The sequence below is a fragment of the Malaclemys terrapin genome, chromosome 6 (genome assembly GCF_027887155.1).
Source record: "Malaclemys terrapin pileata isolate rMalTer1 chromosome 6, rMalTer1.hap1, whole genome shotgun sequence".
Classification (NCBI taxonomy): domain Eukaryota; kingdom Metazoa; phylum Chordata; order Testudines; family Emydidae; genus Malaclemys; species Malaclemys terrapin.
The window spans coordinates 77,640,069-77,784,247 of record NC_071510.1 but is presented as its reverse complement, the minus strand read 5'-3'; the positions used below and the strand labels follow the sequence as shown (position 1 = coordinate 77,784,247).

At 41.8% G+C, this 144,179-nt stretch overlaps 3 protein-coding genes across 4 annotated transcripts; 1 reads left to right on the top strand and 2 right to left on the bottom strand.

The window, feature by feature from the left end:
* Positions 1–73,133: 73,133 nt before the first annotated feature.
* On the bottom strand, positions 73,134–97,611 carry CETN3 (centrin 3). Of its 2 annotated transcripts, XM_054033229.1 has the most exons (5): positions 97,538–97,611; positions 91,507–91,642; positions 90,104–90,218; positions 86,626–86,817; positions 73,136–73,711 (listed from the first exon to the last, which is right to left on the bottom strand). In XM_054033229.1, the coding sequence occupies exons 1-5, from the start codon at positions 97,552–97,554 to the stop codon at positions 73,668–73,670; spliced, it is 504 nt and encodes a 167-aa protein (XP_053889204.1). In that variant the 5' UTR covers positions 97,555–97,611; the 3' UTR covers positions 73,136–73,667. The 2 variants fall into 2 exon arrangements, with proteins under 2 accessions (XP_053889203.1, XP_053889204.1); XM_054033228.1 differs by lacking the exon at positions 97,538–97,611 and having other exon boundaries at positions 73,134–73,711; positions 91,507–91,683.
* A 344-nt stretch (positions 97,612–97,955) lies between these two features.
* Positions 97,956–143,253, top strand: POLR3G (RNA polymerase III subunit G). Its single transcript, XM_054031341.1, has 8 exons — positions 97,956–98,339; positions 125,492–125,620; positions 127,261–127,390; positions 132,128–132,190; positions 134,586–134,636; positions 138,705–138,775; positions 140,592–140,723; positions 141,522–143,253. The coding sequence occupies exons 2-8, from the start codon at positions 125,501–125,503 to the stop codon at positions 141,606–141,608; spliced, it is 654 nt and encodes a 217-aa protein (XP_053887316.1). The 5' UTR covers positions 97,956–98,339; positions 125,492–125,500; the 3' UTR covers positions 141,609–143,253.
* Positions 117,007–125,174, bottom strand: MBLAC2 (metallo-beta-lactamase domain containing 2). Its single transcript, XM_054031339.1, has 2 exons — positions 124,656–125,174; positions 117,007–118,056 (listed from the first exon to the last, which is right to left on the bottom strand). Exons 1-2 carry the CDS (start codon positions 125,122–125,124, stop codon positions 117,671–117,673), a joined length of 855 nt encoding a protein of 284 aa, XP_053887314.1. The 5' UTR covers positions 125,125–125,174; the 3' UTR covers positions 117,007–117,670.
* Positions 143,254–144,179: the final 926 nt, after the last annotated feature.

Sequence of the window (144,179 nt, the reverse complement as noted above, 5' to 3'; positions counted from 1 at the left end):
CATAGACTCAGAAGAGAGAGCATATAGGATTTTGTTCTTTTGCCTGAAGAACTTTGAGAGTGAAAGTTATTGTGGTTTTAGAACCTCCTGGGCAAAACCTGTGTACCTCACTTTACCTGCCATGTGGTCCCCAAAGAGTTAAACTATAAACCAGAGGCCCCACACAGTGAGGTAAATCTCTTGTGGAGCATGCATAAGCAACTGGGGAGGCTTGAGAGGTTCAGCACCGGTTTCACGACCAAGGGCAGTTGGATGGAGGAGTCCGTCATCCCCAAGGAGGGGTGCCAGATAGGTACACATCAAGGAGGGTGCCATAGGGTATGTCTACACAGCAAAAAGGACCCACGACAGCAAGTCTCTGTCCTACTATTCTTGAAAGAAACTTTTTGTCAAAACGTGTACTTAATACATATCCTTTTCAGGTCAATCCAGCATATGCCAATTAAGATTTAAGACTGTCCCTGACCATCCTAAAATTAACTCTAAAGTTAGACATTGAAATAATTCAGTTCAAACATTATTGTAATTATATGTCAATTTATTTCCCCCCTATTAATACAAACAAAAAAATCAAATTCCTCTTTTATACACACACACACACACACAATATAAATTGCAACCCCCAAATACATAGTCTGAATGACTTTAAAATTGCTTTTTTAAATGACCAGGTCATCATCTGCATAACAATACATATACACATAAAGGTTTCTGGATATTTTCAAGTTAAAACCAGTCTTAGATGTGAATTCTTCAGCTTTGCATGAATTCTCCACTTCTGTTGACAGTCTACATTGGGCAAGGATATCAGGCAATAGGTGGAATATTCAGCTTAGTTCAAGAGGTTATGATCACTATAGGTTTTCTAGTAACAAAAGTGGGTTTCTCCCTCTATTGACTGAAAAAAAGTGAAAAGGACCACAGGTGTTGGTATGGCTAAAAGAAAGGCTTTTTCAGTAACCAGTGAAGATGGTTCCTCAACTGCTCCATCTTTCTAGGTGTTCTTCAGCTTACACTCTACTTACGTCTCCTCCATAAAAGATCCTTGAAGATTCAGCAAACAAGGCACACATCATCATCATTTTTCAAGAGCCCAATAGAATATCAGAACAACTCCTTGTAGTTTTAGTTTTCCCAGAAATTCCCAATCCTTCAGGTTATAGAGTTCATCCCTACACATTTGGGAATTTCAGCTACGCTTACTCTGATCAACTGTTTTTATTCATAATTTCTTTTTATCAGTCTCTCTCTCTCTCTCTCTCTCGCAGATGTAACCCAGTTGTTCACCTTTAGACCTTGACTGCTGTCATCAACAATTTCTTCCTAGTTTGGATAAGACAGGCTGTGGTCAGTTCTGACCTTTCAACTTTATCAGAAACTATTCTGTCATGGTTGGTGCCTCTGAAGCCCAGTGTCTTTTCAAAAGTCCATTATGTTTTAGGATAACAGAGGCCTGGGGCCTAATATCTTTATCAGAAAGTTCATTCCATGGCAGTTCCTTCCTGCTGCTTTTTGAAACTGGCTAAGTTTCTCAATGCTGGCAATACACTATGATTTGAAAGATCATTTGTTTCTACATCTCCAACATATATGTGTTTTATGATACAATGTAAAGCATGGATATATTGACATTTGATATATATTTCCAGGGGGAGGACATGTTCTTTTTGGATTGTATCCCCTTATATTACCTAACTACATAAGGTTACATATTTGGTAAATATGGAATGATGATGGAACAGGTAGCACCACCTCTAGTTAAGGCTGCCTGATGCTTCGATTATAAAACCCTGATTTCAGTGGCTTATAACTTTGCAATATATATATATATATATATATATATATATATATTTTCCTTATAAGGTGGATTTTGTTTTCTTACTGTTGCCAAAGATGTCAAATAAACTGTCAGTTTACATCTGAGAATCTTAATCAGTCCAATCACCTTTCTTAAAAAGAACAGAGTGAAACCCATTTTTTATAAACGAAAAATCCAAAGAACATATTATAATTGGCATCTCCCAGAGACTGCTATTACCTCCTTTTACAGGTCCTCCCAAAGCTGCAGCCCTAGCCAACTCTTGTCTAACTTGGCTTAGAAGCACTGCTATGACACTCAATAGCTTTGAATCGGTGCTGATGGCTGAGATAAGGCAAACTACACAAAATGCTTGGTATTAAAGGCAGAACTTCTTTTGCTCTGCACATGTCATATATCACTGATGCACCTGTTTTATGTTCAAAATGGGAAGATAGTCAAAAAGGAAGTGGCCAGCTTTAAAAGAGAAGCTGTATTTTTAGTTTCTGAAAATAGCCCACATATATAACTACTTAATAAGAATATGTGCCTGACTAAGCATATGTTTGAGATGTGCTTGGGTATTTTTTCAGCCTTATATATAAATATTATATGTAATATGTATACCATGTGTAGATTTCATTTTCACTCTTCTGGAGTATCATTTAATTTCATTTTCAGTTTTCCAGCTTAAGGTACTGCACAGATAGGGTCGGGTGTGGGGGGATGGGAAGCGAGGCTGTAATAAATCTTCAGAACTCCTATGACAGTATATTGGTTTGGCTTTTATGTTTAAACTTTGATTTGTAGTTCTACCATGGGTGTAATTGAGAACATTAAAATCCTTAGTTGTGCAGTGTCACCATGTCTTAGCACAATGATTTTGTAAATCTGAAAATAATTTTCTGACCAGCATGTAAATTTCCATGATACCTAACATGAACACTGGCTAAAACTACACTCCAGGTGAGGAAATTATAACAGGTCAGAAATGTGTTGGAAAAGGATAGACCAGAGAAAAATGTTGGTGATTGGTAAAAGAAACCTCCATAAGCACATACAAATGTACAATATCATATGATGTTAGGAACAAGGAAAGAAACATTTGGCATATGCCATACCTGCTCCTCTTTGCTGGCTGAATCCAGCTAGATGGTATACAAAAGTGTTTCATGATGAAGTGAACAAAGTTTTTCCATACCTACCAGGGTGTTAACCCTGAAGCTATGAAAGAAAGAATATTTTAGAAACCACAGAACACTTGTTAGTACTTCAAAAGAGCCAGGAAAAGAGATTTTCATGTTGGTGAGTTGAAAGAGAAAAAAGAGAACTTACTAAGGGTATGTCTACTCTACGAAATTAGGTCGAATTTATAGAAGCCGGTTTTATAGAAATTGGTTGTATACAGCTGATTGTGTCCCCCCCACATAAAATGCTCTGAGTGCATTAAGTCGGCGGACCGCGTCCACAGTACCGAGGCTAGTGTCGACTTCCGGAGTGTTGCACTATGGGTAGCTATCCCACAGTTCCCGCAGTCTCTGCCGCCCATTGGAATTCTGGGTTGAGATCCCAATGCCTGAATGATGCAAAACAGTGTCGCGGGGGGTTCTGGGTACATGTCATCAGGTCCCTCCCCCTCCGTCAGAGCAACGGCAGACAATCGATTCGCGCCTTTTTACCTGGGTTACCTGTGCAGACAACATACCACGGCAAGCATGGAGCCTGCTCAGCTCAGCTCACCGGCACCATATGTCATCTGGTTGCCGGCAGATGTGGTACTGCATTGCTACACAGCAGCAGCTAATTGCCTTTTGGCGGTAGACAGTGCAGTATGACTGGTAGCCTTCATCGGCGATCTGGGTATTGGCAGACGTGGGGCTGGCAGACGTGGGGCTGCATTGCTACACAGCAGCAGCCCCTTGCCTTTTGGCAGTAGATGGTGTATTAAGACTGATATCCATCGTCGTCATATTGCAGTTCAATCATGGGCACCTGGGCAGACATGCTCAGTCCTATCAAACCGTCTTGACGATGATAACTATCAGTCTTAGTACACTATTTTCTGCCAAGTGCCCAGTATTTTCTGCCAAACGCCCAGAAGATGCCGAGGGCTATCAGTCATGCTGCACCGTCGGCTGCCAGCTTAAGATGTAAAAAATAGATGGACCAGATTTGTTCTGTATTCATTTGCTTCCCCCTCTCTCCGTGAAATCAACGGCCTGCTAAACCCAGGGTTTTGAGTTCAATCTTTGGGGGAGCCATTCTGTGTAACAGTTGTTTGTGTTTCTCCCTGATGCACAGCCACCTTTGTTGATTTTAATTCCCTATACCTGTACGCCATGTCGTCACTCGCCCCTCCCTCCATCAGATACTAGTTTCACGCCTTTTTTCAGACCAGACACCATAGCACTGGGATCATGGAGCCCGCTCAGATCACCGTGGCAATTATGAGCACTATGAACACCACGCGCATTGTCCTGGAGTATATGCAGAGCCAGGACATGCCAAAGCAAAACCAGGACCAGCCGAGGAAGCGATTGCAGCGTGGCGACGAGATTGATGAGGAAATTGACATGGACATAAACCTCTCACAAAGTACAGGTCCCAGCAATGTGCAAATCATGGTGTTACTGGGGCAGGTTCATGCCGTGGAATGCCGATTCTGGGCCCGGGAAACAAGCACAGACTGGTGGGACTGCATCATGCTGCAGGTGTGGGACGATTCCCAGTGGCTGCAAAACTTTCGCATGCGTAAGGGCACTTTCATGGAACTTTGTGACTTGCTTTCCCCTGCCCTGAAGCGCCAGAATACCAGGATGAGAGCAGCCCTCACAGTTGAGAGGCAAGTGGCGATAGCCCTGTGGAAGCTTGCAACGCCAGACAGCTACCGGTCAGTCGGGAATCAATTTGGAGTGGGCAAATCTACTGTGGGGGCTGCTGTGATCCAAGTTGTCAGGGCAATCAAAGACCTGGTGATATCAAGGGTAGTGACTCTGGGAAACGTGCATAGTGGATGGCTTTGCTGCAATGGGATTCCCAAACTGTGGTGGGGCGATAGACGGAACCCATATCCCTATCTTGGCACCGGAGCACCAAGCCACCGAGTACATAAACCAGCCCTGGTGAATCACACGGGACGTTTCACCAACATCAATATGGGATGGCTGGGAAAGGTACATGATGCTTGCGTATTCAGGCACTCTGGTCTGTTTCGAAAGCTGGAGGAAGGGACTTTCTTCCCGGACCAAAAAATAACCGTTGGGGATGTTGAAATGCCTATTGTGATCCTTGGGGATCCAGCCTACCACTTAGTAGTCAGGACCTGTTCAACTATAGGCTGAGCAAGTGCCGAATGGTGGTGGAATGTGCATTTGGACATTTAAAAGCGCGCTGGTGCAGCTTACTGACTCGCTCAGACCTCAGCGAAAAGAATATCCCCATTGTTATTGCTGCTTGCTGTGCACTCCACAATATCTGTGAGAGTAAGGGGGAGACATTTATGGCGGGGTGGGAGGTTGAGGCAAATCGCCTGGCCGCTGATTACGCGCAGCCAGACACCAGGGCGGTTAGAAGAGTGCAGCAAGGCGCGGTGCGCATCAGAGAAGCTTTGAAAATGAGTTTTGTGACTGGCCAGGCTACGGTGTGAAACTTCTGTTTGTTTCTCCTTGATGAACCCTCCGCCCCCCCACCCGGTTCACTCAACTTCCCTGTAAACCAACCACCCCATCCTCCCCTCCCCCCTTCGAGCACCGCTTGCAGAGGCAATAAAGTCATTGTTACTTCTCATTCATGCAAACTTTATTAATTCATCACACAACTAGGGGGATAATTGGCAAGGTAGCCCGGGAGGGGTGGGGGAGGAGGGAAGGAAAAGGACACTGCAGTTTAAAACTTTAAAACTTTAGCACTTATTGAAGGCCAGCCTTCCCATGCTCGGGCAATCATCTGGGGTGGAGTGACTGGGTGGCCAGAGGCCCCCCCACCGTGTTCTTGGGCGTCTGGGTGAGGAGGCAATGAGACTTGGGGAGGAGGGCTGTTGGTTACACTGGGGCTGTAGCGGCAGTCTCTGCTCCTGCTGCCTTTCCTGCAGCTCAACCATATGCTGGAGCATATCAGTTTGATGCTCCAGCAGCCGGAGCATCGACTCTTGCTTTCTGTCTACAAGCTGACGCCACCTATCATTTTCAGCCCGAGATTCAGCCCGCCACCTCTCCTCTCGTTCATATTGTGCTTTTCTGTAGTCAGCCATTGACTGCCTCCACGCATTCTGCTGTGCTTTTTCAGCGTGGGAGAACATCTGGAGCTCCGAGAACATATCATCCCGAGTCCACCGTTTTCTCCTTCTAATCTTCGCTAGCCTCTGCGAAGGAGAAACATTTGCAGCTGGTGGAGAAGGGAGAGGTGGTTAAGAAAAGACACATTTTAAAGAACAACGGGTATACTCTTTCACGTTAAATTTTGCTGTTCACATTACACAGCACATGTGCTTTCGTTACAAGGTCGCATTTTTCCTCTTATATTGAGAGCCTGCCGGTTTGGTGTGAGAGATCACTCATGCAGTGCCAGGCAACAGATTTCGGCTTGCAGGCAGCCATGGTAAGCCACAGTCTTTTGGCTTTTTTAACCTTCTTAACATGTGGGAATGGTTTCAAACAGTAGCGCCCTCATTTCCCATACCAAGCACCCGTTGGGTTGGCCATTTAAAATGGGTTTGCAATGTAAAAGGAGGGGCTGCGGTTTCCGGGTTAACATGCAGCACAAACCCAACTAACCCCCCTCCCCCCGACACACACCCAATTTTCGGGGATGATCACTTCACCCCTCCCCCCCACCACGCGGCTAACAGCGGGGAACATTTCTGTTCAGCAGAGCAGGAACGGGCACCTCTGAATGTCCCCTTAATAAAATCTCCCCATTTCAACCAGGTGACCGTGAATGATATCACTCTCCTGAGGATAACAAAGAGCGATAAGGAATGGATGTTGTCTGCATGCCAGCAAACACTGGGACCATACACTGCCATGCTTTGTTATGCAATGATTCCAGACTACGTGCTACTGGCCTGGCGTGGTAAAGTCTCCTACCATGGCAGATGGGATAAGGCAGCCCTCCCCAGAAACCTTTTGCTAAGGCTTTGGGAGTACATGAAGGAGAGCTTTCTGGAGATGTCCCTGGAGGATTTCCGCTCCATCCCCATACATGTTAACAGACTTTTCCAGTAGCTGTACTGGCCGCGATTGGCAGGGCAAATTAATCATTAATCATTAAACACGCTTGCTTTTAAACCATGTGTAATATTTACAAAGGTACACTCACCAGAGGTCCCTTGTGTGCCCTCAGGGTCTGGGAGCACGCCTTGGTGAGTTCGGGGGTTACTGGTTCCAGGTCCAGGGTGATAAACATATCCTGGCTGTTGGGGAAACTGGTTTCTCCGCTTCCTTGCTGTGAGATATCTTCATTGTCTTCATCCTCATCTTCCTCGTACCCCGAACCCGCTTCCCTGTTGCGTGATTCTCCATTGATGGAGTCAAAGCACACGGTTGGGGTAGTGGTGGCTGCACCCCCTAGCATCGCATGCAGCTCCACGTAGAAGCGGCATGTTTGTGGCTCTGACCCGGACCTTCCATTTGCCTCTCTGGCTTTGTGGTAGGCTTGCCTTAGCCCCTTAATTTTCACGCTGCACTGCTGTGCGTCCCTATTATGGCCTCTGTCCTTCATGGCCTTGGAGACCTTTTCTAATATTTTGCCATTTCGTTTACTGCTACGGAGTTCAGCTAGCACAGATTCATCTCCCCATATGGCGAGCAGATCCTGTACCTCCCGTTCGGTCCATGATGGAGCTCTTTTGCGATCCTGGGACTCCATCACGGTTACCTGTGCTGATGAGCTCTGCGTGATCACCTGTGCTCTCCACACTGGGCAAACAGGAAATGAAATTCAAACGTTCGCGGGGCTTTTCCTGTCTACCTGGTCAGTGCATCTGAGTTGAGAGTGGTGTCCAAAGCGGTCACAATGAAGCACCGTGGGATAGCTCCTGGAGGCCAAGAACATCGAATTCCGTTCACACTACCCCAATTCCGACCCGCTAAGGCCGATTTTATCGCTAATCCCCTCGTAGGAGGTGGAGTAAAGAAACTGGTTTAAAGGGCCCTTTAAGTCGAAAAAAGGGACTTAGCCGTGTGAACGTGTCCAGGCTTAATTCGATTTAATGCTGCTAAATTCAACCTAAACTTGTAGTGTAGACCGGGCCTACAAAGTATTGTGTGAAATTTTTTTTTCCCACGAGTCTCTCTGAGCCATGCAAAATCTTTGCAACCTGTGAGCATGGCTATGGAAAAAAGAGCATGAAATGTGTGGCTCTTGAAGATAAAAGGTAGACTTGATCCTTCCCCTCCTGCCCCATACATATATTCACTGTCCATACTGAATACTAGTACGTAGCATGTACACAGTGTGTTGCCTATTGCTTCACAGCTTATTACCATTGAAATAAACATAATTAAGCGGACGAAGGTAAATGTGGTGACTCCACTGCCATGAACAGTTAAAGAGACTTAGAGATTACTACTACCAGATTGCTGCTGGTGGTGGTGGTTGGTTAGGAGCTTGTAAGTGCACTAGACAGCCAGGTTTCTGAACCTCTGCCTAAAATAATGGAGATTATATGAGAGAGTGATTTTTTTTGTGGAGGAAGGGACAAATCTACAGGGATAACCATTGAATCATTAGAGCTCTCGATCTAACATACCAGTCACTGGATAATGTCAGCATCATGGAACTTAGTGGAGTAAAAGCCTGCATTTGGTTCCACTGTCTGCTGCAGCTATTGAATTCTGCAAGGTGCAAGTGCTCACCGGATCAAAAATATGTTTCAGACAATGCTTCTAAGCCAGCTATTTTTTTCCCTTTGAGTTAAGATCCCATCTAATTTGATATGTTAATAAATGTTTATTCCACATATGGAGTTAAAAAAGCAAGAAACTGCCTTCAAATATACACATAGCATCTGGACATGCTGAATATAGAAAAGCAAATAAATAGCTTTGAAGAAAATGTTTAATTTAGAGCAAGGATGTGCCTGAGGTGCAGAGCTTGGCAGGGCCGCCCAGAGGATTCAGGAGGCCTGGGGCAAAGAAATTTCGGGGGCCCCTTCCATAAAAAAAAGTTGCAATACTATAAAATACTATATTCTCGTGGGGCCCCCCCGTGGGGCCCGGGGCAAATTGCCCCACTTGCCCCCTCTCCCCCCCGGGTGGCCCTGGAGCTTGTGGGTTATGCAGAGCTGCAATTTTGAGTCAGGCCCACGTCTACCTGAGTATGTCTTAAGTGACAGAGGATTCCACTGCAGCTAAAGATTCAGTGCCAAACTCACCCCCAGTATAACTCTGTTGCAATTGATGAGTTATCATAAGTGGAGTCTTCAGGGAAGAATTTGGTTCTCCTCCTTTCATTGCATTGGTAGCCATATTGTGCCTCTAAAAATGCCTCTTTGGGAGCCCCAAGAGATATGGTAAACAATGCCTTTTGGAGCTCTCCACCAACATTGGAGACTACAGTGTGTACTTTCCCCGATACTTAGCCAGCTCAGCTTGCCAGCACCCATTGTGCATAGGTCCTTAGACGTTTAGTTAAAGAGAGAGAGACTCATACTTCCTACTCTTGAGAGGTTTCTCCATGCCTGATATATCTGATCTCTTGGGCCGCCAAAGGAGTACACTTTGGTAACTTAAAAGTTCACAAAGGAATGCAACTGCTCACATAAGTAATTGTCTCACTGTGAATCAGGATTGCAGAACCAGACTCTAGGTAAATCCTTTCAACTCGGCCTTCCAGCCTATAACCAGAATTCAGCTGCTTAATGTTGTCCTTCACTTTGTCCAGCAGATTAGTTCCATCTTGATGGTTTATTATGATTTTGGCATGACATTAAAATTACAACAGTTTATTGGAAATCATTAACTATGCAAACCTATATCCATGGCTATGACAATGATTATGTTAACACTTTCGCAGAGCAGCAGAATTACCATTTTTGTTAACAATATTTGTAGACCCTGGATACAGCCTCTGATTCTAAATCACTTTCAAGCCTTGTTTAACAAAGCTTTGGTACAGGTCTGAAAACAGAATTGGAAACCAAGCACTCTGAGTTCTAATCTCAGCATTGACACTGGCTCCTTTTGTAGCCATAGGGAAATCCTAAAGGCCAGATTCTCAGCAGGTGAAAGTCAGCCATTGAAGTCCGTAGAGCTAGGATGCATCCGAAGAAGTGAGGTTTTTACTCACAAAAGCTTATGCCCAAATAAATCTGTTAGTCTTTAAGGTGCCACCAGACTCCTTGTTGTTTTTGAAAATAAGAAGAATCATATAAGTGCTAGGTATTTTTCTGTCGCTTCACAACTGTAATGCCACGTTAATACGAAAAGCTTACTGGGTTCTACCAAGTCTATTATCACCTGGAGTAATCTGATCTCCTCAAAGCCTTGAAGAGATTACAGAGCATTGTATAGTTTAGCTAGAGTTGTGGTCAGCACAGTACATTATCAGGATTAGCTACATTGCCTTATAAATACTCTGTGTGCCATGTGTATCACACCAGGGACTTCCTCTGCCATCATTTTATATACTTTTATGGCATATTAATTATTCACTTTCTGGCATCTGATTTACAAAGTTTCCTGAAGACAGTTTGAAGCGATAAGAAGTGTATTTGTGGTGTTGGGGAGGGGAGAGGACATTAGGTCCACAAAACTTACTGGAAAGAAAATCATATTTTCTTACAATTTGCTGTGGTAAACATTTTATGATATTCTCCACTACAGCACAAAAGAATAATCTTTAATAAAGATCAGTTGCTGCTTAATACCTATGTCAAGTGCAATGAAGAGAGGATTGATTGTGACAAACTGACTGTTTTGGATTATAACTGGCCTGTGGTTCAGTAAACTACAATATCACTTTTTCCATCTATAGACAAAATTTTCCACTGTCTTCAGTGGGAGCAGGATCAGTCCCCCCACCCCTGAATCTGTGGACAATGACTGGCATTGAGATGTGATTCTGATAAAAAATCTCCCATGGAAGTGACAACCCTTATTATAGAGGGAGTTTTCAACTGCTGGGATCAGTAGCAATTATATTACACTGAGGGAATTGAAAGGGGGACAGACAGGGCAGTAAAAGAGATGAGAAACTACTGTATGTGAGAACCCTTGGGAGACCATTTACATGAGCCAAATAAAATGCTTCCAAAACTTATGAGAAGGAAGCCATACCATATGCAAGTGCAGTCATTTTCATAGCTGTACTACCCTAAATAGAACTGTAGTCACTGAACCGGAATCATGGGGTTATTTGCTTCTAAAGGTCATAAGTTAGTCCTATCAGTGCTAGTCCTATCAGTGCTGTCTGAGGGGAGGACCTCATGCATTAACTTTTTAGATTTGGGTCTGAGTTCACTCCCATTCCCTATTCATTTTAGTCAGCTCTCATTATAGGAGGGGTTAACAGCTGTGGTTAACTGTTGCATTATTTGAAGCAGGTGCCTATTGCTGCCTCTGACCTTGACATGCACAGCCTACAGAGCAATGCCAGTGCTAGTGTTTCTAAGCAGGAGTAACCATAGGAGTGGCTAGATTCAAAGGGGATTGAAGATTTAGACTACGAAAACAGCTTTCAGATAGACTAATCTGGTAAAGTATTACAATGAACGAGGGCAGCAGGAGTAGGTGTTCACCTGTCAGTCTGCGGCATGCAAGACAAGAGCCTATCTCCACTCTCACATATACTGACTTTAAAAAAAAATCACATAAAAAACAACATCTTTGCTACAGAGACATTTTTAACAAGTATTCCAGAAAGAGCACCAGCTATCAAAAAGGCTGCCAGGACCAGAAGGAGCCATCAATCGAACAAGTTTACATTTCAAAGTTTTTTCAAGAACAGTGAAATGTCTTTATCCTCCTCGATGGGAAAACTGCAGTGCTATAGTAAAGTAGCTATTTGCTGCTTCTTAGTGAAGACTGTTCCTCTGAAGTGGCCCTTTAACCCTTAGAATGGTGCTAGACTATATATATATAGGCTCTCTTGAGAGTTTTGCTCTGAGAAGCTTCAAGATTGTGGAGTCAGTCTGCTATCTTTTTCCTTTTGCATATTGCATTGTTCAGTTCAAGAACTTCTCTGTAATGTCTGAGATTAAACTGGTCATTTTTTTTAAACCTTTCCTAATAGTATTTGAGACCATGGGAGGCGTCTGTCTGTCTAATTTAGACATTTATCTGGTAATTCAGTCAAGTTTCCGCATGCGACACAGCTTCATTCTCCATAAAAGAACCGAGTGCAAATAAAAGGTCATACCATACTGCATAGTGTTGCTGCTCTTGGACATTTCACAATTAAACTACTATACCTATACCATACCCATGAAAAACAGAGGGCTGTGTAAATGGAGTGATTTTCAACAAACTGCACCTTCTGATTCTGTATTCCTCATTTCAGCTCTGTGTTTAATTTTTCTGAGTCATTTGAAAATGATTAAGCAGTTCAAATAATTGTTTCCTGGGTATATTAGTGGCATTTAATTGTCCTGCTTACAGCTAAAGATGGTGTAGAGACTGTAGCTTGCTTTGGAATATGCTAACTCCAAATAGACAATAACAGCTCACCGATAAATCAAATATTTTGAAACTTTTATTACCAGCTTCCCTCCCAATTTCTTCTTTATTTCCCTGACTACACCGCATAGATACTCAGTTTTGACACAGCTCTTCATTACCTGAAGGCACTGCTTGAACTGAGGATGGAAAGGTTGCACTCTAGGGCCCTGCTAGCCCTTGGCCAGGATCCTACAGCCATTATGATACACTGGCTGTTGAAAACTCCTCTCTTCTGGGTGGGGAGGGTAAATGACAGAACCTCACTGTCTCTGCACACAGAAAAAAAACAAGTGCCGTTTACTGTAGTTGTGATATATAATTTATGTGAGTACAGTCACAGCCTCAGACCGTCTTATTGATATAAATGACACTCATAATTTATTTGGAAAAAATATGCTATCTGTTACCATGCCAACATTCTTTGTAAATACCATTGGTTCTCAATGAACTCCTTCTGACCTCCTGGTCTGAGGTTGTCACTGTGTGATGTACATAATTCTCTCAACACTGATCCATTACTTCTGCTCAGTGTTGGGGGTCATGCCTGTAGTGTAAAGTCAAAGATAATTAGCAGTCCTATCAATAACCAGCTGCAGGACTGCAGCCCAAGTGACAGGCCAGGAAAATCCAAGGAAAGAGGAATAAAAAGTGGAGGAACATGCCTGTTTATTCTGTACTTCGAGCAGCTGCTGCGGACTATCAACATCATCAGGAGACCTCACTGCATTAGCATAAATTCAAATGACAAATCCACAGTGCTATTCAGAGACTCATTAATTTGCAATAGGTGCAGTGCTCATGACATATTAGTGAAAAATTCAAATGTCTTTGTAGCATTGTGAGTTTAGTTGTGGGACGTAAGTCGCTAAAATGAAAATGTGTGTAATTTTTTTAGCAGTTTATTAAATTATGAAGTGTGATGACTATATCTGTGCATCTTTTCAAGCAGATGAGGTCCAGTGTACTCCAGCACCAAATAGCCTGGTTTGGATAGAGATTTTCCTGTCAGACTATTTTCAATCAGGAGACAAGATACCAGACTGTCTGCTGTGCTCTGCAGCATACAGGCTGATAGCTCCCCCTTCTGGGTGAATTGTGTTGCCACTTGAATATAGAAGGAAAACAAGACTGCTTCATGGTCTATGCTTTTGTTGTGTCTATCTTTTTTATGCTTTTAGCCCCGGATTTTGATGCACGGTGGTTACAGCGGTCAGCAATGGCAAAAATAAAATAATACAGTATGATTATACATGAGTTTGATGGCTTCCTTTGTGATGCCATATTCATCCAGATATGAGGAAGACCATATATAACTCGTGTGCAGGATATAAAAAGCCTTAATTATGAGTATCTTGTTTTAAGCAATTGCTTTGTTTATACACCAAAAAATGGAGAGAGAAAGGGTTTAAATTTTTATATTGAGAATAACTTGGCCATAGTGCTCTTTCATAATGTTGCGATCAAGCTTACAGTTATAACTTACAATTTAAATATGCAGCACTATAAACTATTTTTAGGGCTTGATTCTGCCTTTTGTGCACAACTCAGAGAAGTAGGTTATATCTTTCTCCTCTTTTGGCACAGCTTGTACCAAATATTTCTGTTTGTTTTGGCAGAGCTGGTTTTGGACAGGGTTCTGGTGAAAAATGTGTTTAACCCATACCTGTATCTGTATATGGCTGGTGTTCTCTGCCCATCATGTATCCCATGCTGGATGCCAGATCCAGTGTGGGCTTCCTAGCCATTCCTTTACCAGCAAAATGTACATTAGGATAGTTACTTGCAGTATATGAGAAACAAAAATCTTAGTTTGAAACTTCAGAATACTGGCTTAAATTTTCATGATTACTGATTTTTAGGTGCCCCACTTTTGAGAACCTTAAAGAGCCTGATTTTTAGAGGGCAGGGGCTCAGTTGCAAGGTGCACATCCAAAATCATTAGTCACTTTTGAAAATGTGGGCCATTATGTATAACCAGATAATATTATCACATATGCCGTGTTTGGGTACTACAATCATAAGCACATTAGAAATACCTTCAAGAGATATACACCAAGACAGAAGTATATTTATATTGTATATGTGGTAATCCCTGCATAGCTTTCAGATGCCCACCATTTTTATGCCACAAGTGCTTTTATTTCCTCATAAATGTGGTACTTCCCATAAAAAGTGCAATAGTCAATAAAACGTATTTATTTTACCAATACGCTTTGCCTACTTTATTTAAGTAGAGATGGAAGCATCTTATAGCACATGTCCTGCCTCTGGATGAAGTGAAAGCCATTTCACATGCTGGCTTCTTGACTGTGTCATGCCACCTAGGACACGGCATGTTACAACTGAAAAAAAGACAGTTCCATGCCTTACACATCACTGAGAGGAATGCCATATGCTAGAACATGCTTCCATACCCCCCTCTCATTTTGTCAGAGCAAACTCCATTCTATTCTCTTATACAGTTTGAGTCTGCAAAGTTCTGAGTGCCTCAGGGAGGTGCTGAGCATCCCAGATTCCTATTGCTTATATTAGCAATTGGTACTGAATCAGCTGGATGGTCCAGTGGTTAACGTGCCACTGGGACCTACTCCTGACTTTGCTACAGGCTTCCTATGTGACTTTGGGCAAGTCACTTTGTCTCTGTGTATCTCAGTTGTCCATTTCTTTAAATACTGTAGGAATAATTGTACTTCCCTACCTTACAGGGATAGCATGAGGATAAATACTTTAAAAATGATGAGATAGTTACATATCTCACCATAGGTAAGGTAGACTTCATTTCTGAAAAATGAGTCGTATTACATATGGCAAAGAAGAAAATATTCATCTCTGAATGAATTTAACCCCTGCTTGGATTGATGGACACTATGGCCTTTTTGGTTTGGCTTACATATATGAGGTGTCTGAGTAAAGGAATTTACATTTGGATCACCAGGTGAGTCGAAAGATGTGTAAAATCATATGCTCCCTGACAGCTCCCTATTGATTATGCATATGAGAAAGCTCATGTGCATCTTTCATTCTGGCAACGTTTGGAACGCAGCAGTACATTTGTTCCCAGTATGCCTGTTTCATTGGGACACATAAATAAATGGGTACAAAATGGCTAAATCCTGTGGATGGGTGGACAGGTAGGGCAGAATAAAACCTCAGCATCTAGAAAAGGAGGCTCAGACGGATATGTAGGATGGGACAAGGCTCAGAGGGATATGTAGGATGGGACTTTAAAAAGCTCTCTGCATTGACCTAACTCTGCTCCCATTGAATTTGGTGGGAGCTCACTGCTTTTAAATCTCCCATCCCTAAACTTTTTAATCCTTAACCAGAGTGAAGCAAACCTCCCAATCTTTTCAGTGCCCCTAAAACCTTGCACATGTGGTCAAGAGATAGAACCCAAGACCCAGAGCCTCAAAGCTTTTCTGAAGTCAATAAGATTTAGGTGCCTAAATACTTTGAGGATCGGGGCTCAAATACCTTTCTGCCACAGAGCGGTGCATTGCAAAGGAGGAGTATGTGTGGGTGTCTAATCAGTGTGTTTAGATGTTAAGCCTAAGGTTAAGGTCACATGCTTCTAGCTAATCCATATCTCAGACACAGGTAAATGTCCATTCATGAGTTTTAAAAAAGCACAGCATGCATTGTAACATTATCCATTTGGTATCTTTACGGCCATGTTAGGAGGAAAGGGAGAATGCCAGTTCAGGCAAACAAGCAATGGGCCTGCGTTCATAGTGTAAAGGTGCACAGAACATTTCATCAATGGTTTTTCATTGTTTGGATTAGTAAACATTGTGTTGAGAACTTTCAAGCCTGTTCTTCTTGCAATATATTTCTCAGATCGGCAGTTTTTCCCCAAAGACCAATTGTCTGGGACTGTGGAACTGTGATATATAGTCAGGGTACATTTCCCAACATAGAATTTGCCACAGAGAGCTGAATGTCAAACAATATACCAGTGCTGAATTACATTCTACCCTAGGATAGATATATGAGATTTAGGGTCAGATTCTTGGCTCCTGTTCTGGCCACACAAATCAGCCAGAAAGCTGCGCTGAAGGGACAGCTGAGGATTCCCCTCATGTAGAGGAATCCTTTAGTGGAATAAAACCAGCATAGCTGGCTCTATGCCACCCATTGCCTCCCCTCCACAGTGGGGATGGGATTTGACTGAACAATGCTGTGGCTGATCAGTCCTTATAAGTTTGCTGATGTCAGGAGAAGCTTAAAACAATTTCTGCCCCTAGCAGCAGGGCCGGCTCCAGGCACCAGCTTAACAAGCAGGTGCTTGGGGCGGTCAAAGGAGAGGGGCGGCACCTGCGGCAGTTCGGGGGCGGCAGGTCCCTCGCTCCCTCTAGGAGCGAAGGACCTGCCGCTGAACTGCCGCTGCCAATCACAGCTTTTTTTTTTTTTTTTTTGCTTGGGGCGGCAGAAATGCTGGAGCCAGTCCTGCCTAGCAGCCCCAGGCTCAGAGGAACCTAGAAATAATTTAGTCACTTTCCACTCCCACCTGCCTGCATCAGCTGCATCAAATATGACCTCACCACAGCTGAGGATTCAGCCCATTAGCTAAATGTAGGTGTATATTAGCTTCCATTGACAGAATTTCTGTTTGTATTTACCTCTTAAAAGCCTAATAAAAGAAATGTGAAATTATTTTAATCCAGAAACAATGTTCCTCTGTTTTCCTTCTGAAGAACAATTTTGGTTCATTAGCAGATAACAATGCTCACTGTGCACCACCGGGATTACTTGGAAGTAAAATGATCTAAACTATGGAAGTTGATTAGAATATATTGTGTATTTGTGATCAAGTGTACTATAGGTGTACACATTCATGATGCAAGAAAGTGCTGAGCTCCAGTTCATTTGCAAATTTGACACCATCAGATCAGGATTAAACAAAGACTGTGAATGGCTATCCAACTACAGAAGCAGTTTCTCCTCCCTTGGTGTTCACACCTCACCTGCTAGCAGACCACCTCACCCTCCCTGATTGAACTAACCTCGTTATCTCCATACTGATTTATACCTGCCTCTGGAGATTTCCATTACTTGCATCTGAAGAAGTGAGGTTCTTACCCACGAAAGCTTATGCTCCTAATACTTCTGTTAGTCTTAAAGGTGCCACAGGACCCTCTGTTGCTTTTTACAGATTCAGACTAATACGGCTACCCCTCTGATACTTAACATTCATGTGGAAATGTTATAGCACCATGAACTGGCTAAAGAACTTACTCCAGAGAAATCTACAATGTGAAGAAGTGATTTTCAGTTATTCCACCAGAACAGCATAGGGCAGGATTTAGCCCTTTGAGTTTTAGTTCAGAAAGGCCTAACTATGTTAATTTTTTTTTTACTTTACATTCTGCAAGCTAAAAGTTGTTATACCTGCATGACTTTGAGGTGGTTGTGGGAACATGTCTTATGAAGTGGCATTTTGTGGTGGTCTTGCTAGCAACAGAGCTTGAATAGGCAGTTACCCCTTTTTTAAGCCTTTGAAAAGAATTATCACCTGTGGAAGAAAACTCACCAGGAGACTTTGATTAAAACAGCAGATGACAGCCTTATCAAGCCTATGAGTTGGTAGAATCAATTAAGTCCCAAGCAGGGCCGGCTCTAGGCACCAGCAAAGCAAGCAGGTGCTTGGAGTGGCAAATTTGCAGGGGCACAAGAATCCAGCATGAGAGCTGAGAACCAACAGGGAGCCCTGGAAGCTGTAGTTACTTGGTTAGTTCCCTGACTATAGAGCCAGCCCTGGAGCAGGGAAAGAACTACATTTCCCAGCATTCCCTTGGCTGCAATTAACAGGAAAGGGAGGGGGAAGGAAGGTGGAACTGAAACCTCATGCTGCAGCTTGCTGTGAATGGTAGGAACAGAGCCAGCTCTAGGACTTTTGCCGTCCCCCACCTCAGCCCTGGGCTCCCCCTGCACCCCTGTGTTGCCCCAATCCTGGACTCTCCCCTGCCCACACCTCCTGCTGCCCCAGCTCTGGCCCCCACCTGCACCCCCCTACTGCCCCAGCCCTGGGTTCTCCCCCCACCCACATCTCCTGCCGCTCCAGCCCTGGGCTCTTCTCCCCCCTCACCCCGGCACCTCCTACCACCCTAGCCCTGGGCTCTTCCCCATCTGCATCCCCTGCCACCCCAGCTCTGGCCCCCACCTGCACCTCCTGCCACCCCAGCCCTGGGCTCTCCCCCAAAGAAGGAATTGGGTGGACTAAATAGACATTGCACCTCTCTATCTGAAGCCTAGCAAGGCAGGTACGTGGATCCCACTAGAATTTAAAATGAAAAGTAGGGGAGGGGAGGCTCTACTAGACTGGGCAGCTTTAGATACAGTACCAGGCACGTAGGAGGATTTACCTTTCTGAGCCATGGAAGCAGAACTTGACTTTTCTTTTCCAGTTTTAGCTAATATTCAGAAAGGGAATCCAGCACCTGCCTTCCAGATTTGAACACCCTCAAAATTCAGGAGTGCTCAAGCTCAATTTGGGCAGCTGTTACTTTATTTTTCCCAAATCAAATATACTGATCCACTGTAACTTGCTGTAGAAAAAGTAGAATAAATTGAGCAAGAAATGCTTCCCAGTGATTATTAGGATTGGAATTGCTATTTTCAACAGCCATTGTTTTTTTTAATTATATATTTTTTTAAGTTTTAGTTTTATTTGTTTAAAAGGAAGACAGTGATATTGCATTGGCAAATTCCCCATAGAAACAAAGAATGGAACAAAAGAATAATAAAGGCACCTCAACTTTTCCTCATTTATGTAGGACAGTCTTATAATATGCATCCAGATAGCCTTCAATCACACAAGCTGAAAATTGTTCCACTTTACTGCAGTTCTGTAACCATAGGAGAACCAATCCTGTCTGTGCATATCCAAAATTCCTGCTGAATGACCCGCCCTGGGAGCGAGTTACCAGTGACCCAGGGCTGGGGCGGCAGGAGGGTGCAGTGGGGGGGCAGCCAAAATTTTTTTTGCTTGGGGCAGCAAAAAACCTAGAGCTGGCCCTGGTCCCAAGTAAAATAAGAATAGAGGGTAAAACTCTGCTCTTAATTACAGCAGTGTAAATCCAGTCGCTCTTAATTACAGCAGTGCAAATCCAGTCACTCTTACTTTAAGAGCAGAATTTGATCCAAAGTAGTTAAGGAGAGGGTAACAATGTTATTAAGCCTAAGACACTGTTTGTGCTAATATTTTCCTTGTGCAGAACGTGTTTGCATTTCAACTGGCAAATTATTTACAATGGGACTAGTTATACTCACCACCCAGGGCAATTAATTCAGGGTTATAAAGTTTGTATTTCAAAATCAGTATGAATAATTCAGTGTTAGGTTGTTTAAGCATGTTTTGTAATGTAAAGCCACTGGTTTTGCTTGTCATGAAAACGTTGTGGCAAATGTGATTCCCATCCCCCCTTCTCCCTCAAGGGAGGAAGTAGTGGCGTTACAATGGCCCATGTTGTGACCTGCATTCCTTACACAGCCTACACTGAATTGAAAACATTAAAGGACTTAAAATGGGAGGCTTGCATGTGCAAGGAATATAAGATTGGCCCAACCAAGGGGTGGCTGAATCAGCCAGACAGGTTGTGGTGCTTGATGTTTCTATTCTAATCAGTATCAGACTTACAGAAATGTGAACTACCCCATGCTAATAAAGTCAATTACTTAACATATGATTTATAAAGAATTATTTTCCATTATATTTTTAAAATGCAATTCTACCAGGAGGTTGGATACCTTGGCTTCTATGTCTCTCTACCTCCTCTTCAGATGTGTTCGGTTTATAAATGATGTCATCAGCCACACCTATGCAACCATGTAATCTCCAAACTATACCCTAAGTTCCACTTGTGAAACTCCATTAGCCTTTGATGACACTGCGTAGGTCTATTATTTGGAGACAAGGGGATTTCGTAGATATGACTGAGAGCTTAATTTGGCCTGCACAAACTTTATTACTGAGAATGATTGGCTCTCAGAGCCCAGAGTGAGTTGCAGGGCTGGCAATTTGAAGTGGGGAATCTTTCTCTTTATAATTGATCAAATCTTTCATAGTCTCAGTCAGGGCTTGAATTGGACTGGTTTGCACCAGTTTAGCAACCTGGCACTTTTTTTTTTAGTGGTCACCTCATTCTCCAGAATCTCAGCTTTCATTTTTTCAAAAAGGTCTCTAGCCCTCTGGTTGCAAAGAAAATCTTCAAAACACAAAGAGAGTGTAACCAATGCAATGAGTTTTACCAGAGTCAGTAGAAATCATTAAACTATACGTCTGAGGGGTGTGGACTGCCTTATTCAACTCCCTGGCATGTTAACTCAGATCACCAGTGATAATGATATAAATATCACTTAATGTGGCATGTGGGGGCAGTTTTGTAAAGTGCCACTACTTTCTTTCCCCTTCCCCCCCCCCCCCCCCATCAAGCCCTGGAATCAGTGAAACAAACAGAACTCCAGTCCTGCTGATTCTGTTTCAAATACATTTTAATTTTCACACATCTATAACACAGCAACAACTCGTTCCCTCTTCCCCCAAGACCCAGAGTTCTAGTTCATAATGGTCTCCATACAATTTCAAATATGTGGCTGAAAACTAAGCAAGTTTGAATTAGTAATGTAGGGGTCAGCTTTGGTTTCTTCACTTTGTACCCAAACCTGCATAAAATGCCAAATCCTCATGGTTGCGCCCAGACCCAGGGGCTGACCTGAGCACTGGACGCCTGCACGCATAGGTACCGGGGTTTCCTCTGCAGGCTGGGGAGCCACTGCTAATAGCTGAAGGTAACCTCTGTACCCTGATATGCTCCACCACAGAGTAGAGCACAAGAGGATCTATAAAAAGAAGAACAGGAGTACTTGTGGCACCTTAGAGACTACAGCAGATCATCTGGCTTTTTCCCTGCACCCCACCTGTGTGCTGAAGGGTTGGGAGCTTCATCAGAGCCGAGCATGGCATGAGTATACCCTATACAACCCCCAAAAATCTTATTTCTCTGGTGCAGTTCTGGTTCCTGGGAGCAGAGACAGGATTTGTTCCCAAGAGAATACAGCCTACGGAGATATTTGGAAAGTAATGTGCCTGGTAAGTCAGTTTTGTTAATATAGTCTCACTGTTCCTGGTAAAATAACATGGCAGTAGTCAGGGGCAAGTTTTATCCTCATTTCCCACTAGGAAAAGAGCAAATGGGAAAACCTATACTGAAATATTTGCAGTCAGTTGTACAGCTTATAATATGCTATCTGGGAGGTTAGTTTGATTAAAGGTTTTGATTTAAAAGGAAACAAATATGATCCACAAACCTGAAACTTTGAAAAAATTATTCCATTTAAATATATGCACCAAGAAAATACCCCTTTAATTTTTGCTTCCCTACTACTTTTTGTCAGAAGATTGATTTATCATTTGCCCTGCAGTGATGAAGTTCTAACAAATGCTTAGGTATCATTTTGTGTGACAGTATTTAGCAGGCTTGTTTTCTTGTTAGTCGTGTACTACATTTTTCTTCATTTGTGCTGCCACTGTGAAAGGGAGTAAGTAAATTTCCAAAGCAGAACCCAAAATGTCACAGAATTACTGGCTTAAGAAAGCATACATCAAATGTAATGCAAGTGTGGGAAGGGAACAAATTGACAGACAGCCAATGGGAAACAGGAAAAGAAGGCATTTTTATTGCACTGTGTTTACAGCTTGTACTTTCTCAGATTCTAAAAAATCCATTGTTTTGCCTACCAGTCTGCAAATTTTTACAGTTGGACTTGCTAGAAAACAATCTGTGTCAATGCACTTTTATTAAAGTACCGGCTTTTATGTGCTCAAATTCAGAATTAGTGAGATCTAGGCCTATAAATTCTGGGAGCATGGGCCAGTTAATGAATAAATCTACAAATTACAGTATCTGAAAAATTAATTTACAGCCTAACTTCTCCCCATCCCCAGAATTTTCATGTTTGTGTTTATCTTTCTAACTTGAAAAGGATTCTCATGAGTCTGGTATTACACTAACATGAAATCTAGATTTGATGTTTAGCACTATGATGGGGTCACCACCCCACACAGGACTGAAAGGGGTTAAGGTGGTCAGACAGGCCAATTAACTCTATAGGCTGCATCTGGAGGAAGAGCCATGGAGCAGGAAACTAACTGGAAGCAGATTCAGCTGTGCAGGAACAGGCAGGGCCTATATAAAACCAGGTAGCTGGCAACAGATGGGGATGGCTAGGACAGGTTGCAGGAAGTGGTCATTTCCTGGGAGGACGGTTTTGGAGCTGGTGCGCACATGCACGCACACAAGGAAGCAGTCCAGGGAAAGAGCAGTGAGAGCGGAAAGCTTGGAACTGCTGAGTTGAGGGTCCCTGGAGTAGAGGGTGGGCCCAGGTTCCTCTACCAGCCATGAAGGGAATGGCACCATGGGGCAGTGAGAGGGAAGACTGCCTAGGACTGCTAGTGAGAAGAGACTTTGCTACTCTGGAGCTGGGGGAACACTGAGTGACCTGGCTGGAGAACTGAGTCATGAAGAGGACACTGAGGTTCTTGGAGCAAGAGAGGGGCTGCAAACAAGATGAAAAGACAGAGCAATGGCATGCAAACTGTGGAAAGGGGGCATTGACCTCAAGAGTTAATCCCCAGAGTGAGCAGGGAAAGGTGCCAGCCGAGCAGTGAGTGGTGCACCCTGTGACAATTTGGTATAGAATGCAGGCACGTAGTCGCCCAGGGTTGAGAGACTGTGGTGGACTGTGAAAGACTATATAAAGCAGTTACCCTGATACAAGGGAAGTAGGAAACACTGTTGTAGAGACATTTTTGGGAAAGAGACAATGGATCTGCAGTTGTAATTCCAGAGTCCCAGCCCCTGCAGAGTGGGGTGACAGTCAACAGGGACAGATCCAAGTCCTGCTTCGTCAGGTGCTGAAGAACCCCAGCAGAGATCGTGGGAGGCACATTGATACCTGTAGAATTACCTGCTGCAGCTAACTGAACAGCGGCTGGCTCTAGTTAATCTCCTGGAGGAAGAAATTAGTAGAGGCTGCAGGGAGTGAGATATGAAGGGAGGTACCAGGGCCAAAAGGCCCAGCCAAAGGACTGTTATGCCTGTGGGTTACGAGGACACCTGAAAAAGGAGTACCCCTACCAGGAGTGGGGACAGAAGCCTCACCCAGAAAGCTGGAAGAAAAAAAGCCCAAAAGAGCCCATCCTGTGGGGAGAACAGGAAAAGGAGGAGCATGTTTTGCCAGTGGGCAGCAGGGGTACCTACAGAGGGGATGCCCATACATGAGTTTTGAGATAAAGGCTAGCCCAGGGAAAGGGGCTGGATAAGGCAAGGAAAAGAAAAGGGTTTGCTTTGGGTGCCATGGGGTTGACCATATAAAAAGGCATTGCCCCCTTAAGAGAGGACGTGGTAGCAAAAGGGAAGGCATGGATGCCAGTGAGGCAGGAAAAAGGAGGTTACAAGATAAAATGATTAGGACATAGGAACAACCACAGAGGGGAAGCAGACTGCTATGGGGACTCACACCCTGACAGAAAGGGTATTGGAGGAGTCTGGGGAAAGTGAGGGAGCTCCAGGGGAAGCTAGCAGCTGCAGAGTAGGCCCTCTGAGTAGCTGAAGAGGACCTGGAGTTCCAGAGGGAGAAATTTGGAGACTCCATGGAGGAGAATGGCAAGTTCCTGCTCATAGACCTGAGACCTGAAGCAAGAGCAGGATGACCTGAGGGCACAGTTGCTCCAGCTCCAGGGGAGAAGGTACCTGCCCACTTGAGCATTGCTGTCTTGAGGGGGAGGGTATGTGAAGGGGTGACTTAACCCCTTTTAGTTCTGCATGGGGTAGATGGCTAGGCAGACCAATTAACTCCACTGGCTGCACCTAGCGGAAGAGCCAAGGCACAGGGAACTAATTGGAAGCAGGTTCAACTGTGCAGGAACAGGCAGGGCCTGAATAAAGCCAGGTAGCTGATAGGGACTGCTAGGAAAGGCTGCAGGAAGCAGTCATTTCTTGGGAGGAAGGTTTTGGAGCTGGTACACTCAGAGAGAGACAAAGGAACCCAGGTGTGATAGAAAGCAGTCCAGGGAAGGAGTAGTGAGGGCTGAGACAGGAAAGCCCAGAACTGCTAAGTTGAGGATTCTTGAACTGGAACCCAGAGTAGAGTAGGCCTGGGTTCCCCTACCAGCCACTGAGGGAGTGGCACCATGGGGCAGTGAGGGGAAAGATTCCTGCAGCCCCCATTGGCCTGGAGCGGTGAACCACGGCCAGTGGGAGCCGCGATTGGCCGAACCTGCAGACACAGCAGGTAAACAAACCGTCCCAGCTCGCCGGGGCTTTCCCTGAACAAGAGGCGGCCCTAGTTTGAGAACCACTGGACTAGACAGCCCTCTAAGCCAGAATATTGTTTAATTTCAACAGTGGGAACAAAGCATTTAGAGAAAAAGGATTTTAAAACTGACTATATGCATGTCTTTTCTCCAAAGGGAGCATCCTGGATGGGGGCTAAGGCAGAGGGCTTCTTCAGACACCCTGGTGGGTGCTTCTGTCAGCCTCGTTCTCCACAACCACCTCCCTGCTGGAAAGTGTCTCTTTTCATCCTGCCGGAGTTCCTTTGTTCTTGTCAGTTCATAGGGTTTGGGACCTACTTGCCAGAAAACAGTTTGGTAGGCTCTGTACGAGATTGAGACAGACTCCTCAGATCCAATGACTCTACCATTGTCCTGTAACAGCTTGCAAGAGTTTGCTGAGGGATGGCTTTTCTCAAGCTATTCTACTTCCTGATTGTTTTCTTTACACTCCCATATTTAACTAGACCAATATATTCCTACAGAAAACATTCAATAACTAGATCAATTTACGGTATTCAGAGCAGCTCCACCTCCATGTCACGGGGTATGAGGGTTAAGGCTGGGCCAAACTTTGCTGCTGCAATGACATCTAGGGGACTATTACAGGCTGACCTATTTTCGAATAGCCCCATGATTGCTCTAACTGATGCTGGGAATGTAGAAAAGTGCTTAGAGCTACCTTTGCTATCTCCTTGGCATATATGAGAATTAAACCCCTAGTGTTTGATTTAGCTCAGTGTTTCTCAAACTGGGGTCGCTGTTTGTGTAGGGAAAGTCTCTGGCAGACCGGGCCGGTTTGTTTACCTGCCCCGCCCACATGTCCGACCGATCGCAGCACCCACAGGCGCGGGCCGGGGGACATACTGGTTGCCGCTTCTAGCAGCTCCCATTGGCCTGCAGCGGCGAACCACGGCCAGTGGGAGCCGCGATCAGCCGGACCTGCAGACTGGGCAGGTAAACAAACTGGCCCGGTCCGCCGGGGCTTTCCCTACACAAACGGTGACCCCAGTTTGAGAAACACTGATTTAGCTTCACACACAGTTTCAAACAGTGGCTTTCTCTCTTTTTTTAAAAGATTAGACCCAGGTAAGCTCTAAGTCCTAATGGTTACAAAATGCATTCAGGAAACTTAATTTATACCCACATGCACATAGGGCATTTCCAAAAACGAATTTATGAAGTGTTAAATTAATGTATTAGTTGCGTCCAAACTATTGATCTTCAACTTCCTTGGAACACTTTTACTATCTGGTGGCTTATATTTATCTGTCTTGATAACAGGCTTATCAGCCCCTGTCTTTCTAACAAGGTCATCTCCTGTGTTTTCATTACACCTAATCACTGTATTAATTACTTTGTTTGTTCTTTATCTTCCCTTTACTGTTTACAGACTGTGCTGTGTTTTACATCACAAGAAGTGTGTGAAATTCTATACATCTGAATTGTAATGGTCTTGTTTAATCAATATAAACCTTGAGAAAATTTGGACTAAAACTTTTCCTAGTCTAAAATATATGCAGCAACAGATGACAGGGAAAGAAAATATATTTAACATACCTCTAGTAACTCAAAGTAAACATTATAGCATTTAATATTTGAGCCTTGTGAAATATTTGCAATATCTACCATTATTTGTCATGTTACTGGAAGTAACTGCAATGATATATTAACTGCAATTTTTATTAATGTATTTAAAAAAATTATGGAATATAAAATTAGACAGAGTAACCATACTTTCACTTTAATAAAATTAGTCCTATCTTACTTTTCAGTTAATAAGCAATAATAAATCTGCAGATCAGAAATGTTCAAAGACTGACTTGAATTCCTGTTGGGTTTGGTCTATACCCAGATTTTGTACCAGCATAGCTATCTTAGGGGTGCAATTTGGGGGGTTTGGTTTATTTGTTTTTTAAGTTATACCAGTACAGCCCCTCATACTGACACAGTCCTACCAGTATAAAGGTGTCAAGAATCAGGGGGTAGCCATGTTAGTCTGTATCTACAACAACAATAAGGAGTCTGGTGGCACCTTAAAGACTGACAGATTTATTTTGGCATAAGCTTTCGTGGGTAAAAACCTCACTTCTTCGGATGCATAGAGTGAGAGTTACAGATGCAGGCAGGTGCTTAGTCCCATTCCCTCTTTACTTCACTGTGTCCATGTTAAAATTTTAAGCTCTTCAGGGCCTGGACCTCTTCTATTCGTATTGTGATGCACTTTATACACCAAGTGCTGCAAATTAAAAAAACCCTGTTACTAATCTGTTCTGTAACTGTTGTTCTTTGAGATGTGTTGCACATGTCCATTCCACTTCAGTGCCCTGAGCATGCATACACTTGGTGTGGGAGATTTTTCTCCCCGCAGTACATGTTCTTTGCCCCTCTGCTGCTGCGTGATGGGACAGAGGGCAGAGCTGACCTCGACACCACTCAGTTCCTTCTTACCAAACAGACGCTGAAAAAGAAGGAAAGGAGTGTGGATCATGCAATGGATATGTGCAACACATTTCAAAGAACAACAGTTATGGAACTCTTTCTTCTTCTTTGAGAGATTGCATATGTCTATTCCACATCAGGAGACTCCCAAGCAGTTTGATCTGGATGTGGGATCAGAATCTAGCTGAATAAGAGATTGGAGAATCACATGTCCAAATCTGGCATCATCTCTATATTGCTGAGAGATGACATAATGTGATGTAAAAGATATGTACTGAAGACCAAGTTGCAGCTCTGCAACTGTCAACAATAGGCACATAGGCTAGAAAGGCTGCAGAGGCTCCATCTGATGTGGCTGAATGAACTAGTACCCCCCTCGGTGCAATTACACAGCCCATGTCATAGCACAAATTTATACAAGAGGAGATCCATGGAGAAATTCTTTAATGAGACCAGAAGGCCCTTCATCCTCTCTGCAACTGCCGTGAACAATAGCAAGGGGGATCTAAATGGTTTAGTCCTGGCCAAGTAAAACACGAACACTCTCCTAACATCTGATGTGTGGAATCTCTCTTCATCCCTATGAGCATGTGGTTAAGGGAAGACAGTTGTTAACTATATTGCCTGATTGATATGAAAGTAAGAAACTACTTTGGTGAGAAATTTTAGATGAGGGCATAGGTATACTTTATTCTTGCGGAGGACTGCATATGGAGGGTCACCCATTCTCCTGGCTGAGGTGGATGACCACCAATAAGGCTATTTTCACTGAGAGATGGAGCAACAAACAGGTAAACAGCAGCTCAAAGGGAGGACCCTTAGGTTTGTTAACACCAGGTTCAATTCCCAAGGCAGAATAGAATCCTGTACTTGAGTATATAACCAGTCCAAACCCTTCAAAAACCAGAGTGACGTGGGATTGGAGAAAAGTGATCATTTATCAATTTGAGGGTGGAAAGCCAAGATAGCTGCTGGGTGAACCTTGATGGAACTAATGGCAAGCACTTGCTGTTTTAGGTATAACAAATAGTCCAGCACATGTTGTAATGGAGTCCAGACCAGGGAAATTCTCTTTTGAGGGGACCAGATGGAGAATCTCTTCCACTTTGCCTGCTAAGTATACCTGGGAGAAGGTTTCCTATTATTCAAGTGGATTTCTTATACCTCCTTGGAACAGGTCTCCTCCTGAGATGTTAACCAGACTGTCTCATGAAGGGCCTCCAGGTTGGGATGGAGCAGATGACCATGGTCTTGTGAGATCAGGTGTGATGCTGTATGATTGAAACATGACCATTTACATCATTAATATTGCCACTTTTAAACAATTGTAGCAAATCTTGTACGAAGGCTTTGCCTATACTACACAGCTTTTAGAGACATGGCCGTGTCACTAAAAGTCAAGCAGTGTAAACGCTGTTTATCTGCACTTTTGCCAACAAAATACTTCCCCACCCCCCCATGAGCGGGGTTCACGTTGTCGACAGGAGAGCGCTCCTGCCAACAATAAGCTGTTTACACTGCCACTTGCAGCGGCAAAACTTTTGTCTTGGGTGGAGGAGGAGCTTTTTAAAGCACCTGTGAGTGACGAAAGTTTTGTCATTCAATTGGCAGTGTAGACAAAGCAAAAGTTTACCATATAAGGTGTCAATGAAAAAGCTGTATGATTTGCTGAGTATGATTATCCTGTTTGTATGCATGTGTCATTTTTGTATGTCAGTATTTATAACTTCAATGTACTGGCATTCTACATATGTGCCGTATTTCTGGGTATCACCCACCAGGTAAAATCTTACATCGAAGCCAGACAGCTTTGCATTAATGGCCCATTAAAGGCAATTAATTCTCACAGTGGGCCATCAAAGAAACTCATCCTGCCCAGCAAGTCTTCTTGTGGACACTTTAGCCAGAATATGGGTAATGGCTGCTCCTATGAATCAACAAAGCATGAAATGGCATGTGACTTGCTCATGTGATCCTGGACTCCATCTTGTGCTTGTAATTTTCCACAAACTAAGACGGAGAGCAGTCCCTCCACATGGGAGAAGTTATAAAGGATCCTGGAAGCATCTCCATTTTGCCTCTTTCCTGCTCTGATCTCTGGACTATGGACTTAAACTAAAAAGAGCATATTGACTATGGACTGAAGATCTTCCAATCTTTTGGAAGTTACCAGAGACTTAGTAAGCCAGCAGTCTGTAACCTCACTGCTACAAACCTGTTCCAAGAACATACCAAGATTGTATGTATATGACTTCCTTAACCATTTTAAAACTATCCTCTTTCTTTTTCTCTTATAAATAAACCTTTAAATATTAGACACTAATGGATTGGCATCAGCTTGATTATTGGGTATATATTAAGTTATATATTGACTTGGCTATGGGGATGATCTCTTGGGATTAGAAGGACCCTTTGTTTGATTAAATTGGTTTTAAATAACCACTCATCATAAAGTCTGGTGTCTAGGGGTTAAATGAGTGCTGGAATGCCTAAGGAGACTGCATTTTTGACTTCTTATTAACCAGTGTGATGAGACAGAAGTTTACTTTTGTTACTGGCTTAGTAGATTTGATGGTAGAATAACCACCATTCTGGGGTGTGTCTGCCCTATTTCTCATCAGTTCACCCTGAATTTGGCATCGTCCACTATATGTACTGACCCTGTGGGTGCTCCGGGGCTGGAGCACTTATGGGGAAGTGCTCCACCGGCAGCCCCACCAGAGACCTGGGGGGGGAAGGAAAGCATAAAAATGTTCACACCCCTGTGAGGATACATTATACCTCTACTCAGTTTCTTTTAGTTGTAGGCAGTATGGAGGAAGGAGTTTGCCACAGCACTTCAGTGGGTTCCAGAATAGCCTCATTTTGTAGGGAGCATTGCTCAAGAAGTTCCCACAGATCCCAAATATCCATCAATCTCTGTGACCTCTCCTGAACCTCTCCCACCTGAATATCTAAAGCAGAAGCCAACCTCTTTAGAAGGTGCTGGTGGGTTCTGTAATTGTCCAGTAGAGGTGAGGAATCCCCACAACACAACTGTCTCATCCAGTGATGAGGAAGAGGAAACCAAGGCTTGTTTAGGTGGTGCTTCCTCCAATTCTTCCCAGAGAGATTCACTGGAGTAGATTGCTGCTATTCGGTACGGAGCCCGGTACAGGAGCAGCTTCTTGCAGCTCTTGACGGAGGTGATTGTGACACCTATCAGAGGATGTAGTGGGTGCAAAGACAATTTGGAAACAGGTGGAAACCACTGAGAATTCCAATACGACTATTGATATAGTCCTGGAGCTCCATTCCTTCCTGTCCAAAGGTCTACATCAGCCAGCCGACGTGGAGCTTCTGCTGCATACCAGGGGTGGAATGCCCTCAGAGAAGAGTGGTTAACATGATGCAGCCATGACAAATATGAGCCCACTTCAGACTGATGAAGAACTGAATTCCTCCAACCAAGAAGGGGAGGCTCCTGTTGGTGCCAGAGATCAGTGTCAGGAGCCTGGAATGGATGGCATTGATGAAATCATAGCTGGTTTGCCTCTTGACAGCACTGTACAAGGAGGTACTAGAGAGGCAAGAGGTGCCCACAGTTTCAGGTGCTGAACTCTACTAGTCAGCAAATCCTCATAAGTAACCATCAGTAGTACTAAGCAAGGTAAATTTGGAATCACTGGTACTAGAGAAGCCAATACCGAGAGGCTGAGCAGATCACATGCCCTGGCATGTGCCTCAGGTGTTGCTGGCACTGAGTCCCTTGCTGCTGCTGAGCCGACAAAGACATTACCATCGAGCCTTAAAGTACACATTAGAAGGCCCGGCTTGTTCTGGTAGGGATGATTTAGTTGGGGTTGGTCCTGCATGGAACAGGGGGTTGGACTAGATGAGGTCTCTTCCAACCCTAATCTTCTGATTCTATGATTCAATGGGGATGATACCGGTGCCAGCATCCACGACCCTGCCTGAGATGCTATTAGTATCAGGGAGCGCATCGAGTGCGTTCCACCCTCATTCCCTGCTTGCTTACTGAACATCAGTGCCAGGGGACCTTGATCTCCTGGACACAAAGTCCTTCTGTGTCATTCTTCCAGTACCTCTTCTTTGGTACCACAGAAGGAGATCAGTGTTGAGACTGTTATTCAGGCAGAGTGCTCCTAGCTGAAGCAGACATGCAGTGGGAGGCTCTGGTGATGGACACAGGGCTGCCTCCAACAGAAGGAGGTTTAGTCTGACCTCCCTGACATCTTTAGCTCTGGGCTTAAAGTCCCTGGAAATTTGGCACCCGTCTCTGAAGTGGGTTTCTCTTAGGCACTTCAGGCACTGGGCATGCGGGTAGCGAACCAGCATCAGCTTCTTGAATACAATGCTAGACATGAAGCCTGGGGATCAAGGCATACCCCTGCAATGGGCACTGGTACCCAAACAGCGGGAACTGAAGAGTACAGAAAATACCCCAGTGAAAGGAAGCTAAAATTAAAAAACTGAGTAGCAATTATGTACAACATTAAGAACAAGGGAAAACACACAGTACCAAGGAAGAACATTCCAACAACTGTCATGAGGCTTGGGGTAGCTCTCCCCTTTACACCATCATGCAGCAGCAGAGGGCACATACACCACCCCAACGACTATCACTGAGGGAAAAATCTTCACCACCAGCGCTCTGGGTGCACACACACCTGCAGTGGAATGGACATGTTTAATCATTCAAAGAAGAAATAACTTTTCTGACAACAGACAGGGGCTCCAAACCATGGCTGTGCTTCAAATACTTCACACTGCTCTACCTGCTCAAAGTGGCCATAAACCTGAAGGCTTTCACCTCCCATGTACAGTTATCTGTTACGGACATAGAGCCACTCTCGTGGCCCCTGCAAAGTGCCCCCCCCCCCAGTTGCTGGAGCAGGGAGTGTGCCCGGGACTCTCCTGTGACTTGGCTATCCCTCACTGTTATAGTGTCCTCTTGAGGCAGTTAGTGTAGGTCAGAACTGCTACTACTTGCTCTAACCTATACATGGGAACCACCATGTCACGTACATCTTGTACACTGGGGTGGCAGGGCTGCTACTAGAAGGTCAGGCTTCTGTAGTAAAGATGGACAGGTTACAGAGCTTCCTTCTCAGAGCTATGCAACAGCTGTGTTCACAATAAGATCCTTTAATATTCTGTCCGGTATGGTTGATGTTAGCTTAAATAAGGTGTGTTACACACAGCACCTTGTAGGGGCTGAACTGTATAATACAGTTTAATATTCCACTACAGACCACACAGCAGCCTGAAAATCATAGTGTAAAGAATATCCTTGTCTGCCCCAGCCTCATCAGCTGCGCCTTAGTGCTTCTCCACTGCGGTTCAGGATTTACCTTGCAGGAGAGAGCATTTCTAAGGAGGAGTTTTACAAATGTTTTCAATAACTGTGTAAACACAGAGAACTATGCAACTAGCAGAGATACATTTCATACATAGCTCACATTTCTTGGGAAAGTTCTGTTCCCAATTACACCAGTGTTAAGAGTAATTCTTTTGACTACAATAGCAGAATTTGGCAGAAAATAAAACAGGAGGAGGTGACAGTTCTCAGGCCTATGGCTCATATCTTTTGCCATCAGGGAAAAATATACAAAACTGCATCATGTTAAAGTCATTATCTTGTCACAGAAATAAGCATCATGTATATAAATACCATAAATAGGGCAGTTCTTTAGAGTTTCTGACTGTGTTGTGAGAAATAATTCTATGATAAATAAAATATTCAATATCAGTTATAAAGAGACTCATTAAACACCAACAGTTTAAGACAAACTTTCACATACCTATTTGTAAAAGCCTTGTTCATATGGTGTTCCTTATCCTTGAGAAGCATTTAAAACTTTGTGCACAAAATGGTAATGGTATGGCTGGTGATCATCATGTGTTCCCCAAGGGCAAATGCCTTCCAGCTGCCTAGAAGTGGGATTGTCAAAAGTGATTTAGGAGCACAAAGCCTCATGATTCTCAATGGAACTTGTGATCCTAAGTCACTTAAGTGCTTTTGAAAATCCCACTCTAAATCCTAGTGTTGGGTGGCCTCATTGCCAGTGGAAAAACAAACCAAAAGGACCTCAGTATAAAAGCAAGTTCAATTACATGTAAAAATAATTCTAATATTAAACTCATAAGGCCAGATCCTGGGCAGAGCTTTGGACAGGCTTGTATTATTCATCTGACACAAACTGCGGTAAAGCCAGCATAACCAGTGCCATAGAGCTGCCATAACAACTCCCACTCCATCACTCTCCCTGTGGCCACGTAGTGGGCATGCTCCCAGAAAAGAAATCATCCATGGAGTGTCCCTAAAACTCAGCAATCATTAACTGCCCTAATGGTCTCTCATGACCATTGGTGTAAGCTTGCAGTCATTCAGATTGCTCTTACTCATTATCCTTCCAGCTCATGACTACAGGAGCACAAAGGCAGCTTTCAGCATACCGAGTGTGCAGGATGCACTGCTGTTTTCTGTTCTGTACCTATGATATCTGTCTCCATTGGGAACCATTGGCAACCACCAAATGAATAAAACCCTAGGCAGAGCAGGACTGGATAGGTTTCTCCTAAAACAACAAAAGAGATGAACAGGCAACGCCTCTGTCCTATCTCTGACCAAAAGGACTGAGGGATGGAGGGGAAGGAAGTGACATGATTAACAGATCTCTTTTTCAGGAATTCTAGTCTCATGGGCCTGGATGCACAACAGGATTTAGGCAGTGTGATGCTGAGCATCACAGAGCCTAACTTTTAGGCACCTAGAAAAATCACTGGGATTCAGAGAGCCTGAGTTAGGTACTTAGGCTCCCTATACATTAAATGGGGAGGGAGCAGTCCCTAAGACTGCAGTTCTTAAAAGCTAGTATGCTGGGCAAGGAACTGCCTAAAGTTAGCCAATGGGAGATGTCAATCAGAGGGGTGTCTGCTAAGACCCATCCCTATCACAGAGATAGGCACCTAAATCCAGGCTGCAATTGTCTCTTGCTAGTAATTCTCAGCTGTGAACCCTCTCTTGGATTTAGGCATCTACAAGAGTTTAACAAGGAGGAACTCCCTCATAACTTTTAGTTCAGTGGTTAGAGCACTCTGCTGGGATGTGGGGATCCCCCACACACACACCCCAGGAGGGCCAAGGGATTTGAAGAGAGATCTTCTCTCTGATGTATATGTTAACCATTGAGCTATGAGATATTCTGATGTGGGAGTCCCTCCGTTTTCCTTGTTGAAGCTGTTGCACTCTGAATAAATACTCAGAGTCATTTCTGCTACAGCGAGAGAGCACAAGCATGAGAATGATTCTAGAGCCTGGTGAATAGCTTGCTCAGCCATGATGTTGGAAACTTAGGATCCAATCCCCCCCATGTGCCTAGGACTCTTAAGTTATTTATCCCTAGTGCAACAACTTCAACAGGAGACACTGAGGCAGCCCCACATCTTACTATCCTACAGCCCAGTGAATAGGGCATTCACATAAGAGATAGGAGATCCCTGTTCAAATCTTCCCTGCACCTGCTGTGGAGGGAGGACTTGAACTGGGAGTCTCCAGCATCTCACGTGAGTGTTCTAGCCACTGGGATAAAAGTGATGCGGGTGGGCCTCTTTATTTGCTGCCTCCTCAGCTGTTTTGTGTGAACTTGCTTGAGGGGCCTGATGTGGTTGACATGCTCAGAGGGTGCCTATCTGATCGGGCCCTGCACATGACTTTATGTGACTAAACATCTATCTTCCCTTGTTTGTGAATTGTTCTGGGTCTTAGGCAATAGACAGGCATCTGGATGCCCATAGGGAGGCACCAATGCACATGCTCAAAGGCAAAAACATAGGTTCTTAGGGAGCTTTCACTACAAAAACTTAGGCACCAAGTGAGTTTAGGCACCTACAGACATTCAGTGGGAGCTTTGTGCATTGCAATGGTCTCAAAACTGGGACTTAGATACCTAACTTCTTTTATGCATCCAGGCCATGATGTCTTCCATCTGTTCTCTCAATCAATTCCTTGTATTTGTTTGTTTTGTTTGTTTTACACCCAAAAGTCACATGATAGCAAAATATTGTGAGAAGACACTAGTTCGTACTATAATAGGCCTTGCTTTTTAAACTTTCTTGAGACAATTCTTGATGAAAAGATGCAGAAAAAACTGAAGAAGTCCACCTGAGTGTTAAATTTTAACTTACAACTAAGATATTGAACATGATAGCCAAGATTTGCAAAGAGTGGGTAGTGATTTTGGGTGCCCACCTACTGAAAATTGAGCCCACTTTAGTGATGTTGGGTGCCCAACTTGAAACACCATAAGTGGGCTCCATTTTCAGTATGGGGGACCCAAAATCACTACCCACTCTTTGCAAATCTTGGCTATCATGTTCAAATGTTCAAAGTCACTAGTCACTTTTGAAAAACTTCTGCCTTCCGTGGGCTGAATATACAGCAGAGACACTCTAAGCTTCTTGAGCTTCTTCGCCATTGTATATGGAATGCCTAATGTTTGGAGGCACAATATATTCTGAGAGATGCTTGATAACACTGCACCCATCAAATCTTGTTAACTAAATGCTTCAGAAATCATATTTGTGATTTAGTGATAGCCACAAACTTAGAAATGATTGCCTTGTTTGAATATGTGTATGACATTTGCTATTTGTAATAATCACTACAAGCAAAGAGAGAATGGAAAAATAATGATAAAAAAGCTTAATCCATTCTACATTACTGGGCTGTTAGTTGTCTCATGAGACATAACCCAGTGACAACTGACATTTTGTCCTCTAACCCTACCTAAGTCTTCACACAGTCGTCAATTTCCCTTGAGCTAGGCAGATATAAGCTGTCAATTAATAGATAATGTAAGTTTACTTAGATGTCATGTAATGCCGTTATCCATGTGGAAAGACATCAAATGTCCTAGTTTGCTCTCAAAGCTATGGTGCTTAGTAAAAATCTTCTCCCATGGGAAGCCTAGGCTTGACAAATGCCTGAGGATTAGTCATAGTCAGCCAGCTCTTTGTGATGCAAAATGACACGATCACTGACTTTTTCAAATAGTATTACACTTATACTTTCTCAGAATAGAGAATGCAATCCCAGCATTTTTAGATTATATAGACAAGTTATAAATAGTGATGTCTTGCTAAATCAGAAACACTGTGGAAATCTGATATTTTACATAATATCTTAAATTTCATTAAACTTAGGGATGTTTATAAAAACAGTAGTCTTCCATTCAATATCATGCATTATAGTTCTACTTTATATTGGATTTCTCACCATGTAATAAATGCTTTACACCATTCTCTCTTAAGAGATCATGGTTATGGGCTGGATGCAAGTTTACACAATATATGTTCATTATCATTTTATTGCATTGATTATTTGTATCTTACTGGGGGGGGATTAAAAATTGTTTTTTAAGCAAAGTATGGCACTGTTAAATTAAAAAAATAAATTTTTAAATAGGACCAAAACTCAATTAAAAATACTTATTTTTCCTAAATCCCAACATCCAAAACATCAGGGAAAAAATTGCCTCTAGGTATTGAAAGTTGTTGCCTTTATCACACTGTGCATCTGAATTCCCAAGGATGATTGATTTAACGAGGTTTGTACATTAAAAGTCTTTTCCATTGTTACAATAAGAGGAAATCACAAGAAAGATTAATGCCCTCTGCGTGGTGCCACCGAATTAAAATATCTTTCAAATGTCTTCACTCCAGGAACACTCCACTATCCAAGCCTGTACTTAGTAAAGCTTTTCTCAGTGTAAAGAATGTATTAGTCATGGCTGATGATGCTGGTGTGCTAGAACATAAATACCTGGAATATGCATTTATTAGGACAAACTGGTCACTATAAAAAGCTTAAAATAAGTGTTCATTTTTACTGATTGGTACAAGGAGATTCCCAGTCAGAAACACACAAGACCACCCAAAGGTATGACATGCTGTCTTGACATCTTGTCACATTGCAATGGTGTTATCAGACATGAAGCAAAGCAATATGCTCTCCCATTACTTTAAAACTTTCCTACACTTAAAGCCTTACTAGCTTTTTATCTGTCTAAACTGACAATGTTTCACCCTAGGATATAATGTATTAATACTAATACAAAAGCTATTTCTTACTTCATCCACTCTCACAATCACTAAGAGAATGGTGCTTACCCCAAGATTTTCCCCCTTCTTCACCTACAGACTTCAAAAGTGGTAGCCACACGGACCTGAGCTGGCTATTAATAGCTTTGGCTTTCCTAACCAAATAAGTGCTATCATATGAATCCCTTGCATGAGAAATTAATTCAACTGTTAATTTAGCCAACATTTAGTGAAGCAATAGTCCGCATGTAGGCATACAGATAGGTTACTAAATATATACTACACAGTCACATTCAAGTTATGCATAGCAAAAATATGGTGGTCCCCAAAGAAACATGAGAATGTAGCCCTGGATTCTGTGAACTATATGGTTCAGAAGATGGCTGATCCATGCATGTGCATGACACAGGATGCCAAGTGAAAATATATACCGAAGAGCACAAAACTGTTGAAAAGAGAGATAATATTAGTGTTTCATGCTGTAGTGTGAGTTGGGAAGTAAAAGACAATAAATATCAGGAAATAAACTTAGAAATGGAAGTGTCACCTCAGGGATAACTATAGCCTCACCAGACCAATGTTATAACCTGGGTCCACTGTCCTAGTCCCTATTATTAGTAATTATTTGTATTATGAGTGTACCTAGCGGCCCCAAGCAAGATTAGGTTCCCGTTGTCCTAGGCATTCTCTGAGAACAGAATAAGCTACAGTCCCTGACCCAAAGAGCTCACACTCTAAATAGACAAGACAAAGGGTTGGAGAAAAGTAGTAATATCATCTCCACTGTACCTATAGGGAACTGAGGCATAGGGAAAGGTTAAGGGTAAAGTTTTCAAACTTGTTTAAGTGACTTAGAACTATAAGTTCTATTGACTTTCACTGTTGAAAATTTTACCTTACTTGCACAAAGACTCACAAGAACTCTGTTGCAGAAGCAGAAATTTAAGCCAGATCTCCTGAGTCCCAGTCCAGGATCTTAATCACAAGGCTATTCACCAGTAACTCCTCACTTAAAGTCGTCCTGGTTTTTTTATTAGGTTGCTGATCTATTAGATCAGGAGCACTGGGTCGGCGGAACAGGGCAAGCCCCGACCCCACTCCCCAGCTGGAACGCTGGGTGGGGAGAGCGGGGCAATCCCCTGCACCCCAACGCCACTATACCCCTGCCTCAACAAGCTTCACTATCATCATTGGTGAGTACAGTATTAAATTGTTTGTTTAAAATTATTTAAAACTTATACTGTATATGTACATAATGTCTTTTGTCTGGCAAAAAAAAAAATTCCCCAGATCCCTAACCCGCTATTTACATTAATTCTTATGGGGAAATTGGATTCACTCTACATTGTTTTCCTTAAAGTAGCATTTTTCAGGAACATAACTACAATGTAAAGTGAGGAGTTACTGTACCACAGAAGAAAATTGATGTTAATGCATGCGCATATAATTATTGAAATAATATCCCTCTTTTATTCTTTGTCTTTTTTCTTTTGAATAATTAAATTGTTTTTAACAAAAAATACAGATGGGCCCCAATGTGATATGGTGGAATGTATAGATGGCTAAATACAGTCCTGCCTATTTTATTATTTCTCAAATGGAAAATAAACCTTTAAGAAAATATTTACTGTTTTTATAATCTCCATTAAATGAGACATTAAACAATGCTATTTTAATTTAAAACATATTACAAGTATGCAGAGAAAACAATGGATAAATCAGCTAAAAGCATTACATGTGCAATTACATTCGGTGGATAAATGCTAATTACAAATGTAAAAAAAAGTACAAACATGGCACTATTCCATAGCTGTGGGCCATATAAGTGAAGACCTTTGTCTTGCAATTATCTTCACTCTTTGACTAACAAGACAGAGGTGTGTGAAGGGCTGCAATCATGCAGCTATTCTATTCTATGCAGGTTCTGAGCACCTTCCATTAATGGTTTAAGTGATCTGACTAATATCCATCACGTATCTTTCATTCTCATTTCAGTTAGCTCTCGGGCAGTATGAAAATATCCTAAATAATTTGACCACCCATTGGAGTATTTTGTTATGCATCAAACCTAAGAGGACTGAAAATCAGGCAGATATAGATCTAGGAACTTTGCAGCATAAATTATTATTGTGTGAGGTAGAATTAAAACCTCAAATTCTATGCAGTGGATCTTAAACTATGGGCCATGGGCCAATACTTATCCTTTCTAGTGGCCCACAGAATGGAACATTTGAGAAGCAGCTAGTGGAGAACTGGAGAGGTTGGTGGGAGAAATGGTCTGTATTTGGATTAAAAGGTTACCATAGTAACTGGTTCTTTGAGAATTGCCCATATAAATGTCATAGTCAGGAGAGGTACACAGCTGGTGTGGGAGTCTAGGAGCTTACTGTAAACAAAGTATATTAGAGCCATTTGCCCTGCCTCTCCCAGCATTAAAAAGGAAACTGGCCCTAAATATCCTTCAACCTCTTCTACAAACTCCAGAATCCTTAACATACCACTCTGAAAACATGGGAAAAGTGGAACTATCTCCTACATGCTGCAGAAAGGGAAACATTTCCATTACCTAATGGATGATATCATAGCTTTCAGAGCCGCAGCCCTGTTAAGGGGAGGAAAGAGATGGCACGGGAAGTGCAGGGTAGAGTGGCAGTTCACAATGTCATCATGCTTAAAGAGGGCAGAGACAAACAGGAGCAGCTCGGGGTCTAGGGGAGCAAATCCTGTGTCAGCCCTCAGCACCAGCCTCCAACTGCTAGTGGCTCTACTCCCTGTGATGTCTAATGCTGCAGGCAGTGTTCTCACACTGCATTTACACTCAGGGACTACAAGCAGAATTCTAGCTGTGCAGTTGCACAAGGGTCCAATGTACCATCCGCCTGCTTTGTGCATCTGTTCCTGAGCAGCCAGGATACAAACCTTAAGCAATAATTGTCAGGGAGAACATCCATACCAGTTACTGACTGGCTAGAGGAGTTAAAGACTGGAGTTAACTGCCAGAAAATGCCTAACCCAGAGGTCTTTATTGCTGTTATTGTATAAATAGCAAAAATATGAAATTGTAGAAAAAAAAATAAGTAATTGCCATTTTGATGTATTGAAAAATAATTTGAACTGAGCCTTGATAGAGATACAGTGTTTTGTTTACAATACTGATCATTGCACATCTGTTAATAACTGGTATAATGATCAATACAGAAACAGCACTTTTTTCTCAACATTCCAGTAGATTTAGAATTATTGTAGTGTTTTATTCCAGCAAACTGTCAAACTGGAATTTAGAGAAAAATATTGCTTTTGTATGTTTTGCCTAAAAGTACTGACCACACAACTTTGCGGGCTGTTTAATAATTCCATCTTTAAATAAGACATTATTGTGCCTGGATTGATTCCAAGTTACCTTTCGTGATGACAGTGATATCTAACTGCCCGTTATATGCATATTTGTAACTTTCGCTCATGCCTCAATCCTCAATGTGAATTGAAATACACTGCCCTTAGGAACTATAAATGTGATTTGCCCGTTTCAGTACTGCTGTACATTAGTTGCTTCTCATGGGTGGTTTGTCTAATTGGAGAACAATGAAGCTGGCCCTCATGGCTCAACAACTGGAAAACTGCCATCCTCAGACTTAAACTTTGTCCTACCTCCTACTTGCCCCAAACAACAAGACTGATTCTTTACCTTCCTATTAGATTGAATAGAACAAAACTTCTCATAGCTGAAAATGTATTTTGGTGGATAACCATATTATATATTTGTCATTAATACTGACAACCTGCATGCAACAGATAGTCAGTTTTTTTCAAATTTTGACTATTCATTGAAATTTGTCTTTTGCCTTTCTACTTAAACCCTAAACAATTTAAACAAATTTCATCAAATTTGGAAAAAAAGTCATTTTTTTTACAAAAATTCCCTCTGTTTTACTATTTTTTAAACAATTCTAATTCTTACCTCTAAAGGTGGTCACTCTAGAATATAGTTAATATATTTTGATGGAGAAGCTTATGCTGTTACTGGCTGTGATGTATGTGTTGTGGCACCTTTCCTCAATATTACATTAATTCTTTAAAAAAACAGGAAAGTAGAAGGATGGGTGGGAATGTGTTACCTGGTGCCAGAAGGAAACATTTCACTGAAATCTGCACTTTGAATACCAGATTTCCCCCTGTAAAGATAAACAGTAAGCTTTGTTATGATTGCTGCAAACTTCAGTAGAGATGACAATGATGGCTCTTCAGGAGAAGCAGAGGCAAAGTGTATTGCATATCTTTGAGACACGATCCTCTACTATCAATATTTATACAATATTTCAGAGGATAATAGATGGAGAAACAACAGCTCTAAAATGTACCTAAATTAATCTGTTTCAAAATGTTCTATGGCTATAGGAATTGTAAGATGACGACAGTGACTTATCTGAGGAGCAAATTCTTTAGTCCTATCCGCAAGCCAAATTTAATGCAAAATTGTAGATATTCCATTGGACTAAAGTTATATGAAAAAGAGTTGTTTTAAGATTTAATGAAATACTCTGCTTCTCACCAAGTAGCTACATTCAGTTATTTAAAGATAAGAATAATTTCCAGGAGATTTAGGATTAAATTATCAAGTGTTGTGAGATCAGTTGCACACACAACTGTGTGCGCAAAAACTGTGTTTGTGCAAAGTCAGTAACTGAATGCATAGATATCCATTTGCACAGGCAATTGCCTATTCATTCTTCATGTGCAGATTTGGGTTTGTGAAAACAGTGGATGCAAGCAAAACTTTTACAGGCATTAATTACAGCAACCTTTGAAAAATGTAGTCCTTAAAATGCACCCAGCTTTCTATTGTTTTTGTTACTTAATTGGGTCACACAAACAACCCACTGTTAACAACTAGGCAACTAATGCAAAGCTGTATTTTTTAATTAATAAAAACACTGAGGGAAGATCATTTATCTTTCAAACTGAATATATATGAGATTCGGGAAATCAATCTAAATTATGCCTGCATGCACTAGAACAATGCTTTGGATGGCCAATGCACAGCAAAATCAAATTCCGACAGTCCACAGGAAATTGGATGTGGTAGGCAAAAGGTATAGGGTGAACCTGCTGGCTCATTAGTGGGCATAGTTGCCACCCATTTCAACATCCAGCCAGTAGAGGACTCCATAAACTCCAAATAACAGGATAAGGAGGTAATATCCAGAGATGAGCATGCTCAGCAGGAACCTAGACACAGGCACCTGCAAAGAGAGGACTGAATTGCAGGCAGCTGGGAAGTGGGCCAAAGAGATAGATTTGGACTCGAAAGCTTGGGAACTGGGACTTCATTCTTTTAAACCCCTGTACTGGACTGCCCCAGGGGCTGAGTTAGGAACTGTCATTTTTATCTCTGTCTTATAACTTGAAGTCATTGTGCTTAGGGTAATTGCAACTTTTATTTCTGGCAGGGATAGTAAAGTAATCCTCTTATTTGAAGTCTGTATTTTGGGAAATCCACCAAGGGCTAGAGACTGAAGGGCCTAAGTGCTTGGAGTGCCTACAGTGCTTGCCTCTGAGTTTACGGTATGCCCAGCATGCTACCAAACATCTAGGGGGATTGGTGTATTACAGCATTCACAGCAATGCTCTGCAGTCAGTTATAGTATTTTGGTTCAGATTAGTATCCAAATTTGGATGCCCATCTAAACCTCTTACATCTGCAAATTCGAATGGAAATAGTATGAAAATAGACACCCTCAGTTAGACCTGGACTGAAAATCAAGCTGTGGGGAGGGAATCAAACTTTTTTGTTAAAAATGTTTAACTGAAATTTTCTAACCAGTTTGACTCTCATGAGACTTCTAGCAGTTCCTGCTTCAATTTGGAAACAACCTTTCTTGGGTTATTTTGTAATTTCCAGTTCCAAATGGAACCACAAAATGTCAAATGATGGGGTGGGGGATTGTTTGTTTGTTTTTAAAGCTTTCCAGTCTTTCAAACCTCCAAGAGGTTTAGTTTGGGTTTTTGATGAAGATACAGTATAGTGCTTCTTTTATTGTTGGCAGTATTGTTGTAGCCATGTTGGTTCCAGACTTGAAGAAGAGTTCTATGTAGCTCGAAAGCTTGTCTCTTTTGCCAACAGACATTTGTCCAATAAAAGAGGTTGCCTCACCCACCTGGTCTTTCTAATACTTCTTTTAGTCAGTCCATCCTTAGTCCTGATACAGGAAGAAGCCCAAAGCACCCACTAATGCAATTATTTCCTTACCAAAATGGTTATATTTTACATATGAAGAAAACCTAATAGTTTAATCCAGCTGGGGATTCTCCCAGTGTGGGAGAGATCTCAGAGGACTGGCAATATGCCAGGCTATTGTGCCATCTTCTCACCCAGGTACAAGGTGGGCACCACCACCTCCTCCAACCAAGACAGGAGACTAACTCATTCTCACAAGAAACAACTGCCTGGCTCCAGGAGATGGGTTCCCAGCTGTGGATCGCAAGCACAGCTGTGCACCTCCCCGCAGCCTGGATTTAGGTGCCTATCTCTGTGAAAAGTGTGGGGCTTAGAACACACCTCTCTGGTCAGCATCTCCCATTGGCTAACTTAGGCAGCTCCCAACTTATAGTGCTGGCTTTTGTGGAATGCAGTGTAAAGCGCCTCTCTCTCCCCAGTCATTGTATAGGGAGCCTTAGAGCATAACTCAGGCTTTGTGGATTGCAGTGTTGTTCCTGTGATTTTCTAGGCACCTAAAAGTTAGGTGTTGTGACACTCAGCATCATAGCGCCTAAGTCCCTTTGTGATCCATGCTTTAGCCTCGCTATGCCTCTGTTCTCCATCTATAGCATGGGGATATTAGTACTGCCCTACCTCAGAGGAATGTGGTGAGGATAAATAATTCATAAATAGTGAGATGCTCAGACACTATGGCAATCACAGAAATGTAGGGCTGGAAGGGACCTCGAGAGGTCATCAAGTCCACCCACCTGTGCTGAGGCAGGACAAAGGAAACCTAGACCACCCTGACAGGTGTTTGTCTAACCTGTTCTTAAAAACTTCCAGTGATGGGGATTCTACAGCTCCTTCCTTGGAAGCCTACTCCAGAGCTTAATTACCCTTATAGTTAGAAAACTTTCCCTAATATCTAACCTAAATCTCCCTTGCTGCAGATAAAGTCCATTACTTCTTGTCCTATCTTCAGGGACAAGGAGAATAACTGATCACCATCCTCTTTATATCACCCTTAACATACTTGAAAACTGTTATCAAGTCTCCCCTTAGTCATCTTTTCTCAAGACTAAACATGCCCATTTTTTTAACCTTTCCTCTCTGGTCAAATTTTCTAAACTTTTTAGCATTTTTGATTCTCTCCTCTCGACTATCTCCAATTTGTCCACATTTTCTTAAAGGGTGGTGCCCAGAACAGGGCACAGTACTCCAGCTGAGGCCTCACCAGCGCTGAATAGAGTGACACAATTAACTGCCTTGCCTTATATACCACACTCCTGTTAATATAGCCCAGAATGATATTAGTGTTTTTTCACAACTGCATTACACTCTTGACTCATATTCAATTTGTGATCCACTATAACCCCCAGATCCTTTTCAGCAGTACTACCATATAGCCAGTTATTCCCCATTTTGTAATTGTGCATTTGATTTTTCCTTCCTAAGTGTAGTATTTTATTTAATTTCATCTTGCTGATTTCAGAAAAGTTCTCCAATTTGCCACAGTTGTTTTGAATTCTAATCCCACAATCCAAAGCACTTGCATCCCTTCCCAACTTGGTGTCATCTGCAAATTTTATGAGCATATACTCTCCACTCCATTAAATAGTAATAGACCCAGGGCTGACCCCTACAAGACCTTACAGGATACACCCTCCCAGTTTGACATTGAATCATTGATAACTATGAGTATGGTCTTTCAACGAGCTGTACACCCACATTATAGTAATTTCATCTAGACCACATTTTCCTAGTTTGCTTATGAGTATGTCATGTGGGACTGTATCAAAAACCTTACTAAAATCAATATATATATCACTTCTACTTATTCCCCTTAACCACAAGACCAGTAATCCCATCAAAGAAGGAAGTTAGGTTGGTTTGGCATGATTAATTTTTGACAAATCCATGCTGGCTATTCCTTGTAACCTTATTATCCTCTAGGTCAGGGGTAGGCAACCTATGGCATGCATGCCGAAGGCAGCACGCAATCTGATTTTCAGTGGCACTCTCACTGTCTGGGTCCTGGCCACCAAGCTGTGGGGCTCTGCATTTTAATTTAATTTTAAATGAACCTTCTCAAACATTTTAAAAACCTTATTTACTTTACATACAACAATAGTTTAGTTATATATTATAGACTTATAGAAAGAGACCTTCTAAAAATGTTAAAATGTATTACTGGCACACGAAACCTTAAATTAGAGTGAATAAATGAAGACTCGGCACACCACTTCTGAAAGGTTGCCGACCTCTGCTCTACGTGGTTAGAAATTGATTGTTTAATCATTTGTTTCAGTATCTTTCCAGATATCAAAGTTAGGCTGAATGGTCTATCACAGGGATCGGCAACCTTTGGCTCGCGGTCCGCCAGGGTAAGCACCTTGGCGGGACGGGCTGGTTTGTTTACCTGCCACGTCCACAGGTTCAGCCAATCGCGGATCCCACTGGCTGCGGTTCGCTGCTCCAGGCCAATGGGGGCTGCGGGAAGCGGCACGGGCCGAGGGATGTGCTGGCCACCACTTCCCGCAGCCCCCATTGGCCTGGAGCGGCAAACCGGTGCCAGTGGAAGCCATGATTCGCCGAACCTGCAGACGCGGCAGGTAAACAAACCGGCTGGCCCGCCAGGGTAAGTACCCTCATGCCAAAGGTTGCCGATCTCTGGTCTATCATTTCCTGTGTCCTCTTTGTTCCCCTTTTTAAAGCTAGATACAATGTTTGCCCTCCTTCAGTCCTATGGAACTTCTTCCATCCTACATGAGTTCTCAAAGATAATTGCTAACAGTTCAGCTAGGACTTAAGTACCTTAAGTATCCTAAGATGAATTTCATGAGATCTTGCTGACTTGAATACATCTAATTTATCTAAATGTTCTTTATACTGTTCTTTCCCTATTTGAGCTTGTGTTCCTTCTCCCCTGATGTTAATATTAATTGTGTTGAGTATGCGGCCATCATGAATCTTTTTAATGAAGACTGATGGAAAATAGACATTAAACACCTCACCCTTATTGATGTAATCAGTTATTAGCTCAGTAAAGGGCCTACACTTTTCTTCATTTTTTTCTTCCTCCTAATGTATTTAAAGAACCTCTTCTTATTCCCTTTTATATCCCTTGCTAGGTGTAACTCATTTTGAGCCTTAGCCTTTCAGATTTTGCCCGTACATGCTTGTGTTATTCTTTTGTACTTTTCCTTAGCAATTCGTCCATATGTAATCTTTTTGTAGGATTTGGTTTTGATTTTTAGGTCATTAAAGAGCTCCTCATGAAGCCATAATGGCGTCTTACTACTCTTCTCTTTCCTTCACATAAGAATAGTTTTCAGTTGTGTCTTTAATATTATCTCCTTGAGAAACTACCAGATCTCCTGATCCTCTTTTGTCCCTTAGTTTTTCTCCCCATGGAACCTTACCTATCTGTTCTGAGTCTGATAAAGTCTGTTATTTGTTCTGGAAATGCCTCATCCACCTCCTCTCATGATTTGGTGGTCCATATTAGACCCTCTACTATGATGTCAACTTTATTTTTTACCCCTTTATCTTTACCCAGAGACTTTCAATTGGTCTAGCTCTTACCTCTTTCTGACCTCAATACAAGTGTATATATTCTTGATGTAGAATTCAACACTTCCTCCCATTTTATGCTGCCTGTTATTCCTAAACAAGCTATACCCTGCTACAACAATATTCCAGTCATGAGACTCATCCCAACAAGTCTCTTTTATGCCAATGGGGCCATATAACTATTTTTCTATTTTTAGCATGCTAGTTCAATCAAAGCTAGCACATACATCTTCCCACACTGGAAGGTATATCACACACCCTTAGATAGATAGATCATAACCATGAGAATCATAATAGGCTTCCTAATTGACCCCTTCCCAGCAGAGCTAAGTGGAAACTCATTGAACCAAAGAATCTGCGAGCTTATGTCTCTTGAAACATTTGTATATCAAAGAACAATAAGCACTCTAATTAATATAAAGAAGCTTCACAAAATAGTTCAATACAGATTATGACTCCTGTAAGGTCTCGTTCTTATATGAAAATTGCATCACTTATTGGGGTTGTTCCACAGTCTCTGTAGATCTTGATAAACAAAAGCCTTGTCTTCATTTGTATTAATTACAAGATATTCAATTAATCCATTTTAGAGTCTGTTAAGCACATGAACATTAATGTGCAGTTTGTTCTGTGGTGGCCTCAAAATAATTGCTAAAGAATCAACAACATGAGAAACAGTACAGAACAATCGTTGGAGACTCCTACTTTCTCTTACATTGCTAACATTCTCATTCAGGATCTAATTCTAGGGTCAGTAACCCAGCTCAGTAACCCAGCTAGACAACAGAAATTCCTACAATCAAGAAACTGCTAGGGCACTGAATAATAATGTACATAAAGGCTCCTGTTAGGTAAAGCACTCAAATACTTGCTCAAGTCCTTTCCATCCAGCAAGGTGCTTAACTTGACTTCAATGGGACTTAAGAACATTTTTAAGTGCCTTAGGAAATGGGGTCTAAATAGGTTTATCTAAGCTAGTTCAGTCCCTCAAAACCAGAGCTTGTATGAAAGAGAAAGGGCTATGAGCAAATCTTGGTTAATATAACAAAATTAAGGTTATAAAACTGTTTCTGTTATCATCTTCTGTTTTCATGTGCCCATAACCTTCTAAAATGTTGAGCTCTGGGCTTACATTTTCTATAGGCTTGTTTACATGGAGATTTAGTGTGTGGCCAGTTGGGGTATAAATCTACAGTGCACTAACTTGATGCACACTCATTGCCCATGTGGAGCCTGTTACCATGCACTGAAAGTTCCATAGCACATTTTGATGTACAACTGTTTGTATGTCAAAGCGCACTATGGAACTTTTTGTGCACTGTAGCAGGGTCCGTACAGACACTTAGTGTGTGGCAGACTAATGCACTATAGATTTACTGCCCAGCTTGCCATGCACTAAGTCTCCACACAGACAAGCCCTATCTTAGTCTCTGCCTGAAACTGATTTTTTTAAAGCACGAGTAAAAGTCCTTCTGCTGTACTCGAGCTTCATGGAGGTAGGTAGGGAAAGTATTCTAAAACCCAAACAAACCAAAAAACCAAACACTAAGAATTTGGTTTTAAACAAGGCTACCCTACAACAAAAAACACTTAAGTCTGAGGCTTAGAATGGACATAGCCATGTTGTAAAGTGGTGTCTTTGATCGGATTACCGAAAATTCTTTTAAATAAATGCAAGACTTGTAGCAGAGCCTACTAAAGCCACACCTCTTTTGTGACATCACTGCACATTCTCTCTAGGCCATGTCTACACTAGCCAAATTCAAACCTACAATTCACAACCTGCAATGCTCTGTTGATGGTGAAAATGGTGGAAGTGTTAGTGTAGAGAGGGCTCCAGAGCTTTTACCATTGTGTCACCCAGCCCTGCTCAGAGATGCTATTTTTGATTGACTAGAGAATTTTCATTTGATTTTCATTACGATGGCTGTATCTGCAGTGGAATACACAGAAGTGTCTTTTTAGCAGAAGTTCCAGAAGTCAGTCAAAAGTGCAAAAATTCCAAAATCACAGGCTCAACTATTTTTACACTCAAGATTCCTGTTCCAAAAATTAAGGCAGGCTCGTTGAGAGTTTTGCAGAATTTTGTTGAATGTGACTCATAGCAGCTCTTTAGTAACCAGTCCTTCTCTCTGCCTGAATACCCTGGTCAGGCCAGTTAGGATTAATCTACGCTAGAAAAAACTGGATCAGCAATTTGCCATTGGTACTAGCAATGATAGAAAGGCTAACATAGACTGGGCCTGGGTCTTCTACTATTGGATTGTCTAACTCTTCTCTGAAAATTTTGTTGTGAAGATACAGCCATCCCAATGAAATCTCCAGCCAAACAGAAAAGTAGCAGCAAAGATGGGACATCCCCTTCTTTCGCTCTGTTCTCCTCAATGCAGTATGGGAGAACATCAAAGCCTGGCTGCAGTCAATCAGCTGTTCATATCATTAACTACAGGCCACTTCTTTTTCTTCTGTTTTGATTTTTGTTAAACCAAGGAAATTAAATGCCAAACATTCTGCTAATGTACCACTAAAACTGCAACAACAGCAAAGCTTTTTAACTTAAAGATGTTCTTCCACACATATTACAAAAAATATAAGGTAATGGCAGTAGAGAAGTGCAGGTCTCCTCTCCTCCTTACTCTTCTCAGTACAAACCAGCAGGAATGAGGAGGGGGAGCCTAGCAATGGCAGTCCATGGCCTTCTACCAGCAAGGATCATTCAGTCAGCAATGCAATTAACATGAATGTAGCTGTGTTCAATAATCTACAGCAAAAATCTTCTTTTTTCATATAAATCCTCCAAAAGCTGCCCTTAGGTAGGAAGCAATCTTTGGAAAAAAACACCACTCTTTTTTCCAGGGTGGATACCTCAGCCACAGTTCAAAGGATTTTTTTTCAGTAGCTTTCCCAATATGTAGTTTTATAATGATGTAACGTGCATCACTGTAAATTATATAGCATGTGTCAGAATCAAATGCTCTTAAAATACTCTCAAAGGGTGCTAAATATATTTTGTACATTCTTTTCTAACTCTATGTTACAAAGTAACTGATACACAACCCACAAAACATCTAAAAATACCCTTGCAGCCTAAGAGATGCCTACAATTTCATCTGCTCTGTGTAGTTGTGGACCACAAAAAACAATTTGAAAATCCAACTATGGTACCATTCAGGAAGTTACAGATAGGAAACCACTTTCCACAACTCAAACATTTGCCTTGTTTTCCACTAGCTGCCAACATGTCCAGGCTGCTAAGGAATAGAATCAGCCTAGAATAAATGTTTATTTTTTCTATGTGTCTTAATGCTATTTTTCTAACTTCATTAAATAAGATGTAATTAAAAATGTGTATTTAGCAAGTAAGAGATGAGAGGTTTGCTATTTGTTTGTTGGAGTATGTGGTTTAAACAAAGCTAATTCATTTCAACCTGTATACCATGTATCAAGAAACGTTAACATTTATTTTTAATTTGTGTTCTTCCATGACTTATTTATTGCTTTTTTTCTTTTCCTTCTCTGTGCTGGTAGAGACCATGTATTCATCTCTATGAACCTGCCCAGTCTTAAATTCGTAGTGCAATATGGAACAAAGACCCAAAATGAAGGACTGTCATAGGGTGGCTGGCCCCTATAAATGAAGCAGGTCCAGGGCACCTGTACTAGAACAGGTGTTCTCAGTTGGCCAATTAAGAGGGCAGGGCAGGGCAGCATATTGGAACTATAAAGGACATGGGAGACTTTAAGAGAAGGAAACTGGGTGAGATGTGGGGATTAGAAGAAAGTCTCTGCAAGCTCTTCCTAAAAAGAGGCAGGTATTATTGTGCAACCAGCAGAGAGAATAGCGTGATGACCATCCTGAATCAAAACTATGGGAAACTAAAAAGGGCTGGAAACTAGTAGAGGGGCTAGTCTACTGACCAGCTGGAGAGGGTTGAAGGCTGAGGCCTTGGCTACGCTCGGGACTTCACAGCGCTGCCACAGCAGCACTGTGAAGCGCAAGTGTAGTTGCACCGCCAGCACTGTGAGAGAGCTCTCGCAGTGCTGTATGTACTCCAACTCTCTGAGGGGAATAGCTTGCAGCCCTGCGAGCGAGCGTGCAGCACTGTAGACTCTGATTACACTGGTGCTTTACAGCGCTGTACTTGCTGTGCTCAGGGGGGTGTTTTTTCTCACCCCTGAGCACAGCAAGTTGCAGCGCTGTACACCGCCAGTGTAGCCAAGGCCTCTGAGAGGCAGTGGGATGTGCCTGCTGGCTCTCTGAATCAGAGAGGGCTGGAAGTGGGGCCTGGTGAGGGTCACTGGACATAGTCTGTCTGGACTATGGTTCTGGTGTGGGACTTGTTTTATTATGGTTTTTGTGTATGGGACTTTCTTGGATAATTAACCCTGTAAGGGATATATACATTCAGAAAGCTGTGATTTCTAGGGACTCTAAGGGTATGTCTCCACTGGAATAAAAGACCTATGGTATAGCTGAGGCTGGCCCAGGTGACTGACTTGAGCTCAGTGGGCTCAGGCTATGGGGCTAAAAATAGCTGTGGAGATGTTTGGGCCTAAGCTCCAGCCTGACCCTGAATGTCTACACAGCAATTTTACAGCCCCACAAGCCCAAGCCTGAGTCTGCTGACCCCGGCCAGCCATAGCTGTCTAATTGCTCTGTTGATGTACCTTTAAGGGTAAACTGAAGCAGGCGCACCTATTTTGATGCAGCCTGCCACAGGAAGACTCTCCAGGCAGCCGTGGGTACCATATTACAGGGAAACACAAAATATAATCCTGCAGACTTAAAATTCTGTGGGGTTCATTCCTTTAACAGAAGTGGTTCTTTCTACAACCTCAGTTTCATGATCTTTTATTTCTGTTATGAATGGTGGTTTTGTTGTTGTTGTTGTTTTTTTGGTGTGTGTGTGTGTGTTTTTGTTTTTTTGTTTTTTTTTTTAGACTAAGGTGATACAATCTGTGTGGAACATGATCAGTATACCTAGTGGTCTGAGACAGATTGTCTTTATTTTTTACTCCGTGTTTTAATTCCAAATTCTTCTAAATCTAACACATAAGTGCTAACCAACATTTCTTCTTCTGCCTGTAGGGCATGCAAAAAGCTGCTTTCACAAGCTGATATCTTGCTGTCTGTGACAGATGTAGTCCGCCTTGGCCTAGTAAATGAAAATCACAAGTCAACTAAATTTGCAACCCATCCCATATGATATAAACTTCCACTACCCTGATCTAGGGTAAAATCATTATAATTATACTACATAAACTTGTTGTTTACTTCTGCTAGATCACTGATGAATTGAAGGGGGCTCATGTCTGCTCATGCAAGCCCCTTGTTAACAGAGCTGGCCTTTGTTCCTTTTAAAAGAGTATCTGTTTTAATCTTTTTTGAAAAGTCTGTCTAGCCCTTTTCCTTCCAGAGAGAGACTTCTGAACCCGTGCAAACCAATCTCTAAGGTCAAGAGGAATATGCAGCTGGGTTCTTTAGACTAGGGAGGCTTAATGATCTTCTGTGACCGCCCCCCTCCCCACACACTTTATATGGATAAATCAGTTACATTTGAGAGTTGCACCCAGGAATGACACCCATGTGAACTGATCCATGTCTGGGAGGATGTGAATATTATAATTTACTCTTTTTAAATATAAGTAGGGTAAAGGTACGTAAGTAAGAATGAAAAATAATGGAAAATAAAATGCAAACATTATGGGAAAGGAGTAAGAGTCCTATATTTTGAGTCCTGAAACAATATTTAGGTCATATTGAATTATGGGTATGGAGGATGTCTCATGACAAGTGCCTCTAAACACTCTATGTAAATCAACAGGTATGACCACTTGTCCAGAATGGTTTTGTTACACATCTTTTTCTCAGCCTTGTTGCTACCAGGTTCAAATGATGATACAAGCTCACTGTTTGTTTAACAGAGCTAGGAAAAGGCTGTAACTTCATTAGATTATCTTTCTTGGAAATTTATCTAAGCTCACTAGAGGCCACTAGCCATCAGCTCCACTATCCTCTCCTACCCTTTATCTATCAACCAGACATCCAGTCTGTTCTGGAGATTCAGGTTAAAAGATATCACAGCTCATGTCTGAACAATGGATGCCATCAGGGTTAAATAGGCAGGGCCAGTCACACTAGATAACATTATGCGTAATGATCTCGCTACCAAACCTCTCAGTTGACCACTTTCCTGACCCTGTGCCCCATAGCAGGTGTCATCACCTCAGCAACAACTCCAACTATCTGGAAAATCTTTCTTGAGTTCATTCCAGTTGTATTTCAAATGCTGGCTAAAGAGCCAAGCTGAATGATAATTGCATCTAGACTAGTGCAGTGGACTCTCAGTTCATGTGTGAACAGGCCTTGAGTCTTGCTATTATGCCTCCCCACACGTGTATTCTCAGACTTACAAATATCTAAATGTTATAGTGCAAAGCAGTCATTTTCAAATGAGAGCACCTAGCAACCCTAGATGCATTTAAGGGCGATCAACACAATAATGCTCAGGCTTGAAAAATGTACAGGACAAAATCTAAGTTCCTAGCTGGGGTGAATTGTACTGCCCTGCTTTATGTAGACATTCTGACCACATTTTAAAGAAGTCAAAGTCAAGCTGATGTACACAGCATTTAGTGGTATAAGAAACATGAATTTGATTGACAAGGAAACATTTATTACATTTTAAAACCTTTAGCTTACTCCACTTCTCTCACTTGTATTACACCACTTTTCCTCTTTCTAACTTTACTCTTTTTCTCTTTTCCTTCCTATCAGACATCACAGTGCATCTTTTTCCTTTGTTGCCTTTAGCCTCGTTTCCAGTTAGTCTTCTCTCCCCCTGCTTCCAGGCTATCAGGCCCAGGGACAAAGCTGATTCTGATAGCACCCCAAATGTGTTAGGCACTGTACAAAGTCATGGGCACTGCCCTGAAGAGTTTACACAGAGATTCCAAATACTGAGAGGATGATGCAACTATATGTGGTCTCATGACACCATATGCATTTAAAATAAAGAATTAAAATGTGATGTAACACAAATAACTGAAGAAATAAAGTAATTTTTTTTATTAAAATTACAATTCTTCCTGCTTTTCAATGTGATTTAAAATGATGTGGTGCAATAGTAACAATAAAAGCCCCGAAGAGCAATTAGTTCCACAGTATGAGGTACCCTCTATGCAAAATTATAGAGTTAAAAGTATTCTGCTACTCTAGACACCTGATTGGCTGAATGTCCCTAAGTGCTTTATAATCATAAGAGTGCCTGTAAGTGCACATATAAATATATAAGATAAAAATGTTCCAAGTAGACCTTGACACAATAAACCTTAACAGCTCTATTATGGGGTAATGTGTCAAGAATCCCTGTTTTAATAACTAATTGATTACATACTTACCCAATCTAGTGATCATTAGGTGTTTGCTGGTAAGGACTATTGGGTAAATACATAATTAAAGAATTATTGAAATATTCACTCTAGGTAATTTTTTCAGCAACAACAAAATACTAACTTAAGAATGCAAAGCCAGTTTAGCTACAAAAGGCTACACTTAAACAAAGCTTTAAGTCTGACTTAAACAGACAAAGGCCAAAAATGTAAAGCTAAGGCTGAGATATCCAGGCTGACACTTTGGCTGTTGTGCAAAAAAACAAAACAAAAAACCCCCACAGAGGAGGAGGAGGCACAACAGAGTGAATTAAGGCTAGAACGTCAGGGCAGATTTTTAACTTTAACTTTGAATTTCCTCACTTTTGTCAATTTAAGTGTGACCCTTATATTTTATAAATGTATTAATTTGTACTTCATACAATAGGTAAACAAAAGAGGTGAAATTTATTCTATTAATCCACAATGGAGAAACAGACTAAATGTTTCAATTATGCCACTTGTTATAGTACACATAGAACAAGGCACCATAATCTGCCTCTATACATACTCTTCTACAACACCATGGTGGGACTATTATAGTCACTTTACTTCAGCTTTGCACGCTGATTCAGTGATAGAATAAAGTACTTCACAGATTAGCTTAGTCTGCAGCACTTAAAGGTCAGAATTTATTGTAATGTAAATCACAAAGCAATTTTATCTTGACAGAGATTACATACTGTTACAATATTTCTCACTGAATCTTGTGATGCGTTTGCTTTTTCTTTGCAACTGCTGTGCAAATTGGACTTTAGCCCAGAAAAGAAAAAGAGATGGCAGCCTGCTTGGTTTTTCAACAACAGCTTAATTTCTCTGTATTTTTCAAAGCTCCAAAAAAAGTATTAAAAAATTCTTCCATAAATGCAAGCAAACCTTTCACAATATGAAAGTAGTTTATATAGGCATTAGACAGAACATCCACCAAGTTACTTGTAGAATTACTGACACCTGACTCCTAGTGATCCAAGCCAAAAGATGCCATTTACACTATGCTGAGGTACCACTATTTCATGTTATTAAATACACATTTATTTTAAAAATTCTAATGTTTATATCCATATTAAAATTGCCAACAGTAAGAAAATTTAGAGTTGAGGCTAATACTTTATTCTTACTCTACCCCACTTAGCTTAAATATTGCCAGGATTTCAGAATAGTGTATCTCTTACAAATTATTGTGCCACATTTTGCCCCAACATGTTTGGAGGACTGCTACAGGTGCACATATTAACTTGCACCCACATTCTATTCAGCTTCTCATGTGGTGCTCATCGCTGTAGTATTTGAGTATCTGTCCAGTAGTGCATTAAGCAATGTGACTCATATCTGTCATGTTGTTTGTTCTCTTATCCTCTCTCCAAGGGGAGAAGTATGTGCAGAAGAGTGTCTTGTTTTAATAGGGTTTTAGGTTTGGTGGGGGGTTCAGTACTCCGACAGGCAACAACCACACAAAAGTTAGTCATGGATGGAGGTGTCTGCCCAAAGGCCATTATCAAGTATGCGAATGTACAGTCAGCAGGCTGACTCATAAACATGCCTTAAAGGATCCTGTTATGGAGAACCTGTAGGGTAATGTCCCTATGGAAGCCAGAATTACAGTGAGCAATTTCAACCCTGTGCATCCCTTCTTTGAGAGAGACTGCACAAACCGTATAACAATGTGGTCTAATACATATAATGGGCAGATAGGCATGACATGGTGGGCTATAGATAAAGCAAACATCTGATTATTCACCTGATGAGAAGCAGACTTAATTGACTATACATTTCATTATTGCAAAATAAAAGGCCAAATTCTTTCCTGGTATGAATCTATTGAACTTATGCCAGCAGAGAATTGGCTCTGTGCTTCCAATTATACTATACCAATTTTCCCCCCCATGTTAATCTTTTGGACATGATTTTTTCATATATGTTGCATAGGTGGTTAGATGTGTTCTGGTATTACACTACCAAACCACGGGTTCAATTTAATCATAACCCCACCCAAATGTTTTGCAAATGGAAGACAACTAGATTGGACAACAGTTACACATCCCTAATTAGAAAGGCATTTCCATAGATATAAGTAAGTGTGTAGAGCAGAAGCACCCAGAGACGATATTTGTTTATATAGTGGGGTACAGGACATATTAGAAGATGAGGTTGTGTAGCCCAACACTATATGTAGGATCATTATTTTTATAGGAATTATAGTCTCCATTTCTGGCAAGTAACTGTGAAGACTATTACTCTCTCTCATTGTATCATCAGACATCTCTCTTAAAAAGAAAAATATGTGGGAAATTTTAAAGCTGTGACAGCTCCATACTGAGATATTGATTTCTATCAAAATCCTTATTTTTTTAAAAATAAACTATTTTAATATTTGAGAAAGGTGTTAAACGAACAACCTGGTTCTTCACAGACCAGATGCCATGCAAGCAGTGGAAAATGGGAATATTGAGTAACAGTTGGGATGTAATACTCTTTTTGTATACTGCTTTGGTTAGATCTCTATTGGAAAACTATGCCCAGTTTTGGTGACTATACTTTAAAAAAGATTATGTAAAATCTGGGGAGGATTCAGAAAAGAGTTATAAGAATGTTTTTGGTCTGGAAAGCACAAATTATTATAATAAACGTAAGGAGCTCAACCTTATTTAGAATATTAAAGAGAAAGTTAAGAGGTGATTTGATCACAGTCTATACATACCTCCAGAGAGAGAAGATATCTTGTACTAAAGGGCTTTTTTATCTAGTAGGCAAAGGCAAAATAAGATCCAATGGCAGGAGGAAATTTTTAAACTGGAAATAAGATGCAAATGTTTAAGAGTTAGGGTAATTAACCATTGGAACAGATTACCAAGGGATGTGGTACATTCTTCACAACTTGAAGTCTTTGGAAATCAGGATTGGATGGCTTTCTTAAAGAGATGCTTAGATTCAATGACAAGTTACTGGACTCAATTCAGGAATCACTGGATGAAATTCTATGGCCTGTATTATGCAGGTCAATCCTCCTCTTTGTTTTAAAATCTGATTCTTCTGCACTCCATCCCATTTTTTGGCCTAAAACTAATCCCAAGAGACTATCTCTTGGAATGAAATTATAGTTCATTTTCAGTGCCAATTCATTCCTTCACATTTCTACAGAGAATACCAAATAAGGATGCCAATTGTTAAAGTATCAGTCTTCACTTCAGAGCTGGAGCAGAAAAATCATTATAGACCTATAACGGCTCATATAGTCTTCTCTTGTATTTTAATTAGGGATGGAATAAGTAGTTTGGCTATGGGAAGAATCTGCCTCAGTGTTCACCCAAATCTCCAACTATACCAAACCTTCACCTTTCCAGGGGCTAGACTGTGATACTCTTTATCATATTGAATTGTACTTTTCACATTGAGTCCTATTGGAGTGAGGTACTACTCTTGAGGAGTAAAGTACTACTCACAGTGAGTAAATATATCACAATATGGCCTTAAGTTTGTAGAGAACTACTCTTCCTTTTCTTGACTCCCATGTTATTTTCCACTCTGTCTTTTCAAGGCTAGCAATGTGGTAGCAGGCCAGGAATTTCAATGAACTCCTCTTGTGTGGAAAACACAGAACAACGAAACGGAAGAGAGAAAAACTGGAAGACAAAATGGTGAGTTGAGAACCTTAGCAGAAGACAGTAGTATTTTCATGGATTTCTGTACCACAGATATGGATTTAGGTGGGGACTTGATAAGAAGTTATATTATACAACCATTTGCATAGTTGTATAATCACATTAATTTCAGGACTCTGAACATAACTGGACTTTCTGAGCCATGTTTTAGTGTGTAGGGCTTGCACTTTGACTTCTGGTTTGGTAGATACATTTGTTTATTCTATGTGTTGGTGATATGTGTGTAAATCAGGCCTGTAATTTGGAAGTCATTAAGGCAATGAACATAAGTCTGCATTCACAGTTTCACTTTTCAAAGTACAATCACACTTTACACAATTTTTTTTTTTTAAATCTATGTTTCTGTTCAAAATGCAGTGTAGCACATATGTATACCATTGTTACAACTGCCATACATCCAGAGGAGCAGGGGGCAGATGGGCTCTAGCTGCCCATCTTCCTTCTCAATTTCACAGCTCCTGCCCTGAAATTGACAAGACAGCCAACACAGCAGATGTAAGCTAGGCAGTATCTACACAGACACTGTGTCACCCTAACTATACTGACATAAGCCTTACGCCTCTTGTGGAGGTGGAGTTATGATGTCGGTTTAGTAGAGCACTTACACTGGTGGGAGGAAGGCTGTAGTGTAGACACTGACATAATTAGGTCGACATAAACTGCTTTATGTTGACCTAACTGTGTAGCATAGATGAGCCCTGAAATTGCAACTTAGACTCTGGTGGATTTTGTGGATTCCTTTACTGATTTTCCACCTTTTAAATTAGTTTTTATTTTATGAGATAGGTAAGCTTGGAAGAATTAGAGTTTTTTTGATAAATGTTGATAAATGTCGATTTCACTGTACATACAAACAGGCAAAAAAAAATTTTTCCATCGATGATGATCTAAATTTATAGACAGCAAAATTAAGAAAACTGCTGCTTGAGAATTTATTAGAATTTGATTTAAGGATATTTACTTTCTATGTTTTGACATGTGATGTTGATAAATTTGTGTTTTACGGTTGTAAAGCTTTAATTTTTTGAATCTCAATGTCTACTGTCATTAAATAATTATTGATTGAGCCCATTATTGCCTGAACTGCCCCATAATTTACCACAACATGAAAATTTAAATTCATAAAAATAAACATTGATACTATCCACTGACATTATTTTTAAAAAATGGAATTCTGCAAAGTGTAAAGAAAGGGTTTTAAAATGCAACTAAAAGAAAGAAGGATATATGTAGAATCCGTCAAATACCATTGGACTGAGCCCCAGGTTTGAGAAAGTCACATGTATTCACCACACTTGCTTCTAATGAGCATGAAAAGGAAATGCTAGTGAACAAGCAAAATCCAATTTGTACAGTTTGTGAAACTTTGTATTGTTTAAAAATGTGGAGGAGATTACAATAATTCATAAAGGATTTTTGAACCCCATTAATATACTTTTCAGCAATGAAGTGCTAGTGTAAAACACTGTCAAGCAGCAAGAATATTTTATATATGAAGAAGCAAGAGCGCACAATAATTATTTTCTTGTTCTCTCTAGTCTTGTCTTTGCATAGTTGCTTGAGCAAACATTAAAGCAGACCTGGCTATGCTTGTATTTAAGACATACTATTTATTTATGACTTTATGTATTTTAAAAAAGCAAAAACAAACAAACAAAAAATACTTCTGCATGAGTTTGCCACTACTCTCTTTGCATGCTCTCAGTTCTACCCAGAGATAATGTGTGTATTACAATTGATTTAAATACAAGTATCCTGTGGTCCTTCTTGAGCAAAGATTCCTAATTTATTAGTTTTTACATCATTGTCCTTGCATGTAAACTCCCACTTTCCAAAGAAAAATAGCACAAAATCAGTCATAATTTTTAAAAGCACACATTAAAGACTGCAATCAAAGCAGGTTAACGGTACATTTAAGTAAATTCTATTTATAGATCAGCCAATGCAAATAATAAAGTTTTCAATTTACAGCAAAAATTTGATATAAATGTCAATCAACATGTACATTTTTAGATGGTCAGGTAGAAATCAGGCTTAAATAAGTGGCTGAAATCTTACTACCTTGTGATGAATTAAAATAAGATCATGTAGATTTTTGCAGTTACGTATATATATTTAACTCTTATTGTTTATATCATGTTCATGGAAACTTGAATATGAACTATCCATGTTGTCATTTTCTCCTTCATCGTATTTTTGATCCTTTTTTTGAACAGAGTTAGAAATATAACATTTTGTTTGAATTTTAATGTGCATTCCAACATCACTGATGATCTCAGTACAGCTGTGTAAAGTTAATTGTAAGACTGCTGCTGAAGAAGCAGCAGAGGGAACACAAGACTACAATATTTATAAACAATGGCTATTTCATTTCCTGTTTTAGGGCCTGAGTATCCTCTCTGCACTTGATCAGGTGGATTTCTCTGTGGATGGAGATGGAGATGCAATAGATTACAGCATTCTTCAAATCCCACTAAACTAAATCAGGTTTAAACCAATATGCACAAAGTTGTTCCAGTGGGACTGTATTGGTTTAACATCACTCCTTTAAACTAGTGCAACTTTGTGTGTACACCAGGGCTGTGTACAGACCTGATCTTAGTTGAGGCCTCAATGTATGGGAAAACTGTTACGTTACGTATTCTAACTGTATATTGTGTTATGACATCGTTTTAAAAATTGTTCACAATCACCATTTTGAATTCTGTAAAGTTGTCTGGGAGCCATGTTGGTCTCCCTTCTTGTTGGGCTTTTGGCGCCCTTCTTCTGTAAGGTGGGAAAAGATTGGTCACATGATCTGGCAATTCTGCCCAGAGACAAGAGAGTATATAAGTTCCTCTCACAGGCTATAGGGTGCTGTCCATCATGGTGGCAGCCCATGTCCACGTCGGTCATCGGTCGTCATGAGCAGTCTCCGAGAGGCAACACATCACTCACCCCTACTTACCTGAGATTGAGGGATTCTGGTCCAGCAGCTGATTTGACCCGTGTTCCTCCTGTGTACATCACCATCACCAGGCACAGTAGAAGGTCTGGGTTGTCCATCGCACTGGAGCTGAGGCAATCAGTCGGACACAACCCTCCATCTGTGACTGACGTCTCATCTGTAAAGTATAGATTTCTGGACTGTTAGTTCTTAACAAGTGTAAGGGCTAGAGGGACTGGGTTTCACACCCTTGATTCCAAATCACTGAGTGTTCTTTACTTTCCTGTACCTAATAAACTGTCTTTTCGTTCATCTTTAATCTTGTCCTTCATCTGTTTCACTGACATTATAGGTGACAGACCCTAAATCAGGGATAATCCAAACATCCATCATTAGCAGGGGTCCTTCAATAGCCTCCCTTTAATTCCCTTTTTCCCGCACATCAAGGGGCTACTGAAATTCAAATAAGTTTCTTTTTTAAAAAAAGAACACTTGCATTCTGTCTGCCAAATTTTACATATTTTTCTATTTTATTTAGAGCAGTCTTTTTTTTAACACCAAACTACTTCAAAGTGAAAATTCTTATTATTTATTCCATGCAAAAAAAAAAAAAAATCTGTTCAGGGAACATGTAGGTGGCATGGTTAAGGAATCAAAATGCCAAAAGGATCAAAATGCTAAAGTTAAGGTTGCATTTACCTCATCATATGGAGCCTTTGCCTTAGTTCATAGGCACCTACAGAACATTCATATGGCGTGTAGCATTTCTAAATGAGTGCTTTGAGTTTACTAAAATAAAAACCAAAGAAAACTCCATACTAAATGTGGTGGAGGTGTGCATTCAAAGGCATGCTTGGGGCAAAACGAGACAAGAGAAGAGACATAGATTATGCAGAATTCTGAATACAAGGAGTGAGATTTGGTGTTGTGCCTCTACGGAGGGGCAAAGGCAGTTTTAATCAACCTTTGCACCTTTCTGGTCATGGGTTGCGTTGAGTGCTTAATTTGTGCCAGGGCTTGCCAGGACTGAGCCCCAACACCTCCATGCTTGGCAGTTCATAGCCCCAGAACCTCTGGGCTTATTGCATCAGTTAAGAAAGTTTAAAAAAAAAAAAAAAAAAAACTTGAGTCCCAGCACCTCTTTCATTACAAATTAAGCATTGGTTGCTCTTGAGCAGTGGCTCTCAAACTTTTTTACTGGTGACCCCTTTCACATAACAAGTCTCTGAGTGCAATCCTTCTTATAGATTAAAAACACTTTTTTATACATATTTAACACCATTATAAATGCTGGAGGCAAAGGGGGTTTGGGGTGGAGTTGACAGCTCGTGACCCTCCATGTAATAACCTTGTGATCCCCTGAGGAGTCCTGACCCCCAGTTTGAGAACCACTGCTCTTGGGGCTACCCCCTCTGAGATGCAGAAGAAATGCATCCCTAACCCCCCACCTCAGACCTCAAGGACCTACTGTCCCCTTCCAGGAAGCCCAGCCAACTCCACCCCTCTCCTTACCCTCCTTGCTGACAATCTTTAGGTCCATCCCATTACCCAGTCCCCTGGCGCTGACAGCAGCCACAGTTTCAGCAGGTTGAGGGCCCAGCCTCCAGAGCAGAACCCGGGTACTGGCCATGCTCCCAGCCATGTGACGTGTGCAGTAGTTACAAGATGGGTGGATAGCCTTGCAAGTGCGCAGAATACAGGGAACTTTGGTCCCAAGTGGGAAAAAAAACACAGCACATTAAATATTTTCACTGACAGTGCAAACACTAATTAGGTGGTAACCCTAACTGCACTGCAGCCCCAGCATAACTGAGACAGCAATGGGGGATTTCTGCCCCCAATACCTCCTCTATATTTGAGCTGGCAAGGGAGTCCTCAGAAATCAGCCTTATAGTTGGTGAGCCAGGGAGATTCTCCCACAGCCAGAACTTCAGCTTTTAGAGCCCCTTTATGCTGCTCTGACCTCTTACCCTGTGTAAAAGTGCAGGAACTCTGAGGAGCATTTTGCCCAAGGATCTAAATTTGATATGGAAGGTGGAGTACAAAGGGATCCCACAAATAATCCAGCCTCTAATTAATCCATCTCTTAACTGTTCAAGTTCACATGATTTATCATAGAATATCAGGGTTGGAAGGGACCTCCGAAGGTCATCTAGTCCAACCCCCTGCTCAAGGCAGGACCAATCCCCAGACAGATTTTTGTCCCAGATCCCTAAATGGCCCCCTCAAGGATTGAATTTACAACCCTGGGTTTAGCAGGCCAATGTGCAAACCACTGAGCTATCCCTCCCCCCTGACTTTGTTAGGTCTGTAACATAATGGTCAGTGATCTTACCATGCAGCTGATTTCTTGTAAAGAAAATACACCTTTTCCTGGTGACATTCTTGCATGGATTACAGTGTTCTTGACATTCTGGAATGATTTTGTCTAGCAGTGTAGGAGCTCCCACTGGAATGTATTGTAGATCTTCAGTGCTTCTGGGCCTGCTACATGCAGCAGTGTGTAGAATTTCACCCTCTCAGATGTCTGTGCTGTACCACTTGCTTCCAGAGAAATGTGAAGTGTTCAAACCACCTCCTCCAGTTCTCTGCCAGGTTCCCTTCCATTAATTAATCAAGAATTTATTACCGTATTTCATCATTTCATTTCACCAAATTATAAGAACAATCCTGTATTCCTTCCACACCCACAGCTGAGATTAATAGGAATTTTGGGCACACCTGAAACATAGAATTGAGCCCTGCCACAAATTCATTCTTGATTTCTGTTTAATTTTGTCATAGTGGAAGTAGATAGCAAGGTTACCTCTTGGACAAATCATGGCCTTGTAAAAATGACTTTGATTCCATTTTTTCACCTGCTTAAATACATGTAAATAATAAATATATTTTTAAAGTGCTTGGAAGGCTGCCATATGAAACATATCCAAATTCCCAGCACTAGATGTTGGGATAAAATTTTCAAAAAAATCCTAAGTGACTTAGAAGCCATGGGTCACTTTTGAAAATTGAGCATAGGCCCCTAAGTAACTTAGGCACTTTTGAAATTTGTACCTCTAATCTCTAAATACACAATTACATTGGAAGAGATCCAGCCAAGGCCGGCTCCAGGGTTTTGGCCGCCCCACGCAGCCAAAACAAAACAAACAAACAAAAAAAGCCACGATCGCAATCTGTGGCGGCAATTCGGCAGGAGGTCCTTCGCTCCCAGGCGGAGTGACAGACCATCCGCCGAATTGCTGCCAAATACCTGGACGTGCCACCCCTCTCCGGAGCGGCCACCCCAAGCACCTGCTTGACAAGCTGGTGCCTGGAGCTGGCCCTGGATCCAGTTAAAAGGAGCTAATATTTGGTTTACTACAGCATTCTTATTACATGGTCAGATAATTACAATATTACATATTTTGTGAGAAAACTCTACTGACATAAATGATTTAAACATTATTTAAAATTTGAAAGATTATTTAAAAATTGAAAGATTAATTTTAACTTTTACTCTGTTATCCACTGCAAATTTTAAACAGTCCAAGTACATTATTTTAACATATTGAAATATGTGAAATAAGAGCAATTGATCAAACCAATATTCTTTCTGAGGAAAGGCAAAATGTTCTCAGAGATTACATATTTACCAATAGCAATGGGAACAACAGTAAAAAGGATCCACTGTGAGCAAATAAGATTTAACTCATTATTTCTGAATGCTCAAAAGGGAATTAGGCACGTCACCAAAATAAGCAAAGACACAGCCTGTAAAGACTCTGCAAAGCATGCAATCCAGTGGTCCCAACCTTTTTGTGGCCAGTAGCACATTCATGTTTTCAGAAGAGTGTGGCAGGCGCCAACAATTTTTCAAGGCTTATTTTGTATTTGTACATTAAATAATATGAAAAACATCATATTTAATATTACATAATATATAAATCCATAAGATAAAAAAAGTAATTTTACAAGTAAAAGGTATTAATTAAATTATTCGGCAATTACTCTTTCACCTTACCATGTGAATTTGCTCTTTTTTTATCTACCTGTAAGAAAAATTAAGGAGTTTTTACAAAATAAATATCATAAACAGTTTTCATCTTATTTATTTTAAAAAAGTAAAACATTGTTGAACTGCTGATCCAAATATATTTATTATTCTTACTTTAACATAGATAGACAGTTATGGTTAATTAAAAATATTCTTTGTATTGTTACTTATATCTGGATTTCAATAAACAAACAAACAAATATGAAAAAAGTTAAACACAAGTTAATCGTACATGCTCATCAGCACTTAATGGAAAATAGGTATTATTATTTCATGTGGTTTTTTTAATAAAATCAGTGTGATTTTTGGCACTGCATTTCTTCAGCCAATTTTTCGTAGTTGGGAGAGTAGGATGATATTCCCATTCATAAGCAATCGTCAAGATGGGCACCTGTAAGCCAAAATCTGCATTTTGATTTTATGATGTTTATTGTTGAAAACAGAACTTCGCATAGATAAGTGGAACCGAAATAAGATTTTATTTTGTATGCTACATTTTTTAAGGCAGGAAACTTTTTTCAGTCAACCAGATTCCAAAAGTTTTCATCTGTTGCGCAGGATTTTAGAACAATATCATTTTGAAGGTCCAAAATCTCCAGTTCCACGTCCTCTATTCTTACTTGAATGAGACTCGCAATTGATATAGCCATTTCTGTTACCTCTATTTGGCAAGTAAAAGGATTCACAAGAAAGGCAACTACAGGCTCAATGATGGTGAACTGTTGAAATCTCTTTTCAAATTGTTCCAGAAGTGTTTGAATGTGGATAACAAATGGTGATGGGTTAAAATCACTGTCACATACCATTTTCTTCATACTTGGGAAATGTACAAGAGACTTCGTCTTCATATGTGACATCCACCAGTTTTGCTTTGAATGATTTTACAGAATCTATCATTTGAGCCACATGTTTGTCTTTTCCCTGGAGCTCAAGATTTAAAATGTTCAATTTGTCAGTGATGTCGGCAAGAAAAGCCAAGTCCATTAACCAGCTGGAGTCTTCTAGTTGCTCAAAGTTCTGATTCTGGACTTCAGAAATTCTTTGATCTCTTCAATTAGGCTTAAAAAATGTGCAAGAACTTTACCTTTGCTCAGCCTTCGTACTTCTGTGTGCAAGATAAGATCAGATTGTTTATCATTAAAAAGTCGGTGTTGCAAAGGTTTTGCTCAAATAGAGTTAATTATTTTAATAACAACATTCATGATGTGTTGAAAAGAAAGAACTTTGACGCACAAAGCTTCTTGGTGGATAATGTAATGATAAGACAAAGTTCAGAAAGGATTCATTCTTCTTACAGAGTGCAATGAATCCATTGGCGCTACCCCTCATTGCTGGTGCCCCATCAGTGGTGATCGCAGACAGCTTGTGTAGTGGCATACTAATTGATGTTGCGTATGATTTGAATAAATTATAGATGTCCTCACCCTTTGTTCACCCTTTCATAGGCAATACTTCTTTTACGGTGAAGTCACTAAATACCATCCTCACCATAACTTCCAACTGCGTGGTATCCAATATAACTGTCGACTCATCAAATTGCGTTTGGAGTACTCTGTCCCCAGCAGGTGCGGGGCCCTGGCTTCTCCCCCCTGCTGGGCACTAGGCAGGCCCCGCGCTTGCCGGGGACAGAGAACACCGGCGCCTGCAGCCCCGGAGTTCTCTGTCCCCGGCAGGCACAGGGCTGCGGCTTCTCTCTGGCTTGAGAAGCCATGGCCCCGCGCCTGCCAGGGACAGAGAACACCGGTGCTTTCAGCCTGCAGCCCAGGAGTTCTCTGTCCCCGGCAGGCATGGGGCCACGGCATCTCTACGGCTTCAAGACGCCGCGGCCCCACGCCTGCCAGGGACAGAGAACACTGGCGCCCGCAGCCTGCAGCCCCGGAGAAGCCAGAGAGAAGCCGCAACCCCGCGCCTGCCAGGGACAAAGAACACCGGCACCCGCAGCCTGCGGGCCCCGGAGTTCTCTGTCACCGGCAGGCGCAGGGCCGCGGCTTCTCCCCCCTGCTGGGCACTAGGCAGGCGCACATAAATGCCCCAGCGGGTGCCATGGTGCCCGCGGGCACTGCGTTGGGGACCACTGATGCAATCTAAATACAACACGACACAAGTGGGCAGTATAAACAGACAAAAAGGCAGAAAGAAAGAATGGGAAAGGGAAGAGCAGTGTGACAATAATAGGATAACATGGATATTAATCAAGCAGAGGCATATAAACATTTGATGGTTTTTGCTATGCTTTTTGGCTAACTTTACCTCCCCCTAACTTTTCATAGTGGAAATAATTTTTTAGGATGGATTTGAATGAATGAGGATGTACCATAGCAAAGAAGTTGAGGGGGGTGAGGGTGGTATTCCACACATGAGGAACAGTATGGAAGAAGGCACAGAGATATTTATGAGAGAAGGAGATGAAAGGTATATTGAGATTGGCATAACTGGCAGAGCATTCAGGTCATGGGCATATATGAGAGAAGACTAGGTCAGAGAGATGAGCAAGCGACTGAGTGTTATAGGGCCTTAAAAGCAAGAAAAAGACATTTAAATTTGAGGCGCAGTACAATGGCAAGACAGTGGAATGACTTAAACAAGCGGGTGACGTAGGCCATAAAGATGATTTTGGCAGCAGCATCTTGAATGGACTGATCTCAGAAGCTGGAATTTGCTTACTTGAGGCAGGAAATGATTAGGTCGGGGAAAGCCATTTGACTGTCAAGACAAAGAAGAAGGGATAGCTGTTTCTCTTTTCTTCCTCCACCTCTATGAATCAATACATATTTTCTAAGGAATTATTATAAATCACAAACAATGAATCTCTGTTTTCCTTTTCTTTTTATTTCTATTTCACAGTAATGCTGCCATGACGATTCAACGTAGAAATCGGTGCATTTAGAATGTTTAGATTTTATTTGTGCTGTATAGAAGTCAGATCTTAGTTGGCAAATAACTATTCCATGGGTGGAAGAGGCACATTAGGATTTAAGATGTATAGACGTGGTTAGGGTTAAAAGATCCAGTTATAAAACTTCAGCCAGATATTTGATTTTGTTGTTATAACTTCAGATACCATTTTTTAGTCATAACAATAGGTCCCCCTAGTGGATAAAAGAGAGAATAAATTTTGTCTTGCTTGAAAATTTCTTCTTGCCACTATACTAGTGTTGGTTATCAAGTCAAAGCCCTTTCTCTCCCACTTGCACAAATGAATAGAGGGAAATGTTTAATAAATGCTTGCACAGCTCTTTGAAAGTGTAAAGCATTTTGTAATGCTTTTTGTAAGCACTTTTTATTGAATTGGCTTATTAAGCAATCATGTCACCACCCCAGTGCTGTATCTAACACAGTGATCTAACACAAACTACCTAGTAAACACATAACATCGATTACCAAAAAATATTTATCAAAAGATAAAATAATTTTACTGGTGATTTGGTCCTGATTGGTATAATAGATATGTAGGAGGATAACATGTATTATGCTTTTGCAAAAATGAGTCAAGACTTCACAATTTAGTTTTGAATAGTACTTTTCAGAGTCATGATATCCAAGGCACTTCATATAGTAATGAATTAGACACTGGTAATTCAGTGACTTCATTTGGCAAATGAGGTGGCCACTATAAACAGCTATAATTAGTTCACACAGAGACATTAGAACCTGTTTTATTAGGTGAGGAAAACTTCCAATCTCCTGGTCAAGTTATCTTCAGCTTTTCTAAAAGGGGCTATTTGACTTCCACCAGGATAGATATCAAGGGAGTGATCTCAGTTTAGTGCTTCATCTGATGGACAGAATTTCTAATACTACCATTCTTCACCTCCTGCAAGGACAGCCTTCAATATGAATCCAAGCCCTGGAGTGGAGCCTTATCCCACATCATTGTGGCCTACAGATGAACCCTGTTTTCTCTGGTTTTTCAAATCTCCTGTAAACCAAATAATTAGCAGTTTTTAACTAATTTGTGGGAGTTCTCAAACCTAGCACCCACACATTTCTTCATTGCCTATATATCTAGCAGGTGTTTTGTTCCATACTTTTCCCATTCATTGATATGGCAGCTTTTTGTATTATTTCAACCTGTGTTTTGCTCCATATATGCCTCAATAAACAGTAAAACAGTTTTAGCATTTTATCACCATGTTTCAAATAAAATTGTCACTACTTAGTCTACGATAACAAAGACACTTGGCACATCTACATTTTGGGGGTCATGGAGGGCCTCTTAAATAACCTTCTCTCTCAACTCTGTTTACCTTCCCTAACACAATCTTTGGGACTTGTGTTGCAGCAACCCTCCTTCCAGCAGACGGCTAGAAATGACTTCTGTCAAGACCTGACAACCTATGCCTAAACCAGAAAAAGCTGTGGAATGCAACATAAAGTGCTCAGAGTCCCTGCCAACCCAAGACTTACTCAAACTCAGGTTGCTAAATGGTAATGCAGGCACTTTCTCCTCGTAGAACTCGTTTGGTCTTGTCATGCAAACATATAGAAATCAAGACCCTCTCAAAAACTAATTTTCTAAGTCCAATACTGACATGATAACTGAACACTGAGATAATGAACTTTACCCAAATGTCAGAACAAACACTTCTGCAAAACAGAACAGTCAATCTTATTTTGAACTTTTTCTAGCTGCTAACAGAAAATTCATCACCCATTAAGAGTAGTCCTTTCCCACTAAACCTATTCTCTAAATATTCCTATAAAAAAAGCATGTCTGTGAGGAATAAACAGTGGCAGAGGTAACCTTCTGTCTACCAATAAGGCAGAGTCTGCTGTAGTGATAGCATCACAGTAATTCTATGGCTTTCAGGATAATAGTTGTGTTCTACCATCTTGGCTTTAAATTTCTTGCAAACAAGAACATGAGAATAGAGATGTGTAAGTTAGGAAGTATCTATTTCTAGGCCATGGCCCTTGCACTGCTACAGCAAAAGAGGGGACGGGGGGGGAAGGAAGAAATAGTATGTGGCATTCCAAATGGATGCATGTAAGATGGGTCCCCACTTACTGTTTGATATATGTTCTGAGAATTATCACTTCCTATAGCTGATTAATTGCCAATGTGATCAATTTGCTTTGCAACTGAGTTTCCCCACTAGTGACCTCTGGTGCTTTGGGTAAAAAAGTAAGACACTTTCTGATTCTTTAAGCATTTTTGAGGCTTCTAGTACCTTCCTATTCATCTACAATAGTGTAGTGAAATTCCAATGGAATCTGTACAGATTTTCCCTTGATATAACTTGGGGATGCTAGAAGAACTTGAAACATTGACCTCTCTTTTTTCTCTGAGGGACCATTTCCCTTTTGTTACTCAATGATGAAAACCTTCTCAATATCCCTGCAGACTTACTTCAATGGCAATTATCTCCCAGCAAGAGTGATACAGAATACGACCTCTGGAAAAGTTTTGCTTGTGATAGCCACTAACTGATAGAACTCCTGACCTAATGAACAAGTACAAAGGAAAAATATAGCTCTTGCTTTAGATATGGCTGATTTTGGAGTAAGGGAAGTTGCATTTACCTATACAGTGATCACCATTAAAAGATTAATATACAGGAGATACCATGCTGTAGTACTGAACTACAAGTATTTCCCTAAACTAAATAGAAATAAACATGGAAAATTATATAGATTATATTCATACCAAAAGCTTCTGCACTTCACTGTTGCCATCTCTTGTGATCTTATCATGAGTCTCGTGATACTGCAGCAAACACGAGATGAGGGAAATGCCTGAAATCTGGAACTGTGGGCTTTATGGCAGCCTTACAGAGCAGCAGATTCACCTTTTCCTCTCCGATTTGAGTACACAGAAACAGCATAGGAAAATCCGGAGGCCTCTCTAGTTACGTGAAGGCAGGTGCTTTGTCAAGTGTGTTGGGAAACTTCGGGGTTTTTCTCTGCACGCCATATCTAGGGTCTCTTGTACCAAGGTCCTGGATGCTCTGGGAGCAGACATTTGGCAGAAGCTCTAGCTTTGATAGTCTAGACACTCTGGAGAGTCCCTGCTGTACCAAGGTGGGCAATGATGGCATTGATTCCCAGCACTGAGGACCATTTCCACAAAAGGACTTAAGCACTACGGCAGATTTTAAAAGATATTTAGGTGTTGTTGCACTCAGCATCATAACCCCTAACTGGTGTGGAGCCTCAATCTCATTTTCAAAAGGGATTTAGGCACTTAGGATGAGACAGTTGGTGGGATTTAGACAGCTCGCAGGTGTGCACCCTAACCACTGGACTAACAGACCATACTCTGTGGTCCAGTACAAATTTAATAATTTATGCACAGCTTCAACAGGAGAGTTTGCAAGAGACCCACATCAGAATCTCTCAAAGCCTAGTGGTTAGGGCTTATCTTCCACTCTCAGGCCAGTTTTGTGGAGTTAGGTATGTGCTGCCCCTGTTCTTGCAAGAAATGTCTGGCTTAGGTGCCTAAGATGCCTCCTCTCCAGGAGAGGGTTCCAAGCTGTGGATTGCAAGCACTCCCTCCAGCCCTGGGAGGGACAGGGTTTAGGACACGCCTCTCTTTTTGGCAAATGGTACTGGCTAGGTGAGGTGGGTACCCACCTAGCTTGCTGGCTTATGTGGATCTTGTTCTCATATGCCTCTCTCACCCCAGTCATTGTATAGGGAGCCTAGGCACCTAACTCAGGGTTTATGAATTCCACTGGGTGGCTAGGTGCCTGAAAGTCAGGCTTTAGCATTCCGAAGTCCCTTCGTTCTCCAGACTTTTGTTGACTCAGGCTTTTGCTTTGTAGGTTTATCATTTGAAACCTGATTAATGCCATGCTTACAAGAGTTTCCTAGGATAACTGAAGAAGCGCTTAGAATTGCATCCTATTTCTTAGATGCTAGGTTTTACATTTGCAAACATAACTGGGATTTCTGCACAGTGTGGTAGACTTTGAGGCAGATGTTACCATGATGCTTATCCATCTTTGATACTGTTCTGCCACGCTGACATGATTTGGACTTGCTAAGAGGTCTTTCTTCCTCCTTTGATATCATACATCAAGCAAAGGGGGGAAAAAAGAAAGCCAGTGTACTGAAATACTAGGCCAACAGACAAGCAAGGACCAAGAGGTGCCAGCCCCCCAAAACAGAAACAATACAGCAGATATGGAAGTGCTAAGTAACTAGCTCTAAATTGTTGAGGCACCTAAAAAAACCTTTGGCACCAGTGTCAGCTGAGAGCAACGGTAGTGCTAAAGCACCAAGAAAAACCAGCAGAAAATGAACCAGCAACACCAAGGCAGAGAAAAGCTTTAAAGCATTGACAGGTAGGGAAGCACTTAAATGATGGCAGGTAACAAACCCTTGTGGTGCTGGAATGAAAGCACCAAGAACAGGCCCTGAGAGATTGAAACAAAATAGGTACCAAAGTGTCATGATACCACTGTATCATTTCTTCTTTTGCACTCCCCCATCTATCAGCATCTAGCTGTTGTCTCTTCTCTTATTCTTACATTGTAAGCTCTTTGGAGCAGGGAGCATCTTTTTGTACCTAGCACAATGGGGTTCAGGTCAATGACCAGGGTTCATAGGTGCAACAGTAATAAAAATAATAACTAGGGGGGGTCATACACTTTATAGCTTCCGTAGGCCAAGCCCACTTTCCACACTAGGAGCTCCTTGCATCCCTTCACTTTGCACTATCACAAGTCCCCTGTGTGTCACCCTCCCATCCTCCTCTATTTCAGGCACTCCATGCAACTTCCCTCACCCCATCCCTCATGCTTGGGACTCTGTGTATCCCTAATTTCCTCCTCTGCCACATGCTGGGAGCTCTATGTCCCCTTCCCCCTCCATGCCAGTAGCTCCAGGTGGCTCCCCTTTCCCCGATGTCAGGGGCTCTGTGTGGGAGTCCCCCGATTCTGCTATCCCCATGTTACCCTGTTTTTCTGTGTGATGGTAATGTGAGTGATGCAAAACTAGTAGAATTCATCTATGTAACTGAAGAATGCTTGCTCATTTAATAAGTCATGACACACAACGGAGGTACAACTATAAATACCCAACAAAAGAATCCACTATTACTTTTGAAAAATAAAGCATATTTAAGACTAACAATTTAAGTTACAGTACAATACAGTTTAGGATTAAACACAAAAACAACAAGACTTTCAAATACCAATAATAAAAGAACATTTTATTAAAAATGGAAGTTTGTTAAAACTTTATATATCAAAACTAAGGCCACAGCTACTGCTAACAAAGTAAACTTCAAAAGATTTTTATAATATGATTTAATTTAGAAATCTCATATAAAGCTATTTTACAAATGAATACTCAAACATTTCAAAAACTGAACACTGTTTACTCCAAAAAATAATGTTACAAATTACTGAAGTATCAGTACATAAAACGTATGTTTCTTTTGGTCCTTTGAGGAAAATAATTTTTTTGCATGGGTCCAGCTACAGAAATAAACAGAACCATAAGATGGCAATTGCAATGTTAACAGCCAATAATCCTCCCTTTTTTGTTGTTGAGTTCATTTTCTTGTAACTTTAAACGTCTCCAGTCATAATAGCAATGAACTCCTCCTGATTGACTGTGGTAAGAGAGACAGAAGGTAGTTAGACAAACACACTAGAGGTCTATGATAATGACAGAAAAATATTTTATGTATATGTTGTACATTTTATTTTAAAGCTTCCCTTTTGTATTCTTAGACACTGATCCAATGCACATTGAAGTTAATAAACAGGTCTGGATTTTTTGCTTTCAATTTATAACAAGTTAAGACTCTTCATTAAACAAAATGTATTCACAACACTGTTTTCACAATTTTTAAAAACATAAGCCAGAAGTTCAGTATTTAGGCATTACTATAGAAGTCACTGAAGCCAGAAGCTCAGTGCACAACAATATTATTTTGCAATAGCAATAGTTCTATTTACCTATTATAAAAAGTAATTAAAAAAGATAAGCTATTAAAGAGACTGTAAAAGTCCAATATGGAATACTGTGCACAGTTCTGATCACTCTTATTCAGAAACAACAGAGAAGTTATAAGGAAATGTTAAAGGTATTCAACATTTCATCACTGGAAAAAACCTTTCATTGTGGAGGTGTTAGTGTCTCTTAACGGTTATGGCTGAATTTCAGTTTGCCTTTAAAGCAGGGATTCAATTACTTTGTTAGGTATAAAAAATACACTATCTTCCCCAAAAAGAAGAACAGGAGTACTTGTGGCACCTTAGAGACTAACAAATTTATTAGAGCATAAGCTTTCGTGGACTACAGCCCACTTCTTCGGATGCATATATGCATAAGAAGTGGGCTGTAGTCCACGAAAGCTTATGCTCTAATAAATTTGTTAGTCTCTAAGGTGCCACAAGTACTCCTGTTCTTCTTTTTGCGGATACAGACTAACACGGCTGTTACTCTGAAAACTATCTTCCCCAAAATTATAGTACTTACAATGAATTTACAAGTAAATTTGTTAATTAGTTTGAGTTAAAATTAAACTGGATCCTTAAGAAATGTAGCTTCTGTTGCAGTGTTTCCTTTGCCCCGAATAATTCTAATAATGGAATAATAATTGTGACAGGCTGCCCCCCCTTAGGATGCCACCTGATGTGCTAAGATACCGCTGAACCTGCCTGTTATGCCCGCCTGGGCACCCTTTTTTACCTGTCTTGCTGAGCCAAGCTATTAAGCCTCCTCCAGCACACACACAGGCAGGGCCACACCCAATTGCAGAACGAAACAGACACTGAGATCAGTTCTGGGAAGGCTTAGCTTAAAGGACTTGCCCCCGCACTGATGTGTCCACCTCCCTTGGAGTGCAGATCCAAAGTTATATTATGAAATCTGCCTCCATTTCTTTATCAGCCTATAGGTACCTCAGTTCCAGGGCCCTCTGATGTGCAGCCTTTTGCTCATCAATTTCCATCTGTTTTAATTCTAACTGTATCTCTTATGCATGTTTTGCTTTCTTCTACTTGCAATCTGTAGCGCTCCAACTTTTTGGTAGCTTCACTTTCACTCATTTTGCTGCATTTCTGCCTCTACTTCCCTTCCCCGAAATAAGCAAACAGAAAATAACAAACCAGTAACCACTTTGTCTGTTCTCTAGTCACCACACTTAAAACTCACTTAAAATCACCACCAGTGTTTCAAGGCAATAAACTGTGCAAACTATCCTGCCTACTATGCCACTATGACGGGTTGCCCCCCTTAGGACACCACCTGATGTGCTGAGATACCACTGAGCCTGCCTGGGCACTCTTTTTACCTGTCTTGCTGAGCCAAGCTATTAAACCTCCTCCAGCACACACACAGGCAGGGCCACACCCAATTGCAGAACGAAACAGACACGGAGATCAGTTCTGGAAAGGCTCAGCTTAAGGGATTTGTCCCCAGCACCCAGGTGTCCACCTCCCTTGGAGTTCAGACCCAAAGGTATATTATGAAATCCGCCTCCTCCCTCAATGTGGAGGAAGGTATGCACAGCCTCTTACACACACACACACACACACACACACACGTGAATTGCCCAAACGGGGTTATATTATAGACAAGAAATAATTTTATTAACTACAAAAAGTGAATTTTAAGCGAATATAAGAGAGACAGAACAAAGCAGATTACTGAGCACATAAAACAAAATACGCAAGCTAAGCTCAATATACCTAAGAAGCAGGTTACAAAATATAATTTCTTACCCTAAATGTTATTTTAGACAGGCTGCAAAGTTTCTGTGATTTAGAGTTCCGGTTATATTGCTTCTCAGACTGGACTCCTGTCTCAGTCTGGACTGCCACCTCCAGCCCCCGCCCCTACTTTGGGGTCCGGACCCACAGTTTGAGAACCCCTTTGTTACATCAAGGTTCAGACCTAGAGCTGAAGTAATTCTTGAAGAGCCATTTTGACATCAGAGGTAACTCCACCAATCACTATACTTCCTCTAAAGCTAATCTGCACACAAGTTATTGAAGGCTGATATTACATATATTCAAATCTAATAAATACTGCATGGAAGCATTCTCTCTGGGTTGTTTGCTTAGTGTTTATGCAAAACTTGTTCTATTTGGAAGTTTTAAAAACCAAGAAAATTCCAAGACCAAAAAGAAAAAAACAATTGAAGTTAAGAGTTCATGTCATTACCTTAAGAGTGAAAGTTACAGGAATGTTGTACTTAATATCCCCAACTAAGCACTGCAAACGCCAGAGTTAAATGTACATGTAAATGAAAGCCAAACATGTTAAGCAGTGGGTATGCATAGTTAAAGCACCCAAAAGATCTTCATTTTAACCTGTCATGACAAGATAAAGGAAAAAAATAACAATATAATCTGGGACCAAAACACTGAAATGTCTTACTCATAATCACACGCTACAGGACACAGTTAAGGTTGAATGGATGACTTAACTGCATTTCCACAGATCAACGTGTCTGGATTTCTTTTAAACTCTGTTATTCCCTCCTACCATTAATTTACTGATATTTACCCTCAACATTAAATCCATTTTTAATGTAGTTTTGTCTTAGGTCATCATTTACTATTACATTCTAACAGAGACTGGTCAAAATTATAACTAGGATTAAGGTTAAAAGAAAGTTTATATGTTGATAAAGTGTTCAAGAACTAAAGGATAATCCCACCAATTAGAAACTAGGAATAAATAGGCAACACAGACCAAAACATTTAATATTAAAAGATAACAGACATATGGAATACATTACTGGAGTAGATGTATACAATATATAGGGTATAAATGAGTACAAGATAAAGTTTGTTGGTTTCTAGAAGAGGGGAGGCTGAAGGACATAGCGAAAAGCAGAAAGACAAGTTTAAGAAACCAAAAGAGAGGAAGCATGCCAGTCCACTTGGTCTCCATTATAACAGCAGCATATAGTCAGTTACAGTTCAATACTTGGTGTATATCATGTAAAATCAGCTTCTGTGTCATGCACAAAAGCACAGAAGCTTATTTTCCAAGCTATGTAATAATGTATTAAATTTAAAGCAGTAAAACATGGCTATGCTTCAGGTTTACTAGTAGACATATGATAAACAAATATCAATGTGTATCATGTCTCACAGTATTTTGTCCTACTGAAATTACAAACTGACTTTAGGAAATGTATAAGTAACATTTTAAATATAGGGGTGGGGGGAGAGAGGGAGAGAAGGGAGATGCTGCCACAAATTAAAGTAAGTAAACTGCAAGAAAAAATTACTCAGAAACTGTATTAATGCCTTTTTCACTTCTCTAGGTAAGCATGGGGATGTGGAGAAGAGAGACATATTGTACCAGCATACATGTTATTGCTTTACCTAGGGGTGAACAAACTTTTTGGCCCATATGCAACATCGGGGAATAGAAATTGTATGGTGGGCCATGAATGCTCACAAAATTGGGGTGAGGGTGTGGGAGGGAGTGCAGGCTCTGGGGTGAGGGTGGGGGTGGGGCTGAGGAGTTTGAGTAGGAGGATGCTATGGGCTGGGACCGAGTGGTTCAGAGGGTGGGATGGGGATCAGGGCTGGGGCAGGGGTGCAGGTTCTGGCTGGGGGTACGGGTTCTGGGGTGGCGTTGGGGATGAGAGGTTTGGGGTGCAGGAGAGTGCTCCAGGCTGGGATCAAGGGGTTTGGAGAGCGGGAGGGGAATCAGGGCTGGGGCAGGGGGTTGGGGCATGGGGAGAGGCTCAGGGGGTGCAGGCTCCAAGTGCTGCTTACCTCAAGCGCCTTCCGGAAGCAATGGCATGTCCCTTCTCTGGCTCCTATGCAGAGGCGCAGCCAGGCGGCTCTGCACACTACCCCATCTGCAGGCACTGCCCCTGCAGCTCCCATTGGAGTGCATAGGAGCCAGAGCGGGGCCATGCCGCGGCTTCCGGGAGCCACATGGTGCAGGCCCCGGCCAGAGCGGGGTCGAGCCACGTTGTGCAGATCACGGGCCAGATTAAAACGGCTCGCAGGCCAGATCCGGCCTGCACCCTGTAGTTTTCCCACCCCTGCATTACATAGTTAGTTTTGAGATCCACTGAGAGTCCACAGTGGCTTTTTACCAAGCTACATGGAATGTAAATTCAGGGATCAGAATTTGACTTTAATCAATCAATTTTGTTCTCAGAAAAAGACATTGGGTGTAGCCCTTCACACTTAGCAAGTTACCAAAGTGGCCTGCAAATTCTGCCCACATTCCTAAAATATAACAGAATAATTTGCATGTACTTCAAATGTCTAGCATAAACATTAAGAATTAGAAGATGAAAAGTGGTAATGTCAGAGACAGTAGTATTACTTATTTGTTTTCTGTCAGACCATATTGGTTCCAATCAGGATTGGACCCCACTGCACTAAGCACTATATAAACACATAGGGACAGCATCAGTAACTATGTTCACAAAGCTTTATTCACCATCTGTCATAGAAATTTAATTGCATCTTCCATCCACTATTGTGAAGGAGAAAGTCTATTTGTGTGCCTTTAATTGTGCCCATCATTTGGAACCAGGCTGAAGGGGCTACAGGCAAGTATGCACTACAAAATTAAGTCAACTTAAGTTACAACATACAGCCACCACAGTAATTAAATTGTATTTGCGTGTCCACGCTATGCTCCGTGTGTCAGTGATACACGTCCTCACTACTAGCACCTGCATCGATGCAGAGAGCTGTGCACCATAGCTAGCTATCCCACTATGCAACTTGCTACCACTTAACACAGGGTGTTTTGGGAAGGGTTTGCAATGTCTCATGGGGGTAAATGAGTTGCACCGGGGTGATGGGAAACATGGTTTCAATGTCTCATAATGCCATTTTCTCCATCCCATAATGTTCCCTGCATCCCATAATGTTCCATGCCTCTTTTCAAAAGTCCCACAAACCCGCACATCCACTCTCTGTGTGAAAAGCATGGATCCTGCACAGCTCTGCACGATTGTGATGAGCGTTGCGAGCACAGGGCACCTGATCCTGCAGTATTTGCAGAGCCACCAGAGGAGCCGCAGGGACCGTGACCCGATTCTTTGGAGGCTAGCTTGCTGTGGTACATAAAAAGAAACAATTCAAGGTTGTTGTTGGCATTCACAGAGCAGCTGCAGATGGTTGGATGCCAGTTCTGGGCCCAAGATACAAGCACTGATGGGTGAGATCGCAATGTTATGTAGGTATAGGATGATGCACAAGGCCACATTCCTGGATTTGTGTGCAGAGCTCGTCTCAGCTCTCCAGCACAGTGACACCAAAATAAGATAAGAGCTGCACTGACAGCGGAGAAGTGAGTGGCGATCGCTGCATGGAAACTTGCAATGCCAGATTGCTACTGATCAGTCAGGAATCAATTTGGAGTTGGGAAATCCACCGTGGGGGTTGCTGTGATGCAAGCGTGTAGGGCCATTAACTGTGTCCTGCTGTGAAGGACTGTGACTCTGAGCAATGTGCAGGACAGAGTGGATGGTTTTGCAGCAATGGGGTTCCAGAACTGCAGCCCCTATTTTGGCACCAGACCACATTGCCACAGAGTACATCAACATAAAGGGCTACTTTTCCATGGTACTGCAAGCGGTGGTAGATCACCGGGGAAGTTGTACTGACATCAGTGTGGGATGGTCAGGGAAGGCGCATGACACTTGCATCTTTAAGAACACGGGCCTGTTCCAGACCAGAGGATTACCATGCTGATCCTTAGAAACCCAGTCTACCCCTTTCTCCCGTGGCCCATGAAGCCGTAAACCGACCACCTCGACACCAGCAAGGAGCACTTCAACTACAGGCTCAGCAGGTGCAGAATGACAGCTGAATGGGTCTTTGGCCATTTGAAAGGCTGTTGGCACAGTCTACTCATGTGATTAGATCTCAGTGAAAAAAATATCCCAATGGTTATAGCTGCCTGCTGTGTGCTTCATAATATCTGTGAAGCAAAGAAGGAAAAGTTTCCACTGGGGTGAAGGTGGAACAGCTGTCAGCTATAACCATCATCAGTAACTATGTTCACAAAGCTTTATTCACCATCTGTCATAGAAATTTAATTGCATCTTCCATCCACTATTGTGAAGGAGAAAGTCTATTTGTGTGCCTTTAAGAGGGAGGGGGGAGGGATAGCTCAGTGGTTTGAGCATTGGCCTGCTAAACCCAGGGTTGTGAGTTCAATCCTTGAGGGGGCCACTTGGGGATCTGAGGCAAAATCAGTACTTGGTCCTGCTAGTGAAGGCAGGGGGCTGGACTCGATGACCTTTCAAGGTCCCTTCCAGTTCTAGGAGATAGGATATCTCCATTAATTTATTAATTTAATTTATAAGAAGAACTCAACGGGGAGCTATATCATTCAGGGAAGCTTTGAAAGACCATTTCAATAGTGAGACACAGTAATGCACATTGCTGTAGCATGATCTGGCATTGTTTTTTGCACCCCAATATGAACCTTGTAATGAGTGCTGTGTGTGTAGTAATATCCTTGTCCACTCCATCCGCTAGGGCAATCCTTCAAGACCTGCGCTGAGTATCTGAAGCACCAGAGGTTTGCAGGATCTCTTGGAACATGTCATCCTATGTCCTCTTCCTTCTCCTTATCTGGCTGAGTTGCTCCGCTGGTGTGGATGGAGAGACCCCCAAGGCCACATTTCCAGCAGCAATGTGCAGAGGTTCTATTGTGAGTATATTCACAAAATAGATGGAAACTTGATATAATGAACTCACTACCCACACAAGTTGCAAGCACTATATTCTCACTCCTGGGGATTCACAGAGCATGTCAGGAGTCCCAGACCAGGGAGGGGATGCGTGTGGAGTTCAGACAATAAGGGGGAGGTAGCTCACAGACATGCAGATAGGACAGTTGAACTGAATACAGGCACCATTTTCCACAGGCGGTGGTGATTTCAGATGAGATATCTCACTCTGGAGAGGCTGAAAGGGAACCGTTTTTGCACACTTCCAGCTGCAGACTTGGTTATATGTTGTTACCCTGTGCGTTGCAGCAGTGCCTGCTGAAGTAACTACTGAGTGGCATGGGAGAATGTCCTACCACAGCATAAGAAATAAGGCAGCCCTCCCCCAGAAACCTGCAGCAGAGGATTGCAGACTGCTTTCAAGAAAGTTTCCTCAAGATCTCTATGGAAGATTCACGGGACATCCTGGTGCACATTAACAAACTGTTCTGCAGGGCTCCCTCTGCCTAACTGTACACGGGAATGAGAAGCAGATAGCAACTCTACCTCTATTGGATATTCAACTCTCTCTCTTCTAGCATGATTAAGAAAGAGTAAATGAACAGATATGTCACTACAATATTAAAGCAAACTGCAAACTTATCAGTGATTACTTCCCCTGCATCAGGCTCACCTATGCTGGACTGCAGGGACTCGCTCAACTGCTCTGGAGTCAAAAAACATCCTGGCTTGCTGAACCACTGAATCCCTCGGTCATTTGTCTCCCATATTCCTCCTCCTCCTCACTGTTCACTCCAGGGACCTGTAACTCCAGTTCCTCTAAAGTATCCACGGGGCTCTTGGGGATGGTTGTGGGGTCTGAGGATGGCAGCTCTTTGTAAAAGCGGCATGTCTGCAGTTCTGCACTAAAATGACTGTTAGACTCCTTTGCCTTCTGGTACGCCTGCTGCTGCTCCTTGTCTTTCACACTGCACTGCTGTGGGCCCCTCTTGTAGCCCTACTTCCCACAATCCCCGAGCAATCTGCTCGTAGATATCGATGTTTCTACAGCTGGATCGGAGGTGTGCCTGCACAGCTTCTTCTCCTCACAGATCCAGGAGATCCATCACTTCTGTGTATTTCAGGCAGGATCATGTCTGCAGCATGGAGCCTGCATGGTCAGCTAGGCATTCGCTAAGTGAGCTCTCCACACCAAGCAAACATGGAATTTCAAAAATTCACAGGACTTTAGAGAGGAGACGTGTACACCTGTATACCTGGCCACTGGGCAGCAGAGTTCAAAATGGTGACCAGAACAGTCACCATAGGGCATTGTGGGACATCTCCTGGAGGCCACTAAAGTCAACATAAATAACACGGTGTCTACACTGACACTGCGTCGACCCAACTATGTTGACCTAAGCGTTATGACTCTCACAGTGGTGGAGTTAAGTTGGTGTAGCAGGTGAGTTACATTGGCAGGAGGAACATTTTAGTGTAGGCTTACTGAGTTAGGTCAACGTAAGCTGCCTTGCACTGACCCAATTCTGTAGAGTAGATCAGGCCTTCATCTTCATTAAAACAGATTCAAACAGAAAAGGGGCTTATTTAGCTGATTTCAGTTTAGCTTTCTCTCTAATTTTTCCGTACACACAGATATACAACACTCCCACTCGCACACTAGTCCCTATAACTTAATCAAGCTATTCCTCTTACAGGAAGCAAGAAAGATCCATTTTTATTTTTAATTTTAAAATACTGTAGTAGGTGCTCCGATATTATGGCAATCAAAGTCATACAAATAGAGCGGAGAGATATAGGCTTTAGGCTACCATTGCGTCATAACGCTTGCTGTGTAAGCTACCTGAAATTAGTTGCACAGAACTAGAACATAAAAATGCAAATCCATTGATATGTCCCAAAGAAGACAAGATGTCAGAGTACCTAGAATAGGTGTTCGCTTGGGTAAGACAATATTCCTTAATACTGCAAAAACCCTGTTTTTCTATTACTTGCTTTTGGATTTTCCCCATCTTTACTAAAAATTAGGTTCTATCTAGTAGTAATTGTAACATTGCGTTGAATACTGATAAGACTAGAGATTTGTTTTGAACATAAACATGGAAAATATAAGCCATTTAATACTATATTTAGAGAATTAGTTTATTTTAATTTACTAACTAAATATCTTTGAAAGTGTCAAAAGCACTTCGCACTGAGTCACCATAGCAAATGTTAAGTTTGTTTTTTAAACATTTTGTGTTATCCAACCCTAAAAGTGTCTATAAAGAAATTAAGACACATTTTCCCTTACATGTTTACAAAACTCCAAAAGAACTCATGTGATTGAATTAAACCTTTTCCAAAACAATCATCAGGCTGAGATTGCCAATCAAGGCGGCCTGGTCTCCCTTCACAGCCCAGCAATATTTATCCTGCATTTGACCAAAAGGTCATTGCAGCATAATGTAAAGATCTCCCACATGGGAAGTACACTGCCTCTTCAGGAGCTCTCAACATCTGAGAGCTCAGGTCAAAATACCAATTGAGTCTCAAATTGTGCTACTAGTGTACTGCTGTTCCAATGCATTTTTATTATTTTGGAGAGCGAAAAATACCATACCCAGAATATATCTACAAAATCCCTCAGACAACAAGAAGTAGCTCATACAGGTACAGCATTATATTTCTTGTGCCATATGCTTACCCCTCAAGCTACAAAGCTGCCAATAAGCCACTGAAATGTGTGAAAAATTACTGAAAAACATGACCTGTGTTTTGCTGCATGTCACCATGTAATGGATAGATTACAATTTTAATAGGCCAGTTTTCCGGTACATCACTCTTGCCTCCCAGCAGAGTCCCAGCTTGGAACCCTTTGTCCTAGACAGGTTGTACATCACAGTCATGATTTTTAGTAGCAGACCCATAGATCAGGGATGGGGAAATTAAGCATCCAGCCCGTTGCTTAATTTAATCTGGGCCGTGGCAAGTCTCTGCGCCATGGGCTGGAAGTCCGAGCCTTGGTGCCTCCTACCCAGGCCTGGAGCCGCGAGCGCCGGCTCACCCTGCTGTGGGGGAGCTAGGGTTGCCAGGCCGTTAAAAGTCTGGTTGGCTTTGCGCAGCTTCCCGGAAGTGGCCGGCATGTCTGACCCCAAGGTGCAGGGGTGATCAGGAAAGCTCCATGTGCTGCCCCCGCCCCCAACTCTGCAGCTCCCATTGGCCGGGAACCTTAGCCAATGGGAGTTGGGGGGGGGGGGGGAGCAGGTGCACCGAGCACAGCCACCTGGCCACGTCTCCGCCAAGGGGGCCAGACGTGGCAGCTGCTTCTGGGAGCAGTGCGAAGCCAGGGAACCTGCCTTAGCCCTGCTATGCCACCGACTGGGAGCTGCCTGAGGTAAGCGCCTCCAGGCCGGAGCCCACACCCCAAACTCCCTGCCCCAGGTTGGAACCCTCTCCCGCACCCAAACTCCTTCCCAGACCCTGAACCTCCTGCCGCAGGGCTGGAGCCGCAAGCGCTGGCTTACCCCACTGCAGGGGGAAGCCCTGAGCCTCCGCACTCCCCCCTTCATACCTCGTGGGGCTGTGTGTGGCCCACGATTGATTTTTTTCTGTGAATCAATGGCCCCTGATAGAAAAAAGGTTCCCCACCCCTGCAGTAGATCATCAGATAGCTAGGATTTAGGCTTCTTTTCAGGCTTACCAAATTCTACCTCATTGCCTGATATCAAAGTGTATCCATGCAGCTCGACCACTAGGGTATAGGGCAGCGGTACTCAAACTGTGGGCTGAGACCCCAAAGTGGGCTAGCTTAGATTTGCTGGGGTCCAGGGCCCAAGCCCAAGCGCTTCAGCCCTGAGCAACATGGCTAAAGTTACAGACCCCTTTCCCGGATTGGATGCAGAGGCAAATGTATGGAGAATTTTCTCCTTTCCTTCTCTGCTGGAGCTTATGCTCAGCACATTGCTATTAAAAGTCTTTGTGCAGTAGAAGCCACTGAGAGGCTACAGGAGACTGAATGCTGCTTCAAGCAGTATTAAGTTGTGATTTAATGTAGCTGGAAGTCATGGATTTTATATGCTGTTCCACTCATGGTCCCAAAATACCATAGAAACCTAATTTCATGAAGCTCCAACAGAGAAGCTGTTAGAGAGAAGAGAATGATGCTCTGGAGCTGTACTTCAACTGCCATTTCTGCTCTCCAAGGACAGAACCAGTAGATTTGGGTAGCCTCTGCTAATGGAAGGGAAAGGGGACAAACTAGCACTGGTTGTCAGTGGACATTTGTTCTAGCACAAAACAATACCATTTTCACATAAGAAGGGTGTTAACACACAAGAGGTGTTATTTCTATCTATATTTTAAAAATGATAATAGTCAGTTTTAGATATTTTTTCAGCAGGGAGAGTTGTAGTAAAGAAGAAAAGATTTTGTTACACAGCCCAGATGTTTGGAGCTAAACAGAACAATGATTCACTGATTTATTTTTTTTAGAATGAATCTTTAAGTGTAAGAAACAGCATCAGTTTGCTTTAGAGAACTGGAAGAAACACAAAACCTTACAGATAAACAATGTCCTAGATAAATATTATGCTGTCAATCTCCCACATACATTCCTGTACTTGAATATCTAATGAGAAGAATGAATGGTTCAGTGGATAATAGGAAATGGAGACTTTCACTGCTAGGTCATCATTTTGAATACAGAAATGTCAGCAGTGACCCAAAGTAGTTACAACTCAGTAATCTTTGCAAAATAAATTGGTGGTCTCTATTCAATTCCTACTTACAAGGTGTCCACTTAACAAAAGTTACCATCACAACTGGCACCTTGTTGGCAACTTCAGCAAAGAGGCCAAGGACTTAATATGCTTGCAGACTGAACTACTCTCTCAACCTTAGAAATCCTCTTTTCAAAAGAGCACTGAGGTCAACTGTAAAGATGCTGGGGCAGGGAGAGGTTGAGGGAAGGGAGGAAGGAGGCGGCTTGCACCTACAGCTGTGTATGCTGTACCTATTCTGAGAATAATTTGAGGATTTCAGCCTACAACACTATTAATGTAGCAATTTTTGAGAACCAAATTCACTTAAACTTGAAGGAACTCACAGGACTTTTTTTTATTATTACAGTCACCCCATTTAAAGATGAAGATATTCCCAAAGGAAAGTATCTGATTAGAGTAGCAAGCATTCTAACTGATGAAGAAAACTAACTACCATCATCACTTGTTCCTTACCAGTGGTAGCCATGTGATGTGTTCACGTATGGCCTGTTTAGGCCTGAGATACTTAACTAACAGTCCTTCGCTAACTCCTTAGTGGCAGTTGCTAATAGATATAGCAATTACTTCTATGGATGGCCTTTTCAGGGACATCCTTTGTGATTTTCCTTTGGGATTTATCGATTTCACCATATTCAATAATTCAGTTAAGTATATCTTGATTTGTGTGGAAATGACTGAAGTGTAGTTCAATTCTAGAAGTGGCATAATGAAGTTCCGTGTTTGACTCAATTACTTCCAGCTTCAACTGCACCTTAACTAGACCTCTAGTATACCCCAGTTGTACTGGAGTTACCGGTGATCATGTTCAAACAAGAAAGAACTCAACTTAACTCTCAGGTCCCAAGATGTGTTCGCAGAGTTAGAAATGATTAAATAAATAATAGTAATCAATCTCTTATTTTGTCAACTGAGCAAATTTGTTCTGAAAGTCATTAAAAGACAAACAAAGAATTTAACACTGACCATTTTACAGTCACTTCTCAGACCAGAACCACATTTTAAGTCAAGATTGGGACAAAAATAACAAGGCAAATTAAAATAACAAGGCAAGATGAGTTTTGTTTTGTTCAGTTCAACACTTACTTTCTCCATCTCCATCTTTATCAAATTCTTCAATCATAGCCCGTAGTTCTTCATCAGACATATTTTCACCCAGTTCTCTAGCAACACGGCGCAGGTTTCTCAAGCTTATTTTACCTGAGTCATCATCATCAAATAATTTGAATGCTTTGAGTATCTCTTCTTGTGGATCTCTGTCCAATATCCAGTCTGTCACTAATGTAGGGAAAATAAGATGCCATTTTTGAAATAAATGGTAATTTCACAGTGTCCCAGCTCTACTTTCTAAGTGAAGTTAGTCCTTTTTTCCTAAGCTTCTGGTTTCTAAAACTATTTCACCTGTTCAGATTTCTCTTAGCTTTCCATCAGGCATTTTAATTGACTATTAAAGGCTTAAACATTGGTATTTCTAGTTAGTTATAACAGTTTTGGGGCTGTTGCACAATTCCTAAATTAAGATCTGTTGAATACCCCAGACTCATCTTTGTTTCACATCTTCCATTCAGTTTTAGTGTCAACACTAAATTTTAGGATTGGGCCAGAAAGGAAGGCTGTCTTCAAACACTGTCTCCTGTGAAGACAAAATGTCTGATTAGGATGTTAAATGTTTGCTGTATTAAAATCAAAGGCACCAGTTGGGGCACTGCATGGCTAGTGCAGCATTATTCCAAAGCAAAAAAATGATCGGTCTGGAAGAGGAAACTTAAGCCAAGTCTCTTCAGCACTGTGCACTTCAGATTTGACAGCAACTGACATGGTACATTCTTAGAAAGGATGCTTAAGGGAACCACTCTGAATCTGCCTTTCTTTCTACTTTTTCTAGCAAAAGTGGCTTAATCATTGTCACTTCCCAATACCTACATTTTCAGGACATATTTTATAGACTAGAGCAGGGATTCTCAAATTTTATTGCACCATGACCCCCTTCTGACAACAAAAATTACTACATAACCCCGGGGGGAGGAGGGGAACTGATGCTAGAGCCCGCTCGAGCCCCACTGTCCCACATGGGGGGGCCAAATCCAGAGCCCCACTGCTCCAGGAGGGGGGCTTGTAACCTGAGCCCCGCCACCAAGGGCTGAAGCCCTTGGGCTTTGGCCCTGGACAGCGGGACTTTGGCTTCACCCCGGGCCCCAGCAAGTCTAAGTCAGCCCTGGTGACCCCATGAAAATGGGGTTGGGACCCACTTTGGGGTCTTGACCCACAGTTTGAGAACCTCTGGACTAGAGGAAGCCCCTGACCTAGAAGTATCAACAGTTCAAGAAAAATTCAGCAATTAAGAAGGTGCTCAGACACCAACACGAGGAGCATGGTATAAATACCTAGCTTAGATAGACAAGAATGATCCACAGTGATTTTCTTATTTATATGCTTATAAATATTCAGGAAGTGAAGAAGAGTTGTAAACTCAGGAAGACAATATAAATAGAAATATAAAAGTTGAGGGTGGAGAGTCACTGGACATATACTTTTTAATAGCACTTTACATTTTCACTCCTGCATTTTTCTAGTTCAGTTCAATATGCTTATGTCTCATTTATTTATTTACTTGTTTATCTTATTTCCTTCTATTTTTCCTGTATCTCTCTCTCTTTGTGGCATGTCCAGTTACCTTGGAGGTTGAAAAGCAGGGTATTACTCATTTGTGCTTTTGATACGTAGACCTTTCCCACAGCACCAGTCTGTAGGAGGCTGAGTGTACACAGCCATAGTCTCTTTCAAATTGGTGCTCTGAGGGAAAACTCTACTATGCAGGATGTATAGATGTGATTGTGTTGCTTCTAAATTTTGTGGAATCCTCTTGATACTGAGAGAGAAGCAGTTGGGCACTGAAAAACATGGGTATCTAAAAAAAGAGAGCTATGATACAAACTGCAACAAGAATAAAACAGTGAGAGTAATTAACCATTTGAACAAGTTACCAAAGGTTAGGGTAGATTCTCCATCACTGGAGATTTTTAAATCAAGATTGGATGTTTTTCTAAAAGATATGCTCTTGTTCAAACAGGAATAAAGTCAGGGAAGTCCTATGGTCTATGTTATACATGAGGTCAGACTAGATGATTACAAAACCATAAGGACCATTGTGATCTATGAAAAAAGCCCTGACTTTCCAGGACATTGAGGAGGCTTTTACTATATAAGGCAAGACACTAATCCAGGAATCAATCTTGATTATTCTTTTTATCACATCCATTTGTCAGTCCTATAGCAGAGAAAAGCGAGACAACATAATCTGTCGTGTCAAAATATTTTGCTAGTAATTGCTTCACCCATTTCTGGAACCAACAGAGAAAATATCTTCACACTCTTTGTACTTGCTAAGTCTTGTATTACAGGACTTGCTATTTATGACTTTCAACAAGCCATTATAAATACTTCACCCCTGCTGGGGTTTACAGAACCATTTAGAACTTGCTATTGTTTGTAGAGGGAATGAACTGTCTGGTTTAGTGAACTTGACAGGAAAAAATTAGATCTAAGCTCAGAAATTTATTGTGGCTCTGCTGCAAAATTTGAGTGTATTGATTTAGCTTTAAAATAATCATGTATGTATAGAGGCATTACATTATTTAAATCATCTTAGTTGTCCTTTGACCATGACAAATTTAGATTTACTTATCCAAAGAGCACTCCAAATAACTAATTGAAACATATTATCCTAAAAGACTGAAGATACAAAATATATGTAAATTTCAAAGAGGTTTTGGTTTTATAAACCAAAACAAATATAAAATAGTTTGTTCATTTTGTTTTTTGTGGTTCATTCCTATGTTTAAGCTAGTAAACAACTTGCAGTATAGTGGTGAAAATGATTAAGGTGTATTTCTTCCCTTCTAATTTACATCAAAGAAAACAAAATTGTGGCTCAACTAATTTTACTGTGCTGTAAATTCCTGTATCTCACATTCCTCCACTCAGTCCAGCTAGATGAAGTATCCCATACCAGTTAAGGAGAAAGAGCCAAGTGATTTTCACCAGAGCTGAAACTGACTCAAAGTTTAGAGATGAGTTCACACAAGAGTATCACCTTCCTACGCTCTAAGTGGTTCTGTCCAGCTGAGCTGCCTCATGGCCACTCAAAGCAGGAGTAGGGACAGAAGAATAGAAATTGGTTGAACGTAAGTGATAAGAGGGGGAAAAACAGGAAAGCACATTTAATCTGTTTGAATCAATTTAGCTAAGTTAAGAAAAATGCAAAAAGCCCCAAAACCATAGCGGGGAGGGGAGAGAGAGAGAGCACGTGTGCGCTAGCAATAAAGTGTTTCTTTAACATTTTCTTTTGGTAGATGGGGGACCTAAGGTCAAAGTCTATTAAACTGAACATCTTCCAATAAGACCTCTTCCCACCCATCTTGAATCAACTGCAATGACAGTATTGAACACCAGAGTTACAAACTGACCGGTCAACCACACATCTCATTTGGAACCAGAAGTATGCAATCAGGCAGCAGCAGAGGTAAACAAAACTTTCAATGTGTACTTAAAATCATATACGTACCAACTTCATTAAAATCTTCAAAGGTGATTTTGCCTGTTGCATCTCTATCATAATCTTTAAGTATTTTTAGCACATCAGCTTTTTTTACATCAAAACCCAAGGCTCTCATTGCCACCTTTTGGAATAAAACAGAAGTACAACAATATAACATTTTCAAAATATAAATCAGACTTCTCTTTTTATGTAAGTTAGTACTTATTATCCAAGATAAAATGTTGGTAATGGGAGAAAGGAATACTTTAATACATACACTCATAAATAAACCATCTTTGGTTACAAAGAGTTCTCAAATGTAGTACTTATAAAAAGGCCACAAAGTGAAGTCAAGACATGTAAAATGTCATGCTTTCTGAGATTTTATAAAATGTGCCAAATACCTCTAGTGGGCAAGCATTCACTCTAAATCACACTTGTCAAATCAACAAATGGTTGGAAGGAGTTAGCATGGCTCTACAGAGGTAAGACATTCAAAGAACGGGAGTCGCAAAGTAAATAACCCTCTTTTCTTCCTTCTAGCATTGCATTCACAAAACCACTGTACAAGGCTAGCTAGCTATTTCCTCCCAGAAAAGCCCTACTAGTTACATAATAAGAGAAGCACTGCCCTCCAGAAAACATGATCCAGTATCAAGAGAATACTGATTCATACAGATGTGTACCAAGCTCCATATATCAGCCCTATCTCCAGCAAGGGGGACTGGCTGGCAGAGGCTTCAAATCCAAGCCTCTCCTGGTTGTAGTGATGACCATCAGGATTGAGGCCTGCAGCAAGCCGGGGAACAGAGAAAGATTCCAAAGACCCTTACGTAAGTTTGGAACACCAAATTTGAGTCCCATGGGTCAACAGGTTCCCTGTTAAGAGGTACCAGTTAGTAAATCCTGGTCCCCAGCCCATAGTTTAATAAATTTAATTTGCATCTTTCATGTAAACAAGTTCCTCAAAATCAATGGATTTCCACAACACAGCCAAAGCTTTCAATTTATTGTGTGATTATGGAAATCAGGCTGCTTTTCCATAGCCTCTCCCACTTCCTGTTCTACTCAAGCTGGAGAACCCAGATCTGCAACTGTACTGCTACAGTCCCTGCTGAGGGGGAAACCTCAACTCTTCCACCCTTAGTGCTTCATTTGTCAGTGAGATGGTTGGAGCTCAGACCCCTGGTATCCAGAATGCAGATGTTACTATACTACTCATATGGGTGTTTTTTGTGCGTGAATATTTGGGACTTTGACTCAAAATCCTGCTGCTTTTGAACTATAACCACTCCTTCACCAATGCAGGAGCTCTTTGATGCTGAGCACTCCTGAAATAAGGCCAATTTATTTACCTGTCTAAATATGGGCTGAGCTCTTTTAGAAATATAGCCAATCAAAAGTTAAGTGAAAAACAAAACAAAAGTTACCTTTAATTCATGATAATCTATTGCTTTATCTTTGTCTGTGTCAAACAACTCAAAAGCATCTTTAATTTCTTGCTTCTGTTCTTCAGTCAGTTCTCTTCTTTTTTTCCTTTTGGTTTTGTCTACCGCAAGATCATTCCTACAAGTTAAAAAAAATAAGCTCATTGTAAATAATAGTAGGATTTAACATTTTCAAAGCACTTTACAAATGTAAACAATACAACAACATACCTGGGAGGTAGGTAGATATTCTACCGATTTTGCACAAGAAGAAAAATGAGGAAGAGAGGCTCAAGTGACTTGCCCAAACCCAAAGAGGCACAGCAAGGATTATTTATTTATACAGACTTGTAATAGAGTATCTAGGACATACCTCTAGGTCAGGAGTGGGTAAACTTTTTGGCCTGAGGGCCACATCAGGGTTCTGAAACTGTATGGAGGGCCGGATAGGGAAGGAGGTGACTCCCTAAACAGCCTAGCCCCTGCCCCCTATCCACCCCATCCCTCTTCCCGCCCCATGACTGCCCCCCTCAGAATCCCTGACTCATCCAACCCATCCTGCTCCTTGTCCCCTGACCGCCTCCTCCCGGGACCCCTCACCCCTAACCACTCCCCTCACAACCCTCCCTCCTATCCAACCCCCCCTGCTTCCTGTCCCGACTGCTCCGACCCCTATCCACACCTCTTCCCCCTGACAGCCCCCCCCGGGACTCCCACGCCTATCCAATCGCCCCCTGCTCCCTGCCTGCCCCCCGGGACCCCCTGCCCCTTATCCAACCCCCCCACGCTCCCGCTCCCTGCCCCCTTACCATGCCACTCAAAGCACCAGGACTGGCAGCCCCGCCACCTGGCCGGAGCCAGCCGCGCCGCCGCACAGTCTAAAGCACTTAGGGTGACCAGATGTCCCGATTTTATAGGGACAGTCCCGATTTTGGGGTCTTTTTCTTATATAGGCTCCTATTACCCCCCCACCCCGATTTTTCACACTTGCTGTCTGGTCACCCTAAAAGCACTGGAGCAGGCCGGCGGCTCTTGCAGCTGCGCTGCCTGGCAGGAGCTCGCAGCCCCGCCACCCACAGCGCTAGTGGCATGGCGAGCTGAGGCTACGGGGGTGGGGGGACACCAGGGGTAGGGCCGGGGCTAGCTTCTCTGGCTGGAAACTCAAGGGCTGGGCAGGAGGGTCCTGTGGGCCAGATGTGGCCCATGAGCCATAGTTTGCCCACCTCTACTCTAGGCGCTCTAACAGTAATTAATACATACAGTCTCAAAATCCACACATCTAATGATTTGCTCATACACTCCATATAACTTTTCCCACCAACACAATAATAATCATAATCACTCCATATCTGACCACCCTAAATCCCTCATTTCAAATCCTCCCCAAATGCCCAAGAGAAATAAACCAGGAAGGTTTTACTAAGTGTCTGGAATACTGATAAATCTGGCAAACCAAGTGGGACAGTGAACTCCAGATCGGAATACCCCTCGTGGAAAATGCCCTGTTGGTAGCCCCTTTCATTTAAACCAGGGGTGCCTCACATGATCATAAATGTGTTTTCGCACAGCCAGAGAGGCAGTTTCTCAGGTAACAAGATCTCAAACCATTTCTTTTATTCATTTATATTTATAAAAGATACCTACTCTACACTCTGGGTTACAATTTCATTAGTAAACAAACTGCCATAAAACTTCACTTATACAATGCTCCAAACAGCAAATAATGCTCCAAAGAAATGCATAAATTTAGCATTTTACAGGTTAAAACTTAAAATCCTAAACTCTGCTGGAATGGCAACAAGCAGATAGTGAAAATGGAGCATGTTTCGTAAGCGCAACTGGAAAACTATATGCAGATCAAACTCATTCTGCATTCGCTTCAGCTTTTTAATGGTCTCAAGGTGTAGCACTACATAGAGTGTATTACAGTAGTATAGTCTTGTAGTGACAAAGGCAGCCAAAGCGGAAAAAACCCCATGAGCCACAGTTACTACCGAAATATCTGGGAGAAGGCCAGGAACTAAGATGCCTGAACTACAAATACGTTTTCAATGGCAGCCCATTTGCTCAAAAAAGGGTGCAGACCCCTCCCCCCCCGTTCTCCCCAAAAGCTCTTTTTAGCTCTTCTGGCTGTAACCCCCAACTTCCACTATATGATGAAAATCACAGGAAAGAGGAAACATAAATAAAAGGATTCCTGAAACAACACACAGATGAACTGAAGTGGAGAGATGGAGTGTCAATTGAAATGATTTAACCCTAAGGAAAGCTTATTTGCTAAATGTGGTTAAAAATGAAGTGATTAGAACATTTTGGAGGCTGCAAACAGCATATAACCTCTGGCCACTACAGCTACCGTTAATGGCCAAAAACCTTCAAGCCTTGCTTACACTAGAAAATTGTTCCTAAATATTTTCCACTGTTGCTACCTTCTGTTCCATTCCCTAAGAGGTAGCAATGATGGGAGCACAAGTTTAGACAGTTTAGCAGACAGCTATCAGCGCTTTGCCTATGACTTCTCCCAAAATCACTACCACATATGGAGCTGATATGATGGTGCTAGTAGCAATGGTGGGAAATTTTAGGAAATATACCCTACAGTAAACAAGGCCTTGCACTAGCAAGTTGAGGGTGAGAATGCTAGTGGTATCTATAAATTCAAATTTCTAATAGAGTACTTTTTAGATAAATAGCATGTACAAAAGATTTATTTTTAAAAAATCCTTTAAAACAGACACTTTAAGGCTTTTTCTGCTCCCCTGCACATTTTTAAAGAAAATATTTGCAAATATTGTGCAAGTACATCTCTCTCTCTCTTTCTCTTGGCATGTGAAAAAAAGATGAAGTTATTGAAAAATATGGATACAGTACATTGTATGGCATGCATGTAGGGAGTGAGAGCTGTGAGCATGTTGTGAACATGACAGTGGAGTGTCAACAGCGTGGAACTGGAAGCATGTGCACACAAGATATGCATAAAGGGTCAGCTGGTGCATATGCAAGGAGCGGTTGTTGTATGCTGGGAATATGTGTGCTAGAGTACATAAGAACAGCCCTACTGGGTCAGACCAAAGGACCATCTAGCCCTGTATCCGGTCTTCCAACAGTGGCCACTGCCAGGTGCCCCAGGGGGAATGAACAGAACAGGTAATCATCAAGTGATCCATCCCCTGTCACTCATTCCCAGTAGTAAGGCTGTTTGGATGTTAAAGGATTGGGAGTGTGTAGATTCCTACTGTATAGTGCATTCACAAGGATATTTGTTAAAGGGAAGAGGTGTTGATTCAGGATAAGGGGTGCAGGTGTTGTTTGGATATAGAGGATTGTTTGCTAAGGGGGACTGAGTACAGTTTGGAGATATTGATGGATGACCCCAGGGAAATTTGCTTGGAGGGTATCTGTTTAGAATGGGAATGTCAGGTTGTGCACAGGGATTTTTGCTTTGGCAGTCTTGAAGCTACAAACTATTGTTATTCTCTGTGTATACACACGTTCATTGGCATGTTTACTGGGGTGTTATTAGAGATATGGATATGTGTTGAGGGTGTTTATTTAGAAGGTGTTTGTTCAGGATAAAGGTGTTAGCTTGCAGTAAGAGTGCTGGATTGCAGATGAGGGTATTCACTCAAGTTGTTGCTGCATGCGAGGTGTTTCTTTGCAGAGGGAGTTCGCTGTGTGGACTGGCTGGTGTTGGCGTGTGCATGCATTGGTGGCTGCTCAATGAGGGCTATTGACATGATGCTAGAGCAGTGGTTCTTAAACTTTCACATAGCAAGCCTCTGAGTGTGACCCCCCTCCCTTATAAATTAAAAACACTTTTTTATATATTTAACACCATTATAAATGCTGAATGCAAAGCAGGGTTTGGGTGGAATCTGACAGCTTGAGACCCCCCCATGTAATAACCTCATGACCTCCTAATGGGTCCTGACCCCCAGTTTGAGAACCCTTGTGCTAGAGGACTGTTACTGAATGAGTAGGTGGGACAGTTGCCTGTGATGGGTGTTTACTGAGTATTTGTTTACTGCATACTCTTACAGAAATTGCTTCTCTTCATCCCCCGGAAAAAGGGCAGAAGAGTTTAATGGATGACAGAGTACCCTATCAGAAATTGCTTGCCCTCACCTTTTCTTGCCCCATTTACTTTGTCAGTAACACCAGCCTAGACAACTCTTTGCTTCTCACACAAACATCTCCATACTTTCTTCCATGGTGACCTTATACCGGGAACTCTCACCAAAACCCTAGACGTCTTCTATTATAATTATGTATTACATGTATTGCAGTGGCATCTAGGAGCCCATTATGCACCAAAATCCCATTGGGCTTGGCATCATACAACAGCACAAAAAGTCGCTATCTCAAAGCATTTATACTTGGGATTCTGTCATCAGCAACCAGCCCATGGTGTAGCTGTACCAGTGCAAACAAAGTATATACAAGAAAAACTAAGGCTTGCACTAGCTGAACCCACCTTGCACTCTTATCACTAGCTGGTGAAGAGTTTATGTAGGGGACCACTCCAGCCATTGAAATGTTGTGCATCCCATCCTCTAAGCTTCTGTACTTTATGAGAGGGCTAAAATAGCCTCAGTTAGCTATAGAATGGGGACTTGGAAAAGTAGTTTAGATCCACCCTTCATAGATTCTAATCTAAGACCAAAAGGGACCACTATGATCATCTAGTCCGACATCTTGTATTATCACAAGCCATAGAACTTTCACAAAATAATTCCTGGAGTATCTATTTTAGGGATCCAAACTTGATTTAAAGTTTGTCAGTGATGGAATATCAACCATGAACCTTGAAAAATTGTTCCAACTTCACCCACTTCTTCAGCTGTAGGAATGAAGTTCACATTTTTTAAAATCTTAAATAAATTAGATATTAATTTAATAAATTAAGCTCTTTGGAGACAGTACTGGGTCTACCCAAGTGTTTGTTTAACACTTAGCAAAATGGAAGTTTGATCCTGAAAAGGGCCTTACTGAAATGCAAATAATAAATTACTAGAACCACCTTCCCCTCCCATTCTGCAGGTGCACTGAGTACATACTCAGTATATCTGAAAATTGAAAACCAGGTGCATTAATGTATTGATTTATACAGACAAAAAGCAGGATTTGGCCAAATATATGCTTTACAAAGCTCTAATCACATGTATACCATTATTTACTGTATTGATAGTATGTGAAATGCGACAGAAAGATGTCTGAACACTAGATTCTGAAATCTTATTTATTTTTGATACCCTAGCTGCTCTCACAAGCACAACAAACTTATTGAAAGTCATTGCAAAGTTATGATTTAAAACTAAATGTCTGTTTTAAACAATGACGTTTCTGAAGCAAAACTGAACCAAAAAAGCTGAACTTTATGGGTCTTGTACATACATATGGCAAAAGCCCTTACTAAATAATAGTCTGTACAGATTAACCAAAGTGTTAAGTCCCCATCTGTCCAAGGAATCCGCACTGATCCTGTGGAAGGATCACCCTGAGCGGCTAAATACTTTAGCTAATCTTAATGACTATTGCTCAGTGTGGGCTGCCGTCACAGGTGGGCCGGGGGGCGGACACAATCAGCGTACAGGAGGGCTGTAGGTCACCGAGGGGCTGCTGCGATGCTCTGTGCCAGACGCTCCCCGCGGCCTCACGCCTCCGCTCGGCATCTAGCAGGACACGGGGCCTTGGAACTGGCAGGAGTCCTGCAAAGCGCTAAACCCGTGTCTCGCCGGAGCGGAAGGGCCCGGACACAATGGTCGGTTGTGGCAGGCAGCTACTGGCGGCAAAGCAAAGAGCTGGGATACATGGCCCCCAAGGGGCCTCCAAAGCCCCAGCGCTGGGCGGGGGCCCCGAGTCGCCCCAGCCACTAAGCAACGCCGGCCCTTCCTCCCCGCCCCCACCTTCTCTGCCCCGGGCCCGCCCACTGGGGTAGTAGCCCTTGAGGGGAGCGGCCTCAGCAAGCGCGCTCGGTCCCGGCGAGGTCACAGCCTAGGCTCAGACCCCGGCGCCTCGCTCCATCCATACCGACCTCAAGGCCAAACTCATGGTCGCGTCCCCACCCCCGGCCAGACCGGGCTGAGCCGCACTGGGTTTCCCCTGCCACCACCGCTCCAGCTTCCCCTTGGAAACGCGATACAATCTAGGCACAAAAAGCCAATCCGCACGCTACCGCTAATCTAAGTGGCTGAGCAACAGCTTCCTCCCACCCACCTGCCTGAAATACTCTCTTATTGGTTGAAATGCTTGTCAACCAAAGGGGAGTCCCCGCCTTCTTCGCAGTTTGGTTGACGTGTGCGGCTGCCGATTTTACCCAGAATGCCTCACGGCTCAGGCTTTGCATTGGGGAAGCGGCGGTTAAATTTCAAAAGCGGTGGGAATGCGGGTGAGAATGCCGGATGTAGCTTTGAGGCGCCTCCCTCCCACTGGCGTCAGGCCGCCCCTGCCCGGGGTTTGCAGCGGGCCAGCCTGGGACGCTCAGGAGGCTGCCGGGAGAGGCGGAGGAACGCTGAGGTGGGCCGGTCCCAGTGGAGCCGGACGGCGCTCAGGACCTTGCCTGGATGGAGCCCGTCTAGGCACCGTTTGAACTCTGCGCTTCCCCGCCCCTATTGCTCCGTCAGGGCTCGCATCGGGGGCCGCGGGCAGAGATGGGCGCAGGGCTGTGCTCTCATCTCCCGGCGCTGGGAGCTTGGCCTCACTGCCCCAGCCACCGGAATCCGCTGCCGCTACTCGGCTCTCCCTGTCCTTTACTGGCTGGGGCCCGTGGAAGACAACTGCTAGTAAAAGGCTCGGGTTAAAACCCTGCTGAAGATCGATGTGGGAAAATATAGTAGGTGAGCATGTAATTAATAATTGTACGTAACATGCATTATGATACTAGGGGTTAGGAATTAAGGTTGCACAGTTAGAGTTAGTTGTGCGATTTGCCAACTTTTGAGCACTTTGCCATTTTTTTGTACCAAGTATATATTTAAAATCCCTAAACTTTTTTTTATTCACCCATGGAGATTCATGCCCCAGGTGGGCCCTCCTCTTTCTAAGAGAGTACTTTTGCACAGGACAAGAGAATATTTGTTTTATCAACATAACCTGTTGCTTTCTGTCATAAGCAATATACGTAGCACAGTAGTAGAGTAGCACCACTCTACTATTGAATGAAATTGAAAATAAAAGAACACATTGACTCGCCTCCCTCTAAGGGAGTAGGATGAGCCTATTTGCTACACACCATTTCTGCTTCATTGGTTTGATCTCAGAGAGTGTCAACTGTAGATCAGTGTACAGTAATCAAGTAAAAAAAAAAAAAACCACAAACCATACAGATTAGGGATGTAAGAGTTTAATCTGTTAATGATTAAACTCCACCAAGGGTCCCGGCTGCCGGTGTAGCCCCACAAAGTGCTCCCCTCCCCTTTTGCTACTGGGAGCGGTTTCTGCCACGCAGCGTAGCAGTTTGGTAAACACTCCCGGTCTGCTTCCTCTGGGGGGGGATGGTTGCAAAACGGGAGGGATGGGGTTGTGGTGGAAAACACTCCCAGTCTGCTTCCTCCTGGCTAATGTGCCAAATTGATCTGTTGCATGATTGAGGCATACTGTTTTACTTTTTTGTGTGTGAATCCGTGAAAAGGGAGGTAGGGTTTGTAGGTATAGAGCGTGCCCCTGAGCCCAAGGTGAGACCACAGTGGCCCCTTTTCATTTTTTCCACTGGCTTCTCCTTGCTTAGTTCCAATGACTGGGCTGCTCATGCACCTGTCACTGGTCCAGGGGTAGCCCCACAAAGTGCTCCCTGCTGCCACCCAGCATCCTGGCATGCCTGGGGCCTGTCCCGGCTGCCGGCCCCGCACCTGGGGTCCATCCTGGCTTCTGACCTGCTGGTGCCCGGTGTCCATCCCAGCTGCCTGCCCCAAGTCCAGGGCTCTGCTGCTGCTGCACCTGGGGCTCTACTCTCGCCCGGCGCATCCAGCATCCCAGCTGCTGACCTCATGCCCGGGGTCCCTCCCAATTGCCAGCCCCATTGCCACCGTGCGCTCTGCTGCCAGCCCTACTAGATCCATTTTATATATATATATATATATATATATATGTATGTGTATATATGTGTATATATATGTATGTGTATATATGTGTATATATATGTATGTGTATATATGTGTATATATATGTATGTGTATATATGTGTATATATGTGTATGTGTATGTATGTGTATATATGTGTATGTGTATATATGTGTATGTGTATATATGTGTATGTGTATATATGTGTATATATATGTATGTGTATATATATGTATCAGATATATTTCTTAGTACCGGGTTTACCATGGCACCAGTGGCTTCATGGTGCTGGGCCCACACTCAGAAGGGGCCCCGCTGTCCAGACTGTGGCCCCACCTCTCCAACCCGCTCTGCCTGGGTTCTGCTTGGACGAGGCCCCACCCACTGTTCACTCCTCTTTACCCCCCTCTTTCCCGCCTAACCCCTGGGGTGTGAGTGGTGGGCTGGGCCCCAGGGCCATCCTTACCCATATGCAAACTATGCAGCTGCATGCTGCTCCAGCGGCCAGCCTGATCCCCTGGCCGGCAAGCTGCCTCCGCCCCTGCTCCCAGGCGCCACCGGTGACTGCTGGGGGTGTGGTTCCCCCTCCTTTCCCCCAAGGCTGAGAGCCAGGGGAGCAGACTTGTGCTGGGGGGCGGTTTCCCTTCTGCCCCCCCAAGCCTGCTCCTGCCCCCACAGACTTTGGGCACAGTTCCCCCCCATGGGGGGGGGGGCTGCATAGGGCACCACAATGTCTAGGGATGGCCCTACTGTACTCCTCCAGGCATGTGGGTCCTGAGGGAGCCTGGCCGGGGCAGGCCGGGCTCCCGCTCTGTCCTGGCTGGTTGTGTCATTTCCAAGGGGCCAGAGGGATCCTGGACTGGCCCCAGTAGTGCTGCAGGCTCAGCTCATGCATGGACATAGTCACTTCCAGCAGCCCAGTGAGTGTGGCTGGGGGGCAGGAAGGGTGTTGAGGAGTGGCTCTCTGGAGGGTCTGTGGGGGTTCTATGTGGGGTACTCCTGGGAGAATGAAAACAGATCCCCTGCAGATTTCTTTGCTTCCCTTTCAAAAGTGACCGAAGAACAAAGGGAGGGGCGTGGCAGCTGAGAACGCCCATGGGCTTAGTTTGGGGGCAGTGCCCCCAAACAAAGGTGAGGCATGGAGGCACACAGTCACATGCCACTGCCTCCTCCCCTTTCTGCAAACTGAAAAAAGAGGGTGCTGCTAAGAAGATGCCACTTTCTGGGTCCTAGTGCTGGTTGAGCTCCCCTTCTATGTACTGGGAGCCATCCAGTTTTCCATACAACAGTGAGTGCCTATGGTGGGGAAGGGCAGGGGCAGGCTGGGGTTAGGGGGAAAGAGGCAGCGGAAAAGGAATGCGGTAGGGTGGGGAGGAGCTGGAGCAGTGGGGAAGGGGCATGGGATGGAGAAGAGAAGGGGATGGGGGAAGCAGGGCAGGAGGGAAGCTGGAGCCCAGCATGCGGCATACCCTTGGCAGAAGCTGGGGCTTCCCTGTTAAGCAGGCCCATTGAACTCTCACCCTGACAAGCCTTCACCTGGATCCCCTGCAGAGCCCCATTGCCCTTGCACCTGGAACCCCCCAATGAGCTTCTGTGCATCCAAATCTCCCACTGAGCTGCCCGCACCCAGATTGCCCCACAGAGAACTCTCTTATCCCCACAATAAGTCCCTCTGCACTTGGATCCTGCTGCTGGGCTGAGCCTGCTCACTCACACCTGGTGCGCCTGGCACAGGGGGGCAGGCCTAGTCCTTGCACTGTGTCAGGGTCGGGTGCCGCCTCACTGCCGAGTCCCTGTTGTGGGGTGGGGGGAGGCTGCAGGGTAATCTCCCACCTCCATGCAACCAGTGGCCTGTGCTTCCCACTGCCATGTTGGAGCCTCCACATTTATTTATTGATAAAATTTGCAGAATTTTAAAATTGTGAGCAGAATTTTTAATTTTTTGGTGCAGAATCCCCTCAGGAATATGGGGTGCTGTGTAGCTGTGATGGTGGGACTGTGAGGAAGGTCGTGGGGAGGTCTATGGATGGGGGGCGCTGGGCAAGTGGTGTGATGTGCAGGGTGCTGTCCAGTTGTGGTGGGAGGCCAGCAGGGGAGGTCTCTGGGAGGGGTGGGGGCTGGGCATAGAGATCTGTGGTGGAGGTCTCTGGAGGAGGGGGCGCTGGGCATAAGGGTGGGGCACTGAGCTGGGGGGCGGTGTGGTGCGGGCCTGCCCTCAAGGGGAAGGGGCATGCTGGCAGCACAGGGCTGGGCAGGCCAGTGTGCGTCTGGAAGTTGCAAGTTTGTAAACAGTGCCCTCCTGCTGGGCTGCTCCCGCCATGCTGTGCCTCATTGCCCCCAGCCTGCCCTTCACTCTGTAGACTGACCGTCCCACCCCCCTGCACCTTGCCCCATGGGGGCCCACAAATATGTTTGGGGCCAGGCGCACAAAAAGTATCCTATCTTGCAGGGGTTTTAGAGAAACTAAGAAGCACAAATGACCAGTGTTTTCATCTTGTAATGGCAGGAAATTGATCTTGTGATCTCTGGTTAATCTTCTTTAGGATGGTGAAAATACTCCAAAGGTCCTACCAATATGTCCTTTGTTTTCCTGCCCCAAATACAGCAAGCAGTTAATACTATGGATATAAGAATCACTGCAATTAACATCTAACCCTGCACTCCTGGCCCCTGCCTGCCCTCAGCTTGGCCTCAGCCTCCCCCCCCGTCCCCCCCCAGAGACATGGCTCTGCTCCCTGGGGTAAGGAGTGGGCTGGCTTTCAACACCCCCACTATCACTGGTTCACAATGAATCTACTGCACATATATATTATCTTTGTCAAGTGCTTTTATTAACAACAAAAACAGCCAGTCTTATGTGTAAAACTAAAACCTACTTTTTTGTTTAACTTTTTACATAATATCCGTGAGCCGTCCAAAACCACAAAAAGTCAGATCAGAATTTCAACTCTACTGTTGATTTTTGTTAAGAAAAATTATCATGTTTACATGCTCTGGTGTCAGTCTTGTGCGCAGCCAATTAACAGTAAGGCCAGAGTTGGAAAAACACATGTTTTGCAGGCACAGACGTTCCTGGAATGCGCAGGTAACTGTTTGCCAGTTTTCCGTATTCATTGGCCTTCCACCACTTCAATGGACTACATTCCAATGAAGGACAAGGCTCCCTGAAGTAATTTTCCAGTTCATTTTCTACTGCATTCTCCTTTTTGGCGTAACTTTCACGTAAAAGCATCACTACAGCACTCTTCCGAGTTTCATGCATTTTTTCCGGTGCTGGCTCTATTGGCTAATCCAGTTCAGCACTTCTCGGTTCAGCCCTAGCACTCGGAGGTTCTTCTATTTCTAACATTGATGCAAGTCGCTGCTAAATCAAAGCTTCTGCAATCTGGACAACAGGTAAAAGAAACCGCATGTGTTCATGACGTGGCTCTAACAAGGAGGCAATAAGTGCAGGTTTGGCAGTTAAGACAGGATCATTGGGTTTCATGTGATGCTCCAGAGAATGACAAACAGCAGCCCTTGAAATCGGCAACTTTTCTGTTTTTGACAGGAGCTTCGCTTCTGAGGTCAGTTTGGAGAAGACTGTTGCAAATTGGATAAATAGTTGAAATTGACACTGACTATTCAGCAGACATGGCAGTTGTAGCACATTTTAAAGTGGAAAGTACTGGTAAGATATCCTCTATGAATTCCCAGTGCTCATCTTGCAGCTGAAGAGTTCGGGTGGTCTGGAAGGGTCCATAATCTTTTGGAACTTTGCTCTATTTAAAATTAATGGAGAAAGGACTGTTTGTCCCCAGGAACACTGTGGACATAGCGAGGACGTTGTTCTGGGAGACTGGCTGTATCCTCTGCTTGGATAGAAGGAAAAAACAGTTTAATATCGCCTCAGTAGTTGCAGACTGTGCATTTGAAATGGAGATGGTTCCGTTTATGCAATAGGTTGGAAGTAGCAGGAAAAAATCCCAAAGATTAAAGCAGCTTGTTGTATTTTGCATAATATTTGTGAGAGTAAGGGAGAAAACATTAGTGATGGGTAGGAAACTGAGTTGCAGAGAGTTGCTTGATGGTATAAGCAACCAGCAAGCCGTCCAATACAAAGTGCAAACAGGCAGGGTGATATTGTCAGAGATGCCTATTGCTCTTATTTTGAGTCTTAGGCCTGAAATTGTGCAGTTGTACATCCCTCTGTTAACCGATGAGGGGGAAGGGGAGTTGGACGTTCTTTGTGCAGTTCATTGTTATTTAGGGTGGTGGAAGTTCACTGTCATGGCAATCCCTATTGTACCTGGCGCACTGGACCTAGTGCAAGATCTGAGGCCTGAATCAGAGGCTGTGAACCAAAGTCAGGCCATGTATTAAAACACATGCTTACAAGTTCATGGTCCAGTACATGAACTTGGCAACGTTGCTGCTAGTGTAGTAGGCACTAGATATTTACATAAATATTTTCCAGCTAGAACAGATACATCCCAATCTAGTACAATATAAGATGGCTTGACAAAATAACGAATAGGGATGAATGGACTGAGCTGAGTCCATTGTAACCAGCATACATGTGTTGATCCAGAAAGCTAGTACCATGTTTCATTGACAATAAACTTGGCCAAGCGCCTTTGCCACCAAACTGCCGATGGTCTTCCTTTATTAGTAACATTGAGGTTTGCAGAATTAATACGCTGCACTATATACTAATAACATTGGCGCTCCAAGGACAGAAGCACTGCAGCCTAAACAGAGTTACCGAGGAAATGACATTCCAGCCTCCAGCACTTAACCGCACTGGGTAGTACTGTCAAGATCTGCTGAACCAGCTATCTGCGCATTGCTGGGATAGCACACGGAAAAAGCACAAATGTGCAAGCCAACTGACAACAGTGTCTTTGCTTACATGTGTTTGGAAAACATGAATTAGTGCAAACTTAGTTATTGTCAGTGTAAAATGAATGGTTATTATTAAACAATCTGTTATATACCAAACACAAATTAACCTCATCTGAAATGAAAATGAAAACAACTTTTAATTATGAAACAATATATTTAAAAACACTATCTAACTACAAAGAACTCTTTCAGTATACAAGCAATGAAACAAAACTGCTAAGTACAACTGTGCAATGCAGAGCACAGTGCAAGGGGTAGAGAGGGGCTTAAAGTCATAGGTGAGTATATGTCTTGGCCCTGTCTTTTCTTGTTTGTGGAGCTTATGGTGTTGAGTACCAAGGCTGGTACCAGGGGTAATAGAGGGCTCAAAAAAGCTAGGGTTCCATGTGCCACTGTTCTCAGTGTCCTGAGCTGGGGTCTGTAAGGGGAACTGCCTCTGGGAGCAGTCCTGCAGGTACAGCAGGGAGGAGGAGATGTTCCCAGTAGTCTATATTGTCCCGGAGGTGGATAACGTGACTGGGGGTTGGTTTGCAGTACTGCATTGCCTTCTGCCCTAATAGTAACATGTGGGGCAGTAGGGCACTTTGGCTTTGTATTGCCGCCAGGAGTTGCCTCTGCATCTTCCTGTCTTTTCTTATACTGTCTTTGGCCATGACAGTGCTTTCTCTGGCAAATGTGACGCTGTCCTTTTCCACTGCAATGATCTCCCAGGAAAGCTCTTTGCCAGATTGCCTCTCTGTCCTCAGATACTGCCTCCACCTCTGCATTTTTTTATTTATTTATTTTTTTTGAGTGGGGACAATGTAATGATGTCTGTGAACATTTCATCATGACTCTCTTTTTCTCCCCCTCAGGTTTGCTAGACACTCAGTCACTGACAAAGTCTCTGACCTCAAGGGTCTGGCCAGTGCAGGTGCCGTAGTGGTGGAATATTAGGAAAAAGACATTTATTGTTCATATTTGGGGTGGTGCTTTGATAGTATATTTTTACATGCATTTCTGGTTTTACATCCCTGAGATTCTTCCCAGCCTGTGGGGGAACCTCAGAGATGGTAAGTGGTGTGTGAATTGGGATTTTTGTCCATTCAGTATGTGCTGTTTGGCTTTGCAGTTGTACCCCAGAGATTTTGTGGGAGGGGATATATGTTCCTGGTCTGGCTTTGCAGTTTTCCTGTGCCTAGGAGGTGCTTATATAGTATCAGAAGAGTTAGTGGGGTGAATCTAGGGGTGAGTTATATAGTAATCCCTTCAACATTTAGGCTGTCCTGACCCTGGATGACATTACCTTGAGGCAGGTGAGTAGGAGGCAAAGAGTGACCTTATTTAAAAAAGGCAAAGGACAGACCAATGAGAGATGCTGTGAAGTTATTCACCAAGATGGTTCCTCTAGAAGTGCTGGAGGAGTGGAAGAAGGAGCTTCTGACTGCAAGCTTTCCCTGGAGAGGGGTGGAGTATGCAGCTCTTCCTCATAATCTCTGAACAATTTTTCAGCCTTACCTTTTGCTTTATCTCCCCTACAGACATGTTGAACGTGCAGAGAAAAATAGGGTTCTGCAATGATTGCCTGAAGCATTCACTGTTACCAGGCTGTAAGAATGAGTGTTTACAGGGCATTTGTAGGGGATCAGTACTCTTTGTTGCTTTTACAGACATGCAGTGTCAATGTCTACCTCATGTAAAGTGAGAATGCTAATCAAACTCTCTCTGTAACCACTGCCTCAGTAAACATTACAGTTTTCACAAAAGAATGTTTTCCTTATTTGAATCCCCTGCAGGGAGGGAGGGGATAAAAGCTGCAACTGTGATATGCTGCCAGCCACCATTTTGAGGTGGCAAATGTGGGAGGGGAAGATAACATTTGCCAAGCAAAGGGAAGGGGAAAGAAAAATAGATACATGAGCATGTGCCTTCCAGTGTGTGGTCTTGAAAATGGTCACTAACTTGGGCTTCATCATGAGATAGAGGCCAATTATTTGGCCAGAGTATCCACCATTTTGAAAAGGTGTATGGAAGACCGAGGGACAAATAGACAGCATGGGCTGATAGAGGGAGCAAGGCAGGGACCTGGGACTCAGAAAATCTTCTAGCTCTCATCCGCCATAATCATCAGCAGCCATGGGGCACCTCGAACAGAAGCTAGTACAACACTATAACATAATAAATTAAAATATAAATATTAAGGTATTATAAAAAGACATGCCAAGGTTTCCTTCACAGGCTCTACCTCACCCCAGCTCCAAGAAGCTGCTCAAGGCATATTGTAGGGCTCTTGGAATATTATCACAGCTATTGTAATAAAATGGAAATCAAGAAGCAAATAGACAAAATCTGGCTGTACTCCAGCTTATAAACAGGGGAGGGAACATCTGGTCAACTTGACCCCAAACCAGGGGAGGGCACGCAGGTAAACAGAGGCCAATAATGGTTACCTGAAAAGTAGGGTAGGATAAGAATTGGAAGGCTGCCAAAGCAGTTTGCAGTAGCATTGCCTACACATGAACAATAGACCGAATTAACTTGATTTGCAGCAAAGTTAGTACACTTCAAAAGGACTCCAAAATTTGTAATAAATGCAGTCAGTGCGCTATAATGAATTGTATCCTGTGTACACAGGTGTTTAGTCCTGTTTAAACTCCCTATGTAAACCAAGCCTGTCTTTTATTATATGGCTGAAGAATGCCTAGCATATGGGGCCTTGATTTTATTTGGGTCTTCTAGCAAAAGCTCTGACAGAGGGGACCAAAATGGTCCTCGTCACTATAAAATTGTGAGACTTGGCAACACTAATCACTGTTGCCATCCTAAAAATTTTAAGTCATGAACTAAACTCCAAAAATCAAATGATTCTGGTCTATCTTCTGATTTTTGAACTCCTGCCCATCCTCAATGCATGTGAGACAATTTTAGGAGTTCAGAAATCAGACAATAGACCAGAATCTTTTTTTTTTTTTTTATATTCATGATTTTTGGAGTCTGGTTCATGATGATTAAACTTTTGAGGTCAGCAATAGTGAGGACCCCTTCTTAAGTATTCACTTACGGGAAGGCTCAATGCCTTAGAACACTGCTAATGTATTGGAGCCTTTCCCCTCTAGGTCACCAGTCTGAATCCAGCCCAGCTCAGTAGAGAATGAAGTTTGTTTCTAGCTAATGGATCTTTGGTGGACTATATGGGAGGTGCTTAGTGGATCTTCGTTCCAGCTCCCACATCACATACTCACCACAGGCTGTGTTCCTAGAGCATCTCTGTTACTATTGCATGGGCATGGCCTCCCTTCCCTTTGGTAGGCAAATCCTGCTCCTGTCTCTCTTCCATTTACATTTTGTGGTCTTTGTCTGTCATTTTGTTCCCCACTCTGTTTTCTGCTTTGCCCTCTACCCCAGGATGCCCTCCCTGCTGAGTGTGGCCTTTACTGTGCCCTCTATTTTTTTCCTCCTTTTCCTTACTCTCTACTACCTTGTTTAATATTTTTTCCCCTTACTCATGCACTGTTACACACAGAATGGAAGCTAACCTCTAAACCACTGGAATAGCCCCTACATGTTGTTGGCAGCTAATGAAAGAGAGCAGCTTGAAGAACCAAATATTGATTTTTCAGAACAAATCACTTGGATAGCACAGTGATAAGATGGTTTGAAAATAAAGGGAAACATTCTGCAGCTAGATTTGAGTAGCAGCCCTGTTTGTCTGTATCCGCAAAAAGAACAGGATGCGTCCGAAGAAGTGCTCTGTAGTCCACGAAAGCTTATGCTCTAATAAATTTGTTAGTCTCTAAGGTGCTACATATACTCCTGTTCATTCTGCAGCTATTTAGCTAAATCTTGAAATTTCTAACTTCAGATGTAGTTTCACTTTCATGTTATTTTGATGTATTCTTCAGAGGGATCTGTTCCCTTTCAGTACCTTTTTAAATGTTTCTGTTGTTCTGCTAGTTATCAAAAGGACAACACTGGAAAAGGATTTCCTAAAAAAGGAGAATGATGGTTGAGCTCTAAGCTGTACATATGCAGGTAAACCACCAGATGGCGTGTATCTGTCACTTATTCAGTCACTTGTTATGAAATGACTGGTGAATCTCAATGAGTGGACAAATATGTTTACTTGCATTTACAGTGGTTAGGCTTATAGCTAATGAACACTAAATAACTACTGTGTTTATAAAGGCAAGGAATAGCAGTGACAAGATACTATAATTTGGTTGTATTTTCTTTAAGGCGGTATTAACTGATTTACAATATGATTTAAAATATGAACTGACCAAACCATCACCATAACTTGAACCAAACATCACTTGAAGTTCAAATAACGTTTAATTACTGTTTTCCCATTTTTCAGTTCTCCATGCTTCTGCACTTCCTGGTTCCATTTGGAAGTGAAATGCTGAAATACCACACAGTACAATTTTTCAGACACGAGAGATCTTACTGAAATCACTGTAGTACTTAAGCAGTAAGTACAATAATTAAGAAACACAAAATTAGTCAAAATGGACTCTGTTCTGTCCTTAATTTAACTTTGAAAAGTTTTATTTTTCTTCATCCATAATTCCCTGCCTATGCCTTTTCCTTCTCTCCTACATCTTCATTTTTCATTTCCTTTGATTGCAGCTATTTTTCTGCTCTAAGAGCAGTTGGACTAAGGTTCATTCTGATTGCTAGTGATACATGTTTGGGACCCAGCAGTGGAGATGCCTTGTTTCCTGCTCCTGAAAATTTTATCCTTAGCAGTGAGATTTCCTATTTTTCTAGCACAATTCTCTTGCAAAGGAAGAGATGTTCCCTGATGACAGCAGTGTTTGTTTGAGATAAAGAGAAAGTAAGATACTAGAAGTAACTGAAAAGATTATTTTTTTTTAAATTGGCAAATAAAACGTAGAGACACTCTGTGGTCATTGACTGAGGACTGCTACAACATAATACAGTTTCTGCTGTGAAGTTACAGAACACAAGGTTTAGTTTGCTATAACAAAACAATACAATTTGAATGTAGAACACTGCTCATACAAGCATCTAAAATTTCTATACATAAAAATGTACAAACCCAGAAAGCAACTGAAATAAAATTGATTTTGAAAAATATAGGGAAAAAATTACGTTCCTGTTTTTGAGAGGTACTGTGCACCTGAAGCTCCTAACATTGGACCAAACCACTGCCAACTGCTGTGAAGAGCTTTCCTCCTGCTTCACAAAAGAGTTGAGATGAATGCACACAGGAAGGAAACTATATAGCAGATCAGATGACATTACCAACTCTGCCACTTGTGTATGTTTAGCACACAATGAAGCTGAAGAAACGCTGAGAAATTTTTGACACATCACCTGCGAAACTGAGGTGTATCTCTGGGATGAGGAATGGCAATAAAGAAAACTTCCTGTTGCTATTAGAAATGGTCAATGAAAATCCTACTGAAAATTGTAACAATGTTCATGATTCTCAGAAAGCCAGCATTTGACTGAGAATCTCCAACTCATGCAAAACCATTCAGAAAGTACTGGTATCCATGTTTCATCTAGGTATGACTTTTGCTGACATCTTGGATACCCTGCAATTCAACTTCAGACCAAGACATGGCATGGAGATAGCCCTAATAATACTAAGGAATGAAGAGAGGACAATCTCAGATTTCATAATATGTAACCTCTCCACAACTTTTGACTGTCAACTGCAAGGCATTGCTGACCCAGACATCAGAGCAATAGTGCTCTAATCTTTCTTTTCCAGCCGGCTCAGAGAGTAATGATGGGCAACTGCTCCTCTTCCAGCAAAGTCTTCATTTGTGGGCTCCCACAAGGAACTATTCTGTTCCCCCTCCTCTTCAGAAACCAGGAGACCACTTGGAGAGGTGCTGAGACATGTTGTTTCATTGCCAAAAAATACACAAGACACCCAGCTTTATTTCTGATTTATTACAGATGCAACTGATACCCCCACTAATATGACACACTGGCTACATGACAAGGACAGCTTGCTCAAACTTGTCTACATGGGGAATTATTTCAGATTAGTTCCATGGGTGGACATTCTTATTCCAAAGTGAGAGTTTTATTCCAAAATGGGTTAATTCACTGAATTCACCCTATACTGGAAACCTACTCACCGCTATACTTACCTACATGCCTCCAGCTTCCATCCAGGACACCCCACAAGATCCATTGTCTACAGCCAAGCTCTAAGATACAATCGCATTTGCTCCAATCCCTCAGACAGAGACAAGCACCTACAAGATCTCTATCAAGCACTCTTAAAACTAAAATACCCACCTACTGAAGTGAAAAAACAGATTGACAGAGCCAGATGAGTACCCAGAAGTCACCTCCTACCAAGACAGGCCCAACAAAGAAAATAACAGAACACCACTAGCTGTCACCTTCAGCCCCCAACTAAAGCCTCTCCAGCGCATCAAAGATCTACAACCTATCCTGAAAGATGATCCCTCACTCTCACAGATCTTGGGAGACAGACCTGTCCTCGCTTACAGACAGCCCACCAACCTGAAGCAAATACTCATCAGCAACCACACATCACTGAACAAAAACACTGACCCAGGAACCTATCCTTGCAACAAAGCCCAATGCCAACTCTGTCCACATACCTATTCAAGTGACATCATCATAGGACCTAATCACATCAGCCATGCCGTCAGGGGCTTGTTTAACTGCACATCTACCAATGTGATATGCCATCATGTGCCAGTAATGCCCCACTGCCATGTGCATTGGCCAAACCAGACAGTCTCTACGCAAAAGAATTAATGGACACAGACATCAGGAATCATAACATTCAAAAACCAGTAGGAGAACATTTTAACCTGTGGTCATTCAATAACAGACCTGTGGGTGGCAATTTTGCAACAGAAAAGCTTCAAAAACAAACTCCATTGAGAAACTGTTGAGCTGGAATTGATATGCAAACTAGATATAATCAATTTAGGCTTGAATAGAGACTGGGAATGGCTGAGCCATTACAAACATTGAATCTATCTCCCCATGTAAATATTCTCACACTTCTTATCAAACTGTCTGTACTGGGCTATCTTGATTCACTTAGTTTTTTTTTCTCTTACTTAATTGGCCTCTCAGAATTGGTAAGACAACTCCCACCTTTTCATGCTCTCTGTATGTGTATATATATCTCCTCAATATATGTTCTATTCTATACATCCGAAGAAGTGGATGCCTATCCTCAAATCCACGAAAGCCTATCCTCAAATAAATTTGTTAGGCTCTAAGGTGCCACAAGTACTCCAGTTCTTTTGCGGATACTAACACAGCTGCTACTCTGAAACCTGTCACTGAATTTATGTAATTTGAAATAATGCACTCTTATTCTGGGATAAAAGCTTCCACACGTGGAGTTAATCACGAATAGTTAAATCTGCTTTACATTCACACCCCCCTTTTATTCTGGATTAATTTTCACATGTAGACAATCCCTAAGACTGAAATGTTGGTAACTGAAAGAGGAAAATGCTTTCAAGATATTATAGGAGATGGAATGAGTGGAATTTTACCTCTAGAAATAAGAAAATGTGGAAATATGCCACTGAGGTTGAAAAATAAAAAATCTTCTCAGTGGAAGATAGTAAACTTCACATACAATGCTCAATTGAACCAAGCAACTGCATATATGATGTCTGATGCCTAAACTGAATGGATATTTCCTATTTTATCAGTTGGGTTAAATGTCAACACCAGTGTGATGCAATCAACAGAAAACATTCTTGGCAATAAAACAAAATCAGACTTGGAAAATCATTGAACATGAGGCTTGTATGGAAGAACAGGGAATTGGATATGTTTGTAATGATGCAATTCAGCCTAATGATATACATTTAAATAAAGATAGACCCTTTTCTCCAGGCACAGACATCTTCATCTTTTATATTGACACACCAGAAAGACCTAAGATGAGTCAGAGGGATTTTAGTGTGAGTGTAACAGTAATTCAGTGGTCCCCATCTATGTGCACCCGTATACTGACTGGCAGACGAGCATCCGCCAAAATGCTGCTGACAAGCAGCGTCTTCCAGAGGTGTCACCGCCGAAAATTGGCAGCATTTCAGCGGCGACGCCTCTGGATGACACTGCTTGTCGGCAGCATTTTGGCGGCGATGCCTATTGACATTGCCCGCTTCTCGGCGGCATTTCAGCGGATGCTCATCCGCCAGCCATGGTCCACGGTGGCTGAAAAAGGTTGGGGACCACTGCAGTAAACTTACAAATTATTTTCTTAAGAGTGCCTGGGGATCTCCCTTGCCCACTGTCCGCTTGGCCAGTGCTCACTGGATGTTAAGTGTTAGTGTTAAGTAAATGTTTTCTTTTTAAATATGTGAATATGATGATGGTTTTTTATGTGTATATAGAGGCCATGTATACTACATTGTATTAAGTATAGGGTTAGATTGTAACGCTAAAACTAAAAGCCTTTGTACGTGGGATCTTTATATACATGTTACATTGAAACTACTGTATTCTCTATATCAGTGGTTCTCAATTTTTTTTTCCCCCACGAACAACTTGAAAATTGCTGAGGGTTTCAGCAGACCACTTATTGATCTTTCCAAATGTTGTTTGTACCGTTAGCTAACTATTGTAAAGCGCTTTGGATAAAAGTGCTATATAAAAAAACTAACTGTTTTTGTTGTACAAATAAAAGCACACAACTCATTTAATATCACTAGTCTTACCTTTCTAATGCGATGAATGTGCCTCTCTTTCCCGCCATGGCAGCCCCCAAGCTGGGGCTGGGAAGGAGAGGGGTCGCCACTGGGCTGGGAAGGGGGGGCAGGTCTCTCCCTCTCTCCCCCACCACGGTAGCCCGAGCTGGGAAGGAGGGCCGTCTCTCCCTGGCAGCCGTAGCCCTGGGGTGGGGAAAGTCGCCTCTTTCTCTGGCCACCGCAGCCCTGCACATCCCAAATTACCCCCACCCCCACTGTCCCCTCCCACCTACCCCTTATTCCCCCCAAGGCCACCACCTCACCTTACATGTGCATCTTTTCTCCAGGGTACAGGCACCTAATTAGTGGAGTCACACCTCACAGCTCCACTAATTAGGTGGATGGTCTTTCATTCTCTTGTGCGTGCCTGGGCGGCTACACATCTTAGAGGGAACTATCCGCAGACCACCTGAATGGAGCTCACAGACCACAGTTTGAGAACCTCTGCTCTATATGTGTTAGGTATGTTATGCAGTCTGTCTTATTTTGCTGCACCACTTTATTGTATAATTCTTTTTTTTTATTAAATCCTATGCATCTTTTCTTGCTTTAGTAAACTTTTTAAAAATTATTTCTGTTCAATAAATTTCATTTTCAAAGAATTTCTGCTTCTGTCAATCCTTGAGTAGAAGTCTGTATCAGTGTCCTTTCAGGGGTTAGCAAGACTAGTTTTCTCTGGGAAGCCCTCTGCAGGTCAGAGATAAGCCCCCTGGTAAAACACTGGCAATTCCTTTCAGGCGGGCCACTACCTTGTTACCCTTTTGTTAAATTAGAAGCGCTATTGTAGGTTAATTTAATTGGCATCTAAAATTTGGCATCTAAAATTTAGGATAACACGTCCTCCACATCCTTTTGTTTGTGTAAAACTGTACTTCCTATTTTTGGGGATGCTTCCTGGCAGCAGTCTTTTTCTAATAAAAGAAGAAAATTGTATTATATAATCATGTGTGGATTTTGTTGAAAGAAACTTAAGATGCTTTTTTTTTGTACAAACACATTACTAAAGAAAGGACCAAATCATGTCTTGCAGCATCTGTCCATCATGAGTACGTTTATAGTGCAGTTTACATTAGGATAGAAATGTAATTATAAAATTTACATTTACTATCCTCTTCCATTTGAACAAAGATCTTAATTTTTCTGTTATTAAGGAAAAATATTCCATTTAAAATATATACTAAAATACATTAAGGCACAGGAGCTAGTTATTCTATTCTACTCTGCACTGGTAAGGCCACAGCTGGAGTACTGTGTTCTGTTTTAGGTGACACACTTCACAAAAGATGTGGACAAATTGGAGAGAGCCCAGGGAAGAGCAACAAAAATGCTAGACAGTTTAGAAAACGACTTATGAGGAAAGGTTAAATACTGGGCATGTTTAGTCTTGAGAAAACAGTACGTGTGTATGACTTGATAAGTCTTTAAACCGATTAAGGGCTATTGTAAAGATGACAGCCCTGTCCATTGAAGGTAGGGCAAAAAGTAATTGGCTTAATCTACAGCAAGGGAGATTTTAGATTTAGATACTGAGGAAAACTTTGTAACTATAAGGATAGTTAGGTACCGGAATAGGCTTCAAGGGAGGTTGTGGAATCACTGTCATTACAGGATTTTAAGAACAGGTTAGACAAACACCTTAGATATATACTGTACTTGGTAGTTGGCTGGACTGGGTGACTGCAATCCCTTCCAGCTCTATATTTCTATGATTCTAATACATATGAAAATTATAACTGGATACTATTATGATAACACTTTTATTATGAGTATCCATGGCAAAATAAGACGCAATACAGTTTTATCTAGAAAACAGAGAGCCAACATCAGTAAAGTTCTGATAGAAGACAGACCAAGTTTAATATTTTCTGTAAAACCTCCACAATATTGAAAACAACAAACTTAACACAGACAGTGCTTCCGACTTTTTACAAACAACAATTCTAAACACCCCAAGTTTTTCTATACTTAAACTTAACCGATTTTAAATATAATCAAAGTAATGTGAAAGGGACACTGTCAAACTCTTAAGATCAAAATCTGACAAAAAAAATAGTCTGAGAGAGGAAGGCCTCCAGATATTTTATAGAGAGGATATTACTTGCCTAACAAGTTATTTCTTATAATTTAAAAATAGTTGCTATTTTAAGATCCACAAAACTATGATTTTCTGTGCATCTGGAGCAGCAGTATACTATTAAACACCAGTCCAAGACTGTATTTATATTGGGTCCATTACTGATTTAGGCAAAAATGAATGGAGGAAGAAATCTGACAATTACGGATATTTACTGATATTATTGATAATTACTGCTCTTTGACACTGGCAAAACACCCAGTGAAGTCAAGGACTCTGTAGTATGAAATAGTTGATGCTGGAGCACAAATTCTGTGTTTAAACAGTACAAAACATCCTTTCTTAGCAGTTACTGAATCAAGGAGTCCTGTTCCAACAGCTGCTGCAAGTCACCCAGACAATTCAATGCAAATCCAACCTTCTTTGGTAGCTACAATATGCTTCTTCAGGCATTTTGAATTTTCTGCTTCCCACAACAGTTCTCCAACTGCCAACCTGCCTGCTTTCCAGAATAATGCTCATTGCAGTCTAAATACATGTGGATAAGAGAAAATGTCAGTCAACTGAAAAGAAGAGAGGCCATGATCTGAAGTTTATTTTGTGGCCCTTCACTAAGTGACTGACTTTTCAGGCCCACTTTTTTTGCCTTTCTTCTCTGGTATTAAAGAAAAGTAGCAACTGAGTTAAATAGCTTCATGACTGAAGTTAATTCTTCCTGAACTATCATCCACAGTAAACGTTCCTTCACATAATCACATAAAAGAATTTAGATTTCTTCCTCAAACACCCCCCCCCCCCCAAAAAAAAAAAAAACCAGAACATATAATTGCTAACCTGTCCTCTGACTAGCCACAGTCTAGTGCAGGGGTAGGCAACCTATGGCACGTGTGCCGAAGGCAGCACGTGAGCTGATTTTCAGTGGCACTCACACTGCCCAGGTCCTGGCCACCGGTCGGGGGGGCTCTGCATTTTAATTTAATTTTAAATGAAGCTTCTTAAACATTTTAAAAACCTTATTTACTTTACATACAACAATAGTTTAATTATATATTATAGATGTATAGAAAGAGACCTAAAAACGTTAAAATGTATTACTGGCACGCGAAACCTTAAATTAAAGTGAATAAATGAAGAATCGGCACACTACTTCTGAAAGGTTGCCGACCCCTGGTCTAGTGGATCTGTCCTGCCCACTTACAGTTTTGCTTCAGCTTACATTAAATAGGCACTGTTAAAATCTAAATAAATGTGTCATGCCTTTATTAAACTCTTTGTAGTGCTGCTTTTGGTGAAGAATATATGAAGTAAACAGCCACAAGAGGAGAGATGATTTACATAAGATCTTCACTTCCATAACTTCTGGGCAAGAATGCTTATTCATTTGTGAGTAGTTTCCATAGCAGACCATTCTTTCTCCCAAAATTTGTTAGGTCAGAAAGGCCATAGATATTTTCTTCTGAATAGAGCCCAAAATATAGTTTGGTATGACCACATAAAACCATCTCTTCGTATAAAGTCAACTGCAAACAAAGTAGTAGGTTAATTTTTAAAACTCCACTTAAACATCGTGGATACAATAAATTTGCTAAACTGGAAAAACAAAATTTGAAAACAAAACTGTCAAACTTGTTAGGAAGGTAAAATATATATAAAAATAATCAGACAGTGTCCATTTAAATTGTTAAATAATTATGCACATATAAACTAACTTGTTTAACATCATTTAAAATAACACTTCAATTTTAATGAAGAAATGATTATATGTCTTAGCAATTTTCATGGATGCATTTAATCTGTTTTAGGAACAACAGACTCAAAAGTAATGCACTTTACTTCTTCAAAAAGCAACAATATGTACTGAAATAGTTTATAAACAAATAGTAAACAGTTCAAGTTACATTCACTTAAAAGTAATAAACAATGTACTGGACGTTGAATTCAGTATTTATAATAGGACAATGGAATGTTACAGCTATCTTTTCAAATATAGCACTAACAGCTAAATTACATTTCAGCCATTTTAAAAATACACTTTAAACACAAATTGAGCCTTTAACCTAACATCACATAAAAACAGTTTCAGGCATAAATGTCAAACTTTTCATTTTGGCATATCATACATATCCATCAGAATAATATCAAAAATAAAACAATATATTTCAAACTGCAGTCTAATGGCATTCATAAATCATGTGCAAACATGCCTTGAAAAACAGAAAGAAAAGATAGATAGTAGCTTTTGCATAGCTATAGCTGAAGTTAATTTTATAAAATAAAAAAGCAAGCAAAAATAAGAATCTTTATGACTCATTCATTATCAGTCTGCTTTTTCTTTAATAACACACACTGCTTTTGTTTGCTTTCTATCAACACTAGCTCACAAGCCATTTGGTTTTACAATAGTTTGGTTTGATATTGACAAAAACAACCGACACTAAGAGGTGACTCTAGAATTTGTCACACGAAGAGCTAAACTTGCAATGGACCTCATGGCACAGGTAGAAACTTTGTGACAAACTCCAGCTTTTGAAATGTAGTTGGAAGCTAAACGATATAGCCTTTCAGCTCCAAAGGTGTTAAAATGCCCTGGAAGCACCTTCTCCACAAGACCTCTGTCCACTAATTCTATAAGACGCTCACAACTTGTGACATAATCACTTATCTTGCTGTAGGGAAGCCAGTCAATCATCGATCCATCATAAACAACATCTCCGCTGAACAATATCTTCTGATCTCTGTCGTGTAAGCAAATACTTCCTCTTGAATGACCAGGCATATGCATGACAGTCAGTTGTCGGTCACCAAGGTTGATTACGTCCCCTACAGATTTAAATATATTAAGGGAAAATATATGCATTTATTATGCATTGTAAGCCAAAACCAAAGTGTATACAGAGATCTATGCAGTAAGCAAATTATATATCTTCTAAAACAGAGGTCGGCAACGTTCGGCACGCGGCTCGCCAGGGTAAGCACCCTGGCGGGCCGGGCCAGTTTTATTTACCTGCTGACGCGGCAGGTTCGGCCGATCGCGGCCCCCACTGGCCGCGGTTCGCCGTCCCGGGCCAATGGGGGCAGCGAGAAGTGGCGCGGGTGAGCGATGTGCTGGCCGCGGCTTCTCGCCGCCCCCATTGGCCCGGGACAGCAAACCGTGGCCAGTGGGGGCCGCGATCGGCCGAACCTACCGCATCAACAGGCAAATAAAACTGGCCCGGCCCGCCAGGGTGCTTACCCTGGCGAGCCGCGTGCCGAATGTTGCCGACCCCTGCTCTAAAAAGACCAAACATTGGAAAGAAAATGTGGAATGGGACTTAATTTTTAATCAGGTGATCTGAACTATGAAGAAATTTGGGCAGAAAGAAACATACATTCTAAAAATCTACTGATTTCCCAACTTCGGTTTCTCCTGCATTTTTAATACCGAGGATTTTATGGTCTTTCAAAATTTATTGTTATTTAGCTATCTCTCTGGACTCCAACACAGTTATTTTGAGATCTGCAGTGACAGAACAATGTACATGATTACAATGGAAGCAAAATTGGCTCCCAAATATACTACTTTTGAGAATACCAGTATTGACTAAGATATACGAAATTAAAGGAAAGTTGGAGTAGTCATATTTTAGTTCATATTCAAAACAAATTTTTAAGATCTGTTTCACTATCACTAATAGCCATTGCATTGATAGTTTCAGCAGAAGCTCAGGTTGATGATGTAGAACAGGTCAGACAATATAGCTAATTCAGCATTTGAACATTGATTTTCTATTCTTTTTTTTTTTTTTTTTTAAATCTCTAGTTAATTTAAAAGAAGTGGTTAAAAGTAAGATTTACAGCTTCAAAGCCTAGTCTGTCCCTGCTCTCATAGCCAGGACTTACTTCAACAAATACCTCCGTAAAAGCTGCTGATTAAAGAGTGATATTAACTAATGCTAAAGGAAATTCCATCATCTTCCACAACCTAAAGGATGGCAAGCATGATACAGGACCTACATAATGACTGTGGTGAAGCTAATTTAAAATAAGAAGGATATTTAACACGCCATCATGCACGAGGTAATCCAAAGACTAAGGAGAAATTACAGAACATCTAGTCCTAGCCAGGGAATCGAATGGGAACCGACGAACCAGTTCATACCAGTATTTTTACCTGAACTAGAACCAAACCTGAACCATGAATTTGTCCTACCTACTGAACTTGAACTTTAAAATAATTATTTGGGTTTCTGGTTAAAATAAAGGTTTCATATTTTTTTTAGGCTTAATATTAAAAAACTACTGTGATCTTATCTTGTCTTGTTTTATAAAGTAACAAATAGGCATACCTGAAGGCATGCCTCAGTATAACAAGACCAAAATGAGGCCTACAAGAGTGGGAAGGAAGATGAGACGCTTAGGAACTGCTTGCACAACACATGTGGAAGCAGTGGATCCAAAGAATGATAGAAGGTCCATCTCTGAGACTTCCCACTGGGGAGAGAAGATGTGGAATGATCCCTGGTCCCAGAAGTTAACAATACCTTTTTCCTTGTACTTGAAGAGAGTTAATGGCTACCCAACCCTTCTCCCCCTTAGCCAGGCCTCCTCCCACCCATCCCCAACATTGCAGCAGCTCCCCCTCCAGTTGCCCAACTTATCCTTTCACTGAAAAGATCCAATATGGATGGGCAAATATTAGAAGATATTATTTTAGTTCTCTCAAACAAATTGTTGATTTAAAAAAAAAACTGCTTAGTTGACAACGCAAAACCACTAGGAAAATGCATGTAAAGTTAAAGTTAAAAAATAAATAAATGGTCAAAATTCAAAAGAGTTTCCATTTTAAGTTTGAACTCTTTTTAAAATTTATTTCCACTGAAACTAAAATTTTATTTGAACTGGCTCAAACCAGTAATCGAACAGTTATTTTTGTTTGGTGGCTTGAACTGGAACAAAACCCAGTTCCTGGGCCAGTAGTCGCCACGCTCTGGCAATTCATCTCTGAAGGCAGCACAGAAGTAAGGGTGGCAATACCGTGACACCCTTACAATAACCAGATTTCCTGGGGTAGACTAGATTTCCATGGCCATGAATTTGGTAGGGCCCTACTTATCACTGCTGCTATGCCAGGCCAAAGGTTTGAGATCTCACCAATATCACAACATTAAAACTCAATGCAGATTTGACTACCCGGTGCATAGCATAGGGAAATAGTATTGTCTCTACGTGAAAATTTGCTACCCAGTTAGTTAGTTTCAAGTTATTCGGGGGACTATTGGTGTTAGCCAAACTCCCTTTTGAGGATACGTATGGAAGGCCTAGATAATAGTTTAATAGCATGAACACTGATAATTTTATATAGAAGATACAGAATAGCCAAAGTGGTGAACCAGATGATCGTGGCAATGAGGAAGTTGGAGCTGTAAAGTGCTCCAATGGGCTTCCCAGACCCAAAATAACATCATACTAGAAAGAAAATTTAAAGAAGAGGCTAAAGAAATGGACAGCATGTAACAGCCCGAATTCAAAGAGGAGGAAAGCACTTGCCGAATTAAGGCGCAATCATCAGAGTGGCTTGAAGAAAATTAAGTACACCAGGAGGGTAGCAACAAAAAAATGCAAGGATAAAACAAAGACTATTTAGGCTAAAAATCAGTGAAATTTTAGACAGGATGAACAAATTAAAGTGGCATTAGTAGTCTGAGAGATTACATATGACTAATTTCAGAGTAGCAGCCGTGTTAGTCTGTATCCGCAAAAAGAACAGGAGTACTAACAAATTTATCTGAGCATAAGCTTTCGTGGGCTACAGCCCACTTCTTCGGATGCATGGAAAAAAATAACCTCAATTAATTGTTAGGGCTGATAAATTACATAGGTCACAAAATTCAGAGCTAAAGTGTCTAACAATGTTAACTCTGCCTTGTTGCTTACCTTGTATATTATGGTATACATTTGTTATCCAACAACAACAGTGCTATTTTACACATACAAACATCAATGCAAAGTACTACATACACGTAAAATGGCTAAATTGATGCTGTTTCAGAAAAATCAGAGTTAAGGTTTCCAACTGCTGCAATGTTTTAAGTGTAGACCTGCCCTGAGACTCTGAACTGGTAAGACCCTTAATTTGCCTCACTATACTCTCGTATCTGTATAGAGTGTAATAAACTTTGCAGAGAGCTTCTGATGTTTTGTTTCTTTTAAATCTGCAATCCAGCTCTTGTACATCAACAAACAACACAACTCTTCATAAGGCACAGAATCAGCATGGAGGTTATCACAAACAGTTCTAGGACCAAGGAGTTCAAATAATCCAAATACCATGGAATTGGTTTCTTAAAAAGAGAATGGTATCTATTAATATTAAAACTAAAATCATTCAAATAGAGGGAGAAGAGAAGTGTTCACATTTTAACAACAATTTCAGACAAGATAAGGAAAAACAGTTGAAACTGAATAATTTATACTAAGTGGGATTATAAATAGGTATAGAATAAGAAAAGGCTAGACAGTGTAGTCAACAGGTGATTACACAGCTAAAAGTTGACTTCCCCAACCTTGTACCACTCGCCACTTTCCAAAAATAAAGGGTTTTTATTGCTAAAGTGGACGGGGCAGCACAACAATCCAACTAAACATAATTTATTACAATTTTAACACTTTCAAAATTTTAAACTATTGCTTACAATAAGGAGAAATCAATCCCCAATTTTAATTATTTTCATATACACATTTGTTTTATAACTAGCTCTCTTATCAGTAGGCTGAAGTATGCAACTCAAAAGCCTCCCCGGTTTCAGATATTTACCAGCTCCTTTCTTTTCATCTGGTTAGATTCCATTTTCTTTCAAAATGAAGGTCGCAGCCCAAACAAGCCTCATCAGGAGAATAGTCCTAACTGACAATCATCTGTGATATAGTTTATCACAGATTTGAAACCTTATTTTTCACTGTATATTCTCTATCAGTTTTCTTTGCCGCTGAGAAAGGAATAAAGCTAAATTCGCTTCCTTTGCTCTGAGATCAATGGGGGGGAAGATATAGGTATACCTATTAATCATGTTGTTAATGCAATAGAGGGAGATTTCTCAGGGTACGTCTATACTTACCCGCTGGTTCGGCGGCAAGCAATCGATCTTCTGGGATCAATTTATCACGTCTTGTCTAGACGCGATAAATCAATCCCGGAAGTGCTCGCCGTCGATGCCGGTAATCCTGCTCCACGAGAGGAGTAGGCGGAGTCGACGGGGGAGCCTGCCTGCAGCATGTGGACCCACGGTAAGTACCTTTAAGTTCGAACTAAGATATTTCGACTTCAGCTACGTTATTCATGTAGCTGAAGGTGCGTATCTTAGTTCGAACTGGGGGCTTAGTGTGGACCAGCCCTCAGTATAAAATAATTGAGGGGGAGTTGAGGCTTCGGAATCTCAGATCTTCCCCACTTTTGTTATCTGTAAGTCAGTTCCAATGCCCATCCAACTAACAAACCGAACTCCAAATACAAAAGCTAACACAGGTCAAAAGAAATTCTGAAAGAAAATTCACCATGAAATTTTCATATTAACAGATAATGTTGAATTATTACTTCCATCATGAAACTGTACATTAGGGTAATCAATTATTTCTTGTCAAGGTCCAAATTTCTTGGTCAAGGTATAGTCAAGGTCCAGACTCCAGAGAAAATAATACAAAACCAGTAATGAAAATAAGTAGTAAATGAAAAGATTTTGCAATCTGTTCAAAAGCATCTGACAATCCAGTTTTGTCCCCCGGGGCTGCCTTGACTACCCCTGCTGTACATGATGGAAGCATGCATCATCACATCATCTCCAAATTATTGGTGACTGATAGACAATTCTCGCCTTAGATCCAGATTCTATTCACCCTCAGTGAAAAGACTTCCTGTAACAGAAGAGCCAAAACTGAGAGGTGACACCATTCCTGGCAGTGTTATCAGCAGCTTGCTCCCCATCGGATCTGGTTAAATCAAAGAGGAGCATTATAATTTTTTTCCTCTGTTCCCCAGAGGTATGCAGGAAAGTCAGAATTGTAACAGACGTGGAAGAATATTTTTTGCCTTATTCAGCTGATAAAAATAATTTCCTTTAGTAAACCACAGACCTGATTCTCCACTACCCTGCACCCTGTGCAGTCATTCATGTGAAAAGGGGGTGTAAAACAATACCAAAATCAGAATTCTCTCAGACTCATATTGCTATTAGCATTTTACACCTTTGCACAGGTGTAGAAGACTGACAAAGCCAAGGCTGCAGAGAATCAAGCCCTTTAGCTGAAACTGAGGTACACTGATTCACAGGCACTATATAGACATGCACCATAAACATACATCCTGATGCATTATATATGATTCACTTCATATAAATTGACTGATTACTATATGTAGTACAAACATATATGAAAACACCACAGATACAACATATCATATCCACTGATGCCCTTTATATTAAAAAAATGTTTTATATTCGAGTGCCGTACAATATACTAACACTATAAACGTTAAGTATATATTTAGATACATATAAACATGAAGCACTGTATATAAGCTGATGTTTAATCTAGTAGCACTAAACACAGGTGAACTGACGCAGGCAGGGCCGGCCCCCTGCTCTGGCTGTTTTGCTGTCCCAGGCAAAAAAGCCTCCCTCCGCCCCCCGCAGGGGAGCGGCGGGAGGAGGGCGGCGCGCCCAGCCGCGGCCCCGCTCTCCCCAGCCAGCCAGAGCGCCGGGGGGAGGGCGGCGAGCCCAGCCGCGGCCCCGCTCTCCCCGGGTGAGCGCCGCCCCCCTCCAGGTGCCGCCCCAAGCACATGCTTGGAGGGCTGGTGCCTGGAGCCAGCCCTGGACGCAGGTAAACAACAGATGTGCACACATGGATGTGTATTAAAGACGCAAACACAGCATATGCACACCTCCCACATACAGTAGTACAGACACACAGTCTCACACAGATATACTTTCTTATACCCCCGAAACACACACAGTAAGGCACGCACATGCAGGTGAACCTCCTGAGCCCATCTCTCCAGGCATACACATGCTGGGTATCAGTGTAGAAATGTACTATACAGATACAACACACACTGATGCACCTACATCCTGTTGCCTTACAGAGATGCACAACTCACCCTCTTAGCCCCACTTTACTTACACACAGACAGATACGTAGGTGCTGGTAACCTACACAAGCGTCCAGCTCAACCTCTTCGTGTGTGCAAGCACACGCACGCAAACATGCCCAACAGACACAACTCAGCCCATCCCACCCGCCTTACACACACCCCTATAAAGACGCCAGCTCACGTGCCCTATGGAGCCGTCTCTGCCCCGCTCGCCCTCCCCGCCGCATGAAGACCCCACTCTTCTCCCTCACACACATCCCGCCCCCCGGCGGAGCGGGGCTGCCCGCCTGGCCCTTACCCTCCTGTAGGATGTGGGTGGGCTGCACGGGCTGCACTCGGAACTGCCGGGCGCTCCAGCCGGGGCTAGGCGGCCGCACCACCTCGCTATCCGACAGCCAGGTGACAGTCTCGTAGTTGTCCCCGCGGAGCAGCGCGCCCGCCTCGGCGCTGTGCACCGCCACCTCGTCGAACTGGTGCAGCCCGCCCGCGTGATCGAAGTGTACATGGGTGGCCACGGCCAGCAGCGGCCTCCTGCCCCCGCCCGCCGCCTCCGCCTCCCCGGGCCCGGCGCCCGGCCCCAGCAGCCCTGCCGAGTGGAGGTAGTCGGGCAGGCTGCGCAGCCCCAGGCCGGTGTCTATCACCACGTCGCGCTCCGAGCCCCGCACCAGCCAGATGTTGGCTCGGTTGCCGGACTCGTAGAACCGCTCCTGGATCCAGTAGATGCCGCCGCCCAGGGGCTTGTGCGCGAACCACTCCAGCGCCGACATGCCGGGCCGCACACAGCCCCGCACTGCGAGGCCACCGCCCCCCAGGAGGAGCCTGCGCGGCGCCCCGACCCACTGCGGGCTGCGGCAGCGTAGCCGGGGGCGGGGCTGGCTGACACGTGTTCTTATCTTTTTTAAGTTCTCAGTTTTAAAACAGCCTCACAGTTTTGATTAAAAACGAAAAATGGAGTCTTGAGTCCAGTTTGATTTCTAGACAGAAGTATTTTTTTTCCAAGCTGGAGATCACAATTGGTATGAGTCTTGCAATTTAAAAAATACCTTTTCTTAGTCCTTGACTTTTTTCCATCTTAATTTTGGCTTTATTTTTTGTGATACAACTAGAATCTAATAAAGGGTGTAATATTTTTAGTAACTCCAAATGGCTGGGTCAGGGAAAGGAAGAGGACGTGCTGCATTTACTTTCAACGTCGAGGCTATTGGCTTTGCCAAAGGTGAAACGCTACCTGAAGTAGCATTCAAGCCCCCTCCACCGTTTCCTGTAAGTACAGAAGCTTAATTTTAAGAGCTTGTTGCATGTCTGTGTAATGTACTTCATTTTCATATTCAGGTAGTGAGGTTAAATGTGTGGAAAAATCCTAAACACTATCAATCAGTTTTGAAAGTAACTAGTCCATGTAACCTAGGGTTACCATACGTGCTCTTTTTCCCGGACACGTCCGGCTTTTCGGCAGTCAAACCCCCATCCGGGGGGAATCGCCAAAAAGCCGAACATGTCCAGGAAAATGGCGGCTCTGCTCCTCCCCGACTCTTCGGCTCTGTTTAAGAGCCGGGCTGCCCGAGCCCGAGCGCTATGGGCTTCAGGCAGCCCTCTTGCCTCCGGACCCCAACCGCCGGCCGGGCACTTCCCCTCCCAGGCTCCGGCGGCGCAGGGTCCGGAGGCACGGGGGCTGCCCGAAGCCGGTAGCGGTCGGGCAGCCCGGCTCTTAAACAGAGCCGAAGAGGAGCAGAGCCTCCAGCCGCGGCGGCTCTGCTCCTCCCCGACTCTTCGGAGCCCGGGAGGGGAAGTGCCCGGCTCGGGGCGCAGGGTGCGGAGGCATAGGGGCTGCCCAAAGCCCGAGCGCTACCGGCTTCACGGTTTGCCGGGCAGCCTCCAGACCCTGCGCCTCCCGCTGGGCGCTTCCCATCCCGGGCTCCAGTTGCACTGGGGAAGCGCCGGCCGGGGGCGCAGAGTCTGGGGGCTGCCCGGCAAACCGTGAAGCCGGTAGCGCTGGGGCAGCCCTTTCCCCGTGGCTGGGAGTGGGAGGGAGGAGGGGGCGGAGTTAGGGCGGGGAAGGGGCAGAGTTGGGGGAGGCTAGGGGGGGAAATGGGCGGGGCCAGGGCCTGTGGAGGGTCCTTTTTTTTATTTATTAGATATGGTAACCCTAATGTAACCATGTGCTCCCAGTAATAGAAACCTCAACAGCGGAGACTATGTAGGCAGGATTCAGGTGTTTTACACTGTTGTCTGATGATAGTATAAACAATCTGAGTCTTGTCTATACTACAGCCTTACTGTTCCTGACTATACTACAGGTATTACCAGTGCAGCTGCACTGTGAGAGGAGTACAGATCCCATGTTCTCTAATGTAGACAAGGCCACAGTGGAAAGAGACTTTTTTATTCTTGACAACAGATTTGTTACATTGTATTAGTCTGTCCATGAGGTAACTAACATGATTTTATAAAACCAAAATAATCGGTCCACATTGTTCAGATTAATCATGTTTAGCACAGATCCAACTGTATTTTGGGAAAAGGTATTGCTGAAGTTGTTCTCTGACTTAAGATAGCAGTACAGGGTTCAGAGTAGGTTAAATCAGCCTGAGGCACTGCATTTGGAAGGATGGTGTGGGGTGGGATGGATGATGATTTGCACCTTGCTTCACTAATCTAAAGTCAGTTGAATTAGATTTTTATGTTTTTTAATAGTTAAGAAAATGCTTTAGATACCTGTTTTCTTCCTTTCCTAATAGAGATTAAGTTCTGAACATATTGTCAGAATGCAATACAACATATTTGCAAACTAACATAATACATAATTTCACTCCTCCAAAAGTAGCAGCATTTTTTCTGCGGCTTTTTGTGTTGTTGTATGTAACGGATATTAGCATAATAATGCACCTTAATAATTTACACAGCCAACGGATTTTAAGCCAGTGCCTCTGAAAATGGGAGAGGAAGAGGATTATATGTTGGCCTTAAAGCAAGAATTTAGAGCAAGTATGAAAAAAATGCCCTATTTTATGCAAAAAGAAGATGAAAATCAAGGTTTGTTCTGCATAAATGTAATTTTTAGAACAGCAAAATGTATTTGTGTATGAAAAATGTAATAATTAGCACTTTATATGTTCAAGCTGTAGTACTGACACTGAATAGTGAAAGGGACAATGTCAACTTGAAAATTACATTTTGCGATGAAACTTTTGCACCTAGGAGAGGTACAAACAATGCCTACATTTGCTGTAACTAAAAAGCAGTGTACGTGTTTGGGAGAAGTCTGTTCTTCTCAATTTGTTTTGTTTGTGTATTTCACAATACTGTTTAGTCAGTCAACTTCTTCCTTGCTGAAAATGCCCTTATAATCATTAAGAGTGGAGCACAGAATCCTCTATATAAATATATTTTTAAAAGCCCAGGTTCTAATAAGGACCCTTTAAACTGTAGCCAGATTATTTACAAATATTATATACAAATTAAAAATAATCAGTTAAAGGTTACTCTATCACAGCCCAAATTAGTCAGTGTTCCTTTATAATCTTCACAACATCCCTGAAAGATAGGTAGGTATGATAAGTAGTATTACAGATGGGAAAGCTGAGAAGGAGAGAGGTGAAGAGATTTACCAATGCTTGAATCAGTGGTGGAGGTGGAATTAGAAATCAGGAATTCCTGACTGCCAGCCCTATGCTTGTTTCAGCTAGACCATAGTATCTGTCCCCCTTTTTTTAATCCTTTATAAAACTGCAATTTAATTTTGAAAATATTTGTTGTCTTCCTCAATGTTGGCTGACATATTGTATTTGACATCCAATACATATGTTTTATCTTTTCAGTAGTTTGTTGATTAGTGTTGTTTAAATCAAAGCTTCCAAGTCTTTGTTTGAAAATTGCATTGGGGAAAACAAAGGACCCAAGTACCTCCCAGCTTCACTGCAGGAGTATCAAAAATCTAGCAATCACAGAAGGCTCTCATTATTCAATCTTTTTTGTCAATTCCACCATCTTCCTATGAGCCTAGCCTGACTACCAGGTATGGTAAATGGTGTTGGCTGGGGACTTTGAGTGGGTAATTTCTGTGTTCCTTAATCAGACCGAAGGTCCATTTAGTTTAGTATCCTGTGTCTGATGGAGGCCAGCACCAGATATTACAGACAAAGCTGTAAGAATCCTGCAATAGCAGATGATCTAATCTGTTTCTCCTTACAGAAGTTAGACCCATCAGCACACCTGACCCTGATTATCAAATACACAGTCATTAAGTAGTTAACTGGTGAAAGGAGTATTTTGTTCCCTTTTTGTTTTCTTGGATTAAAATGATCAAATGCTCTTATGAAATGCTTTAAGATGCAAAAGAAAGATATGGGAGAGGATATTGCATCTTGGCAATATCACTCATGGATAATATTTTTAGTATGACTTTTTTATTTTTTGTAATGTTAATATACATTTGAGCCTGTGGGAGCTTAATTTTAATTCTTGTTTATTTGGGATATGGTGGGAAATGATGTGTGGGAACTGGGGTAACATCCATCACCTGAACTGAGAAGATATCACTTAAACACAAGTGTATTCTCTTGCCTGCAACTTATCGTTACCATCAGTCATGCTGAAAAATATTGTCCATCCTGCTTTCTCCTGAATTTAGTACATGCATATTAAAATGAATGATAACTTTTGAAACATTTTAATTAGCCATAAGATGGGTGCCTTTACAAACTATGAAGGCCTGGTCTACAGCTAAAACTTAGGTCAACCTAAGTAGGTCGCTCAGGGGTATGAAAAATAGTAGTTAAGCCAACACAAACCCCATTAACCTACCTACCACCTCTTGCGGAGGTGGATTTACTACACTAATGGAAAAAACCCTTCCATCACTGTAGTAAGTGTCTACGCTACAGTGGCATAAGAGCAGCTGTGCTGCTGGGTTTGGATTTGCCCAGTAACTTTGGTTGGTTAAGATCAGTCATTGGTGCACACAGATTTTACTGCATATGTTAGCCAGGGTGGATAAAAATCAATGGTGTTTTTTTGTTTTTTTTTAAATAAAAAAAATCAGATTATTTAAATTTAAATCTGATTTTTTTGATAAAGTGCTTTTTGAGGAAAAAACCTATCTAAAAATAGTTTTAATTAAGATACATTATAGCTAAAGATATCTCATCGTGGAATAGGGATTATACATTCTAATTCTGTAGTATGAGACAATATATTCACGTAATGTTGAAGAAAAGTTTTCTAAATGAGTTCCAATAGTTCATGGATTAGGGACCCAATCTTATGGGGTTCCACAGGATTCTGTATAGATTTAGGTTAATCTTTCTATCTACCCAATGGGACTCAGTCTAGAAGATATCATCACAGCTGCTTAGTTTTGCAATTCTCAAACTGTGGATTTGTGTCTCCAGAGGTAACATGCTTGTTAACAGCAAAAATGTTTTAAAATAAATAAATACTATATAGAGGTGAGAAATAACAGATCTCAGCTCTGTTGTCCTTCTGCAAAATTGTGTACACAGAGTCAATCCTTTACCCCTCTCTAAAAGTGAAAAGTTTCAGAAAGTTCAATGAATATACAATTGTTGGGGGCGGAATAGATCTGGACAAGGAGAAGAAGTCTGGAGATAAATGTGAGAAGCAAGGGACATATGCTTGTGTTGTTCAAATATTATATGTTTGCTGTTGAAAAAAAAAATCCAGAATACTTAATGTTGTTTTAGTGAAATAAAACAATTTAAATGTCTGCCTGGTGATGTTCTCCTCCTAATACAGCATGGCAAGAAAATCCTCCAAATATTAACGATTAACTTGTTGAATTGGAGATAGTTCACCTCCCAATGACTTCATAAATATCTGTTTCTTTGATAAATGAAATAACCAAACAATCATTCATTTTCTGATATAGCTGTAAAACGAATCTGAAAAGTTTTCAAAATAAATCGCTGTTTAAAAATGTAAAGTGTGTACCTCCTAAAAATGAAACCTATATCTATCTGAGTTGTGAAAAATATGTATTAAGGTTATAACAACCAACAAGAATGCACTTTTATGTAGAAAACCATGATTAAATCGAGTCTTCCTGACTAGTGATTTAAATCAAATCCACCCTGATGTTAGCAGTTGCAATAATGTTCTTCCATAATGAACTTCACCTTGAAATCAAAGCCACTGGTTTTTCCTCTCCTGACATTGACAGTTCATACAAATACCACCCAACATCAATTACTTTAGGTACCCCTTGAGCCCCATCATTTTAAACAAGAGCTTTTGTTCCACTATATTTCTTAGCTCTTGTGCTTGCATTTGCCCTGGTAACAGACTGGAAGCCCAAATGATGGGGAGTCATATATGTACAGACACTCCCCGGGTTATGCAAGACCCGATTTATGCAAATTCGCACTTACAGAAAAAGTTATAAGCCAGAAATAGGATTTTCGAGTTGTGGAAATTTTTGCGTAACGTACGGGTATACGTTTCCGACTTTCGCAAAATTCTAGTTACGCAAGGCTTTCCGGAACGGAATGATTGCATAAGTCGGGGGGCATCTGTAATTGATTTAGAGTTGCATGTACTGTTACCTTTCCACCTCCCACATCCTAATTTATCTCATTATTTACTCTATGTCTTGTGTAAATCTTAGCCTCTGAGCTCTCTGGGGTGGTTTGTTAGTACAGTGCCTAGGATACAGGGGGCCTCATCCCTTTTGGGGATCATTAGGCATTACTGCAATAGAAATTAATAATTTTGTATTGAATGGGTATTTATTTTTTGTTTGGAGGCAGTATGGTTTATAGTACTAAAGAAGGACTAACAGTCAAGAATGCCGAAGTTCCAGTCCCAGGTTGTTTTTTACTGAGGGATGGCTTGTCTATCTGGGAAGGTTTTTCATTTTAATCTAAGGTGTAGATTTAAAATGATATAACTCTTCATGTAGACACTCTTATTTCAATATGAGTGCATTTTTTCAGTTAAGTTTATGTTGCTTGGGAAAGGGATTAAGCCATCCCGGAAAAAAGCCACATACCAGAATAAGACTTTGTCTGCACTAGACAGGGTTCATAGTATAAATATACCAGCAAACCTTCTTAATGGAAGAATAATTTAGATATAGCTTATACCAATTCCCTGAATAAAATAAGCTATACTGGCAAAAGGATTTTTTTTGCTAGTATAACTGTGTTGACAGTAGAGCTTTTGCCAACGTAGCATACCTGTATACTAGATCAGTATGAATGGTAAAACTTTTCCATGCAGGCGAGGTCTAACTGACTAAATCCTCATCTACGCTGAGGCCTGGTCTATACAAGGAAATTAGGTAAGTATTCAGGGGTGTGAAAAATCCACACCCTTGAGTGATCCTGTTAAACCGACCTAACCCCCAGTGTAGATAGCGCTAGGTTGATGGGAGAATTCTCCCGCTGACTTAGCTACTGTCTCTCGGGAAGGTGGATTACGTATACCGATGGGAGAACCCTCCCATCAGTGTAGGTAGCATCTTCACTGATGCACTACCGTGGCGCAGTTGTGCTGCTGAAAAGTGTAGACAAGTTTAAGTGTAGTCAAGTCTTTATGCATGTTAGTAGTCCCATTGATTTCAAGGGAACTGCTCATAGTAGTACAGTTAAACATGTTCATCATCTGCACAATGGAAAGTGCATCTGCATAAAAAGAAGGGGTGTGTGTATATTTGGGTCAAGAGAAGCATATAATACTGTGTTTGGATTGCCTTGGTTAATAGCATGTAAATGAAATAGAATTCAATAACTGCACGTTTTTCTTGTTCTCTAGGAATTGAAAAATATAGTAAAAAGTACCTGCAGATGAGAAAAGAATCCATGGAATGGACCCCAGGTAATAATGTAAATTACAACAGTGAAATTCTGCGTGGATCTTGAATAATCTGCGGTTTTCTTAAATGCCCAGTGTGACCAGAGTCCCAGGGGAGCCAACTGAGGTCACTCAATTAAGGTGAACTGCAAAGAATGGGGCAGGCAATCCCCAAAGCTGATGGATATTCCAATACTTGGATTTATCAAGCCAGCACAAAACAGCTTCTGTAATACCTCACTGGTTACCCAGAAGCCCCAACAACACAGTTCCCTTGAAGTAATCCAGCCTTAGGCCTCCACCCAGACACGAAAGTCAAATATGATGAAGATTACTGAAAATCTTATTCATCATAAAAAAGTTCTACCAATCCCAAAGGATCGGACACATTACCTCCCAAGTTAATGAATATTCCAGATCTTACCCAAATACACGCTTGCAACAATTCTTATTAACTAAACTACAATTTATCTTAAAAGAAAAGGGAGAGCATTGGTTAAAAGATCAGTATACAAACAGACCACGAGTCAATCTTGAGATTCAGATTCATAGCAGAGATGGTGAGCTTTCTGGATGCAAAGAGTTCTTTCAGAAATAGTTCATAGTCCAATGTTTATATTCAGGGTGGTCCAGTTAGGACTGGGATCTCAGTTCTTATGGCTCAGGCTTCCCCTGCATGAAGCCTCAAGCAGATCTGAGATAAAAAGGATTGGGACCCAAACATCTTTATACAGTTTCAGGCTTTCTTGTGACAGCGTGTAGTCCTTTGGTGAACAATAGGAACTCACGTGGACTATGAAGTGGACCCATTTCCTAAGCATCACTGGTAATTATTACAGATTAACATAAGGCAATTGCCTGTTTTTTCCACCATTCACAGATGATTTGCTATATGTTTCAAAGAGAAATGAATACAGTGATATCCTATGTTTACAGTTCATTTAAATGTTAAGATGTTCTTTTGATCTCTGAATTAACAGATTACAGCATAGACAGGGACTGTTTGATTACATTGTTGATCTCTCTACCAATATATATGTAAAAACACAAACATTATCTATCTATATGTTTTTACGGGTTGAATTTGAGTCATTTATCCTGCAGGATGCTTAACGCTTTCTGGTCATGCATCACACCCCCAACGCAAGATTGATGTGGAAGGGAGCTAATTAGAACTCCTGGATACACCTCAAGGATCTCCCAACCTTGACAAGGCATCAGCCACAAGATTCTCTTTCCTTTTATATGAATTATGTCCATATCAAACTCTTGCAAGGCCAAACTCCAATGGAGTAACCTAGAATTGGTTCCTGTTGCTTTGTGTAACCACACCAAGGGAAAATGATCACTGAACATGGTAAACTTCTTGTTATACAAAGAGGGTCTGAGTTGCCTTACTGCCCACACAGTTGCATAGCATAGCATAGTGTTGTTCAGTGGGTGCAAGTTTTTTGCTTAGATATGCAATGGGGTGCCTTTTACCCCCTTCCCTCTCCTACATCAACACAGCTCCCAACCCCCTCTGTAAGCACAATTCTTCAAAGGTTTTTCTGTCAAAATCTTCATCTGATCCTGGCTCACTCATTGTAACTGATTTTTAACCCTTAAACTCTCCAATATCAAAATTACTTTTTGATCCAAAAACCCAATTAAGGTGTGGTAATGTGTATCCAAGCCAGACTAGGCTCCCCTGGGACTCCAGTCACAGTGGCAAACTGAGGTCATTCAATTAGAGTGAACTGCAAAGAATAGTCATGTGTCACACTCAGTTTCTCAATTTTAAAACCATGCCAGTCAAATGACACTTGCAACCTTTTTAAATTGTGTATTCCTTATGGAGTCATAGACATATGTTTTACCACTGCAAACTTGATAAACCTGTGTTTGAGCTGCCTGAAAAAATAAATCTGATTTTTTCATCCTTCATTTGCAACTCAGTGTCTCAGACTTACATCACATTTTCCTCAAAATATTCAAGCTTGAGCTGAGGATTAACATGAGAAATTTAATCAATGAAAATTTGTGGTATCAGTGACCTGAAGATTTAGGATTTGGAATGGAAAGGTCAGCTCAGCTTTATCTATATAGCTTCACTACTGCTAATTATTACATGTAAATTAAAGGTTATTAGATTCACTTATGTCTGAACTTCAGTTGCTTCTTCGGGGAAGAAACTCTTTTTTGTTATATGGGTCTGATTCTGTAAATCTTTACAATACAAAACTTCAAGTACACAGGTAGTGTGTTGACTTCAGTGGGACTAGTTGCATACCAAAAATTTTAGCCTGTTTGCAGTATCAGAGTCTATATTAATACTGCACTAAGCACAATAGGACCCCACCCCTCCTTGGGTCCTTTGGGCACTAATGTAATACAAATAAATAATAGTTCCTATATATTAAAATTATTTCTTATGCAGATTGGAGAAGACTCCCAAGAGAGATGAAGCCAAGGAAAAAGACCAAAAAAGGTAGCTGATGTAGTTTTAAGGAGCATTCACAGTACCTAGCAATTAGGTGTGAGAGAGACTATTGTTAGAGCTGGTTGAAAATAAATCAGTGGTAATCATTTCTGAAACAATTTGACTAGGGTTGTTTTTTTTTTTTTTTTTGGTAATTTTTTTTTTAAACATTATTTGACTGGTCTATTTATTGTTTTATAGGATGCTTTCAGAACTATCAAAAATTAAATTTTGATATTTTAAGAAAATAATAGTGAACTTATTGGAGCTGGTGTATCTGTATTTCCTGCTTTTCATACCAATATGTCTTTGAATGCTGATGGGGTAGCACTGAGTGATTTAAAAAATACTTGTATTCTTTTGCTGTTGCTTTCAGAAATTTGCAAACCTCTTTAACCACTGTTTTCCCATATTCCATGATTTGTTTTCCTGGTTGTGATTTGGTTGGCTCTTCTGTTTATTTTAGTTTTTGTAAGTGATTTAATGTAACTTCTGGTTTTCCCCATTTTTCCTTTTTTGTTTATTTTCAGCTCTCTTTGACAGAATTGTGAATCAGATCCTTCAACAGCAGTTAGAGCTGGTATTGGTTGCTCTTAAAGAAAAAGGAGTTTAATTTTCACTATAAAATGTATTTATTTTTCAGTGTTCCCCAGTAAGCATGACCATTATTCTGTTTTTCTCTAGAGAACTATTGTTTTGTTGACATAAAGCAACCCTTTGACTGGTACCTAGATGTCTGTTATGTATAATTATTTACTTTCATTACCTCTTGTCCAAGTCTTTAGTGTGTCATCTTTCAGTTCAAGGATAAAATAGAGCACAGAAGCGTGAATGTGCAGTAGCCATGGAGACTGGTTCATCTGGAAGCTTTGTTCCTTTTAAGAGCCGCATTGAGAAGCATGGTACTAAAAGTAGAGTGCAAGCATTCTACTGGAAATTAAATTCTTATTGTCAAGATTGTCAAAGAAGAATAACCAGTATATAGCTGTTGTTCAACTTTGAGCCAGTAATTAGCTCTCCCATATCCTAAGAAAATCAGCTGCTGATTTGTTCCTTTGCTGGAGTGACATTAAATGATGACCATAAACATAGGCTCAAAGTCACTGCCTATTAAGACATATTTTTATTCATTTGATCTCACACCAAAAGTGACCATTTTTCTCTTTAATAGCAACAACAAAATCAGTTGAACAGTTTAACTTATGTAAGCATAAAAAAGATACAGATTCCTTTAAAAAAAAAGAAAGTTTAAACCGCACCCAAGTTAATATAGAATCCTTTCAGAAAACATACACTGCGGAGGTTTGTAGAAAGGTGGCCACTAACACATTAGTACGTTACATCATCTTGGCATATTCGAGAACAATATAATCTAGATCAGTGGTTCTCAAACTTTAGCAGGACCCCCATTTTGATTTAAATTTTTTCGCAGACCGACAAGCTGGCTTCTAATTTTCCCTGGGGATGCTCAGCCCCTGCTCTGCACCAGGCCCTGCCCCCACTCCACCGCTTTCCCAAGGCCCCACCCCTACCCCTCCTCTTCCACGCCTCTTTTCGCCCCTCCCCCGAGCACGCCAGTCCCCGCTCCCCCTCCCAGCTCCTTCTGCACGCCGCTGAACAGCTGTTCCGTGGTGTGCAAGAGGCACTAGGAGGGAGAGGAAGGAGTTGATCAGTGAGGGTGAAGGCCCCAGACATGACTCACAGACTCCTGTTTGAGAACCACTGACTAGATAACACATTATAATCAAGTCAAATGTGTATGTTTTTAGAGGAGGGTGGTAGTTTTGGGTTGTTTGTTTTTCCCCTCTTAGTGCAAGTCAGTTTTTCTATCTTGGAATCCAACCCAACTTGCTTCGCCCATTCTAACTATATATGTTGCTGGGAGTGATTTTACTTTTGGATAATGACATTGCCATGATTAAAGGGCTAGTTGCACCTCTGTTCCTTTTCTGGTCTCTGAGAGCACCCTGTCATGTTTTAGGCTTCAGGCTTTTATCTCCCAGGGGTGGAATTCTGCAGTTCTGCCCCTCTGAGACCCTGCCCTTTGCTACAGCATGATGTGTTTCAACCATGCGTACTCAGCAGGTGCAACTGTGTTTGTCATCTTTGGTTCCGCCCTTAGAGAAACTGACCAGGTGTATGTAGTGACCAGTCACCTTAGAACCAACGTATTATTTATTTTAACAGAAAGAACAAAGCATTTAGAGAAAAAGGATTGTAAGATAATAGTTTTACATGCCAAAAACCCTGCCATCCTGTGATGGTGACCTAGGCAGGCCTAACTGCTTCAGGCCCCCCAACGAGTGTCTATGTGTCCTCCAGGTTCTCCTGAACAAATCTTCTCCCCCTTCTCTCCCTCCTTCCTCCCCCCAAAAAACCAACAACTGTCTCCTGAGAGTTTCTTTTTAAACTGCTATAGTCCTTTAGATCTTGTGGCTTCCCAGGCCTTTTCGTTAGTGACATTGTTTTTTAACAGCCCTCAAATGTTTTTGTAGAAGTAGCTTATCTTAAGCCCTTCCTTATAGCCCTCTATAAAACTAAACCAGTATATTCAGAAACAAGCATCCTCATAATCATGTAAACATACAGTTCATAAATTATTACATAGCAGCTCCACTTGCATCAAAGATGTACTGTGCTGGATTGTTAGAGATATGCTAAAAATAATATTTCCTTGTTGCCACAGTATCCCTATCTAGATAAAATATTCATGTGAACATCAACACTGTCAACAACAAATGCTTCCTACATAACAGAATCTATATCTTTCTGTCAATCTTTAGTCTTTTCTCAAAAGCTAGTCCAGATAAAACAAGATCAGGTTGTGTTCCAGTGTACTTGAAAAACTACACAGCCTCCAACATTTTATATAAGTTTCCTATCCTCATCGTTCAATAAGTGAAGAGTAAGTCTTGTAATTCTAGGGAGGTTATGTTGCATTCTTCTTACAAGAAAAAGAGGCTGAATCCCTACTACAAGTGCAAATCTCTGCTCCTTTTCTACTATAGCTCTATGACTGCCATCTTTGTAATTTTGCAGTTTGGCTGTTGTAGGTTATCACGTAAAGAGGAATTAATGCTATATCCCCATTTGAGAAATCCTTGTCTAGTGGATAAAGCAGAGGACATGAGATCTAAAGATCTGTGTTCTATTCTTGGCTTTTCCATTGACATGCTAATTATTTTTGGATAGTCACATGGGACTTGACATTTTTGAAAATTGGGACCTAAAGTACTCGGTGTCTACATTTTGTCATTCCAAAAATGGAACTGCCTCTTAGGATTCATTATTTTACAGTTATACTGTAGGCAAGACCCTTCCATAGCCTGGTTTAAAACAAAGTCCACGTATCTACGTAGAATTAAATGCTCACTCCTTTGTGGGGTTTGGTTTTATTAACAAAGAAAGAAATAAAGTAAAGGTCATCTCAAGCCTTTTCTACAGGTTTGGCCTAGGATTTATATGTCAAGATTGCTTAGCCCACACCCTAGGTTATTTCTCCCTAAAGAGAGACATCTACTTCACTTATATCCATGTAATAAGCAACCTGGAGTCAGCAGAAGCTACTTAGCCCTTTCTCAGCTGGATCAACAGCTGTTAAGATGGCAGGATGTTTGAAGGTGAGGACTACCAGTCTGCTACAAACACCTACTATGATCTTGAAGCTACGTATGCTGAACAAGAATTAAAATGATATTTGGGGGTTTCTAATATATTTAAGATGATGGAAAATGACAATCATACATATTTTCTTCTGTATGTTCTTAACCAGCTTTGAATATATGTTTGAAAATTATTTGACTGAAGCTTAATATCATAATTTGGACAAAGGCCTATTCAAAGTTGAGCTTCAGATCTGCCCTAATTATGGAAAAGTGCAATATTTACATAAATTGGGCTATTGCAATTCAGTGCAGGGTAAAGGATTTGCAACTGTAAATCAAGGATATAGCACAGACATTACATTAATTTGCCATGAGAGATGTTAACAGTGCTGTAATCTCTAACAGTCAGTAATGTGTATTTTCTATGTAGGAATTAAGAAGGTACATTAGGTAACTTATTATTTTACTTCAGCAGGTGGAAAAACGAAAAAGGCAAAAGTTGCCATACCCAAAAGTAATGTGGATGTGTTGAAAAAAATTGAGGTAAGACCTACTTGATGCAAAAGATGCAGTTTCTCTGTATAGCCTCTGTTGTTCAATACAGGCTTACTCTTGAGGGAACTCTGCACCAAAAAATTAAAAATGCTGTGCACAATATTTTAAAATTCTGCATGTTTTATTTGTCAAAACACTCTGGTTTCAATTATTTAGGTAATTTATTTAAACTACACTACAGTGGATGGAGATTGGGAGTGGAGAGCATTGGAGGAAATCCCCAAGCCCCTTGCCTAATAGTAATGTAGTTAGGTTTGATCTTTTATTTCTAGTTATTAGTCAACAAATATATGCAGCCATATGCTCAGTGTTACATCATAGGCAAGTGAAGCTGGGGAATCAAACTCACAATTTATATTGATTTCTGATCATCTCCAGAAAGGTCAGTAGTAAACAGTTCATGGAGCAAATTTTGATAGGAAATTTTTTCAGTTCAAAATTTAGACCAGTTCTAATCACTGAAGTACCATAAGCATTTATAAGCCATATTGTCCTTTACACCACTCTGGCAATGTAAAGGAGCCTTAAAACTTTTACACCTCTTTTATACTCCTGGGGGAATTCACAGGACAATGGCAACAATTCACTAAGCAGGCAGGCTGCTACATTCCGCTCTGCCTGAGTGGAAAGAGCCTGCCCCATGCCTACCTCCTCAGAAACACGCCACGCCGAGCATGCCGCAATAGCGAGCACGAGGGACAGTGTGCCACTCTCTCACACGCATTACTGGCCAGACCCTGCTGCCCTCACAGCGGTGATTTACGTCTCTACAGGCTGCTCCAGGTGCCTGAACTGACCTGCCCGCACTGCTGGGGAGAGGTGTGTGACTGCTCTTTTGGCTTCCCTTTGCTTCCTCATCAGAAGTCACTTTTCCCGCAGGGAAGCAAAGAAATCTGCGGGGGACATAAATTCTGTGCGTGTGCAGTGACACAGAATTCCCCCAAGGAGTAAAGCTGCAGGAAGAGAATTCAATAGCTGTTACATCATCCTACATTGGGTGGGACATCTCACACTTTAGCCATTTCTCTGGCCTTGCCTTGCTGACACATGACTGTATGGTGTCTGAAGAGATGGGAAGAGGATTGTCTTTGTCACCAAACTCTGTGGTGATTCCCCTCTATACACTGCTGCTTTTTCACCCTTTGAACAAGATGTCTGGCTGTTCATTCTCACTGGGAGGGGATGTGGCTTAATTGAACAAAAGGGTTTTCTGAAGAGGCAACAAGAGAACTTGGTTGAAGTGCCTCCCCCAAAGGGAAGGAGAGGTCTATCAGTGCCCTCTCATCCTACCAATGTTGCAAACAAACCAATATGGTGAGTTGAGAAGAGAAGGAGTGTGGAGGGGACACAATAGCTGGGCAATTGGGAGGAAATTTTGACCATAATTTTGGAAGTATGTGTTGCGCACAATGGTATTAAGAGGTTGAGAGGCAGAGTTGCCATGTGTGTCTTTGTCTGATTTAGTACATAAGCACATTGGAGCAGATGTTATGTGGTGTTTTGTCTTATAAAGCACCATGTGTGCTTGCACAAATAATTACCACTTTACCCTATGATAATGGGGAAGGGAACTCAGCACTGGAGTACTGCACCAAATGTGCTAAAAACATAATGGCTAGTATTTGGTCTAATAAGCCCTAGGAAAATCCTGGCACTTAGTTAAGCAACACGATTGCCTGTTATTTCTACACCATTGTTTGGTTAGTTGCCTTATTATTAGTTACAACAAAACTAAACTCTGCATTTTGATAGCATGGAGGATATGTTGTTGCTAGATTCCTTAACATGTTCTAACTTGTGACAGGAGTTGGAAAAGAAAGGTGATGAAGAAAAATCTGATGAGGAAAAGGAGAAAGAAAAAGACAAAGAGGGTGGTGAAGAAGAAGAAGAAGCAGCAAATGAACAAGAAGAATATGATGAAGAGGAACATGAAGAGGTACAGGTTCCTTTTCCAGCTCTAACAAAACAGACCCTATTTGTTAGAAGTAAATATGATGATAGGAATGATGACTGAAACCAAGTGTACCAACAAAGTTGTTAGCAGTTCTGCATTAGAGGAAAAGTTGGTATGAGAGAGACACTATTATGTGGACAAGCTGCACATTATGCTGCTCAGTGCTGTGATTGATTTTAATAGGTTCTGTTAAATATGTTAGTATCACCAAAATATTGCAAAATCTTGTTTCAGCAGTTAGGAGTGAGTCCTGTCACTAACTGTGGATGTCATTATTTATCTGTATCACTGATAAAGTGCCGCAAGTTTATAGTGATACTTTTACAAAGACCTAAGACAGTTTTTCGTAACATGCTTTCAAACTATATGTCTTAGTTCCCCAATGTTATGGTGGCTGTTGGCATCTGAAAACAGAAGATTTTTTTTTTTTTAAATAATAAAACAACCTCCAGATTGTATCTCAGGCTGCATTGGAGTGTGACCCAAATGGCTCATTGCCTTAGGTAACTGTAGCGCCTCCAGGAAAGAAAGTGTTAGAGGCACCATGGGTGTGTCCATATATAGACAAACTTTAAACATCCCAAAATGTAAGTCTTTTCCTCTCTCATCAAACTAGGAAAGGAGGATGTAGCCCTGCATATTCTTCTTTCAAAATCATACTGTATTCTCCTGATTAGCATTATGAGGCAATGTGCCTCGTTTAATAATGGTGCATTTAATTGTCTCATCTACATCAGTAGTAACTTAAAGTATTTTGATCTATAATGTATTTTCATTTAGGAAAACGACTACATTGCTTCATATTTTGAAGATGGTGATGACTTCGGTGCTGGCAGTGACGACAATATGGATGAAGCAACCTATTAGTTATTTGTATTAGATTGTGTCGTACCCTGGCCTTCTAATACATCCACTAAATCATTTGGACCTAGTTGTAGGTGGGCTGAGCACCTGCAACTCTTGATGCGGCTACTTGGAGTTGGAGCGCTGAGTTCACCCTCAGATGAAAGGGCATTTCTTTTCTGATTTATTTAATGGGGTTGAAAAATGGGAGACCTCGCTGCCATATTCTGTTCTTCCCAAATGCTTTGGAGACAGATATTTATCACTGCAAGGTTCTCTAGAACTCCCCGATACGGAGTACTATATATGCCTTTGTATTGCCTCTGCTGCACTGGAAAAGAATATGCATTTTGACTGAATTGTGCCTAAGCATTTGCACTTCTCCATTCTATGCATGAGTGGAATCAAATCCTGTTCCAGATTTGAAGTCATACTTCAGAGGATACTGAAGTCAGTAGCAAAACTTGTATTGACTTAAGTGAACCAGGATTTGGTCCTTTCTGAACACAAGCTGTTCCTACTTAGCTGCTGACTTTCTAAAGGAATTTATTATAATTTCTGTAATCAGGGGATTGAAATATAACTGAACAGTGAGCACTTTCATGAACAAAGTAGCCTCAAAGTACTTTGTTACTGTGGACTAACAAGGTAAGGAGATAATTTTGAAAGGCTCTTGCGTTCTAATCAACAGACTTTCATAATTCAGCACTTTGACCAATAGGGAGCATCTTTCAAATCAGGGCTTGCTGGGTGTAAGGAGACTTAATAAATGAGATTAGATTATGTTTTATGAATTACTTTTTGCTGGAAGTGAGGTCTAGGGCTAATTAGTAGTTTCATTTAGAGAGGGTTTGTCGCTGAGGTTTGAGCAAGGGTGTGGGAAACCAGGAAATCCTGATATCTAGGTTTGGCTCATCTCTGTGGCCTTGGACAAGTCCCTTAACATCTCTGCATCAGTTTCCCCAGCTGTTAAATGGGGGGAAAATACTACTTGCTACCTCATAGTACTGTTGAGAGTCGATGTTTGTTAAAATACTAGTTATGTAAATGTGAAATATTGTTTTTATTTAATTTACTTCCCAACACAGCCAAAAAATCAGACAGTAAAAGAAAGGTACATATAATAGAAGAGTAATATGCTATGGTAAACTGTAAAGGTGGTGAAAACAATGAATTTTATAAATATTCTATATTTGAGGATGAATATGTTGCGACTCTAATCTTTCCATTACAGTAATCCTAGGAGTTATTTGTAACAATAGTTGGTAGGTACAACATTTTCAAATGTATCACTAATATTTTTGTGTTCCTAAGCAACTTAAAATTAGTCTCATTTTTTAAAAACTGTTTTGTTTTGCTTAAATTCACTCAAAATGAATAGAAAGCACTGGATCCTAAAATCTCAGCATCAGCTGAAACTGTCACTTTACCTCAGTGCTAACTCTGTAACAATAGAGAGATAAAATCCAGAAAAGCTATTTATCTATACTAATGGTTGTGTAATTTAGGGCATGGCTGTATTTTTCCCGTGTTAATTAAAATGCTCTGATTAACAAAATGTGAAACAATTCCAAAGGATGAGGCAACTAAATCCAATGCAGAGCACACCTCAAATGTATATTTTAACTTGATTATTTTTAAATGTTAAATTGCTATGTAGGAAGATATAGCAAAACAATGTATAACAACTTATTTCTGTATTATTAAATACTATGCTGTATTGCAACAGAAATTTACTCTGGTCATTAATTGGGACTTTATGTTGAAGTTAATTTTCTTATAACTAATAATGAAGAGTTGAGGACTAAAGTTGTGGGTTTTAAAAAATGTTATAGTATGGTCTGCATTTATGCAAATAGGCTGCCTCTATATGGCCATGGTCTGTCCAGTTATTTCTCTACCCATCCTTGCATGTGGGATCCTGCACCAACTCAGGAAGAGAGAAGCTGAGCAGATGCCATAATAAAGTCACCATCTTTGGAACACTCCAGAAGTTCTGCAGCTGATCCTAATAAACTAGAGAAATACAACTTAGATGGAGCTACTATAATGTGGGTGCATATCTAGGTGAAAAACTGTTCCCAGAGAATAATGATCAGTGGTTCACAATCAAGCTGGAAGGGCATATTGAGTAGGGTCCCACAGGGATCACTTCTGGGTTTGGTTCTGTTCAAGATCTTCATCAGTGATTTAGATAATGGCATAGAGAGTACACTTAAAGTTTGCAGATACCACCAAGCTGGGAGGGGTTGCAAGTGCTTTGGAGGATAGGATTAAAATTCAAAATGATCTTGAGAAACGGTCTGAAGTAGAGAGGATGAAATTCAATAAAGACAAATGCAAAATACTCTTCTTACAAAGGAACAATCAGTTATACACATACAAAATGGGAAATGACTGCCTGGGAAGTAGTACTGCACAAAAGGATCTCGCGGTCAGAGTGGATCACAACCTGACTATGGGTGAACAGTGTAACACAGTAGTGTGACCAGAGAGCAAGTCTGAAAAATCGGGACAGGGGGTGGGGGGTAATAGCCCATATTAAAAAAAGCCCCTATAGAATTGGGACATCTGGCCACCCTAAACACAGTTGTA

Bases quoted from the DNA above. Each gene is read 5' to 3' on its own strand.
- CETN3 (XM_054033228.1), bottom strand. From the start codon at position 91,668: ATGAGCTTATTTTTTTTAACTTGTAGGAATGATCTTGCGGTAGACAAA. The intron at 86,818-90,103 runs GTACGTATATGA...TCCCTACATTAG, and splicing joins TGAAGATTTTAATGAAGTTG to TGACAGACTGGATATTGGAC. The intron at 73,712-86,625 runs GTAAGTGTTGAA...CTCTTACCACAG, and splicing joins TAAAGATGGAGATGGAGAAA to TCAATCAGGAGGAGTTCATT.
- POLR3G (XM_054031341.1), top strand. From the start codon at position 125,501: ATGGCTGGGTCAGGGAAAGGAAGAGGACGTGCTGCATTTACTTTCAAC. The intron at 127,391-132,127 runs GTTTGTTCTGCA...CTTGTTCTCTAG, and splicing joins AAAAGAAGATGAAAATCAAG to GAATTGAAAAATATAGTAAA. The intron at 132,191-134,585 runs GTAATAATGTAA...TTTCTTATGCAG, and splicing joins ATCCATGGAATGGACCCCAG to ATTGGAGAAGACTCCCAAGA.
- MBLAC2 (XM_054031339.1), bottom strand. From the start codon at position 125,124: ATGTCGGCGCTGGAGTGGTTCGCGCACAAGCCCCTGGGCGGCGGCATC. The intron at 118,057-124,655 runs GTAAGGGCCAGG...TTAAATCTGTAG, and splicing joins CACCCACATCCTACAGGAGG to GGGACGTAATCAACCTTGGT.